Raw genomic sequence first — 121,896 nt, forward strand, 5'->3', positions numbered from 1 at the left:
CAGGGGGTGCCTGTTCCCCACGCACTATGCCACTGGGGCCAGGCTCTCTGTCCCTTTGGGGGTCAGTAAATGCTTGTTTCCCAGAAATCCCCCACCAATTAAGGGGAACGAGCCAGGAGGGCCCGAGCTGACCCATTACTTACAGCTGGCCAGGCTATTTTAGTGCAAGTGAGGATGGGAAGCACAACTGAGCACCCAGCTCTGTCTGTTTCGCATTGGCATTGCACAGCATGCGGGGACCCATGTATTGATGCATTTGCTATGGTTTCCTTTCAGACTACAGTCATCAGGATAAAAAAAATAAATGCCAGGACCTCTCAACCACCCGCCAGTGGGTTGTTGGCACTGAAACTAATGGGAAGGAGGAACTGGCCATTTTTGATGCTGTGATGGTTGGTGTCAGTCACCATATACATCCATATGTCCTGCTGGAGTCCATCAGGGGTAAAAGCTGTTTATAGAGTGCTGCTAGAGGCACATGTCTAGGAGCAGGGTTAACAAGCTGCATATGTACCAGATGGGGAAGTTATTTCCAGAATAATACTAGCCAGGCAGCTGTAAGGTGAGAAGCCAGGGAGGCGGCTGGCCTGTCCACAGCCAGCCAGGGCTGCTGGTGCCTGGGACCCAGCCTATGCCCCACTGGAGGGGCTGAAACCAAAGCTTCAGCCAGTCTTTGGCTGGAAGCAATTGAAGGTTTGCTGTGAGGGTTGGAAAGGCACCATCCTGCACAGTCTGGGGAAAAGCAGAGGAACAGCCCAAATGCTCAGCCAGCACTGTCCCCTTCCAACACCTTGGTGCTGCATCCAATGCTGTGGGGCTACAGGCAGGCTACGGCAGCTGCCCTTGGCTGTTGACACAAATGCCGTGTGGCATGAGATGGATGATTCACTGCTATTGGATTATTCCTTCCTTATGCCTCACAAAATGAGGCTTAGACCTTTGACAATATATCACAGCTGTTTGTGCTTGTGTTTCTGGTTTCATTGGTAAAGCCCAGAACTGACGATATTCCCGGAGACCATGCGGCTGTTACTGAGAGGCAGTGCAGGAGGCAGGCGATGCAGACCCATGGTCCCCAGATGGGTTACCACCCTGCTCACACGCTTCTCCAGAAAAGTCCACCTAACTCTTGAAGGGGTGGCTGCAAAAAGACACCGCTGTAGCTGCTTCTCCACTTTCTTACCAGCTCAATCCCTGCCACAGCCCGTTGTCAGAGATGCCGGCAAAATCCCACCTGGTGGGCAGGACAGGGTTTACTCCAAAAAAGGCTGTTTGTAATCCCAGCTTTTTTCCATGCACATCCCTGCCATTTTGCAACAGCAGTGTTGTGCGAGTCCTGTATGTGGCATTGGGAAACGGGGTGCTGGGAGATGGTTTCTGAGGTTGGGGTCTTTACCTGGGGGAGAGGAGGGTGGTGAGGAGCAATGTATTTCTGAGCTGATCCCATCACCGTGTGACGCTGCATTTTACAGGAGAGCTGTCAGGGAGGAGCACATGTTGCCGGCACCCCTCCTCTAGCCAGTCTTTAAATGTCTACCAAAAAATAACGTGGCTCTTTTGCAATACTTAGCAAACAGCAGCTCCCATTTCTGCTGTCTCAGCAGCAAGACAATGTTTCAATAGTTCTTACAGGACATTTACATGCTTTCCCGAAAACTTACAGTTACTGTGTTCATTCACTTCTTATAGTTCATTTTTTTTCAAGGATGGATGTGTTTCTCGTGTACCACCTGAGCTTGGGCAAAGGGAGCTCTATAATGCAGTGGTCCTGAAGCAAGCGATGAAATGGACCCCTGAGCTCAGGCCTGGCTTCACCCACCTTTCCTCTGTCTCCTGACCCAATATATATAATCTGCCATGTCACCACCACCAAAGTCTGGGTCCCCGCACCCTGGGATTTTAGGTTGTACCCAAAGTTGTGCTGAATGTTGCAGTTCAAGGCTTCTGGAGCCCTGGACTCTCCTTCCATCTCTTCTCCTTGCAGATATTGAGAAGTTCAAGTTCATATTCACAAGACCCCTGAGGCATGCGAAGGGAAGACCATTTTGTCATTTGGTCTGGGGAATTTGGAGTTAGACATGGTGGTGGGGCTCTCCGCAGAGGCCAAGGAGAAGGTTGACCCCTCCAGAGCAGAGGCAACGGTCCCTGCTGGGTGGTCAGTCCTGAAAGCGGTGCCTTTCCATATGCCCTAAGATCACCTCTTGGAGCTAACACTCTGTTTTGCAGTGCCGCGATCTTTCAAAACATCTTCAGGGAAAACAGGTACAGCGGTGATTATCAGAATTATTGTGAAACACAGAGCATGACAATGCTGGTTTATGTGTCCTGCAGACCAACACCAAATGGGGCCACGCTTTCTCTTTAGATAAGAGGAAAAATATTTTTATTATGCATTTTCTATCATGAATTTTGTTGTGGTTTGTGGTGATGTGTTACAAGCAGGTTGTTTCACCATGAGGACTATGGCCCGGTCCCACACTACAGGTATTTCTGAGCGTAGGGGGTCAGAGGAGTTGATCCCTGGGAAGACAGGACAGGAGAGAAGTCTTGTCTCCAGTCCTGACCAACCCATTATTTACTCTCTGGACACTAATCCTTCCAGAAAAAAAGGTTGTTGTTGTTGTTGTTGTTGTATTGTGGAATTGATTACATATTTTGCAACCTGAACAAAACCATGGGAGTCCTTCAGCAAAGGTGAGAACTGGGCTGTCAGGAGGAATCACTGGGGAGGCAGTATTGCTTTAGAAAATGCAGATATGGGGTGGCTAGTCTTAGGATTTGCCTGTCCCAGGTCTGATTTAGATCAAGATATTCATTAGAAGCAACTATTGCCAGGTTATTCCACGTGTCACCGCTCCTGTTCCCAGACCCACACTGTATGGATTACACTAGAGGTCCCAGGCTTTTTTCTTTCCACCCCCCAAGGTCAATGTGTCCTTTCTCCTTCCAGTCAGAGAGGACAAAAGGGGCAGAGTTTGGCTCACAAGCTCCCCCAGCAGCATCGTGTCTCCTTGCTGCACCTCTCTGTGCACAATGGGCTGTTGTCTCTCCTCCTGCCGCCCACCCTCTCATGTCATCAGTCCATTTAATTATTTGCAGTCTGGCTGCCTTGGTCACAGTGGTCCAACCTCCCTCAACCCTGATGTCATCAGCTGGGTGAAGCTTTCAGGGAAATAATCCAATACTCTGTCCCCAGCAGAACAATTTCCTCTTAAAAAGTAATTCCCAAAATATAAATAGGAAACACCAGCTGGTGGGGCTAATCTTCAGTGGTGCTGAGCAGCTCTAAGACCCCAGGACCACCTGTGAGTGCTCAGCATCTTCTCAGACCAATTAGCAAGCCAAGGCATGAGCCAGTCAGAACTCCTCTATCAATTTGATCTGGAAAGTTCCCATTTAAACTGATGGAGAGGTGATGCTGCAAATTCTCCTCAATTATCTCCAAATGTTGTCAGCTTGTCTCTGCTGTGGACATAAAAGAAAACTTGATGGCTGCTCTAAAAGCAAAGATGAGATTGTGTGGGAGGTGCTGGAGTTGCTATCATCAAGGGTTTTTAAAACAAGTGAAGGAAACAAGGTGGTAAAGGTCAGTTAGAGCTGCTTTGGAGGAGAAGATGGGTCAGATGTTCCTGAGGTCCCTTCCCATCCTGTCTGCTAGGGTCTGGTGAAGCTATCAGAGGTGAAAGAAGATCTGCCAGCTGATATGAGCTAATGTAGTTCCACAGTGCCTGTGCTGGCTCCTCAGCAAGGTACTCCTGAGTGGTCTGAGAGTAGCGTCTTGCTTAGTGTTGGGGGTTTTGTCCTCTTAAAAAACCCTAATTCCTGGGAATAAATGCCCAAAAGTGCTCCTAGATGGAAGGCTGGGGTGGTGCAGGAGCAAGTCTCTGCCTGAATTAGGAGTGCTGCTGTGTCCCTGTGCTGGGGGATAGGAATGTCAGCCATGGGCATGCCTTTGCTGGAGATGTTCTTGGAAAGGCAGCAGGAATTGAAAGCATTTGAACTGCCTGTCCTGGGAGCATGGTCAATATTTACTGAAAGGGGTCAACTGCACTGACTGAATTTTTGAAAACACTCGAAGGCTGGTGGATGACTTCACCTGGTGGTGGTGGTAGGAAGGTGCCTTCTGGTCGGGGTGTGCATGTTTTAACCATGTGCTCTCCAGGCAGCTCTTCCTTATGATCATTTGTTTACAAGTTACCTTAACTGTAACTCCTGTTTGCTCTGATAGTCTCTTCAGTAGTTATGTTTTATTACCTGTGAATGACAGAGACAGACCCCAAACCCCTGAGTTTTGGCTCAGAAGTGATGAGGAGGGTTTAAAGCCCTTCGTAGTGCTGTGCATTATTTGGGTGCATCTCCCATGGCACTTGAAGTGTATGTGTTTATCTGCTTTGAGTCCTGGTACAAAGATATGGTGAGCAAGGGAGGGTGTATGTGTCCATCAGGGTTGTTCTTGTGAAGATTTCTGAGTAGTTTGGGAGAAACTCTTAATTGTACATTTTAAAACCTCCAAAACCAAGAATTTCAGAACTGCAGCTCTCCTGGCTTCATTAATGTAATAGGAGGCAACAGGTTTAACAAGCAGCTTCTCCTTGACAAATTCCACAGGTTACATGCCTGGAAAACACGGTGACTTATTATTAAATCAGGTTAAACTTTGCCAAGTATGTTGGAGTAAAACACTTATGCCCTCCACACAGAGACCTTCTTGCCTATCCCTCCCGCAAATCCCTCTCCCATAGTACCTGCTACAGCCCATGTCTGTTCCACCACATCCTTTGGGTCTCCTTAACAGTGATGCCTCTCCTGAGGTTTCAGGAAGAGTTTAAGATATTGAACATACCTAGCTCTGATTACAAATATAAGTGCCCTGCCAGTGTTTGTCGCTGCTTGCTGCAATGCTTTAGTGTCCTCTATGTGCTGGAAATAGTAAAGTAAGCAGGAAAACAGCCCATGATGCTTGGGGTAGCAGGTTTGTATTTTTTTTAAGCAGGAAATTGCCTTTTGGCCTTTGGGCCAAAGCATAAGCAATTTTTTTTCAGAGCCAAAATCCAGGCTCTAAAAAAAGGGGGACGGACGGACGTTTTCTTACCAGCAGCTGCTTGCAGCCTCCGTTCACCCCATGGATCACTGTATTCCGCAGCCTCATGGGAAGCAGTGGGAGGCAACAGCCACCTTTGGGGCAGCCTCACCTCTATGTGTAGTAAATAAATGATGATTAAAGCCTTCTGGTCAGTAAGGGGACATAGTGATAATATTGGAGAGGGGAAAATTAAGTGTTTCACTGATGAGCCCAGACCCCACATTCCATCAGCTCCTGAGCGTGTGTAGCAGCAGCGGCTGCTTGATGGTGAGCACCGCGCTTTCCTTAGAGACTGGCTTAACAAGAAACTCCACTATTTTTTTTTTCTTTTTCTTGTCCCCCTTCACCATGACATATGCCAAAAACTGCTGACACGAGCCTAGAAAACAGCAAAGCGGGCTGTGCTAAGACTTGTTTGTATGTAGATTTGCCCCTCCTTGGCTTAAAGTGTTATTTTAAACAGAGATGATAAAACTGGTGCCAGAGTTTTGCAGACAAGGTGCCTTTCCTATCTGATTAAGACTAAATGGATATATTAAGTTTCTCCTTCTCTCTACTTTAAGGATAAAAAGCCCCTTGCAGAGCCCAGGCTTGTGCCATGGTGCCAGGGAGCTTTGCTTCTCAAGGGGAGAAGGGGCTTACCAGCGGACAGGTGCATGAGCATCCCATTCCTGGTGCTCCTCCTGAGTCACCACTGGTTATTTACTGCTCCTGGCTCTCCCCATGGTCCCCCATGACCGATACACCTCTGGCATCTAACGAGGCTTGTGTCTCAGCATGTGAGGATGTGGATAAACCCAGCTGTTTGGTGTCACACTCTGGGCAGAGGGAAGGTGGTAAAATAGTTCCCCAAATTATGTGCCCTCACTTGGCCTCACCTCATCCCTTGGCCAAAGCCCGTTTCCCCCAGCAGTTTGTATGTGTGATGGCAGGGTCCCCCTTCCCTCGCCAACAGGGTGGCAGCAGATCCTGCTTGCTCAGAAAGGGGAACAGGGACGCCTGCAGCTGTGTCCACTCCTATCTTCACAAGGACAGAAATTCAGGGGGACTGGCCCAAGGGTACTAAGGGTTGCTCTACATGAACACCAGGCCATGAAGGCTTTTTTCAGCCCTGAGAATATATTAAACCCCACCCCCACCCCGATGTACTTGCTCCTCTGCTCTGCACAGACTGTCCCTGGAGAGAAGCTGGAGAAATGGCTCCTGGGTGTCCCTGCCGGCAGGGGATGGCAGAGCACAGGGACCAGGATGCCATCCCCTGCTGTGCCAGCAGCAGAGGTGAGTAAAGCAACAAGAATTTCCCTGTGTGTTTCCAAGGACTTTTCAGCACCCTGTGCATGCATGTGTATAACTACAGTAATTACCTCCCTGCTATCTCACTGTCCATCTCCACTAATACTTTATGTTCTGCATACATTTTGTTCAAGTGCCTGGGTCTGCCACAAAGCTCAGCAGACTTTTCCTATCGCTAACCTTCCTTGTTACCAATGTGCATCTTATTTCCACTTCTAGTTTCAACTTCCAGCTACCGGCCCATCTCGTGCCTCTGCAGCTTTGAACACAGGCTCTGAGCAGATGTCTCTGTTGGATGGAGCTGCTGTGTTTACCACCCTCTGTTCTGCAGTCCTCGGATGGGTTTTTCCCCCTCCCTTGCAGCCTCCTTGGTTATTCAAACAGCTTAAAAAGCTGATAGCAAATTTGGGATCATTTACGCCTGGGAGCACCCATCCAGTTATCTATGTCCTGCATTGGTATTTCAGCTAACATTTCCACTTTCTTTGTGTTTAGCACCTTGCTATGCTGGTGTTCGTGGCCATTTCACGCTCTCCCAGTTTGCACAGGGAGCCTCCTGCCCGCCACCAGTGTGAGTGGCTGCACGTGTGGCTGATGGCACGACAGCCTTTGTGAGCAGTGACCACAAAACCAGCTCTTTTTTTTTTTTGGAAGGTGCCCTGGGTGCAAATCCTGCCGAAACCCTGCTGTCCATCAGCCGCTTTGCCTCCCTTCTGGAAGGCAGCCAAGAGGCAAGTGAAAACATCCCACAGCTGGAGCTGCCCCCACACATGCGGGTCCTCCTTGCACGGCTGCAGGATGCATCTGGACCACTCCAGTCTCTCTCACCCACTCAATCCCCTTTAGGGATCATCAGCCGGGCCATCCAGCTCACCCCACACAACATCAGGAGAGTCCAGCCGCTCCTCCGACTGCAAACCTGGGTTGTGCAACCACCATGGGAGTGGGGTGGCCCTGCCGCGGTGGAGGGAGCCGCCCGCCCTCCCCTGCCTCCGCCAAAGGGCCGCGTTGCCTATAAATCAGGAGCAGGAGGGGCTTTCCCTGTGGCGGCAGCGGGACGGAGCACGGGCAGCCAAGGCCGAAAGGTAAGTGTCCCCAGGGGGCTGCGAAGCCTTTCCATCCCTCCCTGCCCCACACAAGCACCCCACAGCTTAAGACTTCTGAGGTTAGCTGCTGTGAATACTTGCAGGGACGGTATGGAAAGTGTGGCAGCAACAGGGACGGGATGGCTGAGGCAGTGTTTCCTGGATGTTATTTCTAGCTTCTCTGCAAAGGGGTAGGGAATTAAATAGCATACGTAGCTGGGAGATGTTTGTGGTATAAGTTAAATCCCACCATGCAAAAAATTAAAAAAACCCAAAACAGTTAACAATGAGCAGCTTATGCTAACGCTTTCTTCATTTAAAGAGGAAAAAGTCCAATTTTCATTCCAAACTTGGAAAGCAAAGTATTCATTAGGTGTTGCCTTTCTATTGAAAGTCGAAGCTGTTCCTGGGTAATTTGGTGTTTTGTAGGCAAAAAAAAAACCAAAACAAAACAACTGCCTGTAACCCCATTTTTCTACTGAAAACTTTTTTCTGGCAAATACACCATCCCCTGTGTCTGGTGGAAGCTGAAAGCGCTTCTTGGGCAGAGAAGCCAGTGCCACCTCGCCATAGTGCCATCCCAGTACACTGGGTTAATAACTCAGCCGAGCAGGGCTCTCCCCACCAGTGCTGGGGTTAAACCAGGGATTGCAACAGCCTCCCAGGGCACCTGTGTGGTGGTCCCTGCTCTGGCAATGCCCAGCTCAAGCCACGGCATCTGGCCATCATCCTTTGTTTCATTGCCCACCACTACCAGGGAGGGTTTGGGTCTACAATCCTGCAGCCCTGGGAGCCTCGTAGGGCTGGACATTTGAGCCCTGGGGTCAAGCCGTTTGCAGCCTGCAACAGTCTGTCTGTCCAGCCCAGACCTCCCCAGCAGGGCAGCTTTGGGAGACAGACACAAAAGTATCCCTAAAGCCAAGGTGTGCTGCAGCCACAGCCCCTCCACCGGCCTTGGTGGCCATGTCAAAGTCAGCAGCATCTTCCCTGGGGACGGGAAACAGGACCACAGTCAGTGATGCTGAGGCTGAATAGTCCTGATGCACGTTTGTTTTTTTTCTTTTCTAAGAAAGGCAAGGGCAGATCTCAAAAGATAAAATACAAATATTCACGAGACTGATAAGGAGAGAGAGTTTAAACACAACTTGTAAATAAAAACTGGCAGTGATTTGTGGCTTAACTACATACTTTCAAAGCGAGATTCCAGGTCAACTGCAGGGTTTTGAAAGCAGCCTGGTGAGCATGCTGTAAAAGTGGATGGATTTATTTAAAAAAAAAAAAAGAAAAAATAGAGACAATTAAGATTTAAAGTCATTTAATCTAACTTGTAAATTAAGAGCCCAGAATGCTGGTAAAGGGAATGAAAGTTTGGGGGTGGCATATGGAGAAATCCCCTATAGAGGGTATGCCGGCAGCTGCTCCCTGAGAGCGTGGTGACCATCTGCAGGGTTTCTCCCAGGTTAAGCCCCGTTTGCAGCCCGGGTGCCCGGCGGAGACAGCAGGGATGAGAGTGGTGGTGGTGGGCGTGGGTGTCAGTGGGCTGACGGCCACCAAGTGCTACCTGGATGAAGGGCTGGAGCGCACCTGCTTCAAGAAGAGCTGGGACATCAGGGGGCTCTGGTGCTACACAGTGAGCCAGCAGCGCCCGTCCCCCCTTCCCATGGGAGCTGCAGCTTTGCAGGCTGGGGAGCAGGTCAAGCTGAGCTCCAGCAGGTGGGGAAGGGCTGTGAGAGCTTGCTGGGTGCTGACCTCTCCCAGCTGTGCTCCCCGAGACCAGGGGAAGGGGAATGGGGGGACGGTCCCCACCCCGGGGTGCAGGGCTGATGCACCCCAGGGTGCCATGCCAGGAGTACATCGAGGCTGGCCAGCCAAGCCTCTACCCATCAGTCATCAGCAACACCTTGAAGAAGATGCCAGTGTTCTCCAACTTCCCCTACCCTGAGGAATTCCCAGTGTTCCTGCCCAACACCCAACTCCTGGACTACCTCCAGCACTATGCCAAGTGCTTTGGCCTCCAGGAGCACATCAAGTTTGGGGTGAGTGATGGGTGCCCCAGCGCTGCCCCGCTCCCTGCGCACGCTGGGCACCAGTGATGACTCCACTTGGCTTCCACGTTTCAGATCACCGTCGTCAGCGTCAGGAAACCCTGACTTTGCCACCACAGCCAGTGGGACATGGCCACAGAGGCGGACAGGAAGCAGATGTTGCACATCTTTGCTGTTATGGTCTGCAGCGGCAATTTCACTGAGCCATCCCTCCCTCTGCACTGTTTTCCCAGTATGGTACACAGCTGCCTGTGGTTACCTGCTTCCAGGGGCTGGGGGAGAAGTGTTAGCAGTTCCTTGGGGAAAATGCTTTCCTCCTTTTCTTGCTTCTGCTTTTCAAACCTCCTGGCACGAACAGCAATACATCCTTGTGCTTCAGCAGCTTTGTCTTTGCAGGCACTGGTCACTTCAGAGCAAACTTCCACAGCATGCAAGATGGGACAAGGTCCTCTCAGTGAAGCTCCATCATCTTTGACAGGGCTGTATTCATCACTGCTGTAATGAATCTCCCCAGTTGTCAGCATAGAGAGGGTTGCCTTGTCATCAGCATTATCAAGTGCTTCTGAAGCTGCTCATAGGACAGGAGAAGAGGTTTACTGGCTTTTCCGAACCATTGTGTCCCCATCTCGTAAAGGCTGAATCCTGAGACTGCACCAGCACAGCTCTTGCACATAACTGTCTTCCAGGTCCCACCCAGCTCATGTGTCCCTGCTTACTGTCATGCAGGCATGTGTGAGACCCCATTTTGGAGAGGAAGCACCAAGTCTGAGTGCGTGGGATGGAGGGCCACTGATTGCACTTCCTTGCCCTTGACATCTGGATTGTTTCTATGCCAGTTCTCCCAAAAAACCCCACTGTAATTAATTAATTAATTAAGCCCAAGTGTGGTGGTTTAACCTCAGTCAGCAACTGAGCACCACACAGCCGCTTGCTCTCTCCTCCCCCTCCCCCCCCGGTGGGATGGGGGAGAGAATTGGAAGAGAAGAAGTGAGAAAAACTCGTGGGTTGAGAGAAAAAGTTTAATAATTGAAATAAAATAATAATAACAATAATAATATAATAATATACAAAGCAAGTGATGCACGATGCAATTGCTCACCACCTCCTGACCGATGCCCAGCCAGTCCCCGAGCAGCGGCCCCCCCGGCCAGCTTTCCCCCAGTTTATGTACTGAGCATGATGTCACATGGTATGGAATGTCCCTTTGGCCAGTTTGGGTCAGCTGTCCTGGCTGTGCCCCCTCCCAGCTCCTTGTGCACCTCCAGCCTTCTCAGTCGGTAGAAGCTGAAAAAGTCCTTGACTAGTGTAAGCACTGCTCAGGACAACTAAAACATCGCTGTGTTATCAACATTGTTCTCATCCTAAATCCAAAACACAGCACTGTACCAGCTACTAGAAAGAAAATTAATTCTATCCCTGCTGAAACCAAGACACCAAGTAATTAAAAGCTTTGTTTCTTTTTTCCCAAGGCATCGAGAGGTTTCAAGGCCAATACTTTCGCAGCTGGTAGTACAAGCATTCCGATGTGTTTCAGGGGAAGCGTGTCCTTGTGGTCAGCATGGGCGATTCAGGAGTGGACATCGTGGTGGCGGCCAGCTGTGTAGCCGCGAAGGTACCGCTGCCTGGCCACCCCAGGGGTGCAGAGAGGGTGATGCTGGGGGAAATAGCTCTGTTTGCCATCACCATAGGGAGAGCGAGCTGGGATCACCCTGTGTGGTGTCCAAACAGTATTTCTGAACCCATATTTCTTGGTCAAAAACCTACCCTGAAAGCAAGCTGGTTGTTCTCTTCTCTCCCGTTTCACCTCTATCTCCAGCTGCCAGAAGGTGTTAAAGATGCTGTTGCTGCTTTTTCATTTCATAGCTGTCTGTGCCATGCCCCGCTGGGGTTACTTTATAAAGGCAAAGCAGCAAATTCATCACCCAAATTGTTGATTCTCCACTCTCTCCCAGGTGACCATTTGCACCGGCCAAGGCGCCTGGGTGCTCAGCTGCATGTTTGACCACGGCTACCCATGGGACATGGTTTTCAACACTCACCTTATGAGCTTGATCAGAAACAGCCTCTCCAGACCCCTTTCACAAGGGTTAACTAACTACAGGGTGAACCAGTGGTTGAAGCATGAAAACTATGGCCTTCAACCAGAGAAGAGGTACTTCCATCCCATGCAGTGTCGCAGGGCTTGTGTTGTGGGCAAGGGGGAGATCTCTGGCAACCAACATCAACCAATGCAGCAAACAGCAACCAGACTGGGGTGATCTTCAGCGGGGAATTTGTAGCCCAGTGGGAGAAGATAAGCTATAGCCCCCTTAGGTAGTGCGAGATGGAGCACTCTGGAAAAGCCCAGGAAGGACCAGAGGAGTTTTCCTCATGAGGGTCCCTGAGAAAAGAGGACGAGGGAGGATTAAAGCATGGATCAGCTCTGAAAAGAAACGGTTTAAAGAGTAATTGAGTGAATGGAGGAAGAAGGCAGGAGATGTCCATGAGTCACTCAGGCTGTGGGACAGGGTGACATTGCTGCAAGGATGAAACATGACAGTGTTTGGAGAGGGGGGAGGTAGGGCTGCTTGCTCACAGCAAAGGATACCAGGAGGTCATGGGGCTGGAGGGCCCAGGGGGAGGAGGAGGAGCAGGGGCACCGCCAGGCCCTGTTCATGGTCTCCAACACTCAGAGCCCCTCAGCTCTCCACAGCTGCCTTGTGCACAAGGCCGTGCTGAACAGCGACCTTCCAAGCTACATCCTGACAGGGAGGATCACCATCAAGCCAGGTGTGAAGGAGTTCAAGGACAACTCTGTTGTCTTCCACAACTGCCCTGAGGAGGAGCCCATTGATATTGTCATCTTCTGCATGGGCTACAATGTCTCCTTCCTGTTCCTAGAAGGAGCAGTCATCAAGGTGGAAAACAAGCACACATCCCTCTACAAATATGTGTTCCCAACCCACCTGCAGAGTCCCGCCCTGGCTGTCCTTGGGCTGATCAAGCAGTTAGGAGCCATCATGCCTGCGACAGTGACGCAAGTGTGCTGGGTGACTGTCGTGGTTTAACCTCAGTCAGCAACTGAGCACCACACAGCCGCTCGCTCACTCCCCCCACCCAGTGGGATGGGGGAGAGAATTGGAAGAGCACAAGTGAGAAAAACTCGTGGGTTGAGATAAAAACAGTTTAATAATTGAAATAAAATAATAATAATAACAATAATATGATAATAATAATAATACACAAAGCAAGTGATGCACAGTGCAATTGCTCACCACCCGCCGACTGATGCCCAGCCAGTCCCTGAGCAGCGGCCCCCCCCCCCCCCGCCAGCTTTCCCCCAGTTTATGTACTGAGCATGACGTCACATGGTATGGAATGTCCCTTTGGCCAGTTTGGGTCAGCTGTCCTGGCTGTGCCCCCTCCCAGCTCCTTGTGCACCTCCAGCCTTCTCAGTCGGTAGAGCATGGGAAGCTGAAAAGTCCCTGACTAGTGTAAGCACTGCTCAGCGACAACTAAAACATCGGTGTGTTATCAACATTGTTCTCATCCTAAATCCAAAACACAGCACTGTACCAGCTACTAGGAAGGAAATTAACTCTATCCCAGCCAAAACCAGGACAGTGACCCGTGTCTTCAAAGGTAGGAGGGCTAACATGAGCTCTCCCATGTACCAAAATATAGTTCAAACTGGACACGTCTTGTCCCCTCCATGCACCAAGAGGGATTTCAGTCCTTGGAGACCCTGAAGCTCACTTCAAAGTGGATGAGGAAGCATTTCTATCGCTCAGACTTCCCAAGTTATTTCACTTTAGCTGAGCTACAGCAACACAAGTGCATGATTGGTCCAAGCTACATGCAAGTTCATGACATCTACCTTAAATCAGGTTTTTTTGCCCATTAAGCTGATGCTTTTAAGCTAATGCTTTGTACCCCGCCTGCTGCAAGCTGAGAGCATGTACTCTGTTCCTTACCATGACTCAGCTGATGTGCAGTCCTGCACCTGAGCCTGCAAACCATGGTCTAAACTAGGTTGTTCAAGACAGTATTTTCTCTCTAAAATATTTTAGAAGTCAGAGCACAGAGATGGATATGTAAACCTGGATGCACAGATAAGAGTTGTCTTTAAGATACAGTGGTGGATCCATCCTGGCAGAATTCACTGCTCTTTGAGGGACAGGGTGGTTTGTCCACCATGACTACCAGAGGAGAAGAGTCCCATTGCCCCATAAGAGCAATTCTTTGCAATTATTTGGGTGAGGAAAGAAACCTACTGGTGTTTTTTGTTGTTTGTTTGTTTTAAATAAAAATAATAATAATAACCTCCCACTGGGCTGATGTGGAGGGCTGCATCAAGGCTCCTCCACAGAGCCAGGGAAACTCGGGGGTTTGTCTTTAGGATGGTGCGCTCTGCAGCTTGCATGGCCCATCTCACCCCACATCATCTGCCTGTGCCCTGACAGCACAAATCTGTAAGAGCAGGAAAAAGTGCAGGTGAATTCGTACCACTGTGGAGGGCTGGTCTCTGGCAAATTGCCATTGCTGAGCTAAATCCAGTGATAAGCCTTTCCTGCCACGCCGGGGGAGGGTTTGCCACATTTTGCATTGCTGAATGAGTTCTCAAATCCCCCCAGGAGTTAATCTCTGCAGGACACTCTCCTCTTTTCTAGGCTTGTGTTGGTTGCCTCCTCAGTCCGTCATGGAGAAGGAAGTAAACGAGAAGAAGAAAAACCAAGTGCAAAGGTAAGCCAGTCCCTGGAGCCCTGAAGGTTTTTCAGTGGATTGAAAAGCCCCTGGAGTTTGGGGGGCAGCAACACAGCTCACACTCTGTGGCTACTCCCTGCATGTATAGTGGAGGCGAGGGAGGGATGCCCAGATCCAGCCACCCCCTTATTCACTTGTACTGAGCCAACATAACCTTTGATTTGATGCTGATATTTTGCCTGTTGATGATGGGAATAAATTAATTCAGAGTAGTCAAGACTAAAGCTTGCTTGGGAGTTGGGGAAGTGTGCCAGGGTCCCCAGAGACTGAGAGATAAAATAGCAGAGAAATTAATGGCAATAAATGCAATGTAATTCAACAGGGGCAAAAAAAAGCCAACCCGAGGTGTACATACAAATTGTCTCACCTCTCAGCATGGGGATCTGAATCACTGAGAATAGGTGTCAGCACATTGGCACATAGTTCACCGGCAGGCAAAAGGTCAAATCAGAGGCTAAGAATTATTAGGAAGTGAATGAGATAAAACCAGGAAACTAGGCAATATATTAATCATGGTTCATCTAGATTGCTGTAGTAGGAAAGGTATAGAGGGGTGAAATACAGAATTGCACAGAACAATTGCTGTATAATACAAGGCTAAACAGCCGAAGGTGAGAGATAAGTGGTGAATTCTGCAGGGAAGGTGAACTGGAAGCAATTCTTCAATTCACCACACATTTTTGCAATACTCAGTGGAAATTAATGTGAGGGAAACTAAAGGGTGCCGTCTTTCTCATGCTGCATGTGACTCCTCTGCAGAGAGCAAAGGGAAACTAGTTAAAAAAAAAACAAAAACAAAACAAACCAAACTGGTTTGACAAGGTCCTTCGACCTTTAGAAAATGTCCACCAAAGTGAAGAGAGGGGGTCCAGATACAACTTGTGGGTGATAAAGTAAAGGACCAGCTGATGCACGCAAGAAAGATGTGTACCAGAGCCAGCATCACTTTACATGTGCTGTGTCACGTGCAGGATTCGGGACCGGACAGACCCTGGTTCCCACTGCACTTATGCCCAGTCCTTTCCTAAGAGGAACCCAGTTGCGTTTGGATGTAATAACAACGCAGATGCAGAGCATTTGACCTCCAGTTCCTCTCAGCCCCACTGACACCAATCCTTCTCCCACCTCTTTTTCTTCTCCAATTCATTAAGGTTCGGTCTGTCCTTTGACGAAGTCCTTAAAACTGATTGCCTGGTCTACATGGACAAGCTCGCCTCCTTCATCACTGCCAAGCCCAGCGTGCTGGGGCTGCTCTGCAGAGACCCCCAGCTGGCCCTCACAGTTTTCTTTGGCCCCCGCACCACCTACCAGTACCAGCTGGGGGGCCCCAGGCACTGGGAGGGGGCACACCAGGCCATCCTCACCCAGTGGGACCAGACCCTGAAGCCCACAAGAACGCAAGTCCCTGCCGGCTCCTCCGGCCCCTGCCCTTCTCTCCTGACTGTTGGAGTTTCTCCTGCTCCTGGCCGCCCTGGTTTTTGGTTTCCAGTAGATTTTAGAGCCTGTTTACGTTTTTTCTTGTCCTTGGGGATGTTATCTCAGGTCAGACAGTTCCACAGAGTGCCACAGGACAGGGGGAAAGGGATTTCAACCGATCACAACAAATTTAACCAACAGCACAAACCTCTCTCTGCTCCAGCTCACCCTCAAGCACAGCTTTGCAGAACTGATTAGCCAGGGATGGCAGCCTCCCCCCAGCATTTATTACGCCTCTGCTGCTCTCCTGCCTGCTGCCGTGAGCAGAGCATGGCTGCGTGGCATGGCCATGCCTGGACCACGCTCACCAGGATGCGGTGAGGACAAGACTAGCAAAAATGGCTTTGGGTGTCACAGATGGAAAGGAGCACAGGTACCCAGCCCTGCCCCAAATCACCCGGGAATTGGGGTCTTTAGTCCAGCAAGGGTTTATCTGGGCTGGGTACACAGGTCAGACTGTCCCTTATTCCAACCTTAAACCCTATGACCCAAAAATCCCAGTTTGGGTTGAATCGATGCATCTTTCCAGTGAAAGGGCCCTGGCTGCGGTGGTTTGTCACCCCGGCGACCAGGGCTGGTACCCTGCCAGGTTGAGCGTTCCTGGCTCCACTTCCCTGCATTCCCCACCACCGGACAATCCTGGGGCTTCATTTCGTGTGTGGGGAGACTTTCAATCAATAAAATTTCATCGGCTGTGGCAGAAGCGTGCTGCAGGCTGCCACCTTGTCGTCTCCCTGTGTGCTCGAGAAGACTTAGGGGGTCCTGTGCCTGGGCTGGGGCTGTGCCAGCAGGTGCCGTGGGCAACCCACAAGCCTGGGGTTGCAAGGGCTTTCATTGGCCACCAAAAATTAGGCTGCACTGTGCACCGTGTCCCCCATCCATGCCATCTGCTGGCATGCAGGCAAAGAGAGCGTGTTTTGCTGATTTCCCGGGGATGCCAAGTGAGCACTTGCCCAGCACAGGCAGCACACAGGGGAATGGATCAGGACAACCCCAAGCTGCTGCCAGGGTTGAGGCTGCAGCGAGCTGCAGCATGGGAGTCCTTGCAAGCATGGCCCCCTAGGGATTATGGTCTGGATTTCCACACAGCACCGCCACAGGGAGGTTGGGAACTTTCTGCCAGCGCATTTAAGCACAGCAGAGTGGGGGAGTGCGGGTGTAAAGGTCGGTGGTGCAAGAGCCACGGCAAGCTGCCTGGACTTCAGCCTTTCTTTTAAATCTGCGTCTAGAGAAACTCGAAGCAAAGTTCGGCCAAAGCCTGAGCAGCAAAGGCACGGCACTGCCCCGCAAGGTTTGCTCCTCGTTTCTCTCCATCTGGGTTTTGCAGGCTTTAAAAGCGGGCAGCCAGCTCTCCAGGGTTTTGGCGTTCGCCGCCAGCTTTGCCTCGCTGCTGGCAGGAGGAGAGGGGGTGTCGCGGGGACCCTCCGGAGCAAAGCCATCTGTTGGCAGCGCCGGAAAAGAGGGGTGACTTTAGTATCCTGGGCACGTCGCTACCCTTTCCCAAAGCCAAGGGAGGCTCCGGAAATGGGGGGCGGGTGAGTGTTGGTATGTCCTGCCCTGTTCCTGCAGATCAAGGAGTGGCTCAGGCTGGGCTTTTGGATGCAGAGGGGTTTTTTTGCACCTCCCCCGTTTTTCCCTGGCTCTCTGCAATTTCCTCCAGTTCCTGTTTATGCTAACTTACTTTTTGACACAAAACAGGTAGGAAAAAAGTTATAAATTACTCTTTCTTCAGACTCTGCAGTACGAGCGTTTGTTATCTAATCAAAGTTCACATGGGTTCATTTTTTTCCTAGTTTCTTTGCTTTCCAGTCAAGCTCGATGCAGCTCAGTTTACACATCCCGAGCTTCGAGTTCCTCCCATTTATAGCCTGCGTTTCCTGGGTTTCTTACCTTTTGTATATTCTGTAATCCCAGCCGCACTTTCATGGTCCTGTCTAACTTCTGAGTCACTGCGCCATGCTCCTGCTCAGTCAGGCATCACTTTTTGTTTTCAAGAGAATGCTCTTTAATGGGAAATTAAAAAGGAAAGCGTGAAAACGAGCCAGCTTAGCTGAAATTGTTTCTTGAAAAGGTTTCAAGAGGATCACTTTGTGCAGGCAGAAGCAGATAGCTGTGAGCCCCTTCCCCTTCTTTGCATGCCCTGGTTTGGGCCAGGAAAGGAAATAAATAGAAGCGGTGGCACAGCAAGGTTTAAAAGTGCCTCCTTTTCCCCAGCCTGCAGGAGGGGAATCTCTGGGCCCTTAGTGTGGGCTTAACACAGCGGGAAGGGTAATGAGCAGTGTCCGTCTATAATGCTCGAGTCAGAAGCTGGTGATGGCTTTCTCCAAGGACAGTTTTCCTCCATGGACACCTGCAGCCAGAAAAGACCGGGGGTGTTTTGCTGGGGATTGGAAGAAGGGACTGGGGTTTCTGCTAATCCCTGGGCTATTTTATTTCCAGTTGCTCACACACCAGCCCGTTGCTGGCTGCAGGACAGCATGGTGCGGCGTGTGGCCGTTATCGGGGCCGGCGTCGGCGGGTTGGCCTCCGTCAAGTGCTGCCTGGACGAGGGGCTGGAGCCTACCTGCTTTGAGAGAAGCGAGGACATCGGGGGGCTCTGGCGCTATGCGGTCAGTGGGCTCTGCCTGCGCGGGGAGGATTGTCCCTGAGTTTGTCCCCTCCCTTGGATGCCCTTTTCCTGCAGCAAAGAGGAAAGGGTGGCCATGCCCTTGGGGACCATCCCTGTCCCAGGCACAGGGCTCCCCCTGACTCCAAGATGGAGAAGGAAATGGAGGGAGCAGAAGCCATGGTCACCAGGTGCTAGTCCTGGTTTTCTCCTTGTACCCAAATACAAGAAGGAAAAATACTCAGATACTTTGGGGGGAGAAAGTCATTCCCCGCACACCTGCAAATGGCACCGCTGGCTTCACACAGGACTCCATGGATGGTGGGAGGGTCAGCGTGTACCGCTCGGTCATCACCAACACCTCCAAGGAGATGTCCTGCTTCAGCGACTTCCCCTGCCCGGAGGATTTTCCCAGTTTCCTACCCCACAGCCTCCTCCTGGAGTACTTTCGGATGTACGCCCGGCACTTCGACCTCCTGCGGCACATACACTTCAAGGTGAGCGGGGACCCCAAACGCCATGGGGAGAAGAGCCATCAGTGGCTGCAGATACCAGGGCATTGCCCAGGTGGGACGGGACAATGTCAGGTGCGATCCCGTGAGGACTATGTGCCTTTTGCATCCTGAACACAGCCTTTTTGGCCCCATGTTTTAAATTAGGCTGCTCGAACATGGGCTGCCTGGCGCATCCCCCCTGTCAATGCCATCACCAGGGGAAAGGTGCAGGGTGGGATTTAACAGCTTCAGAGATGACATGCAGCTCTCCGGGGACCCAGCCTGCCCGCAGCAGCCCCAGCCCTTTGCAGGCAGGTCCTCTCCGAAATGCAGTGCAGCCCCTGACTGCTGTTTTGTTGGGCCTTGGTGCAAGACGACAGCTCTCAGCGTGAGGAAGTGCCCAGATTTCGCCACCTCGGGCCAGTGGGAGGTGGTCACTGAGACCGGTGGCGTCCGGGAGTCGCACATTTTCGATGCCGTCATGGTTTGCACCGGCCATTACCAGGAGCCCTACTTACCATTGGCTTCTTTCCCAGGTAAGCCCTGCCTCAGCAGCAGGATGGGCTGGGGCAGCCCCCCGGGGATTTCACCCATCACCCATGGGTCCCTTGGCTGCATTTTCCTCTGTGAGCCTGCCTGCTCCACGAAGCCCCCACACTGGAGCAGGTGGGACCTCACCCCATGGAAATGGCAGGGGGCATTCCCGGGAATGGGAAAAACACCTTGTAAAGATGCAGCCAGGCTCTTGCATGAGAATTTGCAAAACAGGACCAAGCCGAGGAGGTGCAGGAGGGTGGCATCACCCAGGGAGCCAAGACCTCCACGGGCTTCTCAGCTGCAAGCAGAGGTGGGAGGTAGAGAGTCGGGGGCTGCAGAGGGTCCGGGCACAAGGCTGGGACAAGCAAATATATCTGGCAGTAGGAGATGCTCCCTGCTCTCTGCCTAGGTATCAACACTTGCTTCAAAGGCCAGTACCTCCACAGCCGGGAATACAAAGATGTGGAGGCTTTCCGGGGAAAGCGGGTCCTTGTGGTCGGCATTGGCAACACCGGCGGCGACCTCTCTGTGGAGCTGAGCCGCGTGGCTGCAAAGGTACAGCTCTGCGGCGGTGCCAAGCCTGGCCAGGGACCACAAGAGCCTGTGGCTCGGGGTACACGCAGGAAGCTTTGCCCACTGGGTTTCTCAATAAATAGCACTTCAAATTGAGGGCAGTTGAAGAAGCTCTGCAATTCCTGGAGAGTTTGGGCCACCTGAGGAATGGCCATTCAGCAGCTGTGGGAACATTGCAGAAGCCACCACGAGCTGTTCGGTTCATCTGGACACTGTCTCCTTCCCTCGGGATAACCCTCTTGGCTCCCAAGTGCAGGAGATGGGATTTGCCATTCAGGGCAAAACCGGCAACGAGGTGTCTGAGCAGGAGGCTGAGACCTGCCTTCTCCCTCAGGTGTTCCTCAGCTCCAGGAGCAGCACATGGGTGTTCAGCCGGGTCTCAGATCATGGCTTCCCCTTCGACATGGTCAGCACCACCCGCTTCAACCACTTTCTCGACTGGCTTCTCCCATCAGCCCTCACAAAGAGGATCAGGTTTCGGAAGTTCAATTCGTGGTTTAACCACGCGAACTATGGCTTGGCTTCCACCAAAAGGTGCTTTTTCTGGCTATTTTGTTAGTTGGTCGGGGGTTTTAATGGCGTGAAATGCTCAATTTTTAATTTCAGGGGATATTTGTGGAATAGCAAACCATTGGAGGGGAACTGTGGCTACAAAAGACGTTTCGGGTCCTTCACAGATACTAACATTGCTGTCTTCTTTTTCACCTGCAAGCTCCAACTTTAAGGTAATTATCAACGAAGAGCTGCCATTTTGTCTCCTCTCTGGGACCATTGTATTGAAGCCAAATGTGAAGGAGTTCACCAAAAGCTCTGCTGTTTTTGAAGACGGGACAACCGAAGAAAACATCGATGTGGTGCTCTTTGCCACGGGCTACATCTTCTCATTTCCCTTCCTTGAAGAGTCGGTTCGCAGCCTCTTTGATGACAACCGTTCCCTCTATAAACGCATCTTTCCTCCCCAGCTGGAAAAGCCGACATTGGCCATCATCGGCTTAGTCCAGCTGACCGGCTCTGTGATGGTGGGAGCAGAAATGCAGGCTCGCTGGGTGACAGGGATCTTTGCAGGTGGGAGACGGGGTGCAGGGATGGGGGGATCTACTGAGGTGGGAGGTTTGGGGCAGCCTGATCTGATGTCCACAGAGCCTAGGGCATATTTCGGCTCCTGCCACTGCCCGTGGTGGCCATTTGTAGCACTGTAGCCTCTGCCCCACAACTGCATTTCCATATCCCTGCTACTCCACACACACTGCCATAACCAGCAAGCATGAATGCTCTCGGTAAAGGGACTGGGAGCACGGGAAGGGGGTGAACTCTTAAGCTTAAGGTGCTGCTGGAGGTCTCTGGTTTCTCTGTCTTCTCAGGCTGGAACAAGCTCCCTCCCGCCAGCAGGATGATGGCTGATGTTTTGAAGAAGAAGCCACCGGTCAAAAGGTGCGTGATGCACCATGTGCTTGCCAGGGTAACGTGCATTTATTCCCTCACCACCCATAGCGAGGTAGGGAAATGTTGTTGTGGCTCCTTCGTGGATGACGGACCAAGACACCAAGGGCAGGGTGCTCTGGAGCAGCTTACAGCAAGACCCAGGACCTGCAGGTCCCCTCCGCCAGGCCTCCAAGTCATGCCCTCATTCCCAGCATGTCAAGATGGAGGTTTGGTTTCCTCCAGACTAAGGGTGCCATCTCGTGGCTTCTCCCTCCCAAATCCAGGCAGCGCAGTGCACTGGGGTCAGGGCCAAGCCCCATGCAGAAACCCCACTGGAGCCAGGCCATGCGAGTGGGGGCAGTTTGGTGGCAGTTTTTTGACAGGACAAGATGAGTATTAGACAAGGCTGGAACTCGTCCGTCATGTACGTGGGAGTTAACGTCCTGCCTTGTTGGCACTGGGATTTTACAGGAGGTTGAGATGTGTCCTCAAGGCTGTGGGACGGGTGATAGTAGACGTGTTTCCTTGCAACAGCTTTCGGGGGCAAGGAGGGGACCTTGGGCCAGATGGCGTGCAGGCTGGGTTAGGTCTGCCAGCAAGGCAGAGCTGCCTTATAGGACACTGATGAAAATCTGGGACAAAACAAAGCCAAGGGGATTATCACCAGGAGTCCCAGCTATTGCAGACACGATGCTGTTACACAGAAATATGGGAGTCTGAGGTGAAACGGAGCTAAACGCAAGGCTGTCCCAAATTTGCTGAAGCAGACTGAGCACACATCCTCCCTCTTGTGAGAGAGATGAGGCCTCAAGCAGAAAAATCCTGGAAGTCCCTCCCAGCATGGGAAGCTTTCTGCATCTCCCAGTTTTTCCCAGTCCCCTTGGAAGTCTTATCTGTGAATGTCTACTCCTCTACCTCTCAAAATCCACACCTGTGAACCTCAAGAAAGGACATAGCGCGGGTATTATTTGTGGCATTACAATGATGGCAGTATTATGCTAGAACCATTTTTGAGGCCACAACCAGATCACAGAGACAAAACAAGCTTCTGCCTATTCCCTGCCCCAGCGTAACTGCTGAGGACCAACCCCACAGAGGCTCTTTCAGTGCCTTTAGGTTTATTTGGGGCTGAGGGAGCTCGGCCCCAGAGACCGGGGCTTGGCCAGTGTCTGAGCCCAGAGCTCTTGCTTTCCGTGGAGCTGGGAACCAAGATGGGATGATGCTATTTGATTTTGTCTCTTTTATGTCCCATTGAAGGAATCCATCTGAGAGGGAGAACCTGAAGATAAGTTTTATCAGCTACACCGATGAAATTGCTTCGTGTGCTGGCGTAAAGCCCAGCGTGCTGAGGCTGCTCCTGACAGACCCTCGGCTGGCCCTGGCCGTCTTCTTCGGCCCCTGCACACCCTACCAGTACCGATTGGTGGGACGGGGGAAGTGGAGCGGTGCCAGAAATGCCATCCTGACTCAGTGGCAGCGGACGCTGAAGCCCTTGAGAACTCGGGTGGTGGATGACTCCTCCAATGGCTCCAACAGCTGGTGCTGGATGTGCCTCCTGGTCCTGCCGGTGGCTCTCACAGCAGGTTTCCTCCTTTCTAAATACCCCCAGCTGGGCTGGAGCCCCTGGGCAGGTCCCCAGCTGTAGAAGAAACCTGGTGAGACGGGGTCCCGGGCGAGCTGGGGACCATGCGAAACCGTGCTGCTGCCAGGTGCTGTCAGTGGGGCTGGAGCTGGCCCAGTGCTGGCAGGAGCCTGGACGCAAGTGCTGTCTGGCGACCGGCCTCCTCCTACCGATGTTGCATACCCATCAAGGGCTGTATGGAGCATTTACCCCAAACCTGCCGCAATCTGCACCCGCATTGCACCAGCACCAGGCTGGATCTCCACAGGGCTTTTGGGAAGAGCCATTTTGGGATGGGCTGGTGTGCATGGGGCCAGCCTTCCGCCCCCCCCGCTCACCCAGAGCTTCCTCCATAAAATTTCAGCAAGACCCACACCACCTTGAGATTTTCTGAAACACTAACTGTAAAGATCTTTGTATTTGTCTGGTAACCTTTGGGACATGAAGTAGGGAGCCACAAATAAACCTCACGGATTTGGTCTTCTCTGATGGTTTTATTAATGATTTATTATCGGGGGGGGGGAACAAGTGGACCCAGTACCCCGAGTCGTGGCGGGGGGGGAGCCCCGTCCTAAGAAATAATATATACAGTGACAAATCCAGGTGGGCGAGCGTCCCCGCTATTGCCCGAGCAGCTTCAGCCTTGCAGGGAACGCTGAAGCCCACGGGGAGAAGGCAGAGCCTCCCTGCTCTTCATCTGGGCATTTTGCTGCAAACCCAGTGGACGGGCGCTGCGCACTTGCACTCGGGCTGCAGCCACTTCCCTCCGGGAGAGCGTGTCCCCAGCCGTCCCCCCCTGACGCAGCTCCCGCTCGGCGGCAGCGGCCGCAGGGTGCTGCCGGTCCCCACGCGTGGGGCCGCGGATGGGGACGGGGGGCGGCGGCCCCGCCCGCCGCCCCGGGCCGCCAGGGGGCGCGCCGGGCGCCGCGCGCCCGCCCGACTGCGGCACGGCGTGGCCACGTGAGCGGCGGCGCGGGGGCGGAGCCGGCGAGCGGGTACGCGCGCGCGCGCGGCGCGGTGAGGTCAGACGTCGTTGGCGCCGGCTTGGCCGCCCGCCATCTTGGCCCCTGTGTGGAAGCGGCTGAGGAGCGGTGTCGCGGCGCCGGGAGCGGCAGCGGCCTCGCCGAGTCCGGGAGCCCCCGGGGAGGCCGGAGCGCCGGCCCGCCGCGCTGCGCGCCAGGTAAGCGGCGGCGCCGCCGCCTCCTCTTCCCGCAGCGCCCCGCGGGCATGCGGCGCGGACCGGCGCCGGGAGGAGCGGGCGAGCGGCCTGTGCCGCATGGCCCCGGGCGGGGGCGGCTTCCGCCCGGCCTGGCGGCGGCGAGCCCGTGGCCGGCGGGAAAGGGGGTGCCCCCGGGGGCCGGCACGCCGCGGGCGGGCGGGCGGAGGGAGGCGGCGCGGCGCTGGGCCCGCGACAGGCGGGCCGGGCTGCCCCGCGCCGCTGGGCCGCGCCGCACCGCATCGCCGCCTGGGGCCGGCCGCACCCCGCGCCGGGCACAGCGCCGGGCCTCGCCCGGGGGCGGCGGGAGGGGGCTGCTGTGGTGGGGGGGCTGAGGGCCGCTCTTGCGGGTGTGCTGCTTTTTTCTCTCTCCTGTCCCCCGTTTCCCTCCCCCCCCCGCTTCTTTTTTAAGGGCTCCAGGTCTCTCTATCTCGAGGGAGATTACTCAAGAAGCGTGCCGTCCCCTTCGTGCATTTACGCTCACTTTGTGGTGGTGATTCTTCCTCCAGAAACGCAGGGGGAGGGGAGCCTTTTCTTACAGCTGCTGGAGGCACATGCAGGGCACGGCCTTTTTGGTTTTCTAACTCTGAAAAATATTCATCCATAGTTATTGAGATGTACATAAAAGGCTGTTCCTGGGTTATTTGATGTAGGACTGAATGAAGCACCGTTCAGGAAGGTATTGTTTCTGCTCCTAGGGACAAGATTTGTAGGGGTGGAGTGATCAGAGTCAGGGGAGTCCTTACTGATAGCACTTAAGGGATTGTGTGAACATGGTTAGATGACATGGCTAAAATTCAGGCAGCCAGTCTGCAGTGGGCATGATGGGAGCCATCACCTAGGGATGCAGGGATTGAAAATTCTGGGGCTAAAGATGACCCAGATAGTTTCTGGTTCAGGCCCTCTTTATGGGGAAGGGGAGCATGCATGAGAGCGTGGTGCTGGGCATTGAATGGAACATTTTGTTTTTTCTGTTTCTTTCCTTTTTGTCTCTCTCACATGTTTTGTAAGCATGTTCCTTTGTAAAAAGGTCTTGAACTGTGTATCACTGAGGAAGGACTGTTTTTTCTTGTTGTTCTTTGATTACTGGGGTCAGATGGGTGCGTTAGTAGAAATTAGCATTACTTCCAACAGAAGGAACAGGAATCTAATTTTTAATAGCTTTGTTTCTTCTGCAGTGAGGCATCAGGCCTACCCGTTGTCTAGTCTTAAGAGCTCTGCTCAGACAAGAAACTGCTTTTGAAGGGAGGGGGAAACAGGACATGATCTCATTTGACTGTCAGTGAGAAACAAAAGGATTACCGTTTAATACTGACTGCCAGGAGGTGAATGGCTGTCAATTTTCTTTGAATTACATAGTCTAGAGACTTTTTCTTCAAAGTTAATTTTAGGGTGTTTTAGTGCAACTCTGCTACAGTCTCCTTTGGATAAGGAATCTCAAAGTTTTGGGAGTTCTCTGAGCTTGGTGAATGAAAGGGCAATTTGTCCCTCAGAATATTGCGCTCAGTGAGTGAGGAGTATGGCCGCTTTGGTGGGGGTGTGTGCTTAAGAGGTGGCTGTTTAACTGAAGTGAGAACTGGCATAGGCCAGTGCTTGTGTGTGGAGACTAGGATTATGGCCTGTGAGTGTCTCTGTCACCTAGAACTCTGCCTTAGTGTATATGTTTCCTGCATAAAGTGTATTGCTTTGGTCAATAATAGCTTGTAAAATATGTATAAATCAATACACAGTCGTTTCTGTAAGTTTTGCTAATAGATGTATTCTGTCTCTTTGCAGTTTAGTAGCAATTTATAATTTCTTTACTCTCATTTAGACTTCATAACAGGAACCCTAGCTTTTTGTAGAGCAACCTGTAAAAATAGTTATATCAATCTACAGCTTTAACTTGGTTGCTGGAGTCCTTGTTCAATGCTACAGAATTATGGTATGCATCTTCTGTAGATCCTGTTTCCCCACATCCTGAAGTCTACTAGGGAAAGTGAAATGGGCCACAAAGAGCAAGGAAAAGATGATACAGTTCAGAAGGGAGCTCTTCTATAGGTTTTGTTCTGTCTGAATGAATGCTGTATGTCAATAAAGAGAAGGAATGTAAGTCAAAGCAGTGGGTATATTGTATGGGGTTGACTTCAGCCAGGTGTCCTAGGTTACTGAAAGTGCAAGCCCTTTATTCCAGAATATTTTCCAGGCTAACTAACGGCAGTGATGTGAAAGTGGAGAGAGGGTGGAAAATGTAGTCTAAATACCATATAAGGGTGTCGTGGATAAGAGGCTTAGATGCGGAGATAGAAAGAAAAAGGTAGTTCTTGCAGAAGGATTAAAGCCTTTCATAGTGTGCTTTTGCAGAGGAATATACCCTTGCATAGTGTATTGGAGATGTGAGCGAAGAAAAAAAATTCCTCTTTGATTCTTCTGTTGAAGGAAGAGTGGGACATCTTCAGAGGCTGTATACAGTAATGGAGGGTTTGAGAGGGGGGGGAACCTCTGCCCTGAAAATGCACCACCTTTCCACTAGTTGGGGATGGATGTTGGGCTTGTAATGACGGGACTGCCAGTGGTGTTTTACTGGTAGAACCAGTTGTTCATCTTCTGTAGCAAATTTTTTCCTCGCTCAGCTTCATGCCCTCATTTTTTTTGGGGTCTGGGTTTTACAAAACCCCATGGAAACTTCCCATGCGTGAAAGCAGGTGTAAAAATAAAAGCTGAGATTTGTGTGAGGAGGTGGGAGGAAATAATACTCTGTGTGTTGGTGAAATGGAAACGGAGTGGACAGAAGTCTTAAAAAATGCGTAAAGAGCAGGGAAAGATGAAGTCCTAATAAAAATCAGATGAAGACAGCTTTTATGTCTATGAAGAACAGGCTGACAGAAATAGACTGTTTTTATTACAAATACCTCAACCATTACATAACATTCTAACTAAATGCTAATGAACTAGTCTGTTACAGATTGCAAACACGTATTAAAGGGAGCAGCTGTGTATCGTTCACATTGTTCATGTTTTTATATGTCTGACACTGTCCTGATTAACAGTATAATTATAGTGCAGAATCAACATTATATATCTTCAATCCAAAGTATGATGGTGATAAATTTTAACTGATATGTATTTGAAAATAATGTGGGCTACACTTTCAGGGGCTTACAACATCAGAGACAAGAATTACTGCACTTTATATTCAGGTACACCAAATGCACAAGTAGTGCCTGAAGAACTGTGGCATCACCCGGTGCTGGGTGACTGAGAGAAGACAGGTCTGTTAAATACCTCTTTAAATCAATGTTCAGCTGATTCCTAAGTGAAATGGTAGCTTTACTCAATTTTTAGTTAGCTGGGATAGAAGATGTAGCTTATCATGCTCAGAGGTACCAAATGGTTTTTCATATTAAAACCAGCAATGGCTAGGTTGCCCGTTTTTTGCCACACTGCTTGCTTAAGCTAGCAAATCAAACCTTCTCTGCTTAGAAAAGCAAACCTTTTCAGGCTGTCCTCATTAAATCATGTAAACAGCTACAGCTTGTTTTAAAATTAATATTTTGTAAGCATGTAACCTTAATATTCCTAGATTTTAGTGTTTGTAAATTTTAACTTATACTTTAAAGTGATGACTGTAGACTTAAACTATTACTCCTGCAAATACAATTCAAGTTATTCTTGGCAAAAGAAACATTATATAACTGATATAAATCTTCAGCTAAGGTGGAAGTGCAGGAACATCTTCATTTTGTTTGAGAAGCCAATGATTTTCTCCTAATTTAAGTCTTCATATGCTTTAGGACTTAATATATTTCTTCTATTTCAAAGTAACCATATATTCCACTGAAGGACCTCCCTGTCTTTAGATCAATGCATTGATGCTTTCATTTTGCAAAAAATAAATTACTGTATTTACAGGGCTTGTTTTATAATAGTGTTTAGGACAGTCTGTGCTTCCTGTACAAGTGTATCTAGGTGTATATAGAGGTGCACAGCAGAAGTGTTCTAGTGAGGAGGAATAACATTTTCTCTTGCCAATGTGTATAAATAGTCTTTAGGAAAGGATGTGTTCTGGTAAGAAAAACTTGCCTTTGGCTTGTGATATAGCTACTTGATTAATTTGCTGGAGTCACCTTGGTTAGGAGATGTTTTTCGTGCCACAAATCAAGCTTCAGCATGGACAGAGCTTTGTAGTATGCACTTAGCTTTGGATAAAAAAAAGTTTCTTGGTAAGTATTTTGATAATATATTGAGCCTTCTTAATTATTTACGTACTGCATCTTGAAAGCAGAGTATCAAGGGACACATAGGATTTCTTTTTTCTAAGCAGAATAAACAGAACCAAGAGCAACTGAAGATGTTAAACTTCATCTGTAGCCATTTGGCAGATGCAAGTTAACTTCCATGGAAAATGGGTTCTGTAACGCTGAAAGGCAGATACATAAAGCTGGGTATGCTGATAAGGCTTTTCTAATTTAGCTCCTCATCTTTTTTCTTTTTTTTGACAAAACATGAATGAATCCAGTCTAAAGCAGAGGGCTGAACTTGACCCTTACTGTAATTAACCAGCGTTGTCTAGAACTGTTGTCAGTGTGGTTTTTGCAGCAGCATCTCTTAGATGCTGAGCATTCTCTCAGTGAAGGAGGAGATGGTCTCTGCTCCAGGAAACTAGCGATTCACAGGGAAAAACATATAACCAGAGATCCAGAGAATAACAGGCAGCAGGTAGAAGAGACTGTGAGCAGCTAACAGCTCTTTCAAAGCTGGACCAGGCCAAGGAGCAAATTCTGCCACCTTTGTATGCATAGGAGTGAAGGGGTTTTATTGATCCTGTCAGTGGTGTATTATATGCTGGTACATTTGGCAACTCTGGCTCTCGTTATCACAGTGGTTGTATCTTTGATAGCCTTAAAAGCAAATATGCTGTAACATCTCAATACAGAGGAGAAATTATGATTATTTTTATGTATGTGAATCAGGTTAGGAATATGGTAGGAGTTACAGGCAACACAGAATTTGGGTATTGAGCAAGGTGGGAGGTTTTGAAGGTAGTGACAAGTAGCTTAAGTTATTACATAAATTATTAGAGCAACTGTTTTTGAACAGTTTTTTTTATTGTGCTAAGGTTGTACAGAACTCTATATAACATTGTTTATTCTGTAGATTTCTACTGTTGATGACTGCTTCCATCTTCGAATCATAGAATAGTTTGGGTTGGAAGGGACCTTTAAAGGTCATCTAGTCCAACCTCCCTGCCATGGGCAAGGATATCTTCAACTAGATCAGGTTGCTCAGAGCCCCCGTCCAACCTGACCTTGAATGTTCCCAGGCATGGGGTATCCACCACCTCTCTGGGCAACCTGTGCCAGTGTTTCACCACCCTCAGCATTAAAAATTTCTTCCTTATATCTAGTCTATATCTACCCCCCTTTAGTTTAAAGCCATTCCCCCTTGTCCTGTCGCAACAGGCCCTGCTAAAAAGTTTGCCGCCATCTTTTTTATAAGCCCCCTTGAAGTACTGATAGGCTGCAATATGGTCTCCCCGAAGCCTTCTCTTCTCTAGGCTGAAGAACCCCAACTCTCAGCCTTTCTTCATAGGAGAGGTGATCCATCCCCCGATCATTTTTGTGGCCCTCTTCTGGACCTGGTCCAACAGGTCTGTGTCTTTCCTGTGCTGAGGGCTCCAGAGCTGGACACAGCACTCCAGGGGGGGTCCTCACCAGAGCAGAGTAGAGGGGCAGAATCGCCTCCCTCGACCTGCTGGCCACGCTTCTTTGGATGCAGCCCAGGATACGGTTGGCCTTCTGGGCTGTGAGCGCACATTGCTGGCTCATGTCCAGCTTTTCATCCACCAGTACCCCCAGGTCCTTCTTGGCAGGGCTGCTCTCAATCCCTTCATCCCCCAGCCTGTATTGATACTGGGGGTTGCCCTGACCCAGGTGCAGGACCTTTCACTTGGCCTTGTTAAACCTCATGAGATTCACACAGGCCCACTTCTCGAGCTTGTCCAGGTCCCTCTGGATGGCATCCCATCCTTTTGGCGTGTCGACTGTACCACTCAGCTTGGTGTCATCTGCAAACTTGCTGAGGGTGCACTTCGGTTGGATCCTTCAATAACAAAAGCATCTTGAGAAGATAAACAGAAAAAAGTTGGAAAAAATAGGTGGAGAAGAGGGAATTCATTTTGGCACATCTGTTCAAAAGAGGAATGAAAATCCTTAAGGATGTAGCCCTAGAGTGGTTCTTGTGCAAATATTCCAAAATATTCTGAAAGAGCTCATGAACAGAAGAGCTTGAACATTATTTCAAAGCAACATCTAACTGATTTCTGAAGTAAAAAACCTTAGATGTAACTGTTACTTAAGGACTGATCTATGAATAGAGGCTTTGAAAAAATAAGTTTTGTATAAAAACTTATTTGCAGCTGATGTCAGGGATACTTTAAAGGTGCAGAAAGGTATGATGTGGAGAGAAATCCACTGCTCAAAGTGAGTCATGGTTCCTTGGGAAGAACGCTGAAACTAAGCGTCACTTCCTCTGTCAAGAAATGTTAATTATTACAGTGGGGCTTGGAAATTGTGGTAAAGGAGCAGGAAATGGGAGTCTTGAAAAAGATTCTTTGAGTTATTCACAGCAAGGAATGGCTTTACATTTGTCTCAATCTGTCCTGCCCTCTTCCACTGTCCACTTCAACATGGGGAGGGTTGGAAATATGCCACCAGTTTAAATGGCATTTGTTGTGGTTTAACTCCAGCTGGCAACTGAGCACCACACAGCCACTTGCTCACTCCCCCCCTCCCCCGGGGATGGGGGAGAGAAGTGGAAGAGTAAAAGTGAGAACACTTGTGGGCTAAGATAAAAACAGTTTAATAAATGAACTAAAATAATAATAAATTGTAATGAAAAGGACAGTAACAAAAAGAGAGAGAAATAAAACCCAAGAAAGACAAGCAGTGCAAATGAAAAACAATTGCTTACCACCAACTGACCAATGCCCAGCCAGTCCCCGAGCAGCGGCCCCCCCGGCCAGCTTTCCCCCAGTTTATGTACTGAGCATGATGTCACATGGTATGGAATATCCCTTTGGCCAGTTGGGGTCAGCTGTCCTGGCTGTGCCCCCTCCCAGCTTCTTGTGCACCTCCAGCCTTCTCAGTCAGTAGAGCATGGGAAGCTGAAAAGTCCTTGACTAGTGTAAGCACTACTTAGCAACAACTAAAACATCAATGTGTTATCAGCACTATTCTCATCCTAAATCCAAAACACAGCACTGTACCAGCTACTAGAAAGAAAATTAACTCTATCCCAGCTGAAACCAGGACAGCATTGTTTCAAAAGTGCAAGGGCTTTTGCAGTAAGAGTATTAAAACGAAAGGGAAAAATGAAACATTGGAGAGAGGTGATTTTAAATGGCTGCAACTTCTGCTGCTCATCTGTTGGGAATCTGGTCTGTTTTCATGTACCTATTGATTATCTTTCATCAGCTCCCTAAAAGGAAGTGTTTTGCACCAAACACTGTGACCGACTTAAGGAGTCAACTCTTGTTCAGCTCAGCTGTTGTTTCTGGTAACTTGTCCCAGACAGCCGCCTGCAGAGGAACAGATCCTGAGCACTGTTCAGCCTGTGTCTGGAATCAGATCTGCTGAAGTGCAGCTGGAAGGGAACCGCAGCTCGCTGGTACTCTGCATGCTTAGAAATAAGAGAAAATCCAGTAATATGTGGAGGCTTCTTGCTCATACCTTTTTTGCTGTAGGGTACAAGCAATTCTGTTTCCTTTATTCTTGCAAACGCATCCTCAAACCAACCATCATCACCAGTTCTGATTATTCTTTACATATAATTAAATCTAAATGTAGCAAGTGCAGAAAAGTGCCGACCATTTGAATATTTTCAGCACACTCATTTGAACGGACATGAACAGACATCTGTATGTCATCAGTTGTGTAGCTTCTTTTGCAGCCCCACTGTGGGCTTCCCTTTTGCTCCCCTGTTCTCAGCCTGACAGAGCAACCACTACTCAGGATGCCGCTAAGGAGGAGACTCCCCATGTCGCTTTCTGTGTGCATGGGGATAATGGCTATGCTAGTATTTTTGCCTTTCCAGGCTTCTGCTGGATGGTGTGATGCAGTTGAGCAAGAAACAAAGTGGTACTTGTGACAGTATGCTAAGTGCATTTGTAATTTTTTTTAAGGGACTGTTTGTGATCTTAAACATTAACAGATGCCTTTGCAGAGAGTGGCTGTGGTCAGGATAAACTGACCTAAATTAGTTTATAAGAAACCTAGTGAATAGTTGTAACTCAGTTAAAAAAGAATTCTGATAGGTAAGACAGGTCGCATTAGTTTTCTGTATTCAGAAAAAAGTGCTGCCTAACAACCTACTATTTGAATACTGTACTTTGATAGCAGGTACGTGGCTTGTTTCTGCAAGAATTTGCCTTAATTTATTCCCTTTTTCTCAAATAGGCAGCAATTCAGTTTTGAGAGCTTTGACGTTTTCTCATTCTTCTAAATAATGGAAACTTCTTTAATAAACACTTTTGCAAATCTTTAAAATAAAAATCTCATTTGGCATCTGCAAGTTGGAAAGCTAATTGGGTGAAAGTGCTTACATTGTTCTGTTCCTAGAAGTAATGAGACCGCATCTCATGATGCTCTCTTTAATTGTATAGAAACTGTTGGGTTTTTTTTTTTCTGGTCCTGGCTTCCTTCCAGCACTTCAAAACTCCTGCCACAATTAAAAATTTACAATTTTAAAAAGTTTCTTAACTAACTGCATGAAACTGGAAAATCAAAAACCTGTCTTGCAAAAAAATTTGCTCTAATGCTCAGTGACAAAGAAATAGAGACTTGTAAAGAAATTGTCAGGCTAAGAAGGAATAAAATAGCCTGCCTTAAAAGTGAGCTGCAAAGAAGTTTTGGATCTTACATTTTCAGAAATGGATACATTTTTAGTTGAAATGTGTTTGGTAATCTTGCAAAACATCTAAATTATTCTAATTTATGTTTGAGGATTATCAGAACCCTGCAAGAATAGCTGTGTTGTGTTAGTGCATTAGCTTTATGGTGTGCTAGTTCTGACTTACGTGTGGCACGCGCTGTCAGTCTCTTTACTGGAATGTCTTGAAAAATCCTTTCTGGCAAAGAAGCTGTTTAAATGTACTTTGATAACTTGAAAATGGGCTGATACTTGAAGGAATGCTTCTAATACAGTACAGTTATTAGTAGTTATTAATCTTTGTCATTTTTACTTGAGCTGTGGTGGTGGTATTAAGTTTTTCCCACTAGTCTGGTTTATGTAGAACAAGTGAGTAAAGGAGCTAGATGCTTGCAATACCAATGAAGGCTGTAGTATATTTTATGTGGTCGCTATACACCACTGGTGAAATTTTAGTCTGGCAACTGTATTCTTCTCATAATATAGATTGTAGTCTTTTCAGGCTCTGGAAGCTTTTTATTCATGTATCAGTGAGAAACAAGATTCGTTTTACATTGCTGCTTTGTTGTGCCTCAACCTAAACTGGGAATTGCTCTGAAAAGAATTGAAAAGCTCATTCCACTAGCCTGTTGGTCATTACTATTTGAGTTTGCCAGCAGACATACAGAGAACTATTTCTTTAAGCACGAGTCCGTGTTTACCTCAGTCATCAGTGGGAAGCTATCTGGGACAAATGCAACCTTCCAAAACCATGAATGTAAGGGCAGAAGCAAGATGTGCTGGATCAGTGTTGAGGTTGGTGTATTTATGCGAAGATCATTCTGGTCCATTCCAGTAGAGGTGAATGCTGAACTCGACATGCATCTGGTCTAGTGGCACATCCTGGGTTTCTGATTCTTATAATTTTATGGTGCCTGTGACACACGCAGCTATGGTGTACAACTTCAACCTTTAAGTCCATTCTCTTTATTTGGTTGTATGCAAATTCCATCAGTATATTACTCTAAAGATCTGTCCCTCATGTTGCAAAGAAGTTTGAAAAAATGACCAAAATAAATTTTCTAAACTCAGAAGCCAAATTAAAATCACTTCTGTCTAGAGCTTTTAAGCCAGTCATCCTTTTTTTTTGGCTACACAGAAGATTATAGACTTAAGGCTGAGTCTGGACATTGTGTATTTCACTTCTTGAAGGTACTTGAATGCTAGAGTAAGTATGGGAGAGGATTTCTGTAGGAGTATTGTGTGCCTAAAGGTCCTGTTGCTGGAGATAGCAGATCTTGGATTTTCAGTTCAGAATTGTGATGTAAATATTCTAAGCAGAATGGTTTTTAGGGACCTTGTGTATTTAATTTAGTATAAGCTGTATAGTTACGCTTGAATTTACTCAACTGTACTTTAGGTGTTCTGGGGGAGAGTGTGTGTGGCTTTGTATGAGTGGTGGAACACGGAGGTGCAGTGGTAAGTCTAATGATGTTCAAGACTAAGAAGTTGTAGGCAATAGTAGAGGCTTTTTTTGTTAAAACTCTCTGGTGATACTTGTACCCTTTTTCGTTGTCTAACTTCTGGTAATTCAAAGAATTACATTCTACTACTGTTTTCTTCTGAAATTCTGGAAATAGTGTTTAATGTGACAAGCAAGAGGAGGAGCCTTGGAGCTTTAAGTTTATCATCCGTATTTAGTTTGAAGATACAAAATACATTGAAGGGAGTTTCTTAATTCAACCTTGTTTGATACTTGACTTTGATACTTGATACTTTTAAAAATTGATTTCTATTTTAATTGTAAACTTATCTTTAAAATACAAAGCTATTGTCCTTCCTTTGCAGAGGATGTAAATTTACTAGAAAACTGACTAGAAAGTGAAAACCTTAATGTAAAGGCATAGGAGCAGTAGTCTGAGGAAATGTTTTTCCCTGCTGCGAAGAAGGGCAGGTTGTTGGTCCTGAACTCCCTTTAAGTCACCGGTTCATCTGCTGCTGGTTACTAGGTGTCTGCGCTCCAGACCTCGTTCACTGCCTGTTGCTTGGGAGCATCTGTTCCTTCCTTAGGACTCCTTTTCTGTGGTGACGTGCTGCCTGCTTACAAATTTAGTTTGTTGTCTGGGAAGTCCGGATGAGTATTTGTATCTTAGTAGCTACAAAGTAAAAGTTAAGTATGTTGCTGGCTCTTGGTAAGCTTCTGAATGGTAACAGTGAAACTACCCATAAAAAGTTACTAGTCACTCTGCTAATTTGAGTCACAGGATGGGAACTTAATTCCCATTGGTTGTAGCAGGAGATAGATGCCTAAATAGATTGGAAGCACTGTGGCTTTAGACTAAAATTTAAACTGAAAATTAATTTCAGTTCATCAGCCTCTTCCAGTGAGAAACATGGTGCCAATGCTTTGTCCTTCCAGCTTTTTTCCTTGGAAAAGAGAGTTGGGTTTTTTTTTCATTTGAACCACTTCTTTACTATCTTCATTCTGCTTGATGTGATAAGGATTTAAAGACCTTCACTGGATATTATCACAGCGAAAAGAATTATGTGCAGGGCTTTGGAGAGAGCCTTACTCTTAGTTTCAAGAGAATTTGCTTTACTTCAGTAGGTGGCCATCATTTTACAAAGATGACAAAAAAGTGTTTAAAAAAAAGTTAGGTAGCCATTGGTCATCTTTTAGTACCTATCAACCTTTAAAACCTGCTATCTATATTTGTACATCTCAAAAACATGGTTTTTTGTTCTTTGATAATTTGTAACATGCCTTCTGTAGCCAGTCTTATACTATTTATTTTAAATGTTTCATTGATAGCACTTTGTACATTTTAGATTTGAATCTCATCTAGTGATAAAACTGGGTTTATGTCACAAATGTAGAAGAATCTACAGCCAGAAGAGTACCTAGAAGTGTAATTATAAAGCTAAAGTAGACAGAGGTATTACATGTTCTGCACGTACAGTAGTTGAGAACTGAATAAAATTTTTAGGGAGATGCTTGCTAATTTCAGCATTTTGTTCATAAGAATAGCTGTATTTATGTTTGAGTGCCTCTTTACAAGGAAGGAAGGAGATAATGTAAAAGGTAAAGTAAGTATAAGAGCTGTGTTGATGAACAGCTTCTCTTATTCAGTAGAAAGTGGGAGACCAAAATTGGGCCACTGGTGTAAAACATGGAAGAAAGTGACATACATAAACATTGATAGCATTGAATCCCTGGGTAAGAGTATTGCCTTAGATAATATTTAGATAGTATTTGTCAAAATATTGAACAGCTTTATTTGATACTCTGAATATAAACATGCAAAAAAATTTATCCTCAAACTAAATGAAATGAAAACTGTCCTTTCTTTCCCCAGAGTTCTTAACTAGCTGTACTGGCATCATTCTACCTGTGAGGGGAGGGGACCATAACCTCTCTGTTTCCTGAGGTCACTTCAGGAGGAGAAGATTTCATAAACAGTACAGGTATCAGAAATTATCTTAGCTAAAAGGAAGAGGCTTTAGTGAAAATATTTAGTGCATTTTTGACAGCTTTATTACCCGTGTGAGTTTATCCTGTCTGTAGCTTTTGGATCCCTTGTTATATGGGCACACTTAAAAAGACATGTTGATCATGATTGATCCTATGGATCAAGCTTCTTTTGGCAGGGCTGTTCCACAGGTATATGATTTCCATGCATGTTGAATGAAATATTCATGCACATACAGTTAAATATATATTCAAATCTGTGGATAGAGATAAATTTGAGGTTTGCATGGTTGCTGTCCTTTTATCTGTGTTGTTTTTACTCCAGCCAGCTGCTCGTAACTCATTTTTCCTTTTGTTCTCAAGAATGCACTGGAAAAAAAGAATAGAACCGACAGATTATTTTAGTGTGTGCTAATATATTTCTGCTGCAGGATGTGTCCTGAAAGTTTATTTTAAAAGTGTTAGTCACTGCTATTAGTGCCATGTTAGACTTAAGAGACTCCTAATAAAAGTTCCCTGAGATGTTGTGGTTTGTTGCTGGTTGTCCTGTTGGAAGGCCGTATTCTAGGTGACTAGTATTTCTCACAGAAGACAATTCAACAAGCTGCCTTCCAGTCTTTCTAAGGCAGCAAAAGATTTGCTTGCTCTATAGATGGCTAGTTTAAACTAACATATGCTTTGTGGTAAAGTTAGTTTCTGTGTAGACTTTTTGTGGGTGGCTAATTTTGGTTGTTTTTCATTGCCTAGCTTAGTAGCTCTATTTAGACTGTTGTTAGGTGTCTCAGAACTGATGCAGACATGTTTGTGGATGCTCATTTCTGGCATCCACAGACTGCATTTTAATAAGATGCACCTGTGGGATAATGTCCTAAAATGGCTTTCTTCTGTCATGATCCGTTTTCCACCTGACATACCTAGTTTTGGTCGTGTTTTGGAAAGACTTTCTTAGGCTTTAAAGGGGAGTAATTTGAAGAATGATAGGACTAGCAAAGCCTGCTTTGCTACAGCTTTGTCTCATGACAGAGTGCATTGGTTCTAAGGAGCAAAACTCATTTTCATTTTTCCGTTTGGTGGCCATTAACAATACTCCTCTGTAGATTGTCTAGTGCCTCAGGGATCGGCCCGTGCTATGGTTTTTCTTCTGAGGTGATGGGTGCAGAAGAGATGGTGATTAAAAGGGTTTTCTTTTCCTACTTGGCCACCTACCTTCACAGAATTTATAGAATCAATGCAATCTTTGCGTGTTGTACCCTCTTTCAAGCTCTGCTGAAAACTGGTGAGCCCAAAATCTAGATATGGGGAAGAAAAATTGAGGTGGAAGTGTGTAGTAGCCCGGCTTTCCAAGGAAGTAAAACTTAGTATAGATCTTGTTCAAGAATGAGTTGTAGTGAGATCTACCCAGAACTCTTTGAAGATCTGGAGAGCTTCTATTCTGTAGGTCATAGAGCCATGTCTGAGGTACATGAAATAGAAGCTCAAAAGTTCCCAAAATCTTTACTGCAATTTTCAGCTGGCTTAGCAACAACCTACTTGACAATGAACCCTGCTGCAAATTGCTCTTGGGGAGGGTGGGAAATCCTGACCTTAGAGCCTTTTTTATTAGATGCTTTGATTTGATGGAGACTTTTGCTACTTAAGTGTTACTGGAGGTTTTTGAAACTTGGTTTCATGTCCTATTAAGTAAGTTCTGAAGCTGTTAAGAATTCTTAATAGTGGGATAAATGGCCAAAACATTTGGGGAGGGGGGGTGTTGGGTTTTTTTGCTAAAATTGGGCCTGAAAACCTCAGTCCCAGAATGATGCTTTGGGCACTAGAAAGCTGTAAATATAAGGTCATCATAAGAGATTGTTAGTTAGTGTGTATTGTTTATAAACATCCATGTCAGAGAAGTGAAATCAGTATGTTTAATTGTAATTCTATGTTATTTGTGTGCAATCTTTTCTGCGCAAACCCATGTATTCAATAATTACACAATATTTTTGAGTGTTCATTTAAAATAACAGGGTTCCTTTATAATGGGTTATAAATAAGGCAGGCTTTTTTGGGTTCCAAGTACATTGAATCCAGTATCCTATGTTTCTCTGTTTTAAATTTGCTTTATATTTCTGTAAATGATCTCAATTAGTCTCTTTTCTGAAGATCACACAGTTGTTTTTCAGAATTTAATATCTAGCTGCAGATTATGCTTAGATTTTACAGTTAGGAGGCAACTTCTCCAGTGAAGTTCTAGAGTCTAAATATGCCAGACTTACAGTTGAAATGAAACCTTTCTTGCTGAAATTTTTAATGCTGTGTTAATTTATCTGGGGTTTTGAGTTCAGTGGTCTTTTGAAATTAATAACACTGAATTTGGGAACATCTGCCTCTAACATCAGTCGAGCATGTGGCAAAAAAGCTTAATTTTTTTCAATTGTATTATTTAGTTCCAGACTTAGCAGAACCACATTCTTCAGTGTGCCAGAAACAAAGCTATTCTAAGTGGAGTTATGGCTGGATACAAATGACAAATTCGTATATGATGTTTTTTGCCCCTTAACCACTTTCTTTAATGTGCTTAAAATAGTGTATGAAAAGTCTTTCTGGATTTGTTTCTTGTTTTCTGTTTTAAGAGAGGTGCTAATGTGTCCCAGTTACGAATAAACTTTCATGTAGTGTTTTTTATGATGTTTCCCACTTCACAGATGGGCATTTGAGGCACTGAGAGTTGAAGGTTCTAGGATATATTCAGCAGGTTTGAGTCTTGAATGGTGTGCTTTGCCTTAAGTCATTCCAGCTCGTCCTTCTCAAATTTAGCCAAAATATAGCCTTTGGAGTGGAAGTGGCAGGGACTAGATATCCTAGCTGTATTGAATAGGGAATGTGGGAATTACTCTGGTATTTACTGAATGTTTTTAGGACTTCAAAATCCTGGGAAGCTAATGTACAGGTTACCTGTCCTAACTGATTGTGTGCTTGTATGCTAAATAGGCGTGGGCTGTGGGGTTTAAGAAGGTAGGACTGCATATAAAAGATAACTGTAATATTGCTGAAGAAATCTCTTGACATGTTAAACTTGTGTAAAAAATGAAGACTACTTTTGTCTAGAGGTTTAAAAATACAGCATGTAAAATACAGATCTAGAGAGTTTGTCATGCAGCTGTCCGTGCTTACATCAGCTAGGATGGGATGTTTGAAAAATACAAGGAATAGTAGTCTTTCTCCCAAAGGTGAGGAATGGTTTATGCTGTGCTTCAAACATATACAAAAACATATTAATTAGAAGACCATAACATAAAGAATACAGTTATTTTCCATGGCAATAGTAAGAATTGATCTGCCCCCGCCTTCTTTATCCCCCTATGGATAAAGAAGCTAACTTTCTACCTGAACCTTTACACAACTCTCTTCCCCTTTCCATGCCTGTCTGTACTTCTTCACCAAGACAACAAAATATCATAGCTTACACAGAATGCTGTTCTGTTCTCACATGTATGTAAAACTGTTTTTTCATATGTATAATAAAACTACAAAATACTGAAATAGACATGGTGGGAGAGAAGGAAGGAAACTAGACAAGAATCGCTGAGTTAAGTTGTTAGATGTTTTAAACTTCTTACCCCTCCAGTCCTCAAAAGTGACCTCAAATATGTAATACTTTCTTCCTTATTTAATTACATAAGAACTTTTTTCCAAAGTGGAGGTAGTATCTTTTCTACTCTGCAGTTGGCCCTAATGGAACACTATGCAAAGTTTACAGACATATGAATTAGTATCATTAAATTCTGAACAAGTCATTTTGGGGAATTCTGAAATGATCAGGAGAGCAAGGAACTTAGTGGAAAAGGTCTGTGTAGTATGTATGGGTTTTTTCTTTGCTGTGTTTTTATTATTATTTTAAAAATATGATTCTACAGTCTGGAATATACTGCATTCTGTTTGCTCTTCTACCAACTATAAGTATCTAAAAGGGCACAAGTAAATATCCCTTAACCAGGATATCTAGAATTTGTGGCAGCTACTTACTGTGCTAATTTCATATGCTTCTGAGTTCATTGCAGGATCTAAATAAGCTAACCAGTTGCAGTCTGAAAAAAGTCTGGTACAGAAATTGCAGTAATAATTTTAACCTTAAAATCTTAAGGCCACAGTGAAGGTCAGTTAACTTACTTGATAACATTACAGTGCGGCTGAAAGGTAATCTTTGCTCCAGAATTTTGGGAGCATTGTGCCTTCTGTAATTATGCATAGTAGTAACTGTAGTCATTCAAAATGAATCGCTGACTTGCTTAAATTTTTTAATAGTGCAGTGAACCCTGCCAGCTGCCATTATTGGTTGTACTGTTGCCTGTCCTTCTGTTCGCTATCATGGTAGTTATTTAACTTTGGTAAGTAGTTCTGACATCTTTCATATGTTGCTGCTGTTCAGAGGTATACAGCCATCTCATGTTCTTATTCATATGACAGTGAGTCTAAACCTAGTGGACAGCAGCATTTTGCTTTTAAGGATTTGACTAATAGAGTTTGGACTAACAGCTACCTTACTGATAATAACAAAAGATGTAAATGTTAGGGCAAATTGGGAATCACTTGGTGAGTCTAGTACTTGCCAACCTATTGTATGCACAAATTAAACATGTCCTATGTTAAAATATCTTGTAGGTGGTGCTACAGAGGGAGTGATTCCAATGCTCCGGTATGGGAATGTAGCATATACAGCTAAAGTTTGAGTGAAAAGGCAAAGGTCTTGGAGCTGGATACATTTCATATGGCTCAAAACCATGCAATTATCTCTTTATAACTGTTATTAGATGGCACTGGGTGCTTGTTTAATGTGTGACCTGGCAGGTATGTTTGTAGAGGGCCACATGGGCTCTTCAGAGGGAGGATTTGTCATCCCTGGCTTGAGTAGCTGGTCTAAAGTCTAATTTTGCAAGTGTATCTTCTTTGGCAACCAGTATCGGTCTAAACTTAGTTAAATATGAGTATTTTGACTGGCCTAATTTTAAAAGAGCACTGTTTGCAGTGCTTGATTTATTTTCTGCAAGTCAGATTACTGAGGAATGTGCAATTTTAATCAATTTAAAATATTCTGTTTCTTTTTCTTTGTAGTGTAACTTTGGAAAAACTTGTCAAACAGTATGAATTTTAATAGTATAAAAGGCATAGAACTCAGCTGTAATGAGCAGACCAATTTTTGTAAATTTGACGTAAAAAAGCATTATTGGGGAACGTGATCACTGCCTCCTGTTCTTTAAGCTATCAAATGTTCTAGAAAGAACAATTGTTACAATTAAGATTTGTCCAAGTATGAATTCTGTCTTCTGCAGTAAAGAGAGTTATGATTAAGATTTTCCATGTTTGATCTCTACCAGAAGTACAGGCTTTGGAAAGTATGACAAAAACTCAACATTATCTTAAACCATCCTCAAACTGCCTTCTGCTCTGCCTGCATCTGTTAGGGCTTCGCTGCTTTTGTGAATTGGTTGGGCAAGAAATGACCTGTCATCTTTTCTTTTTTCCTTTTTTTTTCCCTTCCCTTTCCAACTTCTAGATTATTCACCATTGTGAAGCTACTTTTGGTTTACAAAATCTGGGGCTGGGATAAGTCTTGGGCTGAAAATTAAAACTGCGAATTGTTCTCACTTGAAAGAGTGTGTGAGCATAGCTAAATATCAGGTAATTATAGTGTATTACTTGATATGGTTGTATGCACACCTGAAAGCTTGTTTGCCACCCATGTGCTCCTGGTAATTATCTGCCCAATACTTTCTCTTCTGATGCTCCAGGATGATTGTGGTCATAAATACAAGTCTGGGAGCAGCAAGTAACAGGAGAATTGAAGGGAAGGAATCTGCCAGGTTCTTTTACTGAAGACCTTATGATAAACTTGAGTTTCCTCATATAAGAAGAGGCTAATGCAGGGCCTAATGTCTGATTTAGACTCCAGCTTGATAAACTAGTCTGCCTGGATTTAGGTCTCCAGGCTAGCTGAAAGCAGTTGTGTGGCCATGAAGAATAATAATGGGCAAAGCTTGATGTTGTTGAATTGCAAATAAGTATTGGGGCAGCGGTGAACAGTGAGTGGTTGCTTGAAATCTGCTTGACTGATAGCTCCAAAGATAAGCATGTTTAAATTGGTGTATCAGGCTGGGTTTTTTCTTCCCTATGCCTTTAATGATGTTTGAGTAGTGAGCTGTGGCTTCCAGTGAAACCTTGCAGCCTCAATACGTAGGTTTTTGGATAGATAAGGGATGGCCTAACAGCCACATCCGAGGTCTGTGTTCTGGTTACATGCTCTGCTTGGTGGGCTGGGTTCACCCTGCTTCCATCCTGTATTTCATGTTTTTGGACGACATGAGGAATGGCTGTTGGTGTAACACATGCCATTGAAATAGCCAAATGTTGACCAGTCTGGCAAAAAAATCTGGGCTCTTTTTGTCAAGGCCTGCTATTCTGGGGGAGGGAGGGAGGAGAGAGATGACCTGTTCTAACAGCCCTGTAACTTACTGCTGCAAGAACAACAGTGTAACTCTTGGTTTAAGGAAGTCTCACGCTCCCTGTCAGAACATACTGTATTCCTAGTTTTGATAAAGAAAATTTCTGACTCAGTGTATTTAATTTCTCTAGCTGCTGAGTTCATGATGATTTTAATTGGGGAGAAAAAAACAAATTCCAGAAATACTGTACCACAGGTAATAGTATCTCACACTTGGCTTCAGGAGCGGGTGAAGTCATTGAGCTTCGACGGTGGGGAGCTAGATGCTGGTGGAAACTTTGCATGTTTGGGGTTTTTTTTTAGTGAAATCATGGACAATATTTACCACTTTTACAGGGTTTGATATTAATTAAATGCTGACCCTTCTGATTTTGTGACATTCAAATTGTAGAGATGGAAATGCTTTAAAATTACAAGTGTTACATAAGGCTAGGGGTTTCTGGAGTTAATGTATTCTATGGCATCTCCAGTATGCTTAAATGTAACAGTGCTAATGGTGTTAAATATGCTGTCCTCTTTTGCCCTGTGAACTCTGTCTTAAGTATTGGCTTATATTCAAATTGCTTTTCTGTTGTTTTTCTTTTCAGGCAAATTTTGAGGGGTGAGCAGGAGGTACCAGACTCGATGAGTTTCCACCGAAATGTCGGAAAAGTCAGGCCAGAGTACAAAAGCAAAGGATGGAAAAACAAAGTATGCAACACTCAGTCTGTTTAATACTTACAAGGGAAAGTCACTGGAAACTCAGAAAACCACAGGTGAGTAAACTGACTTTAGTTTTGCATTCTGTTTCATCATTACTGTAGTACTAATTAAGAGTGCAAAGTATATGAGCACTTAACCACAGCAAGATTTTTTTTTTTAACTGCTAGATAGAATAGTTAAGTGGAAGAATTCTGGAAAGCAATGTTGATTACAGTTTCTGGTTAGCTGTAAACAAGAGTATCAGTTCAGGGAGACAGCATTTGCAGTCTAGTAGGAAGTAGAATATAGGTAAATAAAACCTGTTTTATAGCTGCAGTCTCCATTTGTTATCAGCATGACATGCCATTCCCCAGCTGTGCCTTTTACCATATTTCAGAAAACATTTGCAGTACTGGAGGTGTTTGATTAACAAGAAGGCAATTATCACTTTCCAATCAGGTGCTTTGTCTGTTTTGTAGACAAATGCTGGGTGAAACTTATACTGACCTTTCAAATAAGGCTACTGCAGGCCTGCTTTTTCATGATTGATTGGATTGAGAACCAGGGGGGAATGACACTGAAGGCTTTGAATTTGATTTGACATACTTGCCTAAACTGGGGGGTGAAAAGAGGGAAAGTGTGTTCAAACTTTGTTAAAGTTTTCCACAATATTATTTTTAAAGGTTGAAACTGGGTTGTTTGTAATGATACAACATGCCTAGGGTAGTATCTTGTACTTGTCACCTGAGTTGATTAGCTGGTAGGTTGAATGTCCTGTGTAGCACGCTAGCTTCATATTGCTTTTTCGTACTTGTGGTCTGGAGTAAATGCAATTTGTATGAATGTTTTTGCAAGAGCAGCATCTGCCAGCTGGAACTGGCAGCAAAAAAGAAATGGGCTGGACCCATGTGGGTATTCCTGGACTCATCAAGGTACATTAAACTCCAAAAGGAGCAAGAGAATGATGCTTGACAACATGTTAAAGGATATTAAGACATCAACATCATATTTTAAATGGCTCCTCTACCTTTCTGTCACTGAGCATTGTGTATAAAGGTGGGGCCATATATCCTTTTTAATCTCTGGAATAGGCTAACCATAGTGACTCAGTATTCAAAAAGTACTCAAGTTCTTCCAAACCAAGTATTTCTAATTCCCTTTTTTTAAATTAAAACATGAAAAATTTTGAATTTCTAATTCTTATACTCTTAATTTTTTCTGTGTTTCTTGCAAAACATTTTTATTGATTTATGTAGCTTTGCATGAACACTATCCGCTAAACAGCATTGTTAACTTGCACTTCCTGTTTTGGCATGCAGTTGCTGCACGCCATGGATTACAGAGTCTTGGAAAAGTTGCTATTTCAAGGAGGATGCCTCCCCCAGCTAACCTCCCCAGTCTCAAAGCAGAGAACAAAGGCAATGACCCTAACGTGAACATTGTGCCTAAAGATGGCACAGGATGGGCTTCAAAACAAGAACAGCACGAAGAAGAAAAGTAAGTGACTAATGAGATCTGGATTGTTCTGCTGTGCTGTTTCTCTCAAGTTTTCCCAAAACCAGGGGTGGGCAGGGCCTGGGAAGAAATTGGCTAGACTTGACTGTCCTCAAGATAGCTAGCAGAGAGGAAATAGCACCATTATTAATTTTTGTGAGGAAGAATCTTGCTATTAGGGGGATAGTTTAAAAAAATAAAAACCAAAAAAAACCCACCAAAAAAACCACCCTTAAGATGAAAACAGTATGTTTATAAATTCCATATGAGGGGATGAGTGTTTCCTTTAGTCACCTGACGTGGCTACCTTTGTGTAAGTTTTGATGGCTGCTTAAAGGAAATACTGTAGCATATTTTTGTAAGATCAGTGTAATCACCTTAAAATTCTCTTAACTATAGGAGGAACCCTTCGGTACATAGCAGCTAAATTAAATAATAACTTGCAAGTTCATGAGAGTATGCAAAAATCTGTTTAATTTAGTGTGATTGTGCTGATGTATGGCAGAGAAAGCTCAAAAATTCTTGGTTCGTATACATTTTTTTTGAATCTCTGCTTTATTTTCCTAATGGTTCTTAATATTTGCACTTTAATTTGTTTGCTTAATATGCCATAAATTCTACAGACTTACAAAAATTTTCTATCTTAAACTTTACACTATTGTTTCACACTCCCCCAATATATGATATAAACAAAATAGAAGTGATGGTGGTGATGATGTACTGCTATATACAGTGTATAATATAATTTCCCATCCTCAGTACAGTTTCATCTGCTAAGTTTGTTTCACACTTGTACAGGAGGTCAGCTAAAGAAAATAGTGACTAAAACTTTGCAATATTTAGAAAGTATTTTACAGCAAATTTTTTGCCATATAAGCTTAAAACAGGATATGATTCTCACTACAAAAGTAAAAGTGGGTTTTAAGTGTTTATTCTTTGACATATAAATTGTTCTGAAAAACACTTGAAGATAGAGGCACTGATTGTATGTCGCTAGCACTTGTGAAAGCAAAAGATGGTTAAAGGTTTTCTTCGCCTTCTTGCTGTCCCTTTGTTTCTCCTTGTATAGTTTCCTACATTTACATGTCAATTTTTGACATCTCTCTGAAAAGCTGTTAGACTTCAGGAGTATAGTGTTGTGTTTAGTTCTTTGTTTTAAGCTTATGAAACTATAAATTTACAATTTTCTGCCCAGTGTTTTGTATGGTACTTGCACAACATCTTCCTGTACTTCAAGGTCACTTACACTTTATCTAGTTAAACCTGTGTTGAGCCAGTAGCTTGTTGACTAAAACACATTTTATCTGCATCTTTGTCTGCCTTTCCATAGCCTGCTGCATGTATTAGTAGTATATTCTAGTAGTTGATGTTGCGTTTAAAAATAAATAAATATCTGTCCCTTATCTGTGACTGGAAGATGTTTGCCTTTGTATTTTTATATGCATTATTTTGATAAAGGCCTCAAAGACCACATAAAAGTAAAACTAGTGGGGAGAGGGATTCATTCCCAGGAACAGGTATGTATGCCCAGGCCACGAGTAAATTCTAAATTGAGACCTTCTAATGCGTTTGCTCAAGTCCTCAGACCATTTTTGTAAGTACTGCTATATTTCTCCAATATTTCAACATGCTTATAAATGCCACAGTTTACATGTAAAGTGTTTTGGTATTCCTCTCACAAGTGTTGTGGATAAAGGTAACATCTTGGTATCAGCTTGCTTTAGTTTAATTCTTTTTCTCTTGTATCACTGCATTGGAGTTCACATGAATGAGTTGTTCCCTGTAATTACGAATTTTTTTTCCTGCTGCTTTCCCAAGTTGTCACTTTCTATGGGTATTGCCTCAGTCCCTTTTTCCTGGATAGTGCAGCCTGTTGTGTATTGATTTGATTAATTCAGCTAGCACCAAGCTGAGTTCTTTCCCTCATCAATACCCACACCTATAGAACAGTGTTTGGATAACTCAAATTCTACATGGGCTTGGCTTTGAAAGAGTAGAACTGCAAGAAATGCAAGGAATAAACTCTTTAACAGTCTTGTTCCTTGTTTCACTTGTCTGACAAAGTACAGCCATGTAAGTTACAACTTTCTAAGCAGACTTTGGGGAAATGTGCAGTTGTAAGAAAATACAACTAAGTGGAAACAGAAAAGATATTTTTTTTTAATTCCAGTAATCTGTGGAAACAAATGAAAATTACATTCAGTTATCCCTGTGAGAAGCCAGTGTGTTTCTCCCCAGCAATGATTTTTTTTTGGTGATGTTTACTTCTATGTCAGTTCTGAGACTGCCATATAGTGCTTTGCTTTGATCGCTGCAGAACCCAAATGGAACTTACTTCTTGGTGGCAGTCCTCAGAAATTTAGGATTACTCTAGGATCTATTTAAAGCATTTACAATTGTTTATTGTAAGTTAACTGACACGATATTGCACTAGTTACCTCTTTACTGGTATAATAAAGTGATTCTAGACTACTGGATTTGCCCCATAATTCCTGTTTTATTAAAAATTACTACTAAGAGCTGGAGGTCTTGACTTGTAGACACTATGCTTTGGAGTCTTAAGTTATCTGAATATGCAGATTTCAGAAGTAGCTATTCTTGAAAGAAGTTAAACATCACTGAATCTGTAGACTAGAAAGATCTTCAAGGATATGCCTGGTTTTTATATTGGACAAAATGAGTGCTTATGTCTGCCTCCTCACTGTTAAGATGGTGAAATTGAGACTTTGTTCTTAATAGACATAAGCTTCTGGGCTCCAATTCATGGTACCCATAAATTTTTTTAATGATGTCTTTAGCTTTCCTGATCAGTTCCTTTTACTTCGTAATTTCTGACACACGTTTGCCTTCTTTCTCTCAGTTCATGGTGGTCTTTAAGTGCTTTCCTCTATTAACTCCTGAGGCAAGAGAACATTATTCCAAATTATTCCCTTCCGTGGTTGTAGATTGATTGGTTTTTTTGATTGTCCAATACACTACTTCAAAAGTTATAATTCTATTCATGCCTGACTGCATTTTCTGCCCAGCTATTTTCATTCATTCCTCTCCACTTTGGGAAATCTACTCTTGAAAGAATTAGCTAATTTATTCTGATTTTTAACTGTTACTGTAACAACTCCTTTTATATAAGAAAATGCTTTTTCTCCAGAAAAGTAGTTATTGGTTCTTCAGCTGCATAGCTACTTCATTTCATTCACCTGTTTGCAGTAGTAATCCTGACAATCTTATTCTGTGCTTACCCTCTTGTATTCACAAGTGCTTTTCCTCTAATTCCAGACAGCCAGACGTGCCGCAGACACAGCCAAAACCCGCTGTTCCTGCTCCTCCAGAAGCAGCTCCTGTTGCCAAATCGTGGGCCAACACCAAACCAGGTGGACAAGACGGTAAGTGATGTTCAGAGTGGAGGGGTTCTTGACTGCCCTAGCAGGCTATGAATGCTGCTGTGAGAGACCCCCAGACTCAGCAAGCGTTTGAGTCTTGACTGGGCCAGTTGGGACTACAAATGCTGTGGAAGCAACTTGCCTGGCCGGAAGGTGAGCTGGTCCCCTGTCACTCAAGTGAGCTCCAACCTGATTTAGCAGCAGGTCTGACTGCCTTTTAAAGGGCTGGCATAGTCACCTCTTTTGGATTGACAAGGAAATGGTGGTGACAGCCTAAGATCTTGAACATGGCTACGGTGAGGAGGGAAAATCTCAGTCAGTAGTTATAATGCATACAATTTTGGCATGGAAAGGAGAAGCATAAACAGTTAGTGATCATTCTAATCATAGTTTTAGATCATTTTGTGCAAAATGTATGTAGTCTTCTATTTAAATGTCTGCTACAGCAATACTTTTCCCTTTATTTTATAGATTCCTTGGTTATTTTGGTTTCAAAGTGATAATGTTCAAGTAGGGTTTTTTCTGGGGAGAGCATTAAAGGTGTGTTTTGGGGTTTAACATAATCGTATGAAAGGGTGGAGAACTATTTCCATCAGTGTGAATCTTAGCTTGAGTGTTTTCATTACAGATGTTAAGATCAGAGCTAAATCTTCAGCAGATTTTTTTTAAATTGCTTGTAGAGTGAGAGGTTACTAAGAATTCCTGTGACATGTTTTATTCCTTAAATTTGAGACTTGCAAGCTTTCTGTGGCTATAAAATAGAGTTTTGGCTTCCAAGTTGAAGGAGTGAGCTCTCTTCTGGATAGACACCTTAGAATAGTAAAATCTGAATTGCATGGAGGTAACTTCTAAGCCATTATATGGAGTTTATTAACATCTCATATCTAATGATTCTGCCTTTTTTTGCAGAAGTATTAGAAGTGACAATTCTAGATTCTCCACTTCTTTCCTCTAATGTTCAGTGTTTCCTTCATTGTCAAATATAGGAACTCTCCTCCTTTAAACTTTTGCAGGAGTTTTGTAGAATAAAAAAAAAAGAATTAACACTGATGCAAAGTGATCTGCATACCAGCCTTTCTACATAAGCTGATAAGATCATCTCTATGACACAGGAAATAGTGATTTGGCTCAGTGGCTTCAAAATGCATTTAGCTAATTATTTTGTAGTTACCATGGCAGCTTGTGTGCCAAGCCCAGATGGTGCCCTCATTTCATTCAATTAATGCAGTAGTGGGTTTGCTGTTTCAAGAAAAAATACAGAATGTGAATTGGCATCAGCTGCTTGCTATCCTCCTCAGTTTGAAACTCGGGATACACCTGTTGTGCTCATGCTTTCCTGATCTGCAGTTGGCTGATGGAACTTGTAGTTTTTCCAGATGCCTTGTATGTGTTCCAGCAGTCATTCAGCTGGCCACCTCATGATCTTGTAAGACTTCAGTTGAGTGAGGCAAGACTAAATCCTTCTCTGATTGCTGTTTTGCAATTAAAACATTGTTGCTGTCACTGTGTAGACTTGAGCAGAAAACATTTTTCAAGATTCATAAAACTCATGAATGTTGCATGCCACAGGACCTCTGAAGAGGCTCCCTTGTCTGGCAGGCCATCTGATTAGTGTGACTGCGGTTTTCAGTCCCCTTTAAGCAAGTCATTGGATGTAGCTGCTTGGGAACATTAAGAGTCCAATGTGCATTAACAAAAAAAAGTTAACATGATCTGTAGTAGGTGAAGCTGGAATGAAGATTGAAAGATTTCAAGGCAGTTTGTAGGCACGGGGATAAACAGTGGTATTTGCTGTTATGCCTTTACAAAGAAAGTACAAAGAGTAAGGAGTTTATCCTGTACTTGACTCTTCATCTAAAAAAAAAAAAATCAGGATCCCTGCGTTTTATTGTTATGAAGGATTCTTTCATGGATCGGAGACAACAGAAGCTTTTCTAGCTGTTAGCTAAAAAAAAAATATTGTGGGGATTTGGGGGGCTTTTGGATGGCATATGTTCAGATCCTTTTTTGTGAGTTTGCCCTATAGTCCATGTAGCCTCGTGCAATGTCTCTTATAGTAGCCAGTAGTAAAGACGGTATGTGAACAGGGCATTATTCAGCTTATTGGAATAGAAATCTTCCCACAGTAAGATTATCAGTGATTTGGTACTAGAATGCTATTGACCTAATAGGTAAATAATCCATTGGGGGGGGAGGGGCAGAAATTGATTCAAAGTAGGTGCTAACAAAACCTGCTAAAGAGGAAGACAATCTATATATTTGGCTTCCCTACCATGTGCAACAGAAGTCTTAAATTCCAATCCAGAGTTGTGATGTCAAGGGTTTTAGAAATCAAAGAATGCTACACTTCTGATACTTTTCTCGTAATGTAAAAGCTGTGGCCTTTTAAAGTACTGAAGAATTGTTGTTAGAACAGTAATGTTAAGGGCTTTTGCAATAACATAGCTGCCCATTCTTAGGTTGACTATAGTTGTAGAATAAAACGAAGGAAATCTTTGTCTGGAAGGGGGTGGGAGGAAGTGTTAACAGAGCTGAGGAACTTCAGGTACTCTCCGTGTTAAGTCTTGTTCCACTGTCCATTATTGCTCTCTGGTGCTTCTCGATTTTTCTCAGCCCCAACAGGTGTGACAGTTCGCCTAGTAAATTCAACAACTTTGGTAGCAAATGTGAATGCTTTACAAGGATTGCTCTGCGCTTATGTGAATTATGTTACCAGTAAATTGATGTGGCTTTAACATTCACTTTTTAAGGATGATCAGGCTTTTATCACTTTCTGAACTGTTTTGACTACAGAAAGTTGTGACTTTGTGAATATCTTACTGTGTAGGTCCAGCTATTCAAGTAAATAGTTATTTCCAGCAAGAGTTTCCCAGTCTGCCAGCAGCTGGGGATCAGGAAAAGTCAGGCAAAGAGAAAGATGCACCTGAAGAGCTCCATGGATCAGGACCCAACTTGCGACCACAAAGTAAGTATATACTACAGTTTTTTGTGAAATTGCATGGGTTTGTGTGGAACTTGTCTATTACAAGATTACTTGCGCCCCATACAAAATAAATTGATGAATTGATTGTTTTAATCAACACACTCCTACACTGAAGAAACAGATTTTTGGGGCTTTCTTCTGCTTTACTGTGTTCCTAGTGTGTGGAAAATAGGGTATTTAACCTGCAGTTCACTTTCCATTTTCCTAACCTAGTCAGTACTCCACTTGTGCTCTGAGGAACACTTGTTAGTTGAACAATACTGGAATTTTCGTACTTCCAGCTGCTGGATGTCACAACAGCTAAAATACGTATTTAAAGAAATCTCCTAATATTAACCAAATATATAAATCATCATTGGGGTTGTTCCCAAATGGTTAGTACTCATAAGAGAGTAGCCTGAAAAATCCTGAATAGGAAGTGTAATCTACAGGATACCAGAAGAGTGGACTGTGATTTGAAAGGCTGAGGCATCTTTAGCTCGTGGCTGAGGTGCTCTGACTAGCTGGATCTGTTTCAGCTGTGGGGGATTAGATCTAGTGAAAACAACCATAATGATGCTGGTTTTGCATGTCTCGGTGAAGAAATGTGTATTGTTTCCCCAGATCCTTTTAATGGGGAGGCATTTGGGATTGTGCCTGTTGCCAGTAAGAAACAAGATTCCTTTCTTCCTCAAAAATTTGTTTTTGATGAGGTTTGGACTAGGGATCCTTTCCTGCACTGTAGGTGGCACTGTCTTGTGCCAGCGATAGACAAAACGTGCACTGCTTTTAGAGGGCTTGGGCTCTCAGGGAATCCTTAACTCCTTTCTGTGTTACAGGCATCGGTTTTCCTTGATTTGTTTCAATCAGGTCCTGCAGACTAAGGCCATATGCTTATTCAGATCCTCACTTGATTTTGATGTAAAGAATAAGTTGTCAAGAAATTTGAGAGATGTCCAACATCAAATTAGGAAAATAGCTATGCGTGTCTGTTCCAGCCTCCTGCAGGCAGTTATAGTTTTGGTCAGCACTGTACATGCTATATTAAGCCCTTCTTTCAGGTCTGACAGCAGAAAGCTAAATGAGCTTGGCAAGTACTGCTGCTTTAGCAGCTGTGCTCCCCAGCAAAGATAAGTGGAAGAACTCAAATGGATACTTAGGAGCATAGTTTAACACTGCTTAAAGAATTTGCGCCCCTAAGGGAACATTATTTACAGTCTGTGTCTGTCAATTTTTGTTGGTCCCCATGGATCTGAGCGCTGCTGCTAAGTTTACTCTTTTTTTTGTCCTAACCCGTGCTCTGTAGGCAGAAGCTCCTAAATGAATGGACTGCCTGACACGAGTGATAGGTCATTAAAATCCCTTACTTCTCCTGGACTTTTTGCTAGACATTCACACCCAGAAGTACAGCCCTCATCACTTCTATTCCATCCTTATCAGATAGAGATACAAGCCAGACTCTGGATACCTGTCTTCACTTAAAAAGATAATGTGCAGGTATATGTCATTTGGAGCTGCTTGAGAGTTTCGTGGTAGGCCTTTGCTTAAGAAGCTTGATCTTTCCCTTGACGGCATCTTCACGCTGAGTCAACAGTGGCTCACTTACCACAGCTAAATCTGTTTTCTCTCCTGTGCTATTATCTGTATCTTTCCTAAATTGCATTGTGTTTTGGAAGGTAGAGCAGGACAACTACAGCACTCTGTAAATTTAACTCTTACCCTTCAGGAACACAACTGGATGTAGGGCTGAAGACAATTAGAAAACAGCCTCTTGTTTTCTCAAGTGGCCATTGCTTGTTTCAGTACCAAATATTGAATGTGTGTCTGCACAGATCGCTGTGTCACTGAAAACGGGGTAGGAGGAATGTGTTTTTCATCATGCCTGTCTGTAAATCTGTAATATAAAGTGTGTTCTTGTTTTTTCTCGTACTGATTCTGTCCATGCAGATGCTACTAGTTGGAGAGAAGGTGGTAATAAGAGCAACTCGCCCAGTTCTCCAACCGATCAAGAAGCTAAGGCTCTTGGACAAGAAGATGGTAATGCTACACCAGCAGAACAAAATGATGGCCAGAAGGCAGCGGAGAAGAGGGATGTGCGGTTACCACAGGTCCCTCAGCCCAAGCTGAATGGCCAGCAGCAACCACCTATCGCATCTCAGTATAGAGCAATGATGCCACCTTATGTAAGTGATGGTTACATGAAAAGTTTTTAAGCAGTAGGGTTTGATTATTGGCTAGTGTGACTTCCTTATGCCCCTTTCTCCTCCCTCCATAGAATGCTTAGCAGTTCTGGCTAGAAGGGTGGGATTGCAACCAACTCCTTAAAGGATGTGGCTGCCTGTTGCTGCTCCTGCTACACTGAGTTTGAACTTGTCAGGAGCTGATTAACACTTGTAATCACTCTACCTTGGTGACTTGATGTCACACACTTGTGATATTAAGCAAACTGTCTTGAGTGAAGAGTCTTGCTCTACTTCCATTGTGATTCCTTTGATGATCTCATATGCTTGATGCAGTATTTTTTAATGAATGGCTCCTGTTTTTAAACCTTTCTTAGATGTTTAATCAGTATCCTAGAATGGCATATCCTCCTTCCATGCAAGGTCCAACAAGGTTTCCCAATTCTGAGCCTAGCAGGTAAGAAACCTTACAAGTGTTATTGTTGTGTGGGTATGAACTCTTGTTTGTGACTCAATTATTAAAAAAAAAAAAGAAAAAATTTGCACTGAGTGTCTTGATTATGATTATATGCTTCATAAGAACTGCCACTGGTTAGTCTCACAAGTTTGGCTTGTGTGGAGCAGTGCCATGGAGTGGTTTGTGTTTGACAACTCAACTGCAAAACCTGAGGGAATTCTGCACATTACAGGGTTTTTGACTGGGAAGAGCAGGAGTCACTTGGGGACACTTTTGAAAAACTTCAACCAGTATTTTGCCTGTAAAAGGACTCTTCCATTGTTATAATGAAAGTAGTTAATTCCTGGTTCTCAACTCTACTGCTCTCCAATTAAAGTAGAACTGTAATGCATTATAAAATTAGTTTTCCTCCTCTCTGTGCATTTCTCCATAGTTGAGGATGGCTGTGCACGTGTGTGAGGAAACAGGGGGTGCTGTAGGCAGTAAGGTACAAACTTTGACAGGTGATCTGTGGTTGGGATCAGGAAGAGGGCAGAAAGAGGCATGACTGGGAGAACTTGAGTATAGGAGTCAGGAGAAAGGTACAGAACCTTTGACAGTGGGAAAGCGTGAAAAGTATAAAGAAATATCTCCAAGATGGATAAATTGGTGATAAGGATGCCAGATCTATTCAGTGTGTTGTTTGAAAGCTACAAGGCATGTGGTTTTCTACTGTCAACTGATGTTTGGCTTGTTTGTGAAGTGTGCAAGCAAGGCTATAGCATCTAATCTTTCTCTTCCCTAAAGAACCATCTGTGGTGTATCAGTAATTATTTGAACTACAATAGTCACACACGTGGATGATAGTTCACATTTATACTGTGTTTGAGAACAGTACTGTATACTTCAAATAATTGTCATACAAGTTGACCTTTTATCTAGTCATTTTGCTGGATAAATAGTGACAGTGGCCTTTGTTTCTCTTTTTTTTTTTTTAGAGGGCCAAGGGGAAGAGGACCACCTTCATGGTGCTCAGAACCTATTGAGCGCCCATCCATTCTTAGTGCTAGTGAACTTAAAGAACTTGATAAATTTGATAATCTAGATGCTGAGGCTGATGAAGGCTGGGCAGGTAAGAACATCAGATGAATGGTTTCTGTTATTTGTACATTGAATCTTTCTGAAAGATTAATTGAATATTTGCTTATGTATCAGGTGCTCAGAGCGAAGTGGATTACACTGAGCAGTTGAACTTCAGTGATGATGATGAGCAAGGAAGTAGTCAAAAAGAGAAGGAAAGTGGGTGAGTTGGTGTTGCCAGTTGGGTGTGAATGCCACTTAACTAGCTTAGCTTTTGGGAAGGTTGAATGAGATGAGTGCAAGTACTCATTCCAGTAACATTTATTCCAGTAATTTAATACCGTATTAAATTGCATAACTGCCTGCAGACTCCAGTCAGCTGGGCGTGTAATAGAAATGATCCTTGCTGTGAGGAAATATCACTCTTGATAAGAAACACTGAGAATAGAAGATAAATCACCAAATACCTGTCACCTCCCATTTTTCTTATTTCTTTGCACATAGTGATGAACAAACACCATCAAAAGATTCCCAGAGTCCTGATGGCCAGAAGGAAGCAGAAGAACAGACAAGTGTTAAGTCTGCCACCCAGGTTTCCACAGCAGCAACCAAAGGGTCTTACAGCAAAAGCTCTCAGCTTGATCAGGTTTGTGTGTTCTTCTCTTCAGCTCTGCTGGCAACAGCCTTGTCAGGAGAGATCTGACTCAGGTGTCTTTCCAAACTGTCAGGTCAACTAAGGTTATGAACATGAGTGAAAGCATTAACTACTGCTTATCTGAACTGTGGTAACTGATCGGGTGCTGCTTAGTCAACTTAGCTGCTTCTGGTTGCAAAATAAAAATAGCATGTCTTTATCTAGTGTGTTCTAATCCACAGTTGTGAGGGCGTGAGAACTCGTGTCAGTTACTGTTACTCAGCTGACAAGCTTTAACTCGATACTCTTGTCTGTCCATCCCTGTAGCAGTGAATGAAGTTGTTCTGTTGTCTATCATGTTTTACAGTGGCACAGAGTACATAGTGCCCAGCTGGCCCACACATTTTTCCTGGGTGTGGGGCTTTTTTTTGGTATTGTGACCCACTTTCTTCAGTGCAACTTAGCAGTAGTGTGTCAGCTCACTTCTGACATCTCAGGCAGATAGATTTTATACAGACCATGTGGAATTCATCAGCTCAGCCATTTTGGTTTTTCGTTTATCCTGTAGTAGAGGAAGATTAGCCGTGACCTCAGCTTATGCCTGCTTCAGCTCTATTTCTTCGGTGCCCCCCCTCACCCCCACCCCACCCCGGGAAAAGCTATTGTTGACTTTATCTGAAAATTTCCCAGAAATGTTTTCTCTTGACACCAGTAATAATGAAGATGGAAGATCTTGAATGGGTTTTACTTGCGCTTTCTCTATGTATAAAGGTCATGTTGTCTTTCAGGGTTTGATGCTACCTTGAATTTGAGGAAAAACAGTGCAGTAATATAAACTCTGAAATTTGGATGTGTGAATTTTTAAAGTAATCGTTTAGCTCTCAGTACATAAAGTGGAAATGTTCTTGCCGTTGTTTTGCATGCAAATTTGTATCGTATGCAGATAGTTCACTAGGTGTAGTATCTTAATGCAGTAGAAAACAGTAAATCTAAAGTTTATCAGCTTGACTGTTGTTATGAGCTTGCTTAACCCTGGTACTGTGTTTGATCCAATAGGATCGGGGTCCAGCACAGCCTTCTATACATGAAAGAGGTGGTCCTGCTCTTCATCCAAAATCTATTCTACCACCGGTAAGAAAGATTAGAATTGTCCTTATTTCCTTGAGTTAAATTCCTTAATGCTGTGGTGGAGGGATTTAGACTAAGAAAAGTAAAAATATGCTTCACATAGGGATAAGCCTTTTCTTTAACAAGTAAAAGTGCCTGGGGCCAGTAAGAATGGGACCCCAGCACAGCCATGCTGCTAATTGTGTAAAGCAGCCCCATCTTGTAAGTGGCAGATGAAATGCATGAGAACTTCAAGAGCTTTTCAGTTATCCAGCCCCATTTGGGAACTAGAGAGGACAGGGGCATGGGAACTGTGCTGGAGGGCTGGCTGCTGAGGCAGACAGGGAGATGAAGTCCCAAATGAAATGTGTGCATAGTAGCTTCTTACCAATTTTCAACAGTCCTTATTAAAATCTCTGTTATCCTGAGCTACCTTGAATTTCTTTGGCTCCTCGGGGGACTTTTGTCTGAGATCTGCCCTGAGTCTTTGTGCTTTAGAGCAGCCTGTAACCAAATCTAAAAGATGCTTGTCATCTTTGCTGTCACTTTGCCTTAGTGATGGGGAGGAGGAGTGACTGAGCCCAACTGAATCTTTACCTCTTCTTTCTGAGCTCAGGTCGCATGAGTCCGAACTGGAGCAGGAAGGTGGGGGCTTGCTTTTTCTTCTAAATCTTGCTTTTTAAAGGTGCCATGCAAATACATGTGTTGACAAATAGTTAAATTATCTGGCTGTTTATATAATACATGCTCAACTTGATTTAACTGGTTTTAATATTGCAGCACCCTCCTCCCCCTGATCGCCAGGTAGGACCTGGAAGGCAGGGACCCTTTCCCCCTAAACCAGTACCAGATGAAGATGAAATTTGGAAACAGAGGAGAAGACAGCAGTCAGAGATATCTGCTGCAGTTGAACGAGCCCGTAAGCGGCGAGAAGAGGAAGAAAGAAGAATGGAAGAACAGCGAAAAGCAGCTTGTGCCGAAAAGTTAAAACGGTTAAATGAGAAATTTGGCTGTGTGACAAAACCCTCCCGGGAAGACCCTCTGAAAGAGAGGGAGCGGGAAAGGGAGCGGGAGAGGGAAAGGGAAAGAGAAAGGGAAAGAGAAAGGGAGCGGGAGAGAGAGCGGGAAAGAGAAAAAGAGAGGGAGAAGGAAAAGGAAAAAGAGAGGGAAAGGGAGAAGGAAAAGGAAAAAGAAGAAAAAGAAAAACTGGAGAAGGCAAAAGAGCAAGAAAGGGAGAAAGAGAAAGAAAAGGAGATGGAGAAAGAAGAGAAGGAGAATGAGAAAGAAGAGGAGAAACCAGCACATGAGGTTCCTGAGCCTGTAGAACCTGTGGCAACACCTGTAGCAGAAAAACAAGAAAGTGAAACCAGGAACAACAAGGAAGAAAAAGGTATGCTTGCATGCAAGTAGGAGTTGTCTGTCTTAAAGCTGAGCCACAGAGCATAGTTGTAATGTAGGAGTCTAATTTGCATACCTAATTAACCTAGTGTGTCTAGACCATTTATTTTCCTAGCACATTACAGCTGCTAACTGTCCTTTGAGCTAGACCTGTTTGCCCAACTCACCAAAATGTTAAAGGAAAAATTGGGCTCTGTGATTTAGGCTGGACTTTGAAGAATACAGAAAGAAAAGCAGGCTTTCTTTTCTTGCTAAGGAGGGTCAGCAACTCATGTTGCTAAAAAGCAATGTAAATTATTTCAGCTATTCTGTTCTGTCAGCAAGCCTAGAGAAGTAGACACACAAAGCACGTATTTAAACTTGGTGCATTTTTTGTAGTGGAACTTGAATGCCACAAGAGAATTGTCAGACTATGCTTAATAAGGTTGTGTTATCCTCTAAATGGATAAAAGTGATTGTAAAACTAAACCTTGGTTCATAAAAAAGTTGATTCAAATGTAATATGGTAGCATTGATACAGCACTTCTTAAATCACGTAATAGTTACTACCTAAATGCCAGTGGTTGATTACCCAGTGTATGTGAGTTTAAAAGGGACACTGAGAGATGTATTAACAACAATTGTTCTGTTTTGAGGGGTTGTTCTTAATTTTTCTTGCTGTATTGGTTTTGGAACTGAGACTGTGAGGTTAGAGAAGGCAGACTGTTTTCATTTTAGAATATCCTTTATCTGACATTCTGATGAAATTGTCATAGTTTTAAGATTCGCTCTTGTCTCCCACATGTGGGTTTTTTTCAGAAGATCAAGCAGTCTTTACCCGACAAGATAGTGGTCGGAATGAGAAAGAGATTCCACAGGTGACTCATGAGAGTGAGCCAGATTCAGGATCTCAGCCTCGTCCTGCTGTTTCCTCGGGCTATTCTAAACAGTTCCAGAAATCATTACCACCAAGATTTCAGAGGCAGCAGGTAACTAACCAGTTCATTAAAAGAAGGAAGTTCGTTAAAAGAATGATGTCTTCTGCCTCATTTTGAATAAGAATGTGACCACAGAAGTTTCAAAAAGCCCAGGTTGTTGGTTTCCAGCTTCTATAGCATCTATGGTATCAGTAGGAATTGCTCTGCATGAAACACTTCCTGCCACTTGCAAAGTATGTAAGTGAGCAGAAGGCAGGAGAGGCTTTTAAAACTGGCCGTTTTTGCATCAGTTGCTGAAGTAGAGCATTGCCCTGTGGTTACCTGTGGAACCTGGGGTTTGATCATTCCTTCTGCAGCTTTTCCTTAAGGGGTGTAACACTCACAAATGTAATTTGGACTTGGGTCCTATGTTCTGAAGAGTGCTTTGCATTAATGACATGCACAAAGTATAGGTTGTTCTGTGTGTCAGCTGAACACCAGTGAAATGGTAGCTATTCTAAATTGTCCAGACTGGTTTTGCCCCTTTTCTCCTAGTTCATCCTGATGCATGTTTGCGATTAATTTTCAGAATGCTTAGTGTCCTGGAGATAACTGTACTTGTTGTTTCCAAGGGTTATTTGAATTTGGCTCAAGTCCTCATCTTAACAAAAAGTTGTGTAATACTGTTTTGTTACGCAGGAGCAAATGAAGCAGCAGCAGTGGCAGCAACAACAGCAAGGTGTCCTTCCACAGTCTGCTCCCTCACAGCCTTCTAGTGGCCCTGTCCCACCTCCCCAGCATAGACCCCTTTACCAGCCCATGCAACCACATCCTCAGCATCTAGCTTCAATGGGCTTTGATCCACGGTGGCTTATGATGCAGTCTTACATGGACCCACGAATGATGTCAGGAAGACCTGCAATGGATATGCCTCCTATTCATCCAGGTAAAATCTGGCAGCATTTTTTGACTGCTGAACTTTCTTGGTTTTGAAGTAGAAGTCTTTCCCTAACCACACTATGTATAGTAACAGCAAACTGGTGGGTTTTTTAAAAAGGAAACTACATTATTTCATTGTTTGAGACAAAATAAATTTTAGTAATACTGGAAAAATGATAGTCATGTGTCAATGTATATCTTTGACTGTAAAGTAAAATCACAGCTTTCTTCTGTATTGCAGGTATGTTAGTGACAGTTAAGGATATATGCAGAATGTCAGCATAAGCCTTACTTTGTTGCAAATATTAAAGCTGGCATGAGTTAGGTTGAACTGAGAAAAAGAGTGTATTTACTATTTGTGTTTCATTACATGTTAGCACTTGATACTATATTGCTTATTAAAAAAAAGATTAAATTTTGTTACTTTTATGTTAGGTACTAGCGCCTCTAGAGTCTTACTAAATTCACGTTTACAGATTCTTGGCACTAAAAAGTCCTTTTTAATTTGTGGAATGGCCGTCTGACTTGCAGTTATGAAAGCTATTATGCATAAATAATACAAGTCTGGCATGTAATATAATGGAGATACCTACTCTCTTGCTCATTAGCTGGATAAGTATCCTGAATGAGTGGAAGGAATGAACGGAGGAAAAGGCAGGCTAAGCAAAGACAGTGAAAACTGTAGAATTTCTTTAAATGTTACCCAAAAAAAAGGACCCGGAGTCCTTAATACAGTACAAAAAAACCACCTGTGTGTACACTCATCTTGCCTTTTGCCATTCAGATCTTAGATCAGAAACTTCATCTGCAAATTTACAGGTCTACAGACCTGGTTCTTCCCATTATAGTGGAAGCGGACAGCTTTTCCTTTTGTTGGTACATAGGCTACTAGTGGTGAATATGATTTAGTCATTCTGAGGTCAACTGGCAGTGGATAGACATTTAGCTTCACCAACGGAAGGTACAGAGGAAAGGAGACTGGAGGAGAGAGAATAGTGTTCTTCAGTACCTCCTGATATGCTTTGTTTGTCTTGAGGTAGGTTTCTTTGCTAATGTTAAACTGGTTTCAATTGTTGAACTTAAATCTGTCACAGGAATTATGCCTCCCAAACCACTGATGAGAAGAGACCAGATAGAGGGATCAGCAACTAGTTCAGATTCATTTGAACATATAGCTCGCTCAGCAAGAGAGCACACTGTTTCTTTGTCAGAGCCCCGCATGATGTGGGGGTCAGACCCGTACCCCCATGCAGAACCTCAGCAATCTAGTTCTCCTCCCAAAGTGTTAGAAGAGCCTGATGATTTGAGGTAAGCCTGAGTTACGTACTCCTGTGTGTCACTTCTCCGAGCCGTACATACTTGCACGCTTGGCTGTGGAAGTTACATTGCAAAACACAGTTTAAACTGATTGAGTTATAGCTGCTCTTCACACAAAAACTTTAAAAGGAGTTGTGGCTGTGGGATGCATTGTACTTGGTGCTATTGTATAAAACAAAAGACATGTCTGCTCTGTAGTGTGGTGTGGAAAGACAATTTACCCCTTGTTTAGGATCTTTAACCTAATTTGATGAATGGTGATTGCCATAATATTTTGAACTTTCAGTTTTGTAGAACACTCCTGTAGTGTTGTCCTGTTCTCCATCTGCTCTCTCCTATCAGAGAACTTGTCTGATGTATATTAGTTTCAAAAGTGGTGTGTTAAGTACAGGTGGTATAAAGAAGACAGTCGCTTTTGGCCTTTGCTGCATGATGAATAGTCAGGAGGGCTTCCTCTACATCTTAAAAGTACCCAAAAATTCTTTTTGCTGTACTGCTGTCTGGATAATACTTGTGATATTAGCCTGCTAACTTGGAGGCTGCAGTTAAAATCGCATGTATAGCCATTAGCAATAATAGATTCCTAAAGCTAATTGTACATTTGATACCAAACTATTAATCAGGATAGAATAAAATTGACCTCTACAACTACCAGCCACTATGAAAATTAATACTTGTTATTTCCTTGAGCTGACATTAATCCTTCATAGAAATAGAAAATTATTTGATTTAAGTAAATATTTATGAGTAAAATTTTTTCCCCCACCCTAACATTCTTAATTGCTTGCTGCTTAGGTCTGAGGCACACTTGGAGCAAGAACGAGTTGCTGTCCCTGCCACTGCTTATCCTGTAGAACACAACCAGTTGGACTCTCATCCAAAGACAGACTTTTTCAGAGAATCAGGAGAGGTGGAGGTACAAAAGTTCCCAAGCAGGCCTTTGGAAGATGTACAACCTCTCCAAACTGACACACCTAACACGGCAGTTAATTTTGAAGGAGTGAATGAGAAAGTTACACATAGCTCTCCAGAAGAATTGGTGCCTGTGGGCGAAAGTCACTCTTCGCTAAAGAGAAGCATTTCCCATGGTTCAAGTCACTCTCTAAAGTCAGAAGACCAGAGGAATGAGACAGCAACAAATATCCCTAAATTAAGTAACAGGCCTGTTGAGACAAAGGAGACAATTGAGAGACTTGAGATTAAGCCAAAAAAAGAAATTTTGATCAATAATAGAACATCAGAAGGACCAAAACCTGAGAAAACTTTCAAACCTAAGTCTGAAACAAGATGGGGTCCTAGGCCAGGTTATGGCCGGAGAGACGAAGGCGGTGATAGACCAGTAAGAAGATCGGGTCCTATTAAAAAACCCGTGCTTAGAGATATGAAGGAAGAGCGTGAACAGAGAGAAGAGCGTGAGCAGAGGAAGGAGAAAGAAGGAGAAAAGACAGCTAGTGAAAAACCTAGCAAGTCTGAAAAAAGTGACAAAAAGGAAGCACCTCAAGTACCACTGCCTCAGGCTGAGCCAGAGACATCCGCCTCCAGCAGCGCTCCTCTGGCTAAGAAGATAACCCAGGATGCTGCTCTTACACCAGCAAGCCAGGAGAGCAGTCAAACTGAGACTGCAGCTAAAGTTCCGGTTCAGCCACCCACACCTCCAGTCCAGCAGCAGCTACCGGCTGCCCAGCCTGCTGCTCCACAGCTTCCCCCTGCAATACAGCAGCAGCCACCTGCTCAACCGGCAGCACAGCAGCAGCCACACGTTCAGCAGCCAGCTACTGCAGTGAAGGAAGAAAAGCAGACTGAGAAGGTAGTTAGCAAGGAGGTTGTAGAGAAACCACGCTTAGAAACCAGACCAGTAAAAAGAGAGCCTGGCTTACCACCTAGAACATACTGGAAGGAGGCTAGGGATAGAGACTGGTTCCCAGATCAGGGATACAGAGGCAGAGGTCGTGGGGAGTATTATTCTAGAGGTCGTAGCTACAGGGGTTCTTACGGAGGACGTGGTCGGGGCAGTAGAGGCCATAATAGAGAGTACCCACACTACAGAGATCCTAAGCCTAGGTCAGACCACGTGCCTTCAGGGCCTGTTAGGCAAAGAGAAGAGAGTGAAACTCGTAGCGAGAGTTCTGACTTTGAAGTAATCCCAAAACGACGGCGACAGCATGGTTCAGAGACAGATTCTGACAGCGAAGTTCACGAAAGCGCAAGTGACACACTGCTTTCAGACAAAGACAGTCTAATCAAAGGCAAGCACCCAAAAAGAGAAGAGAGAGCTGATGGCAAGAAGCCTCCAAAGCCCCTGTCATTCAAACCTGAAAACAATATCAGAGTAGACAACAGATCCCTAGAAAAAACATATATGAGAGATGATGAGAACAAACCCAAACCAGGATTTCTTCCTAAAGGAGAGCCTTCTAGACGAGGCAGAGGGGGAATGTATAGACGTGGTGGCAGGGATCCTAGTGGGCGTCCTCCACGTCCATCTACAATAAGGAGACCAGCCTACAGAGACAATCAGTGGAACCCTAGGCAAACAGAGATCATTAAACCAGAAGATGGGGACCCTCCAAGAAGAAATGAACATTATGGTCCTATACCAGTTGATAAAAGACCTCCAAAATTTGAGAGAAAGTTTGATCCAAATAGAGAGAGGCCACGAAGACAAAGGCCTGCTCGACCTCCAAGGCAAGATAAGCCACCACGCTTTAGGCGCCTAAAAGAAAGAGAGGCCGCATCAAAGATAAATGAGGCAGTGACCACCAGCTCATCAACAAGTGCCACAGTTAGTAATGCAGTTAATGAGCCCTCCAATACTGCTCTGGATGTGTCGGGAAGTAAGACACCAGACTTGTCCAACCAGAATTCTTCAGACCAGGCAAATGAAGAGTGGGAAACAGCCTCAGAAAGCAGCGACTTCAATGAGAGGCGGGAGAGGGATGAGAAGAAAACAGCAGATGTAGCAGCACAGGTGGCTGCAAAGGCAGGAGAAAATGCTGGAGCTCCAAAAAGGGAAATAGCCAAGAGAAGTTTCTCTAGTCAGCGGCCTGGAATAGACCGTCAAAACCGACGTGGCAACAATGGGCCAGCTAAACCGGGGAGGAACTTCTCAGGGCCTAGGAGTGAAAGGCGGAGTGGTCCTCCACCCAGAAGTGGAAAAAGAGGGTGAGTACCAGCTTCTGTTAGGAAGCACATATGGTCTTAGTCTTCTGTTTTCCTCTTGTGGTTCAAAATCATTAGTAGTTACTTTAGATTTGTAATAATTGGTAGAAAAGAGAATAAGACAAACACATGCACCTGTGGCTGTGTACTTTCTATTTTTTCTGTTTGTATACAGACACTTGGAACATGGAGCTAAGAGCAGAGTATTCTTATGTATGCACAGTGTTAAAAAAGCCTAATTAAATAAAAATTGCAGTGCTGTTTCTTAGGGTCAAGCTATGTTTCTTGAGATTTGGATGCAAGCTGAAATGTCAATGTGAGTGGTTTTGTAGTTTAGTACATAGATTGCTGCATTGCATTTGGCTTTTTGTATTCTTAGGTCATCACCTAACATAGACGAGCAAGGTGAGAAATGCTTGCCATTGAGACTAAGTTTTGGTTCTCTATATGCTAAAATTGATTGAAACTTGATAGCTTTCTAATGTTACTATTTGCCCACTGTTTTGTAGCCACAGCGCACGGTAGTCTGATAAGTGGGAGGCAGGATAAGACATTTCTTCATTGAATGCCTACCCTGTACTCTAGGGCTCTTGTGCTTGTAGGTTGCTGTATTCTAAGTTCAGGTTTTGCCTGGGCTTAAAAACTTGTGATCAATGCTCTAATCTCTGAGTTAAAACTATTAAGAGTTTCTTTCGCTAGTCGATAAAAGGTGATGTTGAAGCAAAAGTTGGCTATTCCAGTTTCTGCAGCAAAGTCAGAATGCTGCAAATCTGATTCTTACGGCTTCAGATAGCTTTTGGCAAGTGAGCCTGTGGAGCAAGTATATTGTACTTTATTAGCTCATGCTGCATACTGTAAGCTTCTGGTTTGCTTTTTCCATGGAAAGCTTTACTGGAGTTCTGAACTGCATACTTGTCAAGTTTTGGTGTCTCTAACTGCATAGACCAAGCCAGAGTTGATGTTAAAATTATGCTTTTTTTTTTTCTGTGATACCTTTTGGCAGCAGGGCATTTGATATGTCCCCAAAACAGCTTTTGCTGTTAAGCTTCTGCTCGCTGAGGAGCTGAAAGTAAAAGTCTGGAGCCTACTAAGAAGTTGCACAGTAGACACTTGTAGCCCTATAATGTGATCTGCATTAGATTTGTTAGCTCCTTCCTGAGTGTTCTTTGTGGCTGGTCATTAATTTTCTCAATTTTTTTCTAATATAGGCCATTTGAAGAGCAGACAGCAACTGTGCCTGGTGTTGATCCCACCAACAGCAACTCTTTACATCAGGAGGATGGAGGTGTTACTGCTGCAGGACAAAAGAGCACCAAGGATGCAAGTGGCAAAAAGAGAGAAGAACCTAAGGCTGGTCCAAAGAAGCCTAAGGAAAAAGTGGATGCCTTGTCTCAATTTGATCTTAATAATTACGCAAGTATGTATTGATAATACGCTAATGAGAATTTGTAATCCTGCTAGCTTTGCTGCATATAGAGCTAGATGTTTGAAAACTTACAAAAGAGGAAAGGTAATTTTTTTTAAACATCAGAATAATTGTGTACTTGAGTATTGCTACCTTTGTCGCACCTAATTAACAACGTGTGTGCCTCTAAAAGGTGGCAAATCTCATTGTGTGTTTTCATATATAGATAAGAACAAAGTTGTTCTATCACCTAACTCTGTCATTCAGACTATTTTCTACCACGTGCTAATAATTTGCTTAACCTTTATAAGCAAAGGCAGTGGATATCACTGATAAGCTTACAGCTAATGTTTGGGAAGGCTGTTCATTATTATGTTTCAGTTCTTATTTCCTGGAGAGTCTGGTACAGGAACCTCCAGTTTTTCACTTCTTAAAGATTAACTCCTTGTCTTCAAACTCAGCAGCAAAGCACTTGGCAAGCAGAAGCCTACCTTTAATCAGGGCCACCATCTGTGTCTGGGGAAATTGCTTCCACTCTAAAGCAGATTTTGGCTTGGTGCGCTGCATCTGAAGCTGTTAAAACAGCAGCATCTATACCTCTCCTTTTTCTATAGGTGTTGTGATCATTGATGATCACCCTGAAGTGACAGTAGTTGAAGACTCCCAATCTAACTTGAATGATGATGGTTTCACAGAAGTGGTGTCCAAGAAGCAACAAAAACGCCTGCAAGATGAAGAGCGCAGAAAGAAGGAAGAACAAACAGTGCAGGTACAAGACCAGCGTTTATAGTGGGGAAAGAGCTCCTTGCAGTACTGGGAATGTTGTGAAGTTGCAGAATCTTCCTTCCAAAGAAGCTGTAGTTTCGCCTTACAAATATAACTAGATAGTTATATTAATATTCAGTTGTTCAGCATTAGTAAATGAAATTAATTTTCACTTAGTCATCTTAGGATTCTGTATGTCCTGATTGGGCACCGTCAGGCAGGTGGAACTGGCAAATTGAAAACACCATTTTTCATACTGTGATAAGGATTTATACTATTGCTTGTATATCAGTTGGTTCCAAGAGGAAAATGGATGAGAAATCATTGTTCCTGTGGTTAAATAGCCCTAAAAAAATAAACTTCTTTAAGACAGGGTTAATCAGTTTGCTTTTTGCTGCTACACAATGTACAATTGGTTGTCCATACAGACTGTCAGCTGTAAGAATAACATTGGCTTCCGCTTACAGGTTTGGACCAAAAAAGGATCAAGCGAAAAAGGCCGAGGTCAGAATTCCAAGCTCCCACCCAGATTTGCCAAAAAGCAGCAGCAACAGGCAGCAGCCGCAGCTGCGCAGCAGGCACAAGCTCAGGCACAGCCTCCATGTACAACGCAGACTCCAGGTCAGCCACAGGCTTCTGTTCAGTCGCAAAACCAGGCTGCAGGAGGGACAGCCAGCACAGAATACACAGTGTCAGGCAAAGTTCTGCAAAACACCCAGGCTCACAATGGTCTAGGAACTGAATTATGGGAAAACAAGGTGCCTCCTACAGCAGTTCTAAATGACATCTCCAAAAAATGTAAGTGGTTTCTTTTGGATTTGGGGCGGGGGCAAGCATTGTAGTTAGAGAATGCTGATTGCCAGCTGTCTCTGTTAATGTCTCATTTCTACTTTCAGATGTATTTTGCACAGGGAATAGAGGGCAGCATTCCCAAGTGCAGCATTGTAACCTATGAATATCTTGGAAAAGAGATTTTTGCGATATGATATTACTCAGTATTTTACGTTGTTGTTATGTTCTTCATTCACTATGAATGAGCAGCTGTCACTCCCTTCAGGAATCTGTGTTTTGTCGGGCTTGGTCATGCTTCCAAATGTGATGATTGCCCCACTTGAAAGCAGCTAAATAGGTAGCATATTGTTAGCTGCTGAATAGGTTAACAATTTCTTAACCAAAGCTTATTTAATCAAAACATCTATAATTTAATTCTCTGTCAATTGATAACTTTAGTCGAATGCATTTAGTGACATTGGGGGTTATTTAACTCTCTTTTCTTAATTGTCAGTGGGACCCATTAGCCCACCTCAGCCACCTTCGGTCAGTGCTTGGAACAAGCCTTTGACATCTTTTGGTTCAGCTACATCTCCAGAGGTAAGAATGAAGGGAAGAAGAGTAGCTGAATGTGAAGCTTGCCCAAATAATCTCTCATTGAGATTGGGCACAGATTATTCATTTATTCAGGCGTGCACATACTTAAACTAGTATGTGTAGAATTCCATGAAGTCAGGAGATAGTACAGAAACACAGGATACAGGCTAGTGCTTTTATGATTGCTGCATGGAAAAAGTGTTCTCTTAATAAAATCTCAGCCGTTTACAGATTCTATTGATAGCTGTTATTCAGTGCATTTTTAAAGTAAAAATATTGCCTAGTTTGCATGTGAACACTTGTGTACAGTTCAGTAGTGTAGACAGGAACAGGATGCCTCCAAGGAACTAAATGTTTCTTGTGTCCCTTCTTAAATCCAGAGATACAAAAAGCAGTAGATGCTTTCTAACTATATTAGCTCTACTTATACCACGTAATTTGCATAGCCCTAAATTTTGTTTGAAGTCCTGTGGTTTTGTTTTCTTGGGTTTTCTGGTCTTGACTTTATTGTTTTAAACTGTAAGTATGTGACATAACTCTCATTTTAACTGCATAAGGGGATCTGGAAATATTTTTGTAATTTCTTATTGTTCTTCTTGAATTGAATGTGAATTTTTGAACTTTCAGGAGAATGTTGTGAACCTGAATCTGGACATTTTGATATTGCACTTGTCCCTCTCCCCCTTCTCTACCAGTTCATCATCTTGATCTTGTTTACATATTTCTTCACGGCGTTCTTTTTTTTTTTTCTTACTCTTGAGCTTGTATAAACAGTAGGAACTTGAGGAGGAGGAAGTGTACGTTCATATTTTGTTTACTGTTGCAAATCTGTTGCAGTCACAAATAATGCTTTTGCTGGCAGAAGGTAAAAGTACCCTTTTAGTGGTTTTCAGCTCAGCATGTTTTGTGCTCTCTTCTGAACCAGTGGCATTGTACTGATCTAGAAATCTTTTGAAATGTGTTAAAATGTTTACCTCTTAACTAGGGGACAAAGCCTGGGCAAGAAGGTGGAGTCGATCTTGGTATAGAAACTATTCAGTTTGGAGCCCCAGCTTCCAGTGGCAGTGACAATGAAGTTGGCCCTGTACTTTCCGAGAAGTCCACTGACAAGCTACCAGAACCAAAAGAGCAAAGACAGAAACAGCCTCGAGCTGGACCCATCAAAGCACAAAAGGTAAAAGGTCATATCTTCAGTACAAACTTCTAAACTTAAAGAAGTTCAGCCAAAAAGAGGTTACAAATAATGGAATACTCATTCAGTTAGGACTAAACCTATAAAAATTGCATTCCCCTTTTATATTTCCTAAAACAATCAACAAGTTGGTTCTTGGAGAGAAGATGGGGAATTCAGTTCAAGAAGCAAGTGTAAGTAAACAGCATCCTAGCCCAGCAGAGTTTGTCCATCGGTTCTGTGTTTGGACCAAGGGATGTGGCTAGAGCAGGGATGGGATTATGGATTTGCGATAGCTTTGTTGGGAGACTATGAATGTGGTGGTGTTTTGTTTTCTAGTTTGGGGTTTTTGGCTTTCTCTTGAGCTTACTTCACTCAGGCTTTGAGAGCTGTTTTGAAGCAGGCATTCTGTTTCTGCCCTGGCTATATCTCCAGTTTCAGTAGTTCTTCCTGCTGTCATGCCTGCCTTGCCCCCCTCTAAGTGACGCATGGTGCCCTGCTTAGTTTTGTAGCCAGATTACCAAGATGAGTAATACATCAAGTTGCAGGAAAAGTGTTTTGAGGAAAGGGAGGAATGTTAGAGCCACTGATTTGAAGTCTCAAATTCAAATGCACAGATGTCTGGATAATTAATTTTTTTGCAACTAATCTAGGAAGACTGGATAGGTAATCACTTATCTCATTTTTTAGAAAAAAGTGTATCACTTGCCCTCCAGAGATTTAGGGGCTCCATTCAATCATCATCTTGTATTTCCATTGTTACCACTTAACAAGGAGTGGTATTTAGATTACACTTAGTGATCTCTCACGTTAATGAAACGTACTTTCCTGTTTTTTCCACCTCCAGTGCATACTTATCTGTGCATCACTAGCACTCAGCACCAGCTTCTTACTCCCAGAAAGAGATTGTTATAGCAGATAAATTTGACCGATGACTTATAGAACCAGCTGTTTCAGTCCCTCTTGATGTCTGAGATTTGGCAGCAGTCCTGATGTAATTAAAGCCCTTTTGTCTTTCTAGAAGACCGGTTTTTCTTTGTGTTGGTTGTGTTTGGGTTTCTTTCCGAAAAAAGCTGAAATCTGAAAGTGCAGTCACACATAGAATGAAATTAACTTCTGCTACATGAGGCACTCAGTGGGTATGCTGCAGTTCATGGTTTTTATTGCAAAATATAAAACCCATACAGCAGAGAAATATCCAGTAGTTAATACTGCTGGTGAATTATAGTAACCTAGCACATTCAAAACCCATATATCGGATATATTTGCAGCATGCCTAAAACGGCCCCTGTGAAATCACTTAAAGATGCTGAACTCCAAAGTTAAATACATACATATAGAGAGACTCTACTTTACACTGTGTAGAAAGTTCCTTTTTTCTGCTTGGTAATAGCTATCAAGACTCCTGTAGATTTTTATTGAAAGACAAATGTGTGACTAAATGGTAAATTCATTGGAGATGAACATTTTTGTACGCTCTTCTGAATGAGAGCGCTGTAATCCTTTAACTGTCTTGATGACAAAAAACCCAACAAACGAACAATTCCTACACACCCACCATCCCCATGGTGATATTGTTTGCTATGAAGCCTAAATACAAACTTATGTTCAGGATTGGAGGTTAGTATTGTTGAACTAATATGGGCCATGTAAGAGGACCATAGTTGAAACAAAGCAATTTACCTTTCCAAGCGTGACCTTAAAGTGTCTGGAGGAATTTCTGCCTCTAAACTTTTAGAGCAAAAAATATTTGGGGTGAGGTGGGTCTGATGTTCCTGATTGCTGCATTGCAGAGCTCGGACATCTGCTTCTACTGTGTTTTCTTCCTTCCCTCTGAAAGCTAGTCTCTGCTGGCCTCCTGAGGGTACCAAATACCTTTGGGAAACTCCACCTTCCCCAAAGGCGTTGTATTGTAAAGAAAGAGTCTTCGTCTACTCCTGAAACAGCTGGTTTGTATTTATAGAGACAATACCAGCAGCTTCTGTCTTTGCACTATCAAAGCTTAAGGAATAGGATTTTAAGGACTGCCTTTAAGGAATTTTTGTGCTGCTCTGTAGTGAAATGGGCTGAGTAGTCTCAGCCAGAAAGGATGTGGCTATTTGAACAGCAGAGCATTCGGGTTCCCTGAGGCCCTTCATTCTGCTTTAATTCAGCTGCACAAAAAGGGACTACTGAATTGCAGCAGTTATTCCAGCCACGGTGTCTGCAATATAAGGCAACACTTGTGCGTAGATGTGTTTATTTTTTCTGGATATCACCTTAGTGCTTAATTCGTAGGGAAAAATGCTGCCAATATCCATACATCAAGATATCTTCAAATGAAGGTAGAGTCTTCTGTTCTAATTTCCTGGGGTCCTGTAAAATCGTGATTCTCTGAAAATTAAAATAACCTGTATGTATACGAAGTCTTGTGGCTTCTATGCTTTTTTTGTGCTTTTCTTGTAAGGAGAGTCAAGCTGGCTTTCTTCTGTAGGTTTTAACTAGATCTTATTTTAGTTGAACCCTACCACTTCACACAAAACATTTGTTGCTTGAAAACAGTGGTTTAGATTCCTGATGTTCAAAATGAATGCATTTCATGTACGTTTCACTAACTTAGTCTCAAATGATCTATCTGTTAGAAAGTGCTTATCCTTTGGGAAAGCTTTGTTAGATTTAAACAAAATTATTTAAAGCATGTTAGAATATTCTTGTGGGATAGGACATGGGGGGGAAGACATAACTGACAAGTTAACACTAACTTAGCTTCCAGACTTGAGTCCGGTAGAAAACAAAGAGTATAAACCTGGTCCTATTGGGAAAGAGCGTTCTTTAAAGAACAGGAAGGTGAAGGATGCCCAACAGGGAGAGCCTGAGGGACAGGAGAAGCCATCCCCCACCTCTGTCAGAAGTCCAGAACCTGTCACTACAAAGGAAACCAAAGCAGCAAGTGAACTGAGCACGGAAATAGGAACGATGATATCTGTGTCTGCTCCAGAGTTTGGAACAAACACAAAGGTAAGAAAAATATTGACAAATTACTGAGCACTATATGTAAAATATGATTACAATGATGTAATTGACACTTGGTTGCCAGCTGGTGGTAGTTACCTGGACAGCAGAGCCCACTGAATAGCAGATATGAAACATACCTGTACTGCTTGAATTAAACACTTCTCCAGAAGTGGTACGGAGACATGCTGTTTGTCACACCCCTGTACAGAGATCAGCTTGGAAGGTTTTAAACTTTTTTGCTGCCTTATCAATGTGAAAACTCTGTCCTGACCCTTGCTGTGGAGAGTGGCACTGGAGCCTGTTATAGGCAGATTCTGTAAACTCTCATATATGTGATCTATGCAAGATGAGTGCTTGACTTTCAGCAGAGAACTGGAGTGAAGTAATGTGCGTGATTGTTGGTTGAGTGCGTGGATGACCTGAAGTTGTGAATTAAGTGCTGTTCTGTGAAAAAAGGAATCTCTAAACTAGGAATATGCGAAAGCATTGGGTAAGGTTCATTCAGTTTACCTAAAGGGTCTGTATGTCAGCTCCTATTGGCTTGGATATTGTCAAGGTATCCCCTGAAGAACTCCTTCAGGATGTTGAGGACTCATCTTAGTTGTCTGCGTGGAACTCCCTTGACATCTCTGTAACTGCTCAAGTGAGATGGTGGCTTGCTGTTGGGATTCATTGTTCTACAGCTCAGTTCTTAGATGTGGTGCATTGATAGCACTGGCTGAAAAGCATCCACAGAGGTGCTCTCCTTTTTGCCTAAGGACCTGTGTGGGGACTGCCTTCACTACGGCAGCATTGCGTGTTAAGCAAGAACTATGGTTGGCATCTCTCGAATGTAAAGATACCATGCAGTTTGAGTAGCTACTAGTTAATAGTTACACCTGCTTTGGTAAAGGAAAAATGCTTCTTGTACGTTTGTAAAGCAGTTTTATGACTTTAGACTCAAGTTTGTTGCATGCTGTCTCAATCTGCCTTTTCCTAGTCTTAAGCAGAAATTTTCTGATGCTGTTCAGGAAAACCCATCCTCTGCAAAAGTTACATTAATAGTTGAAGAATCTGAAATGCAGATCACTCACAATTTATCTTTGTCACCCACAGTTGGGGAGGGAAGAAAAAAAAGACAGTTTTGGCAGTTTTTTGCCAAGGTGTCATGCAAGCAGAAGATGCTCTCTCAATGAAGTCTTGTTACAGAGGCAAGTGTTAAGGAGGATATTTGTGTCTGACATGGTAGCTGCAAACTTGATTTTTGAGTGGAATGGCAAATACATAAGAAAATTCAGTGCTGGGATTTATCATCCTTCCTGGCAGTTTCCATCTTGTAAGTAGATATGAATGGTTTATGCTGATACAAGAAACGGATAAAGTGCCCTTCTTGTATGCAGAATCAAAGTCTAGAGCCGTAAACACCAGCTTGCTCAAGTATTTGGTAAGAAGGCTGTTTGTATGTGTGTCGCGTGCTTTCTCGCTGTCTGTCAAGCTCCTGTGACCAGAGCTCAAGATAAGAGGAGATGCTTCTTCTAAGCCACCTACAGAATAGGAGACATATCTTTGTTGATTACTCCAGGCTAACTCGATATTGAGTAGCTCTACTAAAATCAGCATAATTTCCTCTCTACAATTGTATTTTTAAAGTATGAGATCTTCAAAAGGGAGGTCTGGATTTTGTGCCTTTCTGGCCTTAGTTAAACATGGGTTGCCAAGGTTCTTTGAACTACCACAGTATTAAAGCGCCAAGCTTCTGTCTTCTGGAGGGAAGACCAGAGTGAAAGGATACTTTCCAGTTTTGCTGGATATGAAAATTCCCAATAATTTCCTCATTAAGTGGTTGCTAATAGAAGGATTTCATAATAGGCCTAAATATTCCTGTCTCAACAGTTCTGGGTTTGCTTTTGAATTCCTTTGTCATGAGTAGTTCCCAGGGCATCAGTAAGTTTTCTAGGAAAGCGGTGGTCATATTTCATATGTTAATTCTATGGAATTTGAACCAACAACCTGCATATTTATTGGAGAAGATAAGCTTCATCTAGATTTTGCAGGAATAAACCAGTCTTGCTACTTTTTAAAGTGGCTTTTAAAATGGCTTCAGATACTGCTCTGGCCTTGGAGTTCCTATGGTGATTTGTATTGCAACTGTTTTCTCTTGTCTTTGTGCTCTTTCCATTGCTCATTAGTGAGGGAAGAAGTGATGACATCTTTAATCTGTTGTTTGAATGTCAGGTGTTGAAGTTTTAGCAAACCTAAATGATTTCTCTTTTGACACTTTCTTTAACATCTTTAACAACAGAGACTACTGCTCAGCTTCCAGGAAGGTGCACTTTAGTGTATTTGATTTTAAATGTCTGTAAAAGTCAAGCCAGCTGTCCTCCTTCAGAAGCAGAAGCTGTAAAAGTAGCCCATCCATCCCAAAACAAACATCTTAAGAGCATGTGCATTTAATCATACAAGATTGTTTTACCTTAGAAACTGTATAAATACAAATGAACTCATACTGGTGAGATGTTTAAATTTAGAACATAAGCATGATGCTTTGAAGCAATTGCAGCTGTTTCTCTTGGGTTTTGCAGTATTTTTGGAGTAAAGGCAACCTGACGGTGTAAGTCTCTGAATCGGGTAAGACACCTTACCCCTTGCCTTTCCCCACCCTACCATGTCTAAAGTTTTGAAGCTTTCAAATCGCAGGAACAATCAATACCTGGTTGTGGACATGGCAATGAAATGTTTGCACAGGTAGTTGATAACAGCTGTGTGTTACAGAGATGATGTCTCAAAGGACACAGGCTGTACTTGAAAATAAGTTTTCAGTATCTGACAAGCTCTCTGGTTTGAGTGATTTACATAAATCAGGAACAAATCAAATAGCTAATTAATCCCATATAGTACCCTGATCCTTTATAGCAAGGTCAGCTCTGAGGTCTGCCTTGTCCTTTTGTTCATAAAGTCACTTCAGGTTTTGCGGTCACTTCTTTTTGGGCAAAGTAGATAGTTATAAAAAGTTTGCCTGTTCTTTTTCTTCAGGTATAAATAACTTGTAGATAACTCCAAAAAATCATATACAGCTTTTTGCTCTTGCTATTATTACTGTTGCTAGTTTATAATAAAGTAATTGGTTGGTTTCTTCAGTAAAACAGTTGTACAGAAGAATCACTTCAACTGAATTACAAAAGCTTATGGTGATAAGCCATATCTAACAGAGATTCCTAGACTTAATGTACCAGTAAATGAAGGATGGTGGTTAATCTACAGTTTATGGAGTGGTGTTCTTATGGCTGAAGCATTGTCTTATCTGCATGTTCAGCATGTAACTCATCCTTGTAGGATGGTTCAGCATTGCACATATACTTCTAAGGGCACCAGAGTTGATATAGTGGTTTGTTTTTAATTCTAGTGAAAAAGCATTTTTGTGCTGTAAGTTTCCAAAGTGAGAAAGCTAGCAATAGTCTTGATCTGATTTCTTTTGTAAGGAATTCTAGTGCTGAGACCCTGTAAAATTTGCATCCTAAACCTTGAAGGAGTTTTAATAATATATTAAAAACTTCCTCTTTCTTAATGCAGTGAACCATCTTAAAAAAACCAAGAAGCCAGTTAACTACTTCCTGAGAAGGACCTTGTGATTAAAGCAGCCTCATGTGCTTGCCTTGTTCTACCCAAATTAATGTTGCCTATTGGAGTCAAATATAAATCTGCAACTTGCAGTTTGGTAGTTCTGATTGTGGGAAACATCATATATCTCATATTTCAGCAGTTTAACAAGTAAAGGAAATAACTGAATGGAGAAAATAGTTCTCTCTTTCCTTTGTAAATACAAAAATAAGTCGGTGTGCACACTGTGTCCTCTCTCACCCCATTTATGGTTTAGCTTGTTGTCCTAGTCTTTTACCAAAATGAGCTCATCCTTTTAAGGAAGATTCTTTGTTATTTGCCAGTTAGTATCTTGATGCTTTAGTTACTCTTTCAGGAGACATAGCCATAGGCTTCAGGAGTAAACTGAGTGTGCACTTTTTTAATAGCTTATCATCATACTGGTTGGATGCAATTAAACAAGCATTATGTGGTTTGTGCCTTCAGGATCATTATGTGTTGGCAAGTCCAGGCACTCATCTGCTGCTAATTTGTCTTTCAGTTCCTTCTTGGTGATTGGATCTGTAAAAATGGTAGAGCCTTTTCTGGGCTTCAGACATGTAAAACTTTGGAGTTTGCAGTGCTTGCTAGAGAGTGCATCTTGGCTAATTCAGGGTCACACCGTTTATCTAACAAAGTCTCTGGGTCATGTTCTGATAACACCTGTTTGCCTGTCCAGAATATGCTCAGTAGATATCCAGTGACAAGAACTAAAAAACAGTGCTCAGCACAGCTTCACAGAAGTACCGGTGCCTTTTTTGTTCATTGTAGGTCATTCTTTAGAGAGCTGGCAGTATTATCAATGAGACACTTTCATCAGGCAGTTCATACCCACAACAGCAATAGTTATTGGCTACAGCTAGGTCTGTGAAAGTGGACCTTTTTCATTGAGCACATTAAAGTCCTCTTAACTGTAACAAATAAGCTTCAAGGAAAGCCCCTGGGCAGACTGAAAACTACAGCCCTTTTCTTCCTTGAAATCACTGTCCAGTGCAGAAATCAGGAGGTAGACTTCACCACCCAGAGAAACTGAGTCTTGTGACTTTCAGAGACAAGACTTAAAGGAAAGAAAATTGTTTTGCAAATTGCAACCATCCTTATGTGTTCTTTTTAATCTGGAGGGCCTTGCTTGTCATAGGTTTACCCAAGAAATTTCTGTGTTTATTTAAAGCTACAGAAAGCTTTCAGCTAATATGTTTTACTTTTTAAATAGGCTAAAAGTTCCCACAGGTGGCTAAAGCATCTTGGGTGACAAAGGATCATTGGTTACACCACCACAGTTCAATATGTCTAGTCCCCAGGCAGTACATCACTCTGTATATTCTTGCTTTACAGACTGTATTTTGACTTGTCTCCAGACGTACATTGTGAGGTCGTGAGGCAAACTGTAATCTCCCCAGAATTCTTCTGACCTCAGTAGCAATTCAGCAGCAAGGATTGCTGGACATGCCTTCTAAGAAAAAACTGGTGTGAAATTCTAATCTTCTGTTGCTTTGTGAAGTCCTCCTGTAGAAAGGCTGACATCTGTCCAAGAAATTTAAATCTAATTTAGGTAAGGGAGATATTTTAATGGAATTATTTTTCTTCACAGGAGTCTGTAACAGACTACACTACACCTTCTTCTCATCCTAACACAGTGGCTACTAGCAGTACAAAAATGGAGGAGACTTTGGTGACGAACGTAAGTCTATTGCAGTGATCGTCTTGACTTTGAAGACAAGAAAATATTTTCACACTTCTTTAAAGCACAAAATAGTGCCTTCAGTAAACAAGTCACTAGGGTTTCTTTCATGTTAACTAGCTGCGCATTATCCAATCTTACTCTGAAGGACAGTTGGTTTGATTAGTATCTGTTCTGGAATTCTTCAGGTATTTTCTTGTCTTTTGAACAACCACAATGAGCTAAAGAGCACAGAAAACGGAGAAGATGTTTCTAGGGACAATTCTAAAAAAGGAAAGATAGGCATAATGAGGGAGTGTGCTCTCAGCAGCAGTTGGGACTTGAACCTGGTACCAGTAGCAAAGCTCTGTAGGTGAGTTTGAAGAAAGGCTTTTACAAACAAAGCAATTTTGAACTGTAGCCTGAAATCACAGCAACTGCGTGTAAAGGGAACGGCTTAATGGTTTCTGAAAGCAGACAGCAGGCTTTCAGTTGTTCAGTTGCTATGGAGATGAGATGCTTGCAGTCCTCATAAAGCAAATGATCCTGTCTGTGTGAGTGTGGTGTAGCAATTGAGAGGACCAACTGGGTTGTGACTTGTAGCGAAGTCAAGTTTGTCTTGAGTGTGCTGGGATGTCAGGTTGGGAACTTGGATCTTTGTCATTTTTGTTTGAGGAGCAGAAATAGAATTAGCTCAGAGTTGAGTCACTTGTTGATTGCAGGAGGAAAGAATCATACAGTAGGATCTTTAGGTTTTTATGAAGATGTCATGTGAATTCCATCTAAGAAATGCTTTTCAGCTTACTGCAGCATCCTTTAATGCAGTTTTGAAGCAATACTGGTTGAACTTCCTCTTCTGCTGGATTTTCTGGTGGTGGTGTGGTTTGTGCCTTTGGTGATTAGTGTGGAAGACTGAATTGTTTTGTGTTAATGATGCTAGTATATGCTCCCCTGTGGTGTGTTGGAGTTGGATTTGCAACACAGGAAATGGGGGCCCCTGGCCACAAAGGATCTGTGCTATCACCTGCTTCAAAGCTTCAGTATCTCTGTCTTTTGGATTAGCCTTATCCAGTGGAAGTCCATTAGCTGTGCTCTGAATGGAGAAAGAAATGGTCAGAAGTAATAGACTGGCCACTACAGTATTTTTGATACATTTCATTTAAAACTTCTAGGAAATCCATCAGTGTTTTCTTAAGCAAAGATAGCAATAGCATTATGTCAAGTTTATTTCCATAAGTTTCACATCTTTCAGAAGAGAAGATAACTGAATTCAGTTACTGGATGGCAAATCTGTTTTGGTTTGTTTCATGGTCCTGTGACTTTGGAGGTTTATAGCTTCCTCTTTTCAGAAACTGCATCTCAGAACTCAAGGTCACGAAGCCCCATGTACTGTATTGGTACAAAAGGGGCCAAACTTGGCTTGGGAAGAATTTTTGCGTATCAGTAAACTGAAATGGTACTTTAAAGTAAATCCCAAAGCAGAAAATTGGTATTTGTTTATGCAGAAGACATGGACACTTTAGAACCTTAGTCTTCAGCCTCTTAAAGAGAGATGAGAAGCATCTCAGCACCTGCTGAATGGCCTTTCCCCACCTACCAAATTTTCACCTTATTTTATCAAAATCTCCCTGCCAAATGCTCAAGCCTTGAAGAAATTGTAGCTCACTTAATAAAGCTTGAGCTTTGCTTTTCTGGGGCTTTTGTAGTAGACGTAGTTAGAATGTGATGTGTGTTGCCTGCCTTTCAGGTGCCCCTGCCCCACACCCTTCCCCTCCCTAGGAGGGAGACTCTACAACAGAGCTCCAGCCTAACTCCAGTTTCTCCCGCTACCGTCGACCTCACCCTCAAGGTATGTACCACATCCCTCTAAGGGTCGTTTTCTTGCATGCAGGGGAAAAAGTTAATGGAGAACTTGCTGGTGAACCTTTTTTTTAGAGCCTTCCTTTGTTTCCTCTGCTGAACTGCTTTTGCATATAAACGGATGGCTGAAACAAGACTCTATCAAAGGATGCATTTAAATTATAAATCTCTAACCCCGTTTTGCATTAACACTTGGCATCTCAACCAATCTTGGCTCCCACTGCCCTGAAAAAAAAAGATCCTAGCATTTTAGCATTGTACCATAGTGTTCATGACAAACCATCAGAATCTGACTGAGGTTTTTTGAGAGTTTAGCTTAAAGTAAGTTGCCTGGTTTGGTATTAAAGGCTGTAAGGAGTTGCTTGGTAAGCCGAGCTTGATTTCTTCTTAGCTGTAAGTTTCTGGTGCAGTGATAATGTGGTTTTGAGTTGAATGGCTAAAGTTCTAAATAATGAAATGTAGGTGGTGTGTTGGTGTCTATGAAGGGCAGCTTGATCAGCTAGTCAGAACATGTTTTGTTGTGTAATAATTGTTCTGTTGTTTTCTGCTCTCCAGTGTAGAGCAAGTGTGTAGAATATTTTGAATGGTGTTTTCCCATTTTGTTGGATTTTGGACTGTGTGCATTGTATAACTCACTAACATAGAGTTGGGCTCTAGCTTTGCTACTGTATCTTTAGAAGTTTTTGTTCTTTTTTTTGTTTTTGGTGTCCTAGATCGGCTTTGTGATTGTGACTGCAGGTGACTGAACCAGTAGCAGTATTGTTGCTGCTTCTAGTGTTAAGAAAGAGTGATGTTTGAACTTAGTTTCTCTAAATTTTTAAAAGAAGAAATGAAACCAGGGATTGGATGCAGAACTAACACTTTGGAGAAACTTGCTTGTCAATGCCAGTGAGACTTGGGTCTTGCTGGCATGGTTTGACATCTGCTTGCTCATATTCTCTACAGATGATATTTATTAATGATCTCTTGTGGAATCTTTGCTTTTCTTTTGTTAACACTTTTATTTCCTGAAAAAAAAGTAACATCACTTTAAAACAATAGACCAGCAAAAATGGGGAGAGGGCTGGAGAGGGACAAGTAATTTAACAAAAATCTGGTTTCTATTGCATTCTCATGTAATAAGTTACCATAATCTGACTTTCTGGCGCCTGAAAGTATTTTTCTAAAATAGCAGTCTAACTGTTTAGCAGCTGGATATGATTCACGTGTAATACAGGTAGGAATGTTACTATAGCATGATGCTGCAAAGAATGTGACACTGCTAAGTTATAGAGTGAACTGCGGTGTTTGTCATTCATCCTGCAGTTTTTTTCTGCTGTTCTGGTGTCGGTGACTTGATTGCTTTCTCAGTGGATGATAGATCTTGGATGTGTGCTAACAAAATATGTCAAAGATCCATGTTTTGAGGCTACCTTGAAGAACACTCTGACCAAAATCTGAATGGAAAGGCATTTGGAAGCAGCTTTGTTTGTAATTTCTCTATTCCAGCCACTGGAGCTCTACCTCTTTTTTACAAATGCTGAAGGCAGCAAGCTTGTTTTCAAGCAAGCACTGAGACTATGACTTTCGCAACAGGCCTTCTGGTCCAGACAGAGCAGAGCTGCTCTTTGTCATCCTCTTCAATATAATCCTTGCTTCTTTTAAAAGGTACTTTTGGAGCAACAGAGAGGAAAGCATTTCCTTCCTTCCCTTAAAAGAACAAAATCTCCAGGCTCTGCCTTCATAAAGGAATAACCCGTACATCTCCTCTTTCCTCCGTCCCCTGTCACAGAAAGCTGTCTGTGAGGAAACTCGGCAGGGGAACTCGGCCACAATTGCTCCCACTACTTGGCATCATTCTGCCAGGGTGTAGGTATAAGGTGCTCATACGGGAAGGCTTGTTGAGATCTCTTGTTGTTTCCTTGGAGTAACTTTGCTAAAGACACCTTTACTAAGGCAGACATTCTCTTAAGGACTTAGTTGATAGGGCTATTGGTAGGTGAGGACCTGAGCAAAAGAAAGTCCAAAGCAATCTTAAACTGAGCTGCCTGGCCCTCTTCCATGATCCGAGGTTCTATCTAAAATTCCTGTGTAGGCATCTGGTCCAGAATCTGACACCTTTCGACTTTCTTTTTCTGATCCCTTAAACTTTGGCATACTTAAGGATATGCACATTGGTGTTTGTTTCCAGTTAAGTTTTTGGATAATACATTGTTGCTATGTGAAGGCCCCAATGGGTCAATGGTGAAGAGAAGCCTCAAGCAACCATGATCTCCAACCTGTGCTCTCCTTTTCCCATAACTAAGTGAGCAGTGAAATTACAGCACTTTCCCCAGCCTCACTTAATTTAGAGCCTCTTAGTCCTTCATATCTGGTCTGTAGATGGTGCTGCATAGGCGCTTGTAGAGTACCAGTCCGTTTTGCATCATTTTCTGGCTTAAGAATTTTGAGGTTGTTAAGGAGCTCTCTAAAAGCAAAGCTGTTCAAAAACTTGGGACTCTGTTATTTGCCCGTTATTGCAAATTGGTAGGGGTGTGGGATGATCTGGGATCTTGGCAGTGGTTAGGTTTGGAAGATGAAATGCGGCATGTAGACTCTAGCTTTTGCTATCAATAGTTTCTCCAGGGCATCGTGAAACTCATTGAATGAAGCTTCTACACCTTCTCTGTTCAGACATTCACAGGTGGTACTTCACGTTCTCTTAATACTAATGCAGTACAAGACTGTTACCCTGTCTTACCAGAGCCTGTGGTGTTCAGAAAGGAGCCTCTAGTCTTACCTGTACTCCACCTTAAGCAAAATCCTTTCCAGCAGATTAATAATAAATTTTGAAGCTTGCCCTGTCTGCGAGAATCGGAACCAATTTGGAGGAAAATGTTGTGGAGGGGAAACTGAGAATGATTGCTGGGGAAGATGGTCTCAAAAAGGAAAATAGGTGGCTTACCTCCAAATGATTTAATGTGTAACAAAGTTTCCTTCCTCTCCCTTTACCCTCTTGAGGAATACAGAACTCCTCTTTCCATGTAGGTGTGTATTGGTCACCTGTTACCCACTTATTTGGATATTGCTTTGCTTTTTTTATCACTTCTGAAGCATCTAGACAAATAACCTAAGTCATGTTTGGTCTGTTCAGACTGTGCCTAACTCATGTAAACAGGGTAGGTTGAAAGTATGACTTTCAGAGACTGCGAGCCCCAGTTAGGGCACTCTAGTGATCCAGGCAGTGAGGTCAGATTTGTTGGAGAATATGTATTTGCCCCTTTACATATATCATTAAAGACAGGCACCTAGCCTTGAGAAGCTTACAGTCTGCCAGATAAGCAATTTCAGCCTATGGCATCCAGCTCTGCTAGCAAAATCTTTGTTTCAGCTGAGGACAGCTGAAGGCTGTAGAGAAGTCCATGGACTGTGTTTGAGCATTTAAATTAGCGGGTGTAGTCTGAGCATTAATATTTCCTTTTCAATAGTCCCTCAAAAGTGTCTCAGTTCAAAGATTTGGCATTGTGTGTCTAATGTAGCAATAATTAGATTGTGATTGGGTGCAGTAAAACAATAGTTCTTTCCACTTTCGGTGGAAGAGAATTGTGTATAAAATTTAAATTAGTTTCATCTTCCTTGCTGTGCAAGACTTAAACTTGTAATTATTATAGAAATAGAGGAGCATGAAGCGTTTTTAGCATTAATGTAGAACAGTGTGCACAAGCTGTGTCATCTCGTGGTTGCTTCTTGAACAGAACTTGCTTTGGAAATCTAAACTTGACTACTCTCATGTTTACTGAAGTGTGCATTAGATATTTTTGGTGGTCACTAGGAGTGGATGATTTACCAAGAAAGCAAGGGGCTGTTTCATTTAAATGGCCCAAATAACTTGTAAGTAAAGGACTTCATGGAAATATTTAGAGGGGTTTTTACCTTTCTTTTGCTCACCATGTCTTTTGCTCTTCATGTCAAACAAAACCAAGCCAAATAAGCGTGAGTGGATTCTCTTTTGAGCGTTGAATGTTAAGATGATGAACTGTGCACGTGTGCAGTTGGAACAGATAAGAAGCTCCAACTTAAGGCTGTATGCTTTTTGCATGAACAGAGTTGCACGATTATGGTGACTTTTTTAAAAGAGGCTCGCATGAAGCCTGAATTGCCTTTTGAACTAAAAAGAACTGTTAAAAGAGGAAGACTGTTTGACTGGTTAAAACTTCCTAATAGATGAGGAAATTTTGTTTTCTTTTAAATAGATGGAGTCTGCACGCAAAGCATGGGAGAATTCCCCAAACATGGGGGAGAAGAGTTCACCAGTGACCTCATCAGCATCTCCCATTGCTGGTGGCAGTGGCAGCAGCAGCAGCAGCAACGCTGGGCCAAGCAGTGGTACTTACAGCTCTTTCTCTAGTGCATCAATGCCTCCTATTCCTGTGGCATCGGTTACACCGACAACTTCACTGTCAGGTACCGGATGTCAAGAGCGTAGTAGGCTGTTGTATTGTTCCTTGGTTATGTTTTTCAAGAGATTAGATTCCCTTTGGAATTACGTTTAATGCAAAGCTAACAGAAGTTTTATGCCAGTATGAAATGTCAGATCTGAACAGCAGCTTCCCAAATACCTTTTAATTAACAAGGAGATACTTCACCAGTTTCACTTCGGTCAGCTGAAAAGGATGTTAAGATGACATCTCTCTGCCTATGCTACTTATATGGACTTGAAAGAGGAGGTAAACTTCTCTTCAGGTTGACTGCCTTATTGGTTTCATTTTGTTCAGCTGAATGACGGCAAGCAAGTAGATTTTGGAGGAGATGGTAGTTCTGATCTCCAGCTAGTTGCAGCCTTTCATTTGTGCTTTTGCTTTTGGAGTCAAAGCTTTGACAGCTCATACCAAGACCCCTTCACACTAGGCAGAGCAAATGTCCAGCTGCTCTTCAGAAACAGTGCTGGCTTCCACCTTGGTTCTTTGCAGCAAACAAAAGATGCTATATCTGATTAAATCTTCACACCTTGGAATATTAGAATGTATGCCCAAATCGCAGCTGAAGTGCTTGAAAAAGACCTTTCTTTGGAGCCCAGCTCTCAACTGTGAGAGGCACAACCACTGTACATTGCAGTATTTTGTTGCAAAACTAACTAGGATGTCTACTTCAGTATTTTTATGTGCTCCTGTACTTGAGAAGGGAGTTGTATTATGGTTGCAGTGAACTTAACAGAATTGTTATGCCTGTCCATCTTATGTTGATGGAAACAGCTGCATTAGGTTTCAGTGCTCTTAACCAGTTGTGGCTATGCTTGCATAGCTGTTCCAAAACTTTGACCACTGAAAGATGAGGCTTTGAAATATCTTTAGCTGTTTTATGATGTATGACTTTCTTCTCTCCTTCTAGGAGCTGGAACATACACAACCTCTTCACTGAGTACGAAGACTGCAAGCACCTCAGACCCTCCTAATATATGTAAAGTGAAGCCACAGCAGTTGCAGACAAGCAGCCTAGCTTCTGCTAGTCACTTTTCCCAGCTGAGCTGCATGCCATCCCTCATTGCCCAGCAACAGCAAAGTCCCCAGGTCTATGTGTCTCAGTCTGCAGCAGGTAATAGTGTTTGTGGCTGAGAAGCCACGTGTCTGCTTTTTTGGAGTTCTGAAGCTTCAGAGTTGAATTCAGTTCTGGTTTTATCTGCAGTAAAGACAGAATGATGGAGAGCATTCTGTAAGCAAATATTCACTAATTGTGTCTTACTCTAAATATGCAAGTTTCTATCAGTAAGCATAAAGATAATGTGGTGGTGTTAGTTTGTTGAGGGAAGTAAGTCTGAATCTCTTGATGTACCATATTTCTGTTGCAGAATTGTAAATCACTGTTTAAGACCAAGAATGACTTAGTCTTGACTTCTTTCTTAAAGTGCTACAATAGTTAAGAATCATGGCAGTTTTCTTTAAAGAAAACCCTACGTATAGTTAACCTAAATTACACGACAGTATATCATGTTCTTCCCCTTCCTTTACCCAAATGCCTTGTTCTGGCCATAATCTGTTGCTCATCCCCCAAGAATTGCATGGGACTGAAGATGCATATGCAAGACTGATAGATTCTGGGGGTGAATTGGAAAAGATATCAAAGCTGGTTAGGCACCCAGCTCTTCAGTTCTGTTTCTTCTCCCAGTCTGTCAGGTAGCTGTCACACTGGGAAGTACTGACAATGGCTGCATCTCTAACTCTTGATGAAAACCTTTCTAGCAGGGAGATGTTTGGAATCAGGTACTAATTGTATTGCTCTTCCTGAGGTACTGCAGCTCAAATCCCAGCATTTTATATGGATACAAGTCATCTATTCAATACGCAACATGCGCGTTTGGCACCACCTTCTCTGGCCCAACAGCAAGGCTTTCAACCAGGGCTTTCTCAGGTATTTGGGGATTTCTTCTTTTCCTTTTTTTTCCCCTCCTTGTCCATATTGCCTTTAAAGCTCTACTAATGAGCTAATGGGGGCAGAGGAGAGTGGGACTAAAGACTGCAAAAATGAGGTCGTGCCTGCCCTTGCTATTTCATTCTGGTGCATGCAGGCAGTGTTTGATCTCTACTGTTCCTGAGAATGAAAGCATTTGTCATGAAAGTTGAGAGAATAAGCTTTTACTCACAAATATACTTTATGTAAAAGTACATATTCACAGGAGGTGTTTATGTGGCCATGTTAGTGCCAATCAGCTTTTGTAGTACAAAATTGTATGCAATCTTGTGCAGTTGTTCTGTACACAAATCTAAATGATTCATTCAGTTTCTGCTGGTTATTTGCAAGGAAAAGTGTAAAATTCAATTAGAAAGTAATTTTCTGAATGGGAGCAATACCAGCTCTGCATGCAGCCTTGGGATTTGACATTCTTTGTTTACTTTTTTTAATGTTACACAAATCCTGGCACACATTTAACTATAGCTTTTCTACCTGACTTTTGTCCTTGGATATTTAATGGTTTCTTTTTTATGCAGCCTGCTTCAGTTCAGCAGATCCCCATCCCCATCTATGCACCTCTGCAAGGACAGCATCAAGCTCAGCTGAGTTTAGGAGCAGCACCAGCTGTTTCACAAGCCCAAGAGTTGTTCAACTCCTCCTTACAACCTTATAGGTAGGTATTCTATGCAAATGTCTTTGGTTTTTGAGCAGCAGAATTTATATAACTTGCTTCCCTGCAGACTTGTGTTCTGTGCTCAATAGCTGCCTCATCTTCCTGTCTTCCCCAAAATCTCTTTCATCTGTTTGTCTGGCTGAGAACTCTGTATGCGGATTGTCTGGCTAGTCTGCATGTGCAGATGTAGTTGCGAAATAGTGGGTTCGAAAATTGTGCATGATATTTGTATCTTTAGGAAACCAGGCTAAAAAGCTGAAAACATCAGTCTTTCATACTAAGAGAGCAGAAAAAGAGATGCCTGTCCCTTTAATTCAGTAATTTGTGTTTGTTATTTTCTAATCAAACCAACACTGGAGTCTTGAAACACTTTGAAATCCTAGTTTGAACCCTATAGGTGGTAGAAACTCAATTTCAGATGCATAGGGAGTTGCAGGGTATGTTTTAGAATAAATGTTTTCTGTTTGCTACAAAAGATAAAAGGAAGACCAGTATCTCTCAAATGGCATTGATAGCCAGGCAAATTTCCAGTGTAAGCCTTTTCAAAGCTTCCTTGCACTTCCTATCAAAACTGATTCACAGTGGTATAATTCTGACAAATTTTGTTAGTTTCACTTTGAGAAAGTTTCTTTGGAAACTTAATTACAGGGTTTTGCATGTGCTGTAGAAAAACCTGCTTGTTGCAATGTAGAAGTCTGAAGCCACAGAAGGTTTAATTGACTACATGTGTATCCTGACTTTGTGCTTGGCTGACTTTGGACCAAATATTGCTTGTCCTGCCACAGCTGACAAAAGTTGTTGCAAACAGTTGGCTAGCTGCAGAAACACAGTCAGTCTGGCATGTGGTCCAGACTAAATAAATGCTTCTGGCTGATCTGGTCACGCACAAACCCAGTATTAGTGGAGTTTTGGATTGTGCTGTTTATAAGAGTATGAATACTTTTCCCACATCTTTAAAGGTGCAGAGGAGGATAAGCTTTGAGATGTACAGGTTACTGGTTTAAAAAAAAAAAAAAGCTTGTGAAAATGTTTTTGGCTACATTGAAGACAATCCTCTGCATACATTCTGGAAAAGTTTCTCCAGTGCTCAGAGTGCAACTGTAAGAATGTTTTGCAATTAAGGAAAGGTACAGAACAAAGCTTAACCCGGGTGTTCTGTCAGGCAAGCACATGGCCACTACACTAACAGATTAACAGGACCAGTGCTGTGCTGGTACATATCGACCAAGTGATAAAGTGAAAAGTGTTTTTATATCAAAAATACTCTCCTCTGAGCTGAAGAGCTTTGAGAGGGGCATTTATTTAAAAACTCTGATTCTTCAGTCTGAAGGTGGCTATTCAGCAGGCTCATAATGGAAATGTTCAGATAAATACTTCTGATGTACTAAAACAACCTGTCTGTGGTGCTTTGCTGTACTGTTTTTGGTCTTTGTTTTTTAAACAAACTGCAACTTCCCCATGCTGGTGACAAGGGAATTGAGTATCTAGTTAAAATTAAAGGCTGTGGTGTCTGTCTGTGTTTCTATTTTGAAGCCAAAACATTCATTTGGAAGCTACAGTTGTCAGCATCTAGTGATTTAACCTCTAAGTATTAAAAGTTGGACTGTGGAGATCTGTGAAGTCAAAAGAACAAAGCAGTTTACTTTATGACTAAGTGGAACTACTCACATGTGGTGCTTCCCCACTGTCCTACCTTATAGCACAGAAACTAAGAAGTGGTAGCTTCCGTATGTTACAGTTAACGCAAAAACTATTTTAGCATGCACATCTAAATAGCTAAGTGTACTTTAAGATTTAAATAAAAAACCTAGTCATTTTTTTCCTGTGGCCTTTAGTAGCAGCTATTATTTTGTTGTGTGCAGAATAAATAGAAAAATCTACCTTTCTCAGGTGAAAATCTGTTCAATAGAGCTAAGCATTCTAATTCCATTTAAAGTATATAACCTGTGTTTTTCATTTTTGGTGGCTCATTGTTGAGCTGTGTCTGCATTTTTATGTATAATGTTTCAATCTCTTGCAGATCCCAGCAAGCTTTTATGCAAAGTGGTTTGTCTCAGCCATCACCGGTAGTTCTGTCTGGTACAGCCCTACACAACTTCCCAGCAGTACAACACCAGGAGCTTGCTAAGGCACAGTCAAGCCTGGCATTTCAACAAACTTCTAATACACAACCTATTCCTATCTTATACGAACATCAACTTAGTCAAGCTTCAGGACTGGGAGGCTCTCAGCTTATTGATACGCACATTCTCCAGGTAGGAAATGCTCCAAAATGCAAAACTTCGGCAATGGTTTGATACAGATAATGCAATAATAAATCAGATACTGCTCGGCTTGGGATAAGCCCACCTCTGTTATAATTACATGATAGTCAAGGTGGCAGGAAATGTAAGATGCTTGGAAGAGAATGTTCTTTTAATTTCATAAAGGTATATTAGTGTAATCTCTGAATTGACGATTGTTGCCCAAACTATAGGGCTCCTTGCACTGCTATCACTAATTGGAGCTTCAGGTTTAATTTCTGTTATGGTAGGTAATAAAGGGCTTTTCTACCACTTGCAATTGAGAGCTTTATCACAAGCTGAAACCTTCAGGTTGTCAGCTTCCTATGCTGTGGTTTCTACTGTACTGGTTGAAATACAGAATGATGTGCCATGCTGTCTCAGAACTGCTCTCCTAAGTATTCTTAATGTAATGGTGTCTCTCACTCTTCCTAGGCCAGAGCTACGCTCACTCAGGCTTCAAATCTGTACTCTGGGCAAGTTCAACAGCCTGGCCAGAGCAACTTCTACAACACTGCACAGTCTCCTAGTGCTCTCCAGCAGGTAAACTATGGCATGGTAAATTTCCTAAATTGTATTCTTCTTAAAAGCATGTTGTTGTTGATGGTTTTTGTGGTGTGGGGGCGGAGGTGGGGGCCGAGACAATCTTTAATTCTTCCAAAATGCAAGAATTGAAAATTGATAGCCAAGGAGAGCTACTGCAGCAGTACTGAAAAACTGAATTGCTGAGAAGTTGGATGGTCTACAAGTTCATGTTGATCATTTGTCTGGCATCCTTCTCTTAAATAGTTCATTTTCCAGTGACAGACAAAGATTTAGTTGGCACAGTGATGTTGCTAATTGATGGAGGCATATGCTGCCTTTAATGGGGGCAGGTATCAGTTAGTGATGGTGGAGAGAGACAAACTCCAAGTGCTTAGTGCAGCCTAATTGTTAACACCAAATCTCACTGAGATGAAACCTCAGAGCTGCTACATATGTCAACGATATCAAAATATGTAGAAAACAAATGAGAAGTTGGCAGATAGATGATCATACAGGCAAACAGGACAGCCAAATCAGTAACCAGTAACCTACATCAGGAGGTTTGTAAAATAACTCCAGTGACTTTGAATTCTTTTGTGAAAGAACTGTTCATTTGCTGTGTGCAAGCATGCTGTCATTTACAAGGTGCTGTCTAGTGGTTTCCACCTTCTGGTTTAATCTTTTTATTTAAGTGGCTTTTTTAGGAAAAAAGCTTATGATGGACTGGTTTATTATAATAGCCTACTTCATACGCATGAAAGGTAGCCCACACAGAAATCTAGAATAGTCTTAAAAAATTGGATCTCATCTGTTGGAAATCTAGCATAAAGTTTTAAGGACCTTTTAGAAGGGTTAGTGCTTTTAATGTGTTCAAGCTTGCTGTCTCTATACTTTTAATCTGTTATCCTTCAGAGCAGAACCCTAGTAAGTCTTTCACATCTGGAGAATATCATATCATTCTTCTAGTCACACTCTGAATATAATTTTGCAGGTTGTGAATTGATGGTCAGACTAGGAAATGCTGTAACCCCTGCCAGTCAGGTTACTGCTGTGGTATTTTCATCACTACCATTCTGTGGTGTTTTCAGCCCACAGCACTCCCTGTTAGTGCAGGCAAGGGACAGGCTGTGGTTTGTTGGTGTGTTTTTTGGGAGGTTTTTTGTTGGTTTTTTTTTTTAAGGTTGAACTGCTGGCTGTTGGGACTCCTGGAAAGTAAAATCTAGTTTTCATCCCAAACATTATCCTTATGATGACTAAAATTATTTGAAGTAAATAAATAGCCCCATCCATCCCTCCCTCCCCCCCCCCCCCCCGCAAACTGGCTATTTCATTCTACTTTTATTTTCTGAGTTGAATTAAATTTACTTCTTCATACAATGAAATCATGTTGAATGATGTTGGAATTAGGAGCTAGCATGCAACTTTGTTTCTGAAAAGCAAAGACCCGAATGCCATTAGAACTGATTATAAAGACAGGCTAAACAATAAATTCACTTATTTGCTTGCAGCTCTCTGGGTAAATGTGTGAACTCATTGAGCCATTTACCTTGAATATAGCTGAAATCATAGAGCTAGTAAAGAAAGTTAAATAATGGCCCTTGTGTATATGTTACTGGTGATTTTGTACTTTTTTCCAGGTGACGGTACCTTTGCCAGGATCACAAATTTCTTTGCCCAACTTTGGATCCACAGCACAGCCACTTATTGCCCTACCCCAATCTTTACAACCACCACTACAGCACACACCACCACAAGCGCAGGCTCAAAATCTAAGCAGACCTGCACAAGTAACCCAGCCTTTCAGAGGATTAATCCCAGCAGGAACTCAACACAGCATGATTGCTGCAACTGGAAAGGTAACAATATTGGTAGATCTACAGTACAAAAATTAATACAAAGCACAGCTGTATGCTGTTTTATAGAACCAGCACGGCACCCCATGTTGACTGTTGCATCTAAAAATCTGCCTTGACTTTAAAAGGTAGGGAGGGGAAGATAGAAAAGCCAGTCAAGGTTAGTTCCTTAGTGACTGGGTCTGTGCATTTTGTAAAGGTTTAGCTGAGTTTTTGTAGCTAACTTGATACTAGTCCATTTGCACTGTAGGAATACCTAGTTTGATAATGACTTCGTGGACTAGTTGGGTATTTCATGTAGAAGCCATGTAGAAAATAGTACAGAGCCATTGTTAGAGCAGCAGGCAAACAACATTACACTGTCAGGGCTGGTTTCCGATTCTCGTCATAAATCAGTTTGTCGCTTTGTTTCTGATCTCATACCAGAGCAAGTTGTATGGGATCAAGTCTTTCCAGTGCAACAAACCAGAGTTTTAGGGGTTTCAATGAACTCTGTATCAGCTGTGACCTTAAACCAGAGATTAAACTCTACTAATGTTGCTGGAGGTCTGCTTTTCTGAATAGCACAGCAAAGTGCATATTGAGAACGTAGCATTGTATGCAAGGCAGGACCTCTGATGTGGTTAAAAAAAAAAAAAAAAAAAAAGGCTGGTCTTGCAGCTGAAGAAAACTCTCCTTGAATGACAGCTCCAGTAAGGAGATAACACTGAAATAGTGCAAGAAACTTGAATACCTAGGAGGGAATTCTCCTGTCCTTTATCTGGAGCTGCTGTGATAATTGCTAATAAGGGGATGTGTGGAACTGGCTTCCAATCACAAGGTCTCTTGTCTTAGATGGAATCACAGATTTACAGGCACCTGGGATTTTCGGATAGTGTGCAGCACAACGCAGTTGCAGCATACTTTCAGGTGAGCAGTGGGTGATAACACTGGACATGAACACAGCTAAGCTTTCTGTCAGATACAGCAAGGTCTTTCCGCAGCGCAGGGAGTAATCTAGCTCTGGAGCTGCACCTGAAATCCTTACAGCGTGGCCTAGATGTTTAGGGCGCTTTTGAGTATAAAATGACCCTGCTGTCCCAGTGGTTTACAGCTGTGATAAAAATCTCCCAGGAGTGAATTTCATGTTGTGGACAGTAATGGCAACCAGAATTCTAGATCACCTAGATGAAGTTTTCATCCTGTCACCCACCAGAGTATATGGTGACTTTTGCACCATGCAGTTTTCTAGCTTCATAGGATCTGGCCAAACCTCTTCACCTTTATAATTTTTATGAGCCCATCTTCCAAGCAGCAGCGTGTTTCTTGCTATAGTTGTCATTGGAAAATGATCACTCATTTTAACAAGAAATGAGGAAGAACTGCAGTGGGATGGTGGCCTTAGGTGACTTTCCTGCCCTGTGTTAAGGGTTCCATTGTGTTCCTGCAAAGAAAGTCAACTTAAAGCAGCCACTCACTTTTAACTGATTTATTGTTGCCGTTATGCTTCATGGCCATGTGTGGAAAGATACTGTTCCAGAGACTAGTTTATTCTATCTGCAAAATAACATGCAAGATTCATTGCTCCAATTAGAGTCTGGAGATTTTTTTTGCATGAATGAGAGCTCCATTTTTGCTGTGCTTTTGGTTTGTTGTAGAACTGGATTATTTTATGGCATTCTTCACTTCAGCATTTTTCAGGATTGTATCTAAATATTTTCACGTAGTACCTGAGATGGGGAAGGAAATTTCAACCCTGAAACATTTTTTCAGGGCCAAATATGTGAAATGAGTCACAAATCCCCTTTCATTATGCAGAAAGATCAAGTTAGAAAGCCAGTACTATCGCTGAAAGTGCCAAATAGTGCAGGAAAATTGTACACAGAGGTGCTTGTGGTGCTGGGGTTGTCCTAATTATAAGAAGCTGTTTTGCAATCTGGCTTTCACCTCCATTTAAGTGACCTATTTTCATTGAGAAAAATGTGAGGTAAGCTAACAATTACTTAGTAAATGTAATTTTTCTTTGAATTGGAATTAACATGTCAATTGTTGTGTTTTTCAGATATCGGAAATGGACCTGAAGGCCTTTGGAGGTGGCATTGATGTTAAACCTGGAACACCACCGGTTACGGGTAGAAGTACTACTCCAACCTCCAGTCCCTTCCGGTAAATCTCTCTTAAGCTCAAAATTCCTTGAAATCGGAGCTAGAAAATGTACCTAGTCATGCATGAGCAGCCAATTCTGAAAGGTATGAGGTGAGGGGCTACTAATATAAAATACAATGCTTAATCTTAGCTGAAAAGCAGAATTCCAGTAGGTCATCAGATCTGCTATAGTTGACTGGAAGTACATAGCTCTGAAATAAAATGTTAAAAATATTTTTTTGATTAAACAAAACTAAACAAGTCATGTAAAATGACGTGGGATTGTACCAGGAAAGCACAGAAGTGGCAGGGAAGATGTACTTTGGGATAAAACTCTAAGTTTATCTTAATTGCGGTGCTCAAAGTAAAAACACTTAAAGGCTTACACTGCAGTTGTGACAACAGTTATGTTAGAGAACTAAGAATTATTGCAAGATCTATAAGCTTCTCACAAGTGAAATTAGTAAGTTGTTTGCAGGTTTGCTTGGTTAATTGACAGAATTAACAGAATCTTGCTCATATGCAGATGCACTTCATGGTAAACCTGTTGGGCTGCTTGTGGGTGAAGTTATTAGTGGGCAGAAGGAACTTGAAAGTGGAACTTTGCTACAAGATAGTTTTGTTCTTGAAAGCTGCGCTCCCATGCACAGTAACTATATTTGGTGGCTCTCACTGTAGCAGACTGACAGTGCTCAGGCTTTTCTAGCGAAGTAGAAATGAGAGTTTGAACTCAATGCTGAAGTTGCGCCTCCAATATTTCACCTAAGAAACAAGTGAAGGGATGAGGAAGAAGAAACTTGAATTTGCAAGCTAGTCAGCGTTTAGGACAATTGACTCGATGGTATGTATCTTAAAGATTCTATATGAGATGTCTCATCTCCTAGCAACCAGGGCTTATCATAAGCTTTTGCTCTCAAGTGTAGAGGTACTGGGAAGACCAACAAAAGCATAATAGATCTCAAGAGTTCAAAGTGAAAACTAAACAGAGACTTCTTTAAGCTTACAAAACGTTGGTGTGTATTAAGTTTAGCTGACTTCCTTGCCGCTGGTGCCCCACTGCTCACTTTAAGTAAGTGTATAACCCACACACTCTGCAGGAGAACTCTGCAAATCAAGCTCCATTTCCTAAAGAAGGCTGTTCACTCTTTTCTCTTTCTCTGAAGGCTGTTTGGTGCCCTTCCCCCAGATAATCTTTCAGGCTTCATTTAATTCATGGTGATTCAACACCTCTTAAAAGTTTTAATGGAGGGTCATGTTCTTAGCCAAATAAAACAGGGAGAGAGCATTTTCTGTGAATTCTTGAAATCTGTTCAAGTGCATTTTGAAACATTTGACAACAGGTCAGAGTGGAAGCAGCTGCACATGGCAGCTTCTGCTGTGCCTGTTTAGTGCCTGTTGTGACAAGCTCTGAACTTGACATGATAGAGCAAACAGTGTAAAGGGATAGGATTGAACATAAGATAGCAGGGATCAGAAGGGGAACACGCTTCTAACGTCAGTATTTGTATTACGAATACTTTTGGGAAAGGTCTCTTTCATACAGACTTTACCCTGGAATCTTTCCATATCCTAAATATTTTTGATTACGGTTTCTCTTTGTATTCTTAAGTTCTGAGTTTGTTTGCATTTGAAACTAATGGTAGATACAGAAGAATATCTGATACCAGCTTCTTGAAGAGATTTCCGCCCCCCCCCCCCTCCCCCATGCTGAATTTCTAGTTAAGTTGTAAATAAAGGCAGAAATGTCCTCTGAATGAGAGCAGTGTGATTCTAACTGGTGTTCTTTTCTTCAGGGCCAGTTCCACAAGTCCTAACAATCAGTCCAATAAAATGAACAGCATTGTCTACCAGAAGCAGTTTCAGTCAGCAGCTGCCGCTGTGAGAATGACACAGCCGTTTCCTGCACAATTTGCACCACAGGTAGGTGACTGGTGGCTTCCTACAAACAAATTTGTTTCTCTGTGTGACCTGGTGACTCTGTAACTCGGCTGTGTTTCCTCAGGCTTTATCATGGGGAGATACAAAATGGAATCCTTAAAATGAAATGGCGTGAGAAAACTGATTTTAAGATCAAAGACAAAAAAAAAAACCCTCCCTGATCTTGCTAACTAGTAGTGTGGATTTTGTGGTGTGTTTAATTTTGGGAGTTCTGCGCACACTGAGGAATTTAATACAAGTTGTGAATGATGTAGAACAGACGGCTGTTCTGCTGACTTCCCCATGCAGCTGTAATGCACCTCATCCTGCAAAAACAGATCATTTAGTTGGGGAAGGGGAGAAAGAAGCTTCGTGTCTCAGAAGGGTCCCAGTGCATATTTCAAATGCTTAAAGACAAAGCAGATTTGCAGTTGTTTGTCTGAGATGCAGCTCTGGAGTATTGATAGAGCAGTTCAGGCTGGAAAGGATCTCTGGAGGTCGTACAGTCCATACAAAGCAGGGCTGATGGCAAAGGGTTTGATTTGCTTCTGGCATTCCAGGGAGCACAGCTTTACAAGGGTGGTACATCCCTGTTACAGGTGACTGTAGCCAGGCTGCTAGGGAAATGTAGCCTCTGTAAAAATGTAGGCTATTTCTGTCTGTCTCTTAGTATTTGGAGTGTTTGACTGCAGGACCGGAGGGCTGCCTTTCACTAGTGACGACTCCACTGCCTTGCATGGGCCTTCTCCCTTATTACATGCTGGTTTTTAAGTTGTTGGTACTACTTTCAGGCACAGCAGCACTACAGGGCTGGTTTTTTCTGGAGTTCAAGCGTGGCCTCTCTTAACATAAAAGCCTATTTTCTTGACATCGGTTTGACAGCAAAGCAGCAACTTTTTCCCCTTTAAGATAATGCCAACGTGCAATCTAGTTGGCAATTTTCTAATTGCGAAATGTCTTTTTGTTGTTTTTCCCCGACTTAGATCCTCTCTCAGCCTAACCTGCTCTCTCCATTGGTAAGAGCCCCATATACTAACACCTTCCCAGCGCCTGTTCAGAGGCTGCCAATAGTTCTGCATAGTCAGATGCCGTCTCAGATGACCACAGGCCTTATGAGCCACCCCCATTTACCGCGTGTGGCCAGAGGTCTTTGTGGATCAGTATCTGGAGCCAGAGGCAATCAGGCCCAGGCTGCGAGGAAGGCTGAACGAGACATGAAGGTTAGTATTTGAACAGCAGTGCTGTTAATACCAGTTCAGTCTTGACAGCTTGTAGGGCAGGAATGTGTCTGGAAATCATGTCTTAATTAAAATGCCTCTGGACCCAAAGCCGGTAGCCGGGCCTTTAACAGCTGTACACAGACCTTCTCTAAGCCCTGTGTTTTTTTAATAAGAACTTTAGACTAAAAAATTTGTAGGGAGCTTCCTTTCTCAAGTGGTCTTGTGGTCAGCAGTTGTGAAGCTGCCGCTGCTGTCAAAGGCAATCTGACAACTAGGTTTCAAGAGCCTGGATTTTTTGAATGAGTGATGAAGCCTACAAACCTGGCTGCTAGCTATCATTTCACATCTGCCTCCCCAGCTCTGAGCAGCAGTATGAACCCTTCTGTTCCAGCCAGCCTCACTCGTTGGTGACTCTGGAGATTCATTTCCCAGTGGTTTGAAATGCCTGTGATTACTGCATTCTACCACAGAGAATTAATGTGGTACACTCCACAGAAGAGCTGGCTGCATTTCAGTAGCAGGTGATGAGAGTCATCTAACTTGTTAAAGCACTTTGGGACCCTTCAGGTTGAGGCAAACTCTTCTTGCCAAGGCAGGACTGCAATATGGGGCGTCTGTGTAGGGATACTGTTTTCTGCAGAATAAGTTGCTTGTATGAATAGATGGTACTAAGGAGCTCCTTCATCTACTGTCATTCGCCGTAACCCATGCATTGAGGTGTAAAAGCAAAAGAGTGTGTTTTTTCCTGGTTATGTCTGGTTGTAGAAGAATTGATTACCCCTTAAATTCTAGGTATTTGGTCCATTTAGTTTTCTACCACCAGTTTATGCTAGCTGTAGACTTACCAGGTGATGCTTAGTATATTGTCTTGAGTCTATATTATGAATTGAATCTAGCCAGTCATAGCAAATACTAATATGCAGTCCTGGTTTTCTGAATCTCCCTGCAAACACTGTTCAAAAGAATGTGAGTTATTCTGTCGCGCTTGGTTACTTGGTGATCAAGTCATCCAGCCTTCTAGCCTTAACCTCAGGGGATGGCTGAAATCTATGTAAAAGATTTCAAGTGTCCATCTGGCTCCAGTAAAATCAGACTGTTGCTGCAGTCCTGCACACCAGAGTTCGCAGGTTTGTTTTCTATTCTGTTGCTGGTTGAGTTACTTGGAGCAACTACACAGTATTAAAGCCGAGACCTCTTGTTCCAGGCTTTTGCTGTTTTGTGTGTCCCCCCCCGCCCCCATTTTCTGTAAAAAAAAGTATGAAATACTTAGAGAGGTACATGGAGGCTTAGTGTCTGTATTGTAGTTGGGGTTCCTTGTATTAAGATAGGCCTTTTTAATGTTAAAAAAGGCATTTGACTGCATTGGGCTTAATCGTGCAGCTTCCAGAAGATTGAACTCTTAATGCAACTCCTGCTTTGCCTGAGTCTGGGCAGGAAGGCGTAGTACTTGGTCTGAAGCATCTGATCTGCACAGTGCTTCACTGACAAATGAAAGGTCCAGTGTAAAACTAACTGAAACATGTAGTCACAAAGGCTGAATTTCACAGGTGCAAGTCAAGGTTACCGGTAGGATTCAGAGGAGGGATTTGAAGGAAGCCAGGCAGTAGTTTGTGCTTCCTGGAATGAGCGCCCGCTTTGAGTGGGAAGCAGATAAGGCTTCAGCTTACATGTAACGCAGCCTTGAACGAGGTTCACTTGCATCCCCATTGCAGCCTCTGAAGTCTCTGTCCAGAACAACAGGCAGAAAAGATGTGCGTGCTCAGGCTAGATTCTGCTGCTGTCATACAGCCTCTGCGCTCAAGAACTCCAGACCATGCGGCAGGAGAAATGACAGCTGGCATGGCCCTCAGTGCCGACAGCGCCTGCGTAGCTGGGGTAGTGTCAGGGCGCGGGCGGCATGCAGACACGTACGCCTTCTGGTCATGTCTGACTTCTACTGAGGTGTGACGCTTCAGTTTGAGCCTACTGTAGGCAGCGTTTATACTTCTTAAACTCTGCAATAAGAGTGGCATAAAAAGATGTTAGATAATGCTTCAAACTGTTGTCCTTGATCCTCTTTTCTGGGGTGAGGATTAGGAAGAGCAAGGGAAGCCTAGGCATGATGTTAAGCTACGACTGAGAAGCCAAGCACCCAGATGTGGTGACATCTGGGAAGCAGCTGGATGGACACTGCCTTTCTAGGAAAGTCTGGCCGCTGTGGTCAGTCCTTCCTCTTTCATTTAGGAATTATTTTTGTGAAGTCACTTTTATTCCTATGCCCTCCCTTCAGTAAACATATTTTCTCCCTTTCCTAAGGCAAAGCAGAGAGCAGAGGTGCTTCAGTCCACCCAGAGGTTCTTTTCTGAGCAGCAGCAGCAGAGCAAACCCATAGGAGGCAAAGCGCAGAAAGTGGATGAGAACGGGAGCAAACCCGCCGAGGCAATTGCTGACTCTTCAGGAGTCTGCCAGGACAAAAACGAGGAAAAGCCTACCCCTGCGCCTGCTGCGGCAACAAAACCTGTTAGAACTGGACCAATCAAACCTCAGGCAATCAAAACCGAAGAAACAAAATCTTAGAGACTGTGTTTCCATGGAGGTGGGGGAAGAGGGGAGGGGGGTGCGATGACAGCAGCATGAATTTGTAGCCCAAAGGACAAGACAACAGTCTTCTCTCCCTGCAGGGCTCTGAACAGCGTAAAGGGACGTAGAAGCTATCAGCAGTTACGGATGCAAACTGCTGCGTATCCAACTGAGCTTCTAGGCTCGTTGGGCTTGTATCTTCTCTAACAGCATGAAGGCTGCTTTTGGTGTGGGCACGTTCTACACGTGTGCGCGTGTTTTGGCTTACACACCTGTATGCTTCCCAAAGTGAAAAAAATTGAAAAATAGCAACGGCGGGGAAGAAGGTGGTCGGGGAGGCATGTTCCTAACTGACAAGACAAATACTCTTATTTTCTTCAGGCTCTGATCTTCAGCTGCTATTTATCTTTTTATAAACCCATGAGTATGAGAACATGCAGATCTGAAGATGGTGCTGGGCCAAGTAATGTGTGTTAAGTTTTTAGTGACTTAAGAAGCTTCTATCTTGTAGTAAACAGAGGGATTCATATAGCTGGCAAAATTGCCTTTGCCATGGGACATCTAACCTAACGTAGCACAAAGAGTAACGCTGATGATGTTGAATTGCCCTCTGAAGGCAGTGCTTTGCTGGCTGCTGCTTCTTGGATTGACAATATACTGTCTTTAGGTCACCATATGAAAATGCTACTTGGCCACCTGTGCTCTCTACACCCACTCCCCCCTCAGTCATTCACCTCTGGAGTTGAAGGGTTCATTGCATCAATAGTCAAATTTGTTCTGTTCACCTCTGTCCAGCTATCTTTATATGATGCGAGTGATCTTTAAACGGTTTCCAGCTTATGTCTGTATACAGCAACGAGCACTTAGAACTGTGCCACGAGAATAAAAGAAACCTTATCGGATTAAAGAGTTTTATCCAAAAGGTGCATTCTTTATATCAGAGCTGCGTCGCACCACCTCCTTGCCCACAGTGTGCTGGAAAGTAGAATCAAGTCAAATAAATGCCTTTTAAATTGTATCCTCTAGTATTATAGCTGTAGGACAGTACTGTATGATACTTCTGTGAATGTAAGATATCCTGTACCTGCTTATGATATGTAGTAGTGACTGTGCTATACTGGAGCTGTTTTTAATAATGTTATTCTAGAGGTTTTTTTCCAGACAATGATTGAAAAAGCTAATAAAAAGCACCAGGTACCACATCAGTAGCAGAATTTGCTGGTTTTTTCTGGGATTTTTTTTTTTACATTTTTTGGAAGGAAGAGTGAGTTGAAAGTCTAATGTGTATAATTTTGTTCAAATGACTGCAGAAGCTGGAAAGGCTGTTGCTGCTATTGATGCCTAGTGGATCGCTATTGGTTATCTTTTTATATAAATATATATATAATTTGAATTTTTGGAAACTTTAGCTGTGATGTCAACTTCGGAAAAAAGTATCCCACTTGTAGTGTGAGTTGGCATTGTACAGAAATTAACAGCCATATTGGTCTAGAAATGTTAAACTTAATTTTTTCCATTTGTACAGGGGTAACGCACTGTATTAAATATGTACGGTCTTATTTACATGGGTTTGATTACAGAAACTAATAAAGTATTCTCTAAATAAAGCATCCGGGTAATCTCATGATTAGCAAAGTGCTGCAGGATGCAAGGAGAGCACCTGAACATCGTGTGCCGAGTGAAGAGTGTGTATTACAGCCAGACTTCTAAAGAGAAACGGTTTGAAACAGCTTATTTCTGTTTCCCCCGGCACTTTTGATCTCGTTCTCCAGCGAAGGCCTCGCAGGACGTGGCTTCCATCTAGCTCTGGAAGGAGCCTGCCGGTTGCGTTTGCGAGACATCGCATCTCCAGCGTGTTGGTGAGCTGCACGGTGCTGGAGCCTTGCGTTTTCTTTCCTAGAGAAGAGTCGCTCGTCAGAGGAGACCTGGATGAGCCCTGCCCGTTACTCTCATTTTGGCCAGTGGGTGACTACAGGTTCCGGCTGCGTAGGCGCCCTCGCAGCAAGGGGCTGTTAAAAACAAAAGGTTTCCCTGCAGGGGAGAGCAGGAGTGGGCCTCGACCCGAGCCTTCCCAAGGAAAGGGGAGGCTTCCTTCTTGTGCTGCTCCTGAACCGCTCCCTTCCCGACTCACCGCAAGCAACACCCACTCGCTACCACACGATCAAATCACACAGTTACTGACTGGTGCCCTTGAGCAGAATGACAGGTTAAGCACCCTGGCAGCCCTTTAGCTGCAGGGGTGAAGGCACCCCTGCCTCCCTGGGCCCCCTGCCCTGCTGGGTTACGAAGAGGCAGGATCAGTTTGGGGCTGGTGCTGTCAGCTGGCCACCAGAGGGAACTCTGGGCTCGTTACAAACATCAGAAACCTCGTGTTTGGTCTCTGAGAAGCCATTCCTGCCTTGGGCTTGCATTGCACCTCCAAGGGATGTGAAGAAAGGAAAGCCAGCCGCGGGCATCGGGGTGGCCCTGCAAGCACCGCTGGGAGTCATGCGGGTTTGCCTTTGGTCAGGGGTGCTGCTGCCAGCCCCGTGGTGGGTCAGAGCAGGCAGACCCGCTTGTGCTTGGCTGGGTGGGAAGCAGTGGTTTGGGGGCACCAGAGGAGCTGGAGTTGGTTCTTTTAGGGGGCTTCTGGTAAAACCGCAGCAGTATGGAGTAGATAAAGGTGCTGTAATCCACAACTGGAGTGATGGGCAGAAGTAACCTCTGAGTAGGTAACACCACAGGTAAATCGCCTTTTCCACGGGAACCGTATGAGCACAGCTCCAGCAAACACGCAGGGAAAGGGGGATGGAGGTAGGGGAACTGCGGGAAGGCACAGTGGTTTGAACTGTTAAATGTGCTATAAACAAGATGGTTTCAATGGTAACTGAGTTATGCTGCTGTTTCCCTGCTTTGAGGCCATCTTCTGGTTCATCTTGGAAGGACCCCTAAAAATGGGAAATCATTCACTGGACTATTTGTTTTTAAGGAAATGCTGCTGAAAGGATTAATCTTAAATTCTCCAACAAAGCCACTAGAAAAGTCAGACGCATTTCCCACAGTCGGCAGTGGGAAGATACCAAGCTTTTGGCTATTTCTCGCACTGAGCGGAACAAGGATAATATTTCTGCAGAAACTTGATTAAAAGCAAATGCTTGAGCGTTTAGTGCATTCGAATAACCCGATTTTGATGCATGCCTCCCCAAAACAGCCCCCAACCACCCCAGCTGCCTTTGAGGCCAGTTTGAGCTTTCAAGTCACTGACGGCGGATCATTGAATATTTTTCTGACATTTAACCAGATAACTTGCTCCTGGCTATTTATGCTGGAATAGATCTTGCTTTTTTAATTTGAGTGGGATTTGATGTGTAATCTCTTTTCTAGGACAAATAATTGGGCTGAACCTCCCATAAATTAGGGAACTATTTTGTTTGGAGAATTCACTTTTTTTTTTTCCGCCCTTAACAATTTTCAGTCTGCGAAAAGACGGTAACTTTTCTCAAGGGCAAGAGCAGAAGAGGGTTAATGTGACTGGGGCCAGATCCAGCAACCCCCCCTCAGCTCAGGCTGGCTTCTTGCTGGGATGAGGGAGGGGAGGGACCCTCCGGGCTTGTTTTGTAAAGCCTGTTAAGTAAGGCTGTGTATTCAGCGCTGTTCAGCTCCAGCCCAGCTTTCTGGAAATCCTGTGTACATTGGCTTGTCTTTGGTTGTTTTTTTTTTTTTAGTCAATTAACTGATGGATTTCCCAGCCTGAAAAGACCCTGGTGCTGGCAGAGAGCGGGAAGGCAGGAATGGCTGGGGCTGGGGTCGTCTGCCCTGGGTGTCTCTACTCACTGAGAAGCCTTTGGCGCTGCTGCTCCCCAGGGACCTCTAAACAAGCCCTCCCTTTCATGTTGGGGCTTAACCTGTGCCTCTGAGGAGGTGCAGGGCGAAGGAGGGCTCCAGCCTCGTCTCCCCTCCTGTTTTGGGACAGAAATGCTGTTTTCCCATCCTCGGTGGCAGGTTTTCTGTGTGTGGGGCGGGCAGCTGCTTGCCAGGCTGCCCCTGGCTGGGTCGGGTCAGCGCTGTGCAGGCAGGGGCTGCCAGCTGCCTGCCTCCCTCTTCTCAGCCCCAGTGGGGGCTTCCCAGCCCCTTGCCTGCTCCTGGGTGACCCCCATAGCTGCCTTCACCCCAGCTTTACAGCCCTGCTTCTTGCCCTGGTGTTTGCCTCGTTAATCTGCACCAAGGCCCAGAAAACCACCTGCCCCAGGTGGGTTTTTGCAGCAGGACAGAGGGATGCTGCGGGGCCAAGGCTGCTCTGCAGGGCAGGGCTACACACCCATGTTTTCTGAGGCCAGGAGAGCCCATAATGCACTGTGAATTTATTGCCAGCAGCCATGGTCGGTCACAGCGGGTGCCCTCTCACAGTAGGACCACGGCACCAAGCTCAGTGCAGACCAGCCTCCTCTTCCTCTGGGTTGAGACGGCGGGCGTGGGGCTGCCGTTGATGGCGGGGTCGCTGCTGCCCCCATCAGGAGGGTGGGGAAGGCGCCACCCCAGGGCACAGCTTGCGGCACCCTGCACCTCATGAGGACCAGGGTGCAGCGCATGACCTGCTGCAGGGTGTAGGTGACGCAGCCCCGGGGTGGCGAGGAGCCCCGGGGGACCCCTGGCTTCTGGCATGGCACAGGGCCCCTGGCCCTGGAGGTGGCGTGGCTGATGGCGACAGGGGGATGTGTCACCGATCAACTTGGGCCAGGCCTGGCAGCTGAGGGGGTGCGAGTCCTAATGCGGCGCAAATGGGACAGGCGCGAGGGGCTGGTGGGGTGGCGGAGGCTTGCCGCAGGGCTGCTGGCTGCACCATGGCGGCTGCGTGGGCGCATCGCTGGCTGGAGGGACACCTTTGCTTGCGCTGGCTCACGGTGAACATCGCAGCCCCACGCCAGCCCTGCTGGGGAGCGAGAAAGGGTCTTTCAGCCTCCTGCCTCGACATGCTGGGGTCCCACCTGCCACTCACCCTGCGGCCCCAGGTTGGTCCCCCGTGGGATGCGTCCCATCCCACACCCTCCCCAGCCCGTCCCGGTGGTCTGGGAAGGCCCTTCCCCAGTTCCCCTCACTGGACTCACCGGGGCAGCCCTCAGCATGGAGGAGCATGTGCTTCCTGCGGCCGGCACCCCCTTGTCTCCTGCCCTTCTAGAAGAGGGTCAGTTCTGAGATGGGGCCCATCCCCGCGGCCTCCCATCTCTGAGCAGTGCTGTTCCCTCAGTAAGCAGCCAAACACCCCAGCGCTGTGGCAGCAAAGGGGGGGCTGCCTCTGTCCCCCCATCCCTCCTGCTCCCCGGCACCGGCCAGCCCAACCTGCAGCCCCGCTGCCTGGAGCTCATTAATCTTTCCCATTCGGCAAATCTCCGGGGTTTAGCGCTGAAGCTTTAACTTTTATTTCGATTCAACGTTGTAGGTGTGTCGCAGCCCTTCTTCACGCTAAATAAAGGTGCTCCTGGTGTCTGCCCTGCCAGCAGCCGCCTCCCAAATGTGGCATTTTCCTGGTCAAAGCATTACATGTTCCCCCAGAGCGCCTTCAGCCTGCCAGTGCATCGGGGGGGGAACCAGCGCTTCACACCCCTCTCCAGGCTCCAGCCTACCAAACCCCCAGGAAAACCTGGGCTTGGAAAGATGAGGTGCAAGGCAGTGGCAGTGGATGACGTTTATTGGGCCAGGACCCTGTGCATCCCCCGGGGGATGCGGCTGCTGCTGCCCCGTCTGCTCCGAACGCTGGGGCGGGGGGGAGAAAAAGCTTCCTACAAACTTTCTACAATAAATAGTTAAAACGGCGTGTTTTGGTCCAGTGTGGGGAGCACTGCCGGCTAGGTGGGGCCGTAGCTGCCGTGCCGCATCGGTGGCCAGGCATGGCTGTAAAGCCGAAGCACGTGGCTGAGAGGGGCTGGGCGCGCCAAGGGGCCACTCGGCTTCGGGATGCTCTGCCAGCACTCCTCACCACTGCTCTCTTGGCTTTTTTTTTCCCCCCAATAAAACAAGGCTTGTGCAATGAGTGTCCATATTCCTCGCTGCTTTTCATCTTGCTGGATGATTTTTGGAGGCGGCTGAGCTCTGGGATGCCCCCAGGCATTGTCAGCATGGGATGCAGTGGGGCTTGCGGGCTTTCAGCAGGGGAGCTTGGCTCTGTGGGGCTGCTGTTGGCGGGCAAACACTGCTCTCCTCAGTGAGGCTGGCCTGAGCTGGGGAGGCCTCCCCAAAACTGCTGTTGATGGGGGTGGGTCTGGGGGACAGCAGTGGTGCTCGTGCTCAGCTGGAGCCTGGAAACATGAACCCCAGCCCCACAGAGGGGATCGTTGCTTGCAACCAGGGAAAACATTTATTTTTAGGTGGGACCCTCCCAGGCAGCCTCTCCCCACCTCCACTGCCTGCCCTGCCCAGCCTTCACTGCACCTGAGCCCTCCTTGCTCCGAATTTGGGGTGGCTGGGCTGGGAGCTCCTGGAGGATGCTAGAGCGGCTCAGGGCTGAGTACCGCTGTGGCCCATCCAAAACCCACAGAGGCCAGGGAGAGGCATTTCGCTGGCTCGACCAGGCTCTGGAGAAACACTTAATTTCCCTCCACTGCACTCAAGCATGACGGGATGTTGTCAGAGATGCCAGCGGGCATGTTGGTAGCCCCATCACGGCATGGCTGGTCAGCATGTGGCCCCCACCATCGCCCAGAGCTGTCTGAGCCGGCGCTCCCGGCTGTGCGGGGGGGAGCTGGGGAGCAAAGCGGGGTGCTGAGGTGTGTGCAGGGGTTGTGGGAGCTGAGCCAGCGCGTCCCTGGCCCCAGTTCACGGCCGGGACAGGCGGATGGGGTAGGTGACCATGTTGAAGCTGTCCCAGGCAAAGAGCTGCCGCTCAGCAGGGTTGTAGTCCACCATGCTGAGGTAGCGGAAGCGGTTCTCGAAGGGGATGCTGAGGGCCCGGCTGGTGCCGGTGGCCGTGTCGTAGGCGAAGTTGATGGTAGCATTGGGCGCTGAGTAGCTGCTGACGGTGTAGAGGGTGCCACAGATGACGAAGGAGTTGGCCACCCCCCGCTTGCGGATGTTGGTCTCCCAGGTCCGCCGGATCTCCAGTGTCTCAGGGTCCAGCTTGGAGAGGACAATCGCCCCCCTGGCCTTCTCAGTGCTGTAGATCACCCAGAGCCCTGTCTCGTCCACCGCCAGGTCAATGTCGGTGTAGCCTCCCCAGGAGTAGGGGTACTGCCCGTGGTAACCGGCGCCAGGGATCTCCCTCTCAGCCGTGACAGCCTCTCCCCGCAGGTCATAGCGGGCCACGGTGCGGGAGCGGCGGGGCTGGAAGAAGAGCCCACCATGGTAGACGACAGCCCCCGTGCTCTCCAGGGGCCGCGGCAGGAAGTGCACCTTGGCGGGGTAGCCCCGGGCCAGTTGCTCGGCTGCCTCGTACTGGAAGAGCTGACGGACCTCCGTGCCCACCGCGTCCACACGCCAGGTGGTCTCCCGTGTGAAGGGGGGCACGGGCTCGGGGTCCTTCATCCACACGCCGTACTTGCCGGCGATGGACTCTGCCCGGCCGAAGACGACAGGCTTCCCCACCCACACCAGCTCGCCACAGCCTGCTCGGGGACAGGAGGGGAGAGAGAAAGGGGTTACTGCTCGGCGGCGGCGCCCGGCGAGCCCCTTGGGAGGGCCAAGTGGTATTTGTGAGCAGCAGAGCATGGGGCTGGCCGGCCGTGCCGGTGGCAGTACCCGAGTCCTCGCTCCCCGGGCGGCCAAGCGCAGTCTCCTCCAGCAGCCGGGACACAGGAACCTCCGTCCTCTCCGACTGCAGCTCCTGGTAGGCGAGGGGCTGCGGGTCCCAGCGGGGGGCTGCGGCGGGGCCAGGCGCAGGGTGAGCAGGGGCTGAGCCAGCCCCCCTCACCGCCGTGCCTGCCCTCGCTGCCCTTGGAGGGCTCCATGCTGGACCATTGCCCCCCCAAACACCAACGCCTCGGTCGGGAGCCCAGTGCCCCCCTTCTGCTGCAGCGGCACACATCTGTGACCCGCTGATGGGGACCCCGCTCCACAGCTGCTGATGCTGTTGCCCCCCAGGTGAGGGGTTTAATGCTCCTTGGGGGAAACTCATAATCCCTCCAGATTAAAGCGGTCACCTGCGTCCCCCCTCTGCTGTGAGGCGGATGATGCAATGAGGAGGGCTCCAGCTGCCAGCCCTGATTTAGGGATGGAGAGGGTGATTGGTGCAATGGGCTGTGACCCCCCGGTACGGCTGAGCCCTGCAGCAGGTGAGTGCCCCGCCAGGGTCCCCAAGAGCGGGGGGCAGCAGTGGGTGCACAGCATGGGGGGCAGCGAAGGGACTTGACCAGTGCCCAGGGGAGAGGCACTGGCGGGGAGTTGGTGGCAGGGATGCACAGGGGTTCCTGGCCCCAGCACTTACCTTTGCCGGGGACACGCAGGGCGTCGCGGCTGGGCCCCTCTCCGCCAGGGGGGCAGCGGGTGGCCCGCAGCCGGGTGATCTCCTGGGCACTGCTCTCCAGCCGCCTCCCCAGCTCCTCTTTCTCCCGCTCCAACCGCCCCTTCTCCTCCTCCAGCCGGGACTTGGCCTGCAGCAGCTCGCTGTAGGCGGCCTCCAGGCGAGTGGCCAGGGCTGCTTGCTGGGGGTCCCGTGCCCCCCCTGCCTCACCTCCTCGTGGCCCCGAGCCCCCTGTGACCCGCTCCCGGCTCTCCAGCCGACTTAGGCGGGCGGCGAGGGCGGCCAGCTCGGCCCGCAGCTCCGGCACGCGGCCGGCATCGGGGCAGGTGGCCTCGACAGGGCTGGCCACCGTGAAGGAGTAGGTGCAACGCCCAGTGCTGTCATCGGCACGCCGGAGAAAGGCCGTCTCGCCCCGGCAGCCCAGGGCCAGGCCCCCCCAGAGCAGCAGCCAGGCCCCCACCATGGCCCCGTGCCGTCCGTGCCCTCGGCGCCTCCGCTCCACCGCACGCCAGGCACAGCCGCCTGCATTTATAGGGCGGGAGGGTGGCGGGGAGAGGGTCAGGGCGGCAGGGGGACGGACGAGCTGGAACCTTCCAGATGCCTGCGGTGGTGGCGGCTTTTGCCCAGCGGCAGCCGGCGCTCCCCCCCCGGCCTCCCCGAGGCCGCTGGCCGGGCTCCGGCAGCCTGCGGCCGCCGCCAACGGCTTTGCTGCCGGGGCCGCGTGCCAGGGACGATGCCGGGGGCCGAGGCGGCCGGACTCCCCTGCTGCTGGCAGGGAGGCGTCGCGCAGGGCCGAGCCGGGAGCGCCGCCAGCCCCCGGGCTCCCGAGCCAGCGTGTTCCCGGGCTGGGGCTGGGGCTGGGGCTGGGGCTGGGGCCGCCCCCGCCCGCCGCCCGCCGCCCGCCTCCCCAGCCGCTCCCGCCGGCTCCCGGCTCCGCGCCCCGCTGCACCCCGCTCCCGCCCCTGCGACTAGCCCCGCCCCCGGACCCGCCCTTTCCCCCGCCCTCAGCCCCGCCCCGGCATCGATAGTTCGGCGCTCGGCGTAGCGGGCGGAGCGCCGAGGTGGTCGATGGGACAGCTGACTCGCCACCGCCGCACCGGCCATTTCCCGCCGGCCCGGCCCGGAGCGGAGCCCGGTGAGCGGGGCGGGGGGGGTCCTGCGCCGCCGCGGGGGTGGGGTGCCTCTGTCTGGGCACCGGCTCTGCTCGCCAGTGGCCCCCGGGGCACCGGAGGGCTGGACTGGAACGCCGGGGCCGGGCGAAAGCGCGGGTCCTGGGCACCGGCTGCCCTTGCATCCTCCTTCCCATGGGGCCATTGCATCCCCCCGTCCCGGGGCCATTTCGTCCTTCCCCTTTTCCCCGCAACCCTCCGGGCCTCACCGGTGCGGGGGTTTCCCGGCCGCCCGCGGGCCCCGCCACCCGCCGGACGCTCCCCGCGTCCTCCCGGGCCCCGGCGAGGGGCGGCCGGGGGACGCGCCGTTCGGGCGCCGGGCGGGCGCCGGGCAGCGAGGTAACCCGGCCGTTCCCTGCGCCTCCCCTCCAGGCTTCTCCTCCCGGGCACGAAGCCGCCCTTCCCGCAGGTAGAGACCATGCCTCCGAAATTCAAGCGGCACCTGAACGACGACGAGGTGACGGGCTCGGTGAAGAGCGAGCGGGTGAGTGCCGGCGGGGCGGGGGACCAGCCTGTCCCTCCGGTGGCTGTAACGGTGCCGTAACAGGCTGTTACTTACGTAGGGGTGCCTGGGGTAGGTGCCCATGGCAGGCAGGTGGGACCCCAAGGCCCCCAGCATCGCCCCGTGCCGTTAGCCGCCGGGCCGGTGCAAGGTAAGTTACAGCTCCCTTTGCAGAAGGGGCTCTTGCCACCGTAGCCTTCAGCCGCGGGGCCCAGAAGCTGTATCGCTGTTGATAGCGACATTTAGCTAGTGAGGGGACTGTCTGTGCAGCAAACCGGATCTGTGTGTTTTAAAACAAACCCCATTAGGAGATACGGCTGTTTCGAGAACCTGTTTCAGTTCCTTTAGGCTGCGTCTATGGCCATGAGATCCCAGTGTGCTCCTGTCTCCTGCCTCTCCGCAGAGCTTGGCCTGGGCACATCGCGGCTCTCCTCCCCACGTAGCTGGCTGAAGGACTCGTGTGAAGTTACCCTGTGCTTTACAGCTGAATTTTTCTCCTGTTGCCAAAGTCCCCTGACGTTTCAGGCTTTGAATACGGGTCAGAGTGGTGCGGTTGCCTGTTTTAGACAAAGTGGATTTAACCTGATGTGTTTGTCCTGGGGTCATACTGTGCTAAAACTGAGTTTAGACTGTAGTCTAAGATGTTGCTGCAGCTCACGATAGCTGTCAGTGAGACGAGGATCCCGTGTTACCAAAAGCAGTTCGCTCATCCCTTGAGGGAGGCAATGGCTGAAACTATTGTATGGTCTTGTGGGTTGCTTAAGTTGATTGAGCAAATGTGACGAGGATGGAAATGTAGGTAAGCTTCAAAATAAGAGCACTGCGCTTGCAAGTGGGAGCCCGAATTTATGCACGGGGAAAGCAGCAACTGTTGGTACTGTAAGGACCATCCGATGTGTTCCTAGGCCCACACATTTAGCATGCCATTTCCCCCTCTTGATTATTTTTGACCCTAAGCAGATGTCACTGGGAGACCTCAGCTCGATTGGAAAATTCGTGCTGCCCTTATATGAGAAATGAACTCTAGTAACGTCTTTGTCCGAAACTTTCAGGCTTAAGTGGGATTGTGGGCTTACTCTTAAAAATCAGCCATTGGATTGTCTGATGGGGTGTAGCGGAACATCAAATCTGAGCCCAGGAGGAGCCCTTTGGCACGAAGCAGAGGAGCTACCAGACCGCTCTGCCTTCCAGCTAGGCCATAGCCTTTGCCTGAGTTGGGGGTTTGGAGGGGCCGACCTCTCCGGACGTGCTGTGCAGGGACCCCAGCGTATTTCCTTGCAGTCGTCCTTCTTATACCTGCTGCCATCAGATGGCTGGAGAAACCACGTCCTCCAAACTGGGAGTGGATCTGACTTCCCACGTGGATGGGATACCCCAGGGTGGCTGTAGGTGATGCTGGCGTTTTTTGAGCAGCTGCTGTTGACAGAGTGCAGCGCTGGGGATCATCCCTTGAGCAAAAGAGGGCCTTCCTTCCACAGCTGGCCTGCGCAGGGGCTCTGCCTGCTGCTTTCCAAGGCAGGGCTCAGCGTGCTGACATAATGGTTGCTTCTGCGTCGTAGGGAGTTGCACTGATCCCTAGAATTGGGATCTGAACCTGTGCAGGCAACTGGCCAGTGATGCAAATCCAGTTTGGCTCAGTGGCAGAGGTGCAAGTGGTCCCAAGTCAGAGCTGCAGAGCTGTGCATCAGTCTGTGCTGTACAGAGCTAGCAAACACTGCCAAGGTGATAAGAGCGGCACAGAGACATCCAGCTCAACCCCTGATCACAAGCAGAGAGAAACAGCACAACTCCAGACACCTGAAAAGTACCATTGATGCCCTCCAAAGGAGGGCTTGCGCATAACCTGCATTCGGAGGATGCTGACTGCATCCTAAGGTCTGGAAATGTGTGCGTGAAATGGTGGTTGCTTATTGACCAGGTGGTTTGGTTTTTTTCTGTGTTTGTAGAGGAACCTGTTGGAGGAAGATTCAGATGAAGAGGAAGACTTTTTCTTGTGAGTTTCTGAACGGCTGCTGTAGGGAATGCGATATCTTAACTGCCTACATCTCTGAGACTGGAGGTGTCAAATACCAAAAGCTGCTCCCTACCACATAGGTGGGGGCTTGGGAATCAAAACCTTTGATTCCTTTGAGATGATCTCCCAGAGCCTTGGCACCGAGTGTGAATTAAGAATTAACAGGTGTGACCTGTATAAGGGTGGGATGTCCCACATATCCTAAGATATGGGAGGGACTGGTGGGAGGCATGAGAATAATCCTCCATCCACAAGGCACTGGTTGTGTCTTTGAGTCTTTGGTTTAAATACCTGTTTTTGTTGTATCTTCCATCCTGATTGCTCTTTTCTGCCTGCAGGAGAGGGCCTTCTGGACCAAGATTTGGACCCAGGAATGACAAGATCAGGCAGTAAGTTGTTGTTCCTCAGTGTCACACAGATAATATTTTATTCTGGCACTGCGAGCACCTGCTGCTGTCTTACCGGAGTATTTCTGTGTAGTTCTGAATATGAACGTGGCTTGTGCTTGCTTTCTTCTAATTGACGTTTTCTACCCTATGTGTCCACAGCTAAGAGAAATCTCAAATTTGATTCAAGCTATCAAGAAATTGTGTATTGACAGAGGTGAAGGGATAGGATTGTATCACAGTAGCTTAGTGGAGTTTCTAAAGCCCATGCTGTATTCTGGTGATGACCTGTTCCATGCTTTTATGAGGCTTTTTTTCTAGAGCATTAATCCTGAATTTTAACCTTCACTAGCACTTTTTTTTTATTGTTTCATTGCTTTTTTTCTTCATCCTGTAATTTGCTCCTCAATGTTTCAAGAAAGCAAGTGGTCAGGAGCACACCAGGGCCATGTGTTTTGGGCAGCGGCTGGTCCTCTGGCCTCCTCTTCTCCAAATTAAAAACCTGATACAGGTGACCTGGAGATGAGCAGTGACTCAGTGGGTCAAAGCAGCTGGACAAACAGGAAACCATTACAGCTGGAGGAGGATTATTGACTGTATTAGGGCAAGAAGGAAGGAGTGAACACTCTGGATCCTTCTCCCATCGAGTCATTTCCTGCATGATGCTTGTTCTGGGCTCCAGTTTGCCCTGTCCTTTCCTATGAGGGATGCGATGGTGGTACTTAGTGGAAAGGGTTATTCCCAGATCCCAGGTTTGCTTTGTGCTGTTTCCTTTGCCGACCTCCACGGAGCCAGAACAGAGATCTGTGCGGGGACTGATGCCCACGCGTCAATCAGACTGGGTCTTCTTGTGTGCAGCCTGAGTGTTGCTCTTCATTAGGGATTTTTTTCATGCCAGGAAGAAGCCAGTGCAGCTCTGAGATGACTCATTGCCAACGTCAGTGTTAGGCAGTGCTTGCTTGTGTGCCCGCTTGCCACATTACCTTGAGGGGCAAAGTGTTGAGTTACACAAGAGGCAGTGGGTCAGTCACTGCGCCCTGAGTTTTCAGGGGGTTTCTGCTCCCTCTGGGGTGCGAGGGTGCTGCTGGTAGAGGCGCACTGGTCCTTACAGTAAGCCAGTGTGGATAAAGCCTCCCTTCTAGGGCAGTGCCACACTGGCCTGGAGTGAATGAGAAGGATGAGAATTGGTTTTGAGTGGGGTCTTGCCCCCATAAAAAGATGGAGAGAGGGTGATGTTTACCCCTTCATCCTCTGCTGGAAAGGAATTACAGAGTGTCTACTGCCTTCCCTGCGTGGTGGGGGAAAATGGGAGCTCTTCTCTTCTCGCTGTCTTGGCTAGGCAGGAGGGAGCGGGGGCTTAGGTAGAGGAGTTGTGGGAGTTTTCAGGAGGCAGGGAAGAATGTATTTTCAGGAGGTAGAGGATAGCACAGCGGCTGTGAAGGAGAAGAATAATGAAATAATTCACCCAGGAACTTGTGGGTTCATAGGTGTGATGTGACTAATGCCCAAAACATGTGAGGCTTGCCCATTGCCAGAGATTGTCTAGTAGGCCTGGTATGGGATATGTCCCTTGGGGTAGCAAGTGGCTACATCTATCTAGTATCTAGAGCATCTATTATAAAATAGTATCTATTTTCTACTCTCATCAATGTTGATTGCTTTGTTTAATAAGCACTTACAGGGTGCAGTTGTCACTTCTTGTTGTGGAGCTTATTAAGTTTCTGATCAGACCAGCCCTTGTGCTAGATGGATTGGTGCCTGGTCTCGTAATGACGCAGTCCGTTCTTGTTTCAACAGAGGAGGAAAAGGAGGGTTGGGTTGCTGCTGAAACACTGTAAGGAAAAGACATTTTAAGGAGGAATTTGTGCATTTGGAGAGCTGAGGCATAGCTGGGCAAAGCTAGAGAGACTGTAGCTGTACGGGGCTGGAGGAACGAGGTGTGAAGATAGGCGTAGAAGGAAACTGGATGGAGGATTGGGTAGAGGAAAAAGTGATGGGATCATGGGAGCAAAGGTGCGGAACATGTTGAATGTGAGGGGCAAGACTGGAAACTATTCCTAGTTGTCCTTGGCAGTGAAGGGGCTTGGGTCAGGGTGGAGAGCTTGGCAGCAGAGACCCTCGAGGCTGGCTCAGCTGCAGAAAGAGGTGGTGGGGAACGCTGCAAACCTCGTAGGGGAAAGAGATGAGTTAGAGCCAGCAATAGTGGCAGGAGGAAGCGTCACAGTCCCCTCCGCACTGTGTTTTGTCCTGATAGGTCTGGAAGTTCAGGCTGTTGTTCCAACAGCTGCTCGGTTGGGGTGGATGCTCCCCCAGTAATTAAGTGGCCACATGGGGTCCCTTAGGCTCCCTCTGAGACCTCCCTGTCCCTGGGGTGGGCTGGAGCTGAAAGATAGCTTTTAAAAGGCTTTTATCCTGTTCCCCAAAGTTACAAAGAACAGGTAAGGGAGAGCTGATCTCTCTTCCCTGCCTTTGCTTCCAGGCTTTGTGAGAAGTCCTGAATGTGTGTTGTGAGAGCTCTTAGTGCCTTTTCGGGGGCAGGTGGGACGTTCATCTTCCACCTGGGTTTCTTTTATTTAGAATAGGAGCCTCTCATCACAGGTCATCTTTTCAAAAACGTTACCAAAATCCCCCCCTTTTCTGCACTGCTTGACTTCCTTCACTGCTGATGTTTCTGCTTTCAGGCAACTGTGCTGCTGGATTCAGGTTCCTGCTTGTGCTGGCGATGAGGCTCAGCACACTGCTGTGGCTCCCCAGGAGCCAGGTCTTGGTCCCTGCGATTCCTCCATTACTCTGCTGGGGGTGGCCGACATCCCCGGCCCCAGTGGCTCTGTCTGGCTGCAAGCCCCAGATTACGTCCTGAGGAGGGGGAGGGTTTGGGGAACGTTTTGAAGGCAACAGTTGACAGCAGCTTCCCAGGGCCTGGCTGTTCATTGCAGATGGCTGGATGTGCAGTGGACCCCATCCGTATTCCAGGCTTTCATTTGAAGGTGATACCAAGACCATATTGTCAGGCATCATTGTTGGGTAGAATCCTTTCAAGTACTGAAAGGCTTCAGGGCGGTATAGACTGCTGTCTTCCTCGCTGTTGTGATGAAGCAGCAACTTGGGGATTTGTGGCACAGTTCAGCACTGATACCCTCTTGTTGAGTACAGCAGAGATGTCTGCTGGGCAGCCCCTCTGCAGAGAGCCATGCCTCGGGGAGTGCTGTGCTGCGCTCATCTCCTGCCTTTGCACCATCCGTCCAGCTTGGCTCTCTGTCCTGTTCTCTCTTCCCTGGGTTACTGCCACAATGAGGGGTGTTTGAGTGTAATTTGCACCAAAATAGACAGCACTATTAATATCACTGGGGTGGAAAATAGAAGTGTGTCATGCTGGCTGTAAACAGCCGGCTTGGAGACAAGAAGCAGCCTTGAGCAGCACATCCCATGTTGCGTGCATGGCCTGTTTATGGTGTCTGAAGAATGCATCACTGTTGTTAGCCCAACACCGTGACCAGTCCAGGGAGTTTTTCAGTAGCTAACCTATTGCGGCCAAAATGGAAAGGCTTATTCCTCCCACTCTGGACCAGGCAAAGCACAAGAAAGAGGAGTCTAAACCAAGCTAAGTGCCAGTGGGTCCCATGTTGCTGCCTTGATGGTGTGCACTTGCTTTCCTTGTTAAAAGCATCATATTTGCAGTAATTAGTATGAAGAAGGGTCGTGGGAGACATATTTTATGCTTTTGTCTTGCTCCCTTTCCTGGCAGGTATTTATTCTACTTTTTCTCTTGGAAATCTGGCAGGAGTGAAGCACATGAAATGTATGTGTCAAAAGCCAATAGCTCCCCAACAGGAAATACACTTCGTATTAGAGGATTCATTCTCTCTTGCCAAATAAAATAAGAAAATATTTTCTTCTTGATGCGACTTGAGTTTCCAACCTCAAGCATGCCAAACTAGTGGGAATTGTTGAATTTGCTCTGAAACTGCAAGGCTAATGCATAGGCTAGGCATCTTTCAGCCCCCTCCTGAAGAGGCATCTCTTGCAGCAGTGATGGGTGAGAGAGAGCAGAAAGCAAGGACTGGCTTAAGGTCTGGTTAAGGCACTGTGTGAAGTTCAAAGTTACATTCCCTGGCTCGGTCTTTTCCTTCCTGCTTTTTTTTTTCCAGGGTTCTCTTTTACATTAGATACCAAAAGGTATTGGGGTGCTCAAATGTGTCTGTGTTCCATGGGAGTTAAACACCTCAACGTTTGCAAGAGTTTAAGCCTTGATTTCTCTGTGCCTCTGTTCTCCATCTGTGAAATGTTTTGTTCTCTTGGGGGGGGATGGCTAACAGCATGCCCAGGTTATGGGCAGGTAGCAAAGGCATGCAGCGTTTTGCCAGCAGCTCAAGTGAAAAGAGGTGGGATGCCGAGATGCAACTTGGGCAGTGGGGGCCTGTGCTCCATAGGCATCTCCCAAATGCTGCTACACAGCAGAGCAGCTTGAGGTTACATACCTGCCCACTCTGCCTCAAACACTTCGGGGTGCTCTGGGACTGCAGCAGCATCTCTCCAGGCTCTGACCTGTACTGGCGGGGATACAGGTGGCATTGCATTGTGCTGCACGTTCCTAGATGCATTGTAACCTTGCATGCTCCTGCTTGTTAGTTGTACCAAGGTAACTCGGTTACAACTCTGTTGTGGGAGGAAATCTCTTTATTTTGAAGCCAGTAAATGATTTTAGAAACATTTACGTACTGCAAATGTAGTCTTCTGCCTGTGAAACTGATGTTTAAGTCTTAGAGTTTTTGCCAAGTTGACTCATCTGGGATAGCAGATGTTTCTCTCGCCCCAAGCTATAGGAGCGTTGCTGGTGGCTCTGAGCTGGGACTTGTCCATTGTGCCAAGGTAAGGAAACCCCCTCGCAGAGCATTCCTCTTCCTCATGTCCACACCTGCTGCCCCAAGGAAGGGCCACGGGGCTGCGCATGTCCCGCGTGGGGTGGACACTTTGCTCCACAGGGTACCACCACGTGTTTCCCAGGCAGCATTTGCCTGCATCCTCAGTGCCACCTTCTGCGCTTTCCCAATGGTGGCAGCTCTGCCACTCGCCTCGTACCTTGTAAAACAAATGGTGGATCAGAACAGGCTCATGGGCATGGGGCAGGTTCCTGCTGAGGGGCATTTTGAGAATTATCTATGCCTTTCCCCTCCAGACAAGAAACTCCTAGCAGGCAGCTGCCGTTGATGTGGGAGGCAGGAGCTGCCACCGCACGGTGTAGGTGGGTGCAGAGAGATGCTGCTCCCACGGACTCTGCGATGCAGCACAGGGGAGGCAGGTTCCTTTCTTGTGGTATGCTAAATAAAGCAAGTTTTTTACGTGCACTGCTGGAGTCCAGCATGTGCCGTATGAGGCCTGTTGAGTCAGAAATTGGCTTCTGAGGGGTTGCCTGGCTGTTCCAGCTCTGGAAGCAGCAATACAGTGGTGCTACAGAGCCCGACCTGAAATACCAAGATGAGAAGCCCCTTCATATTCAAAGATCTGGAACTCTTTCTAGAGCTTTTTTGGGAGAAAAAAGCCTTTGCTTTTAATGACTTTCCTTGCCTGTTTTTGGAACGGTAAGTAAATGTGAGCAAGGCATGTGCTTTTCCATTGTGACCACTATTGCTTGTTGCAGCTGCTCCTCGTGTGTGTCTCGGCGCAAGTGTCTGCTCGGTAAGAGGCACGTAGCTGGTAGGGAGGCGGGAGAAATAGGTCAATGTGAACCATGTCTCTAATTAGAGGCATGGTGGCTAGGATGGGGCCCTATTTCTGGTTCTGCAGTGCCCTGTTGACTGGCCTTGGACAAGTTGCTCTGGGTCTCCCTTGGCCCCGACTTCCTGAGCCATGGTGGAGGATATGCTGTCCTCATCGTATCAAGTGCTCTGAGCTTAGGTGCTGGATGGTGGCTCTCTAAGTGGTGGAGTTGGGTCTGGTGCTGCTGTAAAAACTGATTTGGCAAATAACTTCTTTGAACGTCTGCATCTGTGAGATGGCAGTGGGGAGGAGAGGGTTTTGCAAGGGTCCAAAGAGGAAGATGTTGTGACTGGACAATTTGGGGAGCAGGAGAGTGTGTGTGCTAAGCAGGTGCAAATGATGAGGCGGTGGCAACCCTTCTTCCCTTTGGGAACACCAGTGGTGCACTGTTAACAGAAGGTGTATGTTCTCTGGTATGGAGAGCTGCTGAAGTGGCCTATTCGTGCTGCATATTTGGGAAATGCTGGATGCATTTCGATATGTTTGAAGTGCTTAAATGTTTTTAATCAATGCAACCTAAGTTGTCAAACCTAATACTTGTGCAGAGTGAGTGGCCTGGAGCTATTTCTGTTTTGTTGCCCTGTGTGTAGCATTGCCTCCAAGATGTTGCTGTTGCCATTTACTTTCTGGGAACAGTATGTCTCAAACAATGTATTGTTTCCCTAGGGCCCCAAGAAATTTCTTATTTCTATCTCCAGGAAAATTAAAGTGTATTAGCTCCAAAATACAAACCAGAATGTAGCAGTATTTTTCCACCAGGAGAATTATTTTTCTCTCTTACCAATGTGGCTTTTTTATGGAGTGAATAAATGCATTTATAATAACCCTGCGGGTGTGATTTAGGCTACTGTTCACTGAAGCGACTACCCACAGAGTTGCGTAACCTATGAGAAGATGGATTATAATAAGTTGGTTTAGTTCACATCAGCCATTTCTTTACTGTCCTCTTGATGCCCCTGGCAGAGTGGGTTTCATTTAGCAACTCAGTTCCCGGAGGGGGGAGTGCACCTTGCTTTGATTTCACCCCAAGTTATTTAGCAAAGGTGCAGTGCAAGGTTCCATGAAATCTGGAAAGATAAGGTGCTGTTTTTGTATTTTTTTCCCTTTGATGTGAGCTCTTCTGCAGGTGACCACCAACAGCAATTAGTGCCTTTTCTTACTGCATTTGTGTGTTAAAGGTGTTACGGAGGGTGCCCTGCTTCTGCTGACTTCCCCGTGCTTTCTTTGAGCCCCTTGTGTTCACTCACCCTTCCTGGGATTGCCAGAGACCCACCCCAGGCAATGCCGTGCCTCTGGCTTTGTTGGCATCCCATCAACCTCCCTCCACTGTTGTCCCCTTCGATTTTTGTTGGTGAGCTACCGGACCCCATCAGCCTGGGTGACTCTGAGCAAGGGCTGGTGCTACAATGCAGCTGGTGGTGCTTGCTTCTGCTCCTCATGCTGCCTTTGCTCCGCTCTAGTGTCCAGAACCAGGTGGATGAAGTTATCGACGTTATGCAGGAGAACATCACGAAGGTGATTGAAAGAGGCGAGCGGCTGGATGACCTGCAGGATAAATCAGGTGCGATGCTAAATGCAGCTCTGCTGGCTTTTTCCCCACATCTCTTCCCCATTGCTGGGCCAGGTTACCTGGTTTCAGTTCAGAAGGTGCCTAATGACAGACATTTCTGGGCTTGTATTTCTATCCTTATTGGATAGTGGTGTTTCCCAGCCTTGGGCTGCAGATCTGACTTTCTGCTGACATTCTCCTCTTTCCACCTTTGCCTTCTGCTGCTCTGCACAGAGGCGTTAGTTTGGAGGCGCTTGGGTGCTGTGATCTCGTTGGTCCTGGGTGCTGTGATCTAGTTGGTCCTTCAAGCTAAGGTAGATTGGTCTGTCTCCCAACAGCCCTGAGCACTTCAGCTGTCTGCTCGCTTACTGGCTTGCAGAGTGAATTCCTGTCCTCAGAGGGCAGCCAGTACAAAGGGGGCTCAGTGGGACTCGGCAGGTCTGTGTGTGCTCTAGCGAAGGGCGTCACATTGGAATCTGCTGTGGCTTTGGTGAATCACGCTGTGGTTGGGTCTTTTCCCCTAATGCTGAGTTTATTGCTTAAAACTCAGCGGAGTTAGTGGAACGAGTGGATGCTCTGACTGTGTGTATGCTGCTGAATCGCCTCTTTTCTTTCCTTCAATAGAAAGTTTATCAGACAATGCAACAGCTTTTAGCAACAGAGCCAAGCAGCTTCGGAGACAGATGTGGTGGCGAGGTTGCAAGGTGAGCAAGAACTGGAAGAGGCAGGGGTGGGTTTGTGGAGGGGCGGTTACCTGCCCTCCCCTGGGAGGGGATGAAGAAGCTCTGCTTTCTAGCTGAAAAGATGCTGGAAGGCAAAGGCCTCCTTTCCGGTAGAAGCAGCTACACGTGGCACCCCATGTAACATGCCTCTGTGCTCCCCTTGCAGATGAAGGCGATCATAGCACTGGTGGCGGTTATTCTCCTGCTCGTGATCATCGGTGAGTAGCTCCAGGACACCCCAGCCATGTCTGGCATTGAAATATTCATGGCACTCCGCTCCATGAGTGACACTGTGGTGCTGTTGTCCCTGGGGGAAAGCACCTGAGCCACTCCCGTTGAGCCCCACTCTGCCTTAAGCAGTCATAAATGGTGCCTGTAGAGCACTCCATGCTGCTCTTCTGCAAGGTTTAAACATGCACGCAGAAGAACAGGCTCAAATCAAGTCCTACTGACTGTTGCCAAAGAAAGCCAACATATCCCTGCCAACATTGTACTGATCCAGGGTTGGCACCGACTGATCCTGAGGCTGGTGGGAGTAGATGGAAGAGTTTGAGACCGGAGCAATGCCTTCCAAAGGCCTCTCCACATGTATCAACTATTTTGCAATGAGTCTGCTCCCAGCAAATGCTTTTCCCCAAAGCTGCCAGGCTGCTTAATTTTCAGCAAGTAGCTGTTGTGGCTTTGCCATTGGTCCCTTCCCCTGCCCTTCCTGGTCCCTCTGGAGCTCCCCAGAGCAGAGATGTTGCTGCTTTTCCTACTAATCAGGTAATAACAACCAGAGCGTATTTCTTCCTGGCAGAAGTAGTAATTCAGCCCTCTGCCTGCAGAAAGACGTGCTCCAGGGATCCAAGCAGCCCAGCACAGGAGCAAAACTCTTCCATGCCACTGGGTCTGGAGGATTTTCCTCCCACTGGCCATGGCCGGGGACATCTCTGTAACAGTTCCCATTACTTTGGCAAAACCCTTGCGGCCCGTTGTCCTGCTGACACACAGCCTGCAGCGGGAGAGGCAGAGCTGGCAGCAGGGTGAGAGTGTTGGAGAGAGAGAGACTGATGGAAAATCCCATCTGGTTTAATTTTGGGAAGCTGGAAGGAGATGAAGGTGGCAGGAAGTGTTGTCTAGTGTGTGTGCAGGCAGCAGATTGCATTAGCTTGAGCTTGGAAACACACTTTCCCTTGCAGCTGCTTGGTGTTTATCACTACAGAAACAGGAGGGATATCTCTGGCAGGGATCGATGTTGCACGCAAAGGTGTGTGGCTGAGAGCTTGTTTCTTTGTGTCTTCCAGTACCCATAGTCCTGAAGTACCATACCTGACGGGGCAGCTGGAGGCTTCAGTGGAGCTGGCTCTGGGATAACCAAACTGCTGTGTAATTTAAGTGAGATATCTGTATATAGCTTTGAAGTTGTTTTTCTCCAAGGAGTGAGGAGGCGGCGGCAAGTAGCCAGTTCTAACAGAGCATTTTAAGAACTGCCAAATGACACCACCTCCCCCCCCCTTTTTTTTTTTTTTTTTGGTTGAGTACCTGCTGTCAGACTTTTTTTATAACAAGATTCAGTTCCCAAACCGCCTGTTTTGTGGAATTCTGGGTCTCTGGTTTGGAGCTGGCTACTTGCCACTACAGTTTATCTGTATATATGGTTGAGTTGTAATATTAATAATAATACTGTTTGAACAGTTCCCCACTGCCTGTTGTGGAGGGCACAGGGGACTCTGTCCTTTCATCGGAGCAAAGGAGGGGGGAAATGTCTGAAGAGAAACATACCATTATGTTACAGGGAGCTGACCCTTCTGTGGAGAACTGCAAGGGTGTTTCTCTCTTGTTCAAAAAGAAAAAAAGAAATAATTAAGTTTTACAATCCAGAAGACTTTCTGGTCCTGCCATGGGAATGCACAAGCTCAGTGTTTTCAGTATCGCTGCTTACAGCTGTGACTAAAGACATTCCAGTAAACCTATTTTTGACTGTACATGTGGAGTTCCTGCACGTCTTCATAGTGTTCTGGAAGGCATTCACAGCTCTCCACTGCCGTGAGTCTGTAGGAAAGGGCTGTTCAGTGTTTTCTTTATGCACGCTTCTGGCTTTTGGTTAGCCCAATGATATAAAAGACACGGCAGGAGGATGGTAACTCTCCTGAAACCAGTCCAGGGTGAACAAGCCCATTTCATATTCAGAGCCCTTCACCTTGATGTGGTGGTTGTGGTCCTGAATGCCAGCCCATTTTGCATCCCTGTGATCTGGTGGGGTGGGGGTTGTTCCCAGACAGATGTGCTGGGGTGCTTGGGGAGG

At 45.4% G+C, this 121,896-nt stretch overlaps 4 protein-coding genes and 1 pseudogene across 20 annotated transcripts; 4 read left to right on the forward strand and 1 right to left on the reverse strand.

Moving 5' to 3' along the window:
* The first annotated feature begins 8,953 nt into the window (after window positions 1-8,953).
* Window positions 8,954-15,748, forward strand: LOC143161123 (flavin-containing monooxygenase 1-like; annotated as a pseudogene).
* Window positions 15,749-16,914: 1,166 nt separating this feature from the next.
* On the forward strand, window positions 16,915-23,464 carry LOC143161124 (dimethylaniline monooxygenase [N-oxide-forming] 4-like). Of its 3 annotated transcripts, none has more exons than XM_076339753.1 (9): window positions 16,915-17,016; window positions 18,165-18,334; window positions 18,639-18,827; window positions 19,198-19,360; window positions 19,771-19,916; window positions 20,269-20,468; window positions 20,647-20,999; window positions 21,296-21,365; window positions 22,614-23,464. In XM_076339753.1, the coding sequence occupies exons 2-9, from the start codon at window positions 18,203-18,205 to the stop codon at window positions 22,999-23,001; spliced, it is 1,641 nt and encodes a 546-aa protein (XP_076195868.1). In that variant the 5' UTR covers window positions 16,915-17,016; window positions 18,165-18,202; the 3' UTR covers window positions 23,002-23,464. The 3 variants fall into 3 exon arrangements, with proteins under 3 accessions (XP_076195868.1, XP_076195867.1, XP_076195866.1); XM_076339751.1 differs by lacking the exon at window positions 16,915-17,016 and adding an exon at window positions 17,253-17,423; XM_076339752.1 differs by lacking the exons at window positions 19,198-19,360; window positions 19,771-19,916 and having other exon boundaries at window positions 16,976-17,016.
* A 606-nt stretch (window positions 23,465-24,070) lies between these two features.
* On the forward strand, window positions 24,071-100,689 carry PRRC2C (proline rich coiled-coil 2C). 15 transcript variants are annotated; one of them, XM_076339755.1, is made up of 37 exons: window positions 24,082-24,157; window positions 36,436-36,544; window positions 43,611-43,778; window positions 45,024-45,201; window positions 48,475-48,581; window positions 51,406-51,543; window positions 53,488-53,723; window positions 54,098-54,177; window positions 55,155-55,288; window positions 55,372-55,459; window positions 55,741-55,882; window positions 56,927-57,001; window positions 57,758-58,367; window positions 59,174-59,343; window positions 59,971-60,217; window positions 61,305-61,518; window positions 62,323-64,689; window positions 65,895-66,103; window positions 66,706-66,860; window positions 67,324-67,654; window positions 68,142-68,227; window positions 69,210-69,398; window positions 72,141-72,392; window positions 77,596-77,685; window positions 79,412-79,513; window positions 83,736-83,946; window positions 84,871-85,074; window positions 85,766-85,887; window positions 86,466-86,602; window positions 88,623-88,857; window positions 89,320-89,442; window positions 91,047-91,265; window positions 92,097-92,171; window positions 93,304-93,407; window positions 95,180-95,306; window positions 96,287-96,523; window positions 98,819-100,689. In XM_076339755.1, the coding sequence occupies exons 3-37, from the start codon at window positions 43,664-43,666 to the stop codon at window positions 99,077-99,079; spliced, it is 8,370 nt and encodes a 2,789-aa protein (XP_076195870.1). In that variant the 5' UTR covers window positions 24,082-24,157; window positions 36,436-36,544; window positions 43,611-43,663; the 3' UTR covers window positions 99,080-100,689. The 15 variants fall into 15 exon arrangements, with proteins under 15 accessions (XP_076195869.1, XP_076195873.1, XP_076195872.1 ...); XM_076339754.1 differs by lacking the exon at window positions 36,436-36,544 and having other exon boundaries at window positions 24,071-24,157; XM_076339758.1 differs by lacking the exon at window positions 36,436-36,544 and having other exon boundaries at window positions 24,071-24,157; window positions 89,320-89,427.
* Window positions 100,690-104,454: 3,765 nt separating this feature from the next.
* On the reverse strand, window positions 104,455-108,211 carry MYOC (myocilin). Its single transcript, XM_076339770.1, has 3 exons — window positions 107,475-108,211; window positions 106,790-106,909; window positions 104,455-106,656 (listed from the first exon to the last, which is right to left on the reverse strand). Exons 1-3 carry the CDS (start codon window positions 107,971-107,973, stop codon window positions 105,872-105,874), a joined length of 1,404 nt encoding a protein of 467 aa, XP_076195885.1. The 5' UTR covers window positions 107,974-108,211; the 3' UTR covers window positions 104,455-105,871.
* A 352-nt stretch (window positions 108,212-108,563) lies between these two features.
* On the forward strand, window positions 108,564-121,576 carry VAMP4 (vesicle associated membrane protein 4). The gene is made up of 8 exons (XM_076339772.1): window positions 108,564-108,645; window positions 109,052-109,163; window positions 111,128-111,174; window positions 111,534-111,584; window positions 118,799-118,899; window positions 119,512-119,591; window positions 119,776-119,827; window positions 120,896-121,576. Exons 2-8 carry the CDS (start codon window positions 109,098-109,100, stop codon window positions 120,922-120,924), a joined length of 426 nt encoding a protein of 141 aa, XP_076195887.1. The 5' UTR covers window positions 108,564-108,645; window positions 109,052-109,097; the 3' UTR covers window positions 120,925-121,576.
* Window positions 121,577-121,896: the final 320 nt, after the last annotated feature.

This window comes from Aptenodytes patagonicus, chromosome 5 (genome assembly GCF_965638725.1).
Source record: "Aptenodytes patagonicus chromosome 5, bAptPat1.pri.cur, whole genome shotgun sequence".
NCBI lineage: Eukaryota > Metazoa > Chordata > Aves > Sphenisciformes > Spheniscidae > Aptenodytes > Aptenodytes patagonicus.

Bases quoted from the DNA above. Each gene is read 5' to 3' on its own strand.
- LOC143161124 (XM_076339753.1), top strand. From the start codon at position 18,203: ATGGTGCGGCGTGTGGCCGTTATCGGGGCCGGCGTCGGCGGGTTGGCC. The intron at 21,000-21,295 runs GTGGGAGACGGG...CTGTCTTCTCAG, and splicing joins GGTGACAGGGATCTTTGCAG to GCTGGAACAAGCTCCCTCCC. The intron at 21,366-22,613 runs GTGCGTGATGCA...GTCCCATTGAAG, and splicing joins AAGAAGCCACCGGTCAAAAG to GAATCCATCTGAGAGGGAGA.
- PRRC2C (XM_076339754.1), top strand. From the start codon at position 43,664: ATGTCGGAAAAGTCAGGCCAGAGTACAAAAGCAAAGGATGGAAAAACA. The intron at 66,104-66,705 runs GTATGTATTGAT...CTTTTTCTATAG, and splicing joins TGATCTTAATAATTACGCAA to GTGTTGTGATCATTGATGAT. The intron at 85,075-85,765 runs GTAATAGTGTTT...GCTCTTCCTGAG, and splicing joins TGTGTCTCAGTCTGCAGCAG to GTACTGCAGCTCAAATCCCA.
- MYOC (XM_076339770.1), bottom strand. From the start codon at position 107,973: ATGGTGGGGGCCTGGCTGCTGCTCTGGGGGGGCCTGGCCCTGGGCTGC. The intron at 106,910-107,474 runs GTAAGTGCTGGG...GCCCCGCCGCAG, and splicing joins CCTGCGTGTCCCCGGCAAAG to CCCCCCGCTGGGACCCGCAG. The intron at 106,657-106,789 runs GTACTGCCACCG...GTCCCCGAGCAG, and splicing joins CCCGGGGAGCGAGGACTCGG to GCTGTGGCGAGCTGGTGTGG.
- VAMP4 (XM_076339772.1), top strand. From the start codon at position 109,098: ATGCCTCCGAAATTCAAGCGGCACCTGAACGACGACGAGGTGACGGGC. The intron at 111,585-118,798 runs GTAAGTTGTTGT...GCTCCGCTCTAG, and splicing joins AGGAATGACAAGATCAGGCA to TGTCCAGAACCAGGTGGATG. The intron at 119,592-119,775 runs GTGAGCAAGAAC...CTCCCCTTGCAG, and splicing joins TGTGGTGGCGAGGTTGCAAG to ATGAAGGCGATCATAGCACT.